We start from the raw sequence: 144,179 nt of genomic DNA on the forward strand, positions 1-144,179 counted from the left end.
ATCTATGGCTTAGTTCTAGGGGCTGGAGTGAGATTCTGCTGGCTTTGAGGATGTAAACTTCTATGTTGTGTGAGCATCTTTGAGAGAATAAGGTGGGAAAGAACTTTGGAAGTCTCTAACATCTGAGAGTGGCCTCAGTTGACAGCCAGTAAGAAAGTGGACACCTCACAAAAGAGACATATAGTATATTGTGAAATAACCTAACAAACATGACATTTTAGTTATAGAAGTGAGGCAGAGAGAATAGGGCAGGCACTAAAGGGAATGTTAAATGAAATAAAAGGAAAATAATTCCTGATGGAAGTATGGAAGTATGGTCATTTGGGATGCAATGCGCATAACACAAATTAGAAGTAAGTAAATATTATATGTTTAAAAATAATGACAAGGCATTATCAGGTTAAAATAAATGCTGATTTAAAATACATCTTAGCAAAAATGAAAGATGAAAATCACATGGCCATCTTAAAAGATAGAGAAAAAGCATTTGACAAAATTAAACATTCATTTATGATAAAAACTCTCAACAAAGTGGAAACAGAGGGAATGTACATTATCATAGCAAATACCACATATGACAAACCCACAGCCAGTATTACACTCAGTAGTGAAAAGCTGAGAGCATTTTCTTTAAGATTGGGTACAAGACAAGGATGTCCACTCACACCACTTTTATTCAGCATAGTTTTGGAAGTCCTAGCCACAGCAGTTAGACAAGAAAAAGAAATAAAGGGATCCAAAATTGGAAAGGAAGGAATAAAACTATCACTTTTTGTGGGTGACATAATGCTATTTTTTAAAAATCCTAACTGGGATGACCCAGAGGGATGGTATGGGGAGGGAGGTGGGGGGGGTTCAGGATGGGGAACATGTGTACACCCATGGCAGGTGCATGTTGATGTATGGCAAAACCAATACCATATTGTAAAGTTAAAAAAAAAAAAGAAAAAGAAATCCTAATGATACCACTGAAAAGCTATTAGGACTCATCAATGAATTCAGTAAAATTTCAGGATATAGAATTATTATATGGAAATCTGTTGTATATCTATACACTAACAATGAACTGTCAGAAAGATAAAGGAGACAATCCCTGTATCCAGGGCTCCTTTGATCCAACTTTTCCTGAGAATATTAAATTGTGGGATCAAAAAAGCTTGATTGAGAGGAGTAGAAGAGATGATTTATATAGACTTATTTTTAACAAACTTTCAGCTGATCATCCTGCCTTCATTTCCACCTTTACATGGTTGGTTAAATGTTACCCAGTCTGGAAATTCTGAGTCCTCTGGTTCTACTGTTAGATTTAATTCTCTTGAATTTTCTGGGATTCATGTTTTGTCTTAGCTAAGTTAGTTATTACTCATCCATCTGCTTTTTTTTTTAATTTAATTTTATTTTTTAAACTTTACATAATTGTATTAGTTTTGCCAAATATCAAAATGAATCCGCCACAGGTATACATGTGTTCCCCATCCTGAACCCTCCTCCCTCCTCCCTCCCCATTCCATCCCTCTGGGTCATCCCAGTGCACCAGCCCCAAGCATCCAGTATCGTGCATCGAACCTGGACTGGCAACTCGTTTCATACATGATATTTTACATGTTTCAATGCCATTCTCCCAAATCTTCCCACCCTCTCCCTCTCTCTCAGAGTCCATAAGACTGTTCTATACATCAGTGTCTCTTTTGCTGTCTCGTACACAGGGTTATTGTTACCATCTTTCTAAATTCCATATATATGCGTTAGTATACTGTATTGGTGTTTTTCTTTCTGGCTTACTTCACTCTGTATAATAGGCTCCAGTTTCATCCACCTCATTAGAACTGATTCAGATGTATTCTTTTTAATGGCTGAGTAATAATCCATTGTGTAAGATGGTCACTACATAATGATCAAAGGATCAATCCAAGAAGAAGATATAACAATTATAAATATATATGCACCCAACACGGGAGCACCGCAGTATGTAAGACAAATGCTAACATGTATGAAAGGAGAAATTAACAATAACACAATAATAGTGGGAGACTTTAATACCCCACTCACACCTATGGATAGATCAACTAAACAGAAACTTAACAAGGAAACACAAACTTTAAATGATACAATAGACCAGTTAGACCTAATTGATATCTATAGGACATTTCATCCCAAAACAATGAATTTCACCTTTTTCTCAAGCGCACATGGAACCTTCTCCAGGATAGATCACATCCTGGGTCATAAAGCTAGCCTTGGTAAATTCAAAAAAAAATAGAAATCATTCCAAGCATCTTTTCTGACCACAATGCAGTAAGATTAAATCTCAATTACAAGAGAAAAACTATTAAAAATTCCAACATATGGAGGCTGAACAACACACTGCTGAATAACCAACAAATCACAGAAGAAATCAAAAAAGAAATCAAAATTTGCATAGAAACGAATGAAAATGAAAACACAACAACCCAAAACCTGTGGGACATGGTAAAAGCAGTCCTAAGGGGAAAGTTCATAGCAATACAGGCACACCTCAAGAAATAAGAAAAAAGTCAAATAAATAACCTAACTCTACACCTAAAGCAACTAGAAAAGGAAGAAATGAAGAACCCCAGGGTTAGTAGAAGGAAAGAAATCTTAAAACTTAGAGCAGAAATAAATGCAAAAGAAACAAAAGAGATCATAGCAAAAATCAACAAAACCAAAAGCTGGTTTTTTGAAAGGATAAATAAAATTGAGAAACCATTAGCCAGACTCATCAAGAAACAAAGGGAGAAAAATCAAATCAATAAAATTGAAATGAAAATGGAGAGATTACAACAGACAACACAGAAATACAAAGGATCATAAGAGAGTACTATCAACAATTATATGCCAATAAAATGGACAACGAGGAAGAAATGGACACATTCTTAGAAAAGTACAACTTTCCAAAACTCGATCAGGAAGAAATAGAAAATCTTAATAGACCCATCACAAGCACGGAAATTGAAACTGTAATCAAAAATCTTCCAGCAAACAAAAGCCCAGGTCCAGACGGTTTCACAGCTGAATTCTACCAAAAATTTAGAGAAGAGCTAACACCTATCCTGCTCAAACTCTTCCAGAAAATTGCAGAGGATGGTAAACTTCCAAACTCATTCTATGAGGCCACCATCACCCTAATACCAAAACCTGACAAAGATCCCACAAAAAAAGAAAACTACAGGCCAATATCACTGATGAACATAGATGCAAAAATCCTTAACAAAATTCTAGCAATCAGAATCCAACAACACATTAAAAAGATCATACACCATGACCAAGTGGGCTTTATCCCAGGGATGCAAGGATTCTTCAATATCCACAAATCAATCAATGTAATACACCACATTAACAAATTGAAAAATAAAAACCATATGATTATCTCAATAGATGCAGAGAAAGCCTTGGACAAAATTCAACATGCATTTATGATAAAAACTCTCCAGAAAGCAGGAATAGAAGGAACATACCTCAACATAATAAAAGCTATATATGACAAACCCACAGCAAACATTATCCTCAATGGTGAAAAATTGAAAGCATTTCCTCTAAAGTCAGGAACAAGACAAGGGTGCCCACTTTCACCATTACTATTCAACATAGTTTTGGAAGTTTTGGCCACAGCAATCAGAGCAGAAAAAGAAATGAAAGGAATCCAAATTGGAAAAGAAGAAGTAAAGCTCTCACTATTTGCAGATGACATGATCCTCTACAGAGAAAACCCTAAAGACTCCACCAGAAAATTACTAGAACTAATCAGTGAATATAGTAAAGTTGCAGGATATAAAATCAACACACAGAAATCCCTTGCATTCCTATACACTAACAATGAGAAAACAGAAGGAGAAATTAAGGAAACAATTCCATTCACCATTGCAACAGAAAGAATAAAATACTTAGGAATATATCTACCTAAAGAAACTAAAGACCTATAATAGAAAACTATAAAACACTGGTGAAAGAAATCAAAGAGGACACTAACAGATGGAGAAATATACCATGTTCATGGATTGGAAGAATCAATATAGTGAAAATGAGTATACTACCCAAAGCAATCTATAGATTTAATGCAATCCCTATCAAGCTACCAACAGTATTCTTCACAGAGCTAGAACAAATAATTTCCCAATTTGTATGGAAATACAAAAAAACCTCAAATAGCCAAAGTGATCTTGAGAAAGAAGAATGGAACTGGAGGAATCAACCTACCTGACTTCAGGCTCTACTACAAAGCCACAGTTATCAAGACAGTATGGTACTGGCACAAAGACAGAAATATAGATCAATGGAACAAAATAGAAAGCCCAGAGATTAATCCACGCACATATGGACACCTTATCTTTGACAAAGGAGGCAAGAATATACAATGGATTAAAGACAATCTCTTTAACAAGTGGTGCTGGGAAAACTGGTCATCCATCTGCTTTTAAACTTGAATAGTTTTGTTTCAGATTTTCATCTGCTTATTTCTTTTGTTATTTCTAGACATCATAGTTTTGCCTTAAATTCTTTTTCTGTTATTTAATGTGTTTCCAGGAGTGCATGGAGGAAAATATAGTTTTTCAAGTGTTCATTTTCAACCTAAAGTACTCCAGTATTACTCTTATAATAATGGGATTTATTATTATTATTTTTTTAAATTTTATTTTATTTTTAAACTTTACATAATTGTATTAGTTTTGCCAAATATCAAAATGAATTTAAACTGTTATGACAGTCATCACTCTATAATTAAAATATTTTTCTACTGCTCAGATACCAAAGTGTACTAGCAATAAGAGATAGATAAGGAGCTTACTGGTTTGTCCTGAGGTAGTCCCTACAGAAACAAACACAAACAGACATATAAGCTAACAAAGGTATTATTTTCTCCAGTTCTCTAAATAGTATATTTACAAAGCTAGAAATGAAGACAACTAAAGTATGCAAGTATTCCTTGTAGGTTGTTTTCAACACAGGATATTTGAAATTTAAAAGAAAACTTACCAACAGGTTTTGAAGTGACAGCTGAAATAGGGAAAAAAAAAGGGCATTTATTATCTCTTAGAAGACTACTTTTCCTTAATATTGTTCTGAAAGCAACCTATAGAATGCAAAGTTTGCATGAAATATTTAAGTTTAATTTTTATTAAAGCACATGCATTTATTTTTTTAAAATTTACTTCCTTATTTGGCTGCGTTGGAAACTTCATTGTGTCATGCAGGCACTTTCATTGTGGTGCATGGGTTCAGTAGTTGCAGCATGCAAGCTCTCTAGTTGTGGTGAGTGGGTTCAGCAGTTGTGGTATGTGGGCTTAGTTGCCCTGAGGCATGTGGGAGCTTAGTTCCCCAACTAGGGATTGAACTTGTGTCCCCTATATTGCAGGCAAATTCCTAAACCCTGGACCACCAGAACGTAACCACATGTACGTATTTGAAAAGCCAAATTATTGAAGTTAAAACCACCAGTTCTCTTACTCATCCATTCTTACCTGTTATTTTCTTTTACTTACATACTTTTATGAGGGAGGACTTTAGAACTAATATTTAGTTGTGGAATAATTGTATGATATTTCATAATTTTTCTATTTTGGGTAATGAAAAATTTTAAAGAAGGAGGACTTCTGAACTTATTCTGAAACCAGTATCACTCTGATACCAAGACTAGGCAAAGTCATACAAATAAGAAAATTACAGCTCAATACCACCTGATGAAATAGATGCAAAAATCCTCAATAAAATATTCAGCAATGTCAAATTATTGACATGTTTGAAAGCCACAACTGAAATAGGAAGACAAATAAAAGTATAGGTATTTGTTCATTACAAGGTGATTACTTTTACTTTGGAGTTTCTCTAGTGGCTCAGTGGTAGAGAATATGCTGGCCAATTCAGGAGACTCAGGAGATATGGGTTTGATTTCTGGGTCAGGAAGATCCCCTGGAGAAGGAAATGGCAACCCCCTCCACTATTTTTGCCTAGGAAAGTCCCATGGACAGAGGAGACTGGCAGGCTACAGTCCATGGGGATGTAAAAGAGTCTGACACAACTGAGCAACTAAACAACAACTTTTACTTTATATCTTTCTAAAATTATGCACTGGAATTAAAATTTTACCTTAATTTATTAATTTTAATATATCAAAGTACCTGTACATATTTTAAAAGTCAAATTGTTTTATAAAATTAATATGCCAGGCCTCTTACCAATCAAATCTTACTCCTTGTTTCTTCTTTCATTTTCACTATGTTAAGGAGGTTTGGCTATTGAGTGATATTCAATACTAGAATATATACAAGATATTATATGATTTTTACAATTTGAACAATGTACACTAGCTTCCTTTTGTGGAAATCAAGGTTTTACCTCTTTTTCTACCCTCTCTCTTTCTCTCTCTCCAACAAAGTTATGTCACATTAAAAAGAAAATATGTTAGCAATACCATGATCATAAAACAATCTTTGTAGTTGAGCCATGTATCAGTTTTCTTGTGCAAACTTTTCTTTGACTTGCAGTTAATTTCTGCAATCTTTCCTGTTTTCTTAAAATGTTTTACAGGTTTGTGGTTTTTATAATTTGCTTAGCCATTTTAGCAAGCTTCAGGAGGGAAGAGAAGAAAGTGCCCAGCTTTTGATTTGTATAATATTGTCTCTGATACTGTTCTTGGGTAGTTTTACAATCAGAAATGGTGATACATGGAAAGCTCATATCCTCACAGTTAGCAGACCAGATCACCCAGAGCTTAGAAACACAAACAGAGGGTACTAATAGCTTCTAGGGTTTTTCCTAGAATACAAATAATAACATTAGTGTAACTTGTCTGAGATAAGATTATATTTTTATTCTCTGATCTATTCTAGAGAGGTTTTTTAATATGTAAATTATAATGGCTTGAGAGAGTGAAAAGTTTCATTTGGGAGATTAAAGCATGCAGGGAAGATTGAAAATGGACTTACTAATGGATTAATGGATTCTGGTATTTCAACTGAGACACATACAAAATAAACAAATGCGAATTGTTCAGTTCAGTTTTCAGTTCAGTCGCTCAGTCGTGTCTGACTCTTTGCGACCCCATGCATCACAGCAGGCCAGGCCTCCCTGTCCATCACCAATTCCGGAGTTCACTCATACTAACGTCCATCGGGTCAGTGATGTCATCCAGCCATCTCATCCTCTGTCGTCCCCTTCTCCTCCTGCCCCCAATCCCTCCCAGCATCAGAGTCTTTTCCAATGAGTCAACTCTTTGCATGAGGTGGCCAGAGTACTGGAGTTTCAGCTTTAGCATCATTTCTTCGAAAGAAATCCCAGGGCTGATCTCCTTCAGAATGGACTGGTTGGATCTCCTTGCAGTCCAAGGGACTCTCAAGAGTCTTCTCCAACACCACAGTTCAAAAGCATCAATTCGTCAGTGCTCAGCTTTCTTCACAGTCCAACTCTCACATCCATACATGACCACTGGAAAAACAATAGCCTTGACTAGACGGACCTTTATTGGCAAAGTAATGTCTCTGCTTTTCAATGTGCTATCTAGGTTGGTCATAACTTTTCTTATGTCTTCATAAGAAAGTCTTTTAAATTCATGGCTGCACTCACCACCTGCAGTGATTTTGGAGCCCCAAAAAATAAAGTCTGACACTGTTTCCACTGTTTCCCCATCTATTTCCCATGAAGTGATGGGACCAGATGCTATGATCTTTGTTTTCTGAATGTTGAGCTTTAAGCCAACTTTTTCACTCTCCTCTTTCACTTTCATCAAGAGGCTCTTTAGTTCCTCTTCACTTTCTGCCATAAGGGTGGTGTCATCTGCATATCTGAGGTTATTGATATTTCTCCTGGCAATCTTGATTCCAGCTTATGCTTCTTCCAGCCCAGCATTTCTCATGATGTACTCTGCATATAAGTTAAATAAGCAGAGTGACAATATACAGCCTTGATGTACTCCTTTTCCTATTTGGAACCAGTCTGTTGTTCCACGTCCAGTTCTAACTGTTGCTTCCTGACCTGCATACAAATTGTTACTTGACCCTAAAAAATAGACTAGTTTTCTCCAATAGGATATCATGATGAAGGGAATGCAATATTGTCACAATCAGATGGTATTATCAAAATTTAATTGTAATAAAATATATTTTCAAAAAATTAAAAAGTCAGTTGTATTTTTTTAAATTTAAACTTATTTATTTTAATTGGAGGCTAATTACTTTACAATATTGTATTGGTTTTGCCATACATCAACATGAATCTGCCACGGGTGTATACGTGTTTCCCATCCTGAACCCCCCTTCCACTTCCCTCCCCGTACCATCCCTCTGGGTCATCCCAGTGCACCAGCCCCAAGCATCCTGTATCCTGCATCGAACCTGGACTGGCGATTTGTTTCATATATGATATTATACATGTTTCAATGCCATTCTCCCAAATCATCCCACCCTCTCCCTCTCCCACAGAGTCCAAAAGACTGTTCTATACATCTGTGTCTCTTTTGCTGTCTCGCATACAGGGTTATCGTTACCATCTTTCTAAATTCCATATATATGCGGTAGTATACTGTATTGGTGTTTTTCTTTCTGGCTTACTTCACTCTGTATAATAGGCTCAAGTTTCATCCACCTCATTAGAACTGATTCAAATGTATTCTTTTTAATGGCTGAGTAATACTCCATTGTGTATATGTACCCCAGCTTTCTTATCCATTCATCTGTTGATGGACATCTAGGTTGCTTCCATGTGCTGGCTATTATTTAATCATACTTTTCTCTTTTCTGTATTTCTGGTGCTCTGATATCTGAGACCTTGCTGCCCCTTCCAGGCCTAGCCAATTCCTTGATACCTTAAAATAACTCTCTTGCCAGCATAACTGTAATATGCAAACTAACAAATCCAGAACCTATACCCCCAAACCACTTCCTTTATTGGGCTCTTGTACTCTGAGCCACTGTTTTCCCTGCCTTAATTCCCCCGGAACCAGGTATCAGACAATTAGGTGCAACTGCTATACCCTGGAGCTTGCTGAAATTCTTCAAATTAGCCATTCCTAGAACTGCTTAGCTTGTTTACTGTTCTGCTCATTTCCAGGAAAGCCGTAATAAAACCTCTTGCCTGGACCACCCCTCTCCTATTGTATTCCCTTTACTCCCTCTATTTTCTTCCTGACCCTGATGATTCCCCATGTGGCCTTGCCTGATATGGCATGTCCTGTCCTCTGGGGACCTGTGAGTTACAAACCATGTTTTCACTGTAGTCATCTACTTATCTATTGGCCTTATCACACATAAATAATAATAAACCCTACAGATTAAAACACCAACTTTGTATGCTTATATTGCTTCCTTACACCAACCATTTGAAATCAGATTTGCTCTTCCAAATTATATCTACCTTTTACCTAAGCGTAGGCTTCTTTTGTTGGAAATAACTTTCTGAAAATGTGATTTCTTTACTTGTTTTATACAGTATTTACCGACTTTCTACTAAGATGAGACCTTCCTGTTCATTCACTCAGTACCTCACTTCCTTTACCTTTCTGTGGTATTTAGAATTGCCCTAGTCACCCCTTGTTAAATGCCCTCCCCTTGAGTGAAGGAAGAACCTTTGACTTGCTTCCAGCTTAGAAACATGGCCAAAGCCATAGTATAGTCACTCCCATGATCATGTTGCATTATTTAAGACTCTCTGTTAGCAGATAAAATTGAGAGATTTTGCTGCTGGGCTTTGAAGAAGTAAGCTACCTAGTTGTGAGACTACCTGTGTGAGGGCAGTGGGGCAAAGAACTTCAGGGTTTCTGGGATTTGAGTGTCCCCAGGTGACATCCAGTAAGACAAAAGGGACCTTAGAGAAGATATATAAGATATCACAAAAGCATAAAATATTAGTCATACATGGATGGGGGAGAGAATGGTTCAAAAGTATTAAAAGATTTTAAAGGGAATAAAAAATTTTTTGAAGGAAGCATAGAAATGGAGGAAAGAATCAAGAAAAAAGTAAATATGTGGGCTGCTACTGCTAAGTCACTTCAGTCGTGTCCGACTATGTGTGACCCCATAGACGGCAGGCCACCAGGCTCCCCAGTCCCTGGAATTCTCCAGGCAAGAACGCTGGAGTGGGATGCCATTTCCTTCTCCAATGCATAAAAGTGAAAAGTGAAAGTGAAGTCGCTCAGTTGTGTCTGACCCTCAGCGACCCTATGGGCTGCAGCCTTCCAGGCTCCTCCGTACATGGGATTTTCCAGGCAAGGGTACTGGAGTAGGATGCCATTGCCTTCTCTAAAATATGTGGGCAAACATAAGTAAACATATATTGCAGTTAATTTTTACATTCTTTTATGCTTTCTTAACATGTTTTATAAGTTTGCGACTTTTGTTATTTTCCTGTCATTTTTGTGAACCTCAGGAGGGAAGAGAAGTACCCCTTTTCAATTTATTTCATAAGGACTCTGATACTCTCTACATAGAATTTTTTACAGTCAGAAATAGTGACATATATAAAGTTTAAAACCTTGCAATTAGCAGACCAAATCACCATAGATTAGACATAGAAGAAAGAAACTTACTGGGTTGTTGTGAGATATGTCCTATAAAAGGAAAAAACCCACAGATAAACATGTAAGCTAGCTTAAAGATATCATGACTATTTTCTCTAATTCTACAAAAGATAAATTAATAAAGCTAGGAATAATGATGACCAGAGAATGCAAAAGTCACATAAATGGTTATGAAAACACATAAGGTTTGAGCTTCAAAAGGGAAACAGGTTTTGAAGTCACAATTGTAATAGAAAGAAAATTGTAGGGTTTTATTGCCATTTGAAGGAGATTACTTTTAAAAAACAGCTTTCTAAAATCAATCTATAGAATGCAAAGTTTATATGACTCATTTTTCTTGTATCAAAGTACATCTTTATTTTAAAAATAAAATTGTTTTACATAGGTAAAAATATCAGTTCTCTTACTCACTCCTTTTCATCTCCAGTTTTTCTTTTACTCTTTTGGGAGGCTAGCTATATTTGGTCATAGAATTCCTAAATAATATTTCATGGTTTTTCAAATTTGGAAGATGTAGATTGGTTTTCTACTATGCAGAGGGCTTTATCTTTTTTTTTTTTAAAGGGATTTTTGTTTTTTACTTTCTCTTTCTGATATTTAATTATTGGTTTTAGAAACACAAGAGTTTTCTGTATATTAAACTTGTATTCTGCAACTTCACTGGAGTCATTTATTAGTTCTAGTAGTTTTTGGGTGGAGACTCTAGAGTTCTCTACGTAGATTATCATGTCAGCTGCACAGTGATAGTTCTACCATCTTCCTTTCCAGTTTTGATACTTTCAATTTTTTTCTTGTCTGATTGCTGAAGCTAAGACTTCCAATGTTGTGTTAAATAGAAGTGGTTAGAGTGGGCATCCTTATCTTGTCTTTGAATTTAACGGGAAAACTTTCAACTTTTCTCCATTGAGTATATTTGCTGTGTTTCTCATAAATGGCCTTTATCATGTTTAGATATGTTCCCTCTATAACAATTCTGATGAGAGGTTTTTAAAATTGTGAATGAATGTCAAATTTTGTCAAGTATTTTTTTCTGTGTCTATTAAGATGATTATGTAGTTTTTGTCTTTTCTTTTGTTAATGTGCATCACATTGATTTGTGAATGTTGAACCACCCTTGTGACCTTGGAATAAATCCAGGTTGATCATGGTTATTTATCCTTTTTATATTTTGTTGAATTTCATTTGCTAATATTTTATTGAGGATTTTTTTGTTCTATATTCATCAAAGATTTTGGCCTGTAATTTTCTTTTTTTGTAGTGTCTTTGATTTTGGTATCAGGTTAATGGTGGCCTCATAAAAGAGTGACTTTGGACGTGTCCCCTCCTCTTCAATTATTTGGAATAGTTTGGGAAGGATAGGTATAAGATCTTCTTTATATGTTTAAAAGAATTCTCCAGTGAAGCTATCTGGTCCTAAACTTCTGTTTGCAGGGAGTTTAAAAAATAACAGATTCTATTTCACTTCTAACAATCGGCCTGTCCAAACTGTTTGTTTTTCTTGACTTGGTCTTGGCAGGCTGTGTGTTTCTAGAAATTTGTCCATTTTTCTCTAGGTTGTCCAATCTGTTGGCTATAAATGTTCATAACATACTTTTATGATTTTTTGGTATCTCTATTTTATTGGTTATTATTTCTTCTCTTTCATTCCTTATTTTATTTGGGTCCTCTCATGTTGAGCCTAGCTAAAGGCTATCAATTTTGTGTATCTTAAAAAAACAGTTCTTTGTTCAATGGATCGTTTCAATTGTTTTTTTTTTTTTAATCTCCATTTTATTTATTTCTTTTCTGATCTATTATATCCTTCCTTCTGCTGACTTTGGGTTTTGTTTGTTCCTTCTTAAATTCCTTCAGGTGGTAGTGTAGGTTGTTTATTTGAGATTTTTCTTATTTCTCAAGGAAGTACTGTAATGTTATAAACTTCCCTCTTAGAACTGCTTTTGGAGTGTTGTTAGAACAGTTAGTTTTAAATTGTCAGATGATTCCTGGATCTCCATTTCTTTGTGACAGTAACTGGAGGTTTATTGTACTCCATTTGATGGAGTCATGTTTCCCTAGTTCTTCATGATCCTTTGTGTAGGTGCCTGAATATTTAGAGAAGTTATCTCTTCCAGACTTTGTGGACCTACTTTGGTAACAGAAGACATTCACCTACAGGTAGGATTATGCTGGAGCTTGGTCTAGTGGTCTAGCACTTTAGGTCTAGTGGTGCTAGGCACCATGTGTAGAGGCACATGGTGATACTGGGTCAGGGAGGGTATAATATCTCTTTGACTTAGGCCACCAGTGTCCACAGCATCAACAACTGGTTGCTGTGGGGGGGGTGTTTGCAGTGGGCACATGGGTTGTTGTTGTCCTTAGTGGCACCTCCATATCTAACAGTGAGGGACCAGAACTGGTAGTGGTGGTGGCTGGAACCAGTGGTGTGCACATCCTGACACCATTTGGCTGTAGAAACCAACTGCAAGTGCCTGTGTTGTGGTATACACTGGTTGCAGACTTACAGGTAGTAATGGAGGCCAGGGCAGTTAGCAAGGACTAGGAACAATTGTGGGCACAATAGCAGCTGTGGGGGCCCTGTGTCAATGTGCTCTCCCATGGCTACATAGAGTCCTCCTGGATGTGTGCATGTGGTGGAGGCCAGAGACTTGTGTTTGGTTGACACTATGTACTTGCATAGCTAGAGGTGTTATCCCTGAGTGGATGCATGGTGGTGGGGTCAGCTGCAGTGTTCTAGGCTGGTATCTTGCACTTGCAATGCCACAGAGTACTGGGCTAGATGCTATTACGGTTCCCAGACTCTGAATGGTCAGGGCTGGGGGTTGGGTAATGGAGAGGGACTCAGTTGGGTGGCATCAGGGAAGGTGAATATCTGTGGGGCAAAACCTCAAGAAACTGCAAGGTTCTGTGGTGGTTGTGCTGACTGATGATTTCTTTAGTGGCAATAGCTCTGGGTTTGTCTATAGAGCAGGATACTATGAACTGTGGCTGCTCCTGATTTGTGGCTACTCTTGGGAACCCTTACCTTTCTTCCTTGTTCCAGTTGTCTCTATGTGACTCAGTTATGCTGGCCTTTGTGGGGTGGAACTGAAGCAAGACTTTATTTATTTTTATTTTATTCCAATTTTACTGAAGTATGATCAGTAAATTAAAATTGTATATATTTAAGGTATACATGGAGTGTGAAGCCAAGTGGGCCTTAGGAAGCATCACTACCAACAAAGCTAGTGGAGTTGATAGAATTCCAGCTGAGCTATTTCAAATCCTAAAAGATGCTACTGCTAATGTGCTGCACTCAATATGCCAGCAAATTTGGAAAACAGCAGTGGCCACAGGACTGGAAAAGGTCAGTTTTTATTCTAATCCCAAAGAAAGGCAAGGCCAAAGAATGTTCAAACTACCACACAATTGCACTCATCTTACATGCTAGCAAAGTAATGCTCAAAATTCTCCAAGATAGGCCTCAACAGTACGTGAACCATGAACTTCCAGATGTTCAACCTGGATTTAGAAAAGGCAGAGGGACAAGAGATCAAATTATCAAAATCTGCTGGATCATTGAAAAAGCAAGAGAGTTCCAGAAAAACATCTATTTCTGCTTTATTGACTATGCAAAAGCCTTTGACTGTGTGGATCACAACAAACTGAGGAAAATTCTTCAAGAGATGGGAATACCAGACCACCTGACCTGCCTCTTGAGAAACCTATATGCAGGTCAGGAAGCAACAGTTAGAACTGGACATGGAACAACAGACTGGTTCCAAATAGGAAAAGGAGTATGTCAAGGCTGTATATTGTCATCCTACTTATTTAACTTATATGCACAGTACATCATGTGAAATTCCAGGCTGGATGAAGCACAAGCTGGAATCAAGATTGCTAGGTGAAATATCAATAACCTCAGATACACAGATTACACCACCCTTATGGCAGAAAGCAGAGAAGAACTGAAGAGCCTCTTGATGAAAGTGAAAGAGGAGAGTGAAAAAGTTGGCTTAAAGCTCAACATTAAAAAAGTTAAGATCATGGCATCCGGTCCCATCACTTCATGGCAAATAGATCGGGAAACAATGGAAATAGTGACGGACTTTATTTTCTTGGGCCCGCAAATCATTGCAGATGGTGACTGCAGCCATGAAATTAAAAGACGCTTGCTCCTTGGAAGAAAGCTATGATCAACCTAGTGAAGTCGCTCAGTCGTGTCTGACTCTTTGCGACCCCATGAACTGTAGCCTATCAGGCTCCTCCGTCCATGGGTTTTTCCAGGCAAGAGTGCTGGAGTGGCTTGCCATTTCCTTCTCCAGCGGATCTTCCCGACCCAGGAATCGAACCAGGGTCTCCCGCATTGCAGGCAGACGCTTTACCGTCTGAGCCACCAGGGAACCAACCTAGACAGCATATGGGAGAATGGCATTGAAACATGTATAATATCATGTATGAAACGAGTCGCCAGTCCAGGTTCGATGCACGATACTGGATGCTTGGGGCTGGTGTGCTGGGACGACCCAGAGGGAGGGTATGGGGAGGGAGGAGGGAGGAGGGTTCAGGATGGGGAACATAGGTATACCTGTGGCGGATTCATTTCGATATTTGGCAAAACTAATACAATATTGTAAAGTTTAAAAATAAAATAAAATTAAAAAAAAAAAAAAAGCAGAAACATTACTTGGCCATCAAAGGTCCATCTAGTAAAAGCTATGGTTTTTCTAGTAGTCATGTATGGATGTGAGAGTTGGACTATAAAGAAAGCTGAGCACCAAAGAATTGATGATTTTGAACTGTGGTGTTGGAGAAGACTCTTGAGAGTCCCTTGGACTTTAAGGAGATCTGACTGGTCCATCCTAAGGGAAATCAGTCCTGAATATTCATTGGAAGGACTGATGTTGAAGCTGGAACTCCAATACTTTGGCCACATGATGCAAAGAACTGACTCGTTTTGAAAAGACCCTGATGCTGGCCAAGATCGAAGGTGGAAGAAGGGGACAACAGAGGATAAGATAGTTGGATGGCATCACCGACTCGATGGCCATGAGTTTGAGCAAGCTTTGGGAGTTGGTGATGGGCAGGGAAGCTGGGTGTGCTGCAGTCCATGGGGTCGCAAAGAATCAGACACGACTGAGCGACTAAACTGAACTGAAAATATATATAGGCATTTTCTTTGAGTAGTCTGTTTTTTTCCCACAAAATTTTCTCTAAGGTTCTACCTGGTAAGCAAGTATATACCTGGTTGCCACTGTACTAAGAACTATGTAGAATGATGTTTTGTGTTTATTACTTGGAAATTTTTGTGTTTATTATATAGTCTCTTATTTAATTGCCTGATAGCAGTACTACTTCTGATCTCAACTGTGTATTGTGTTCGGAAGTTTCAACCTTCTCTTTCAACCTCTCTATTCATTGACCTCTAAAGTGCAGTGTTTGCCTGGCTGTGAGGAGTGAAGAGGGTATTCAAGGTTCTGAATAAAGACTTCTAATTAGTCATCTTGTTTTGGTCTCACCCTTCATATCTGCCATCAGTTCTTGAGCCTCTCTGGAGTTCTTCATTTGAATTGATATTTTTCTTGCCTTTCTCCATGGTTTAGGTGCAGGCTTCTTCTGTCTGCTAAGTTAGTCATCTGCTTTTGAAAAACTTCTCAACACTTAAAAATTGTTCTCATTTCCTTTTGTCCTTTTCTTTGTATTTTGTGTGTATGCTTTTTCCATTTCTTTATTTTCACTCCAATGAGATTTTAGAAGGGAGTTTAGATAAATGTCTTGTAAAATAGAACTCACCCTCCCTGCCCACTCTGAACTCATTTGGAGGTTCATATTTAAACATAATGGACATGGAACTAGTAATAACCACAGGGGTGAAAATTCTTCCACACACCATTCACACAGTCAGTTACAAATAAGAAACAAACAAGAAAGAAACTTACTTCTGGGTTCTGATTTCTCTTCTGAAATATAAACACAAATAAACATATAAATATCATTTGCTTAAGGGAAGGAGAATCTAGTTTTATTTAGTATTATTTTGTTGTGTGGTATGTAAGACTAAAAATATTAGTAATTAGATCAAAAAATTTTAAATAATTAATAAACTTAAGTTCATCAGAATTAAGGAACAGTAGAGGAACTTGCTGAAGATTCTGAATTTTTCATAGAATAGAAACAAATATACGACTGTTGTTTCCTTCATAGAAGGAGCTCAATGTCATGTTTTCTTCTAATAGTCTTTTGGGTGAATTCATTTTAAAGTTAGACTATTTTGGGACTCTAAGTCATCTCTATCTGTTGTTCCTGGTCTCTATGGTGGAAATTTTGTAGATTTTGGAAATCTGTGCAACCATTCTGTTTTCCGTTTCATCTCTTTTCACCTCAGGAACTATTGAGATTTCTTTAAATTTGCTGAGCAATAAAGTAACTTCTATTTTTGATCAGATAGTTCTGTCAGAAAGGTATCAAAGCTTTTTAATTTGTTTATGTTTTTAATTAAGAACAAAGCTTCTATTTACATTTTTAGTGAGGAACATCAGAAAAATCAATCTATAGTTTTGCATCAGGAAAGTTAGCTTCAGTAGGATTAATCAGTTTGTGCATCCCCTTATGTGATTTAAGAACAGAGTAATCTGATGGTTTTAAGATTTCTTGAGTTTTTTAGATTGAAGACAATAACAGCCATAAATATTTTTATGTATCTTTGATTGAAACTTTTCATTTTAGGTAAAAGCATTAGAACATGCAAATCCTATTGTATCCACATTTACATCATTATTCTTACTTTTCTCCTGTTTGTTAGGCAGCCTATATCAGAACAGCTCAACCACATATAGATGGTAGGAAAATAGATTTTGTTAACTACTCTACTTAAATGATTTTTTCCACTGTTAGTAAGCTAGTGGCAAGGTGACTTACTAGGGAAAGCTGACTTACTAGGGCAAGGGAAAGAGGGAATGATATACAGAAACATGAAGATTTTGGTAATATCCATAGTTATTATCTTCTGTCCCTATCAGTCATGGATTAAAAAAAACAACAACAACTGGAGATGTTAAGTAAAGAATTGCTAAAAGTTTTTGCATGTTTTTCCCATCTGTCTAAAATACCTACCAAAATAAATAAATGAATGTGGTTTGTCTTGGGTAAGAAGTTATGTTTCTTTTCTTGTGTTTGTTTTTTTTCAAAGTCAGAACTGGGATTTGAAATCAGCCTCTGAGATGTTTAAACACTGCACTGTGTTGTGTTTCCACTTCTGTTTTCTTCTCTCTGTCTAATTTTGCTTCTCATGCCTGCCTACTCACACCACCACCATCTTCCTACCCAGACTGAATATTTGTTGTTGAAAAGGCAGTATAAGTAATCCTGAGAAAGAGTTTTAATATGGTCATTGTTCCTTAGGCATGATACTTGCTTAGTGCTAAGGGACTCCATGTGCTAAGAGCTCCAGTGAGCTCTTTTCTATTGCTCTTCAAAAATGTTTAGCAAATATTTACTGTATTCAAGAATAAAAGATATTGATACTTGGTGATGTGAATACATTGTGATTCCCTGTCCTTACCTTTGAGTCTGCTGCTTCTATAGTGATCTTCAGGGAGAAAGAGTAGGAACACCACCTTCCTATGATAGAGCTGAGGCATTAGTACTAGTGGTGAGGACTTTTCTGTCCTTGAGGTCTGGGGAAAATGTTAAGATTTGCTGGCTCTTTGAGGGTGCCTGGCATGTGAAAACTGTGGAGCCCAATGGGAAAGGCTGTTCCTTTATGCTCATTTGTTTTCCTAGGAGAATATCCTTGACCCTGCCTGTCTTGCTGGGCCAGATTGCTCCCAGTTCTTGTAGTTAGGAAAGATCTGGTTAGGGAGAAACATGAATGCAAGGATCCTTTCTTCCTATATCACAGTAAGGAAGAATTTTCCACTTTGTACACAGACAAGTGAACAGGTACTGCCATGACTTTAATAGCATAGTGACTGTCAGTAGAAATCTTAAGAGTCTGATAGTTAATCTGATGGTTTAGGGGAGATTAGCCTGAACAATCAAAGAAGGATCTTTCACTCAAAAGCCAGAGGGAGGAAACCAAACTGAATATCTAAAGCATATTATCTTATGAAGTAGAGCAAATAAAAATCTCAGGTAAGAACAGTAAGAAAAAAAATTAAAGGACTCCAGATCAAGCTAACAAAGATATTTGAATTTAGCTCGGACTTGGTGATGACTTTTTCGTTCAACATGCCAAAGGCACAATTCATGAAAAAAATAATTTATAAGCTGGACTTCATTAAAATAAAAAATTTCTGTGAATGATGTCTGTTGACCTGGAGTGATATATGTGACATTATTAGGTGAAGAAATCAAGTTGCAGAAGGCATATGTTTGATTTCTTTTGCATATATGTTTATATGAGCATGGATTAAGATATGGAGAGATTCATAGGAAGTTATACTAACATTTTGAGTTTTTAATTGTTGGAGAGAAGTTTAATAAATATTTAAATATTTTTGAGACCTGGATTACACTGTGTGTAACCTGTAGTGTAAGTTGATTTCTCAGTCTTGGCAAATGCTCAGGATTCTGGATGATGATAGATAAGAATATTCCTTAAACATTAGAGATATAGGTTTTTATCTTTTCAAAACCTAATTGGAACCTCTCAAGTAGTTACTAAGGACAGTGGTTGTTTTTTGTACTCTTAACTACTTGAAAAGAGGAGAGTAATGGAATTTAATAAAATATAAAACAATATTCGAATCAGTTTTTCAGTTTATTCTTTTATTCCTTTGGATCTTGTTTTAAAATTCTATACTTTTCCCCTTTCAGTAGCTCCCTGTATTTACTTCCCAGATATGCCAGTTATTACCTGGTGAGAGGTATTTTGGAACAATGGGAAATTGTATTTTTAATGCAATTCTAACCCAGGAAATATTTTTTGGGATAGGAGTCACAGTAATTTTACATGAATCATTTATTTCCCAATATCTTTGCATTTCTTATTTAATTTTGTTGTTTCTAAAATCACTTTCCTCTTTTCCTTTCCTTATATTTGTCTTCCAAATGTAAAAGGACTAATGGTAAGGCTTCCACTTATTTTTTCTTTTCATCTTTACTAAGGTATAACTGGCAAATAAAAAAATTGTATATACTTAAAATGCAGAGTTCCAAAGAATAGCAAGGAGAGATAAGAAAGTCTTCCTTAGCGAACAATGCAAAGAAATAGAGGAAAACAACAGAGTGGGAAAGACCAGAGATCTCTTCAAGAAAATTAGAGATACCAAGGGAACATTTCATGCAATGATGGGCTCAATAAAGGACAGAAATGGTATGGACCAAACAGAAGCAGAAGATATCAAGAAGAGGTGGCAAAAATACACAGAAGAAATGTACAAAAAAGATCTTCACAACCCAGATAATCATGATGGTGTGATCACTCACCTAGAGCCAGACACCCTGGAATGTGAAGTAAAGTGGGCCTTAGGACTCATCACTACGAACAAAGCTAGTGGAGGTGATGGAATTCCAGTTGAGCTGTTTCAAATCATGAAAGACGATGCTGTGAAAGTGCTACACTCGATATGCCAGGAAATTTGGAAAACGCAGCAGTGGCCACAGGACTGGAAAAGGTCAGTTTTCATTCCAATCCCAAAGAAAGGCAATGCCAAAGAATGCTCAGACTACCGCACAACTGCACTCATCTCACATGCTAGTAAAGTAATGCTCAAAATTCTCCAAGCCAGGCTTCAGCAATACGTGCACCTTGAACTTCCAGATGTTCAAGCTGGTTTTAGAAAAGGCAGAGGAACCAGAGACCAAATTGCCAATATCTGATGGATCATGGAAAAAGAAAAACATCTATTTCTGCTTTATTGACTATGCCAAAGCCTTTGACTGTGTGGATCACAATAAACTGGAAAATTCTGAAAGAGATGGGAATACCAGACCACCTGATCTGCCTCTTGAAAAATATGTATGCAGGTCAGGAAGCAACAGTTAGAACTGGACATGGAACAACAGACTGGTTCCAAATAGGAAAAGGAGTACGTCAAGGCTGCAATCAGTGCAGTTGCAGAGAGTTGGACATGACTGAGCAACTGAACAACAACAAAACTACCAGTTGAACCCAGAGAGCTATAGAAAAATGATGTAAGGATCATGAAAACCTAAATATTTTAAACTATATTAAAAGGCTTCTGGTTACATTTTTCCTGATTAGCATAATATATGCAAGAAATATCAACCAAGATTCATAAAAAAGTCTTTAAATGTGTATATTCCAGAGACATATATTTGTGTGTGCTAAGTTACATTATAAAAATTTCATGTTCGATATTTATTCTCCTCCTCCACTCCATTTTTTTCCCCAATGCAGTCTTGCTAATAAATCCATGTAGATTATCAAAGGTCTTAGGGAGTTTTGAGACTCCTGAAATTAACTTAGGATTCTACACCAGGTGCGGGGCTCTGAGCACACGGGAGGGGTCCACACAGTGGTCTGACTTGTGGAGCTTCTCCTGTCAGCTTGTGGTTGAATAGCATGAGCCATTTATGTAATGTTTTATACTTTGGGGAGGTACTAAAGTATGGTTTCTTTCTCTTTGTTTTTGGTTAAAACCTCTTTAAAACCTCTTTAAAGAATCCTAGCATATTAGATTAGTTTAAAAAACTTCCTTGGAAGACATCCAGTTAGTCCAAAAGAATTTTGTACTTTGAAATATAAACTCATATTTGGAAGAAATCATAAAGATAATTTATTCCAACCACTTAGCTGATTCCTTAGAATCTCCTCTGCAGCATTCCCACTGATTGATCATGCACTCTTCTTTTTTAAAAAAAAACTTATTTTTAATTGGAGGATGATTGTTTTACAATATTGTGCTGGCTTCTTCCATATGATAATGTGAATCAACCGTAAGTATACATTAAACTCTTGCTCAGACTTTTAGGTATCCTGATTTTCCTTATTGCTTACATAAAAATCCATCACTTTGACTCTTCCATTCATTGATCTTATTTCCTTGGGGTTATACAAAATATTCTATTCCATGATGAACCCTCATATATTTGAAAATAATTCCCATTTTCTCCCTGTGTGTCCCTCTCCTACCACCCCAGGTGAGACTGTAGAACTTTCTGCTTACTTGAAATTATTTGAATTCCCTTATCATCATGGGCTTCCCAGGTGACACTAGTGGTAAAGAACCTGCCTGCCAATGCAGGAGACATAAAGAGACGCGGGTTCAATCCATGGGTCAGGAAGATCCCCTGGAAGAGGACATGGCAACCCACTCCAGAATTCTTGCCTGGAGAATCCTATGGACAGAGGAGCCTGGCAGGCTATAGTCCATAGGATCACAAAGAGTCAGACATGACTGAAGCGACTTAGCACGCACACATACCATCATAGTCTTTCTCTGCTGAAGGCACTCTACTTGATCCACACCCCATGACAGAACTGAATGTAATATTCAGAGTATGGGTTAACTAGCACATCAGACTAAAACTGACTTTATAATAAGGTATATTCTGTAGCTACTTAATTTGTCTCTATATTCTGCCTACTTACATTCCTTCTCCTGGCTATCTCATTTTGTAAAGTACTTTTTACAAGTTTATCAGTCATCTTCAAAACAGCAACGTCAGTGGTATATTTCTGTTCTTATTCTCCTTGGAGTCTCAGCTATCCTTTAATTGTACTTTCTTTTTGAAATTCTCATCTTCCTTAATTATCATAATGTTCATTATATAGATCCTCCTTCTATCTTCCCATACCTTAATTTTCTTCTTCAACATAGTACAAGTAACAAGGTTAGTTCTTAGGCCTGTGCTTTTGCTAGCTCTATACTTTATCCTTTGGGGAGGTCATTTACTCTTAAGGCTTCAACTCTGACCTCTATTGGACTGGCTGCAGACCCCTAAAGTGACAAGTGTTATTGTTTGTCCCCTTAAACTCAATATATCTGTTATTCCCTTTCTGCTCCACAAATAAGCTCCTTGTTTGTTATTGTCTGCCACTGTGTTTCAGTAGTCATGGAGTCATCAGTTATTTTGCTTTTCCTTACTCATAGTCAGTCATTATGAAGTAGTGATTCTTTTTGAGAAAATATGTCATATTTATCTCTTCTATTTATTCTCTATCATTTATTACTCCAAGTACCCCTTAACTAGTTTTACTACCTATGATGTTTCTCCTCTTCAGTCTATTTAAGCATTGTTCTTTAAATGCAACCTTATTTACTTGTGAGCCACCAGGGAAGATCTGGGTTCCATCCCTGGGTCAGGAAGATCCCCCGGAGAAGGGAGTGGCAACCCACTCTAGTATTCTTGCCTGGAGAATAACATGGACAGAAGAGCTTTGTGGCCTACAGTCCATGGGGTCGCAAAGAGTCAGACACAACTGAGCGACTAACACTTTCTAACATGACTAACACTTTATTTGCTTCACTGTCCTTCTCAAGGGAGAAGGCAATGTCACCCAACTCCAGTACTGTTGCCTGGAAAATCCCATGGATGGAGGAGCCTGGTAGGCTGCAGTCCATGGGGTCGCTAAGAGTCGGACACGACTGAGCGACTTCACTTTCACTTTCCACTTTCATGCATTGGAGAAGGAAATGGCAACCCACTCCAGTACTGTTGCCTGGAGAATCCCATGGACGGAGAAGCCTGGTAGACTGCAGTCCATGGGGTCGCAAAGAGTCAGACACGACTGAAGCGACTTAGTAGTAGTAGTAGTCCTTCTCAAACACTCAAAAGGCTTCTAGTTACCTAATGAATAAAGTATAAATTCTGGGTTTATTTTTAAAATCCCTTCAGAATCTTCTTCTAACCCTCCTTTTCAAAATTATACCACCAAATGCTTATGAGCCTGCTGCAACAATAAAATTTCCTACTTCCCCTGTAACATAACATGGCAGTCTTTAATCCCTTTGGTTTTCTTCTACTTGTTCTACTTCACTCAGCATCTCGTCTCTCTTTTGAGATACATCATATACTACTTCATTCTTCCTCATGAGGGTATCCCCTTCATCTTTCATCCAAAGAGGTTGCTAACTTGTATTATATTGTCCACATAAACTTCATTTTGATGCTTAGAGTTTACTTAAAAAAACTGTCACACATATACGTGCTATGTCATTGTATATGCTACAAGCTACTTGATTTGTAGGGACTCATATTTTTCTGTCCACCCCTTATTACTAGAACAGTGCCTTGCAAACAGATCCACCAGGAGGAATTGCTGGTTGATTGATTGGTCAGGCTATCACAAAGATAAAATATTTGTCAAAGGAAATTATTTTAATTTTTAAAATAGAAATGTTTTATTTCAGAAAGTATCCAGTCTTTATTGACTGAGTAAATCTAAGTATCAACTTACAACAGAGGTGGAAGTTGAGGTTTGTGACTGAAGAGGTCTAAAACTGTTGAAACTTCCGAATAGCAGAAACTCTGCAGATGTATAGTTTAAAGGCAATCTACTATGATACAGTTGAGTAGTGGCTAGGATATGACTTGTATTTGGAGGACAGAAGTCATAATAATCAGTTGTCTTATGGGCCTTTTATTTACCACTGCTCTTCCTTTTTGTTGTACTTTACAAGCAAGGAAAGCTTTACTTGGTTTTGCGCCTTTGTGAAGTTTCCACTTTTTTATCCTTGATTGTCAAGTTATTGTTTCCTTGAACTTTGTCCTTTTCTCCATGAACATTCTTGTTTTTGGCATCATTTTCTTCTTTATCTTTCCCTGTATCTCTCTTTTCATTGTCTTGCTTTTCTTTGTCTTCTGAACTCTCCTTTTCTTGGGCTGTTTGTCCATTTGATATTCTGGTCTCACTCTTCTCTACTTGGGACCCCTGCCCTATTGGTATTCTGGTTTCATTCTTCTTTACTTGGGACCCCTGCCCTATTGGTATTCTGGTCTCACTCTTCTTTACTTGGGACCCCTGCCCTATTGGTATTCTGGTCTCATTCTTCCTTACTTGGGACCCCTGCCCTATTGGTATTCTAGTTTCACTCTTCTTTACTTGGGACCCCTGTCCTTTTAGTATTCTGGTCTCACTCTTCTTTACTTGGGACCCCTGCCCTATTGGTATTCTGGTCTCATTCTTCTTTACTTGGGACCCTTGTCCTATTGGTATTCTGGTCTCATTCTTCTTTACTTGGGACCCTTGTCCTATTGGTATTCTAGTTTCACTCTTCTTTACTTGGGACCCCTGCCCTATTGGTATTCTGGTCTCATTCTTTTTCACTTGGGACCCTTGTCCTATTGGTATTCTGGTCTCATTCTTCTTTACTTGGGACCCTTGTCCTATTGGTATTCTGGTCTCATTCTTCTTTACTTGGGACCCTTGTCCTATTGGTATTCTGGTTTCACTCTTCTTTACTTGGGACCCCTGTCCTTTTGGTATTCTGGTTTCACTCTTCTTTACTTTGGGCCCCTGTCCTTTTGGTATCTTGGCTTCACTTTCCTCTGTTTGGGCGTCCTGTCCTTGTGGTATTTCAGCTTTACTTTTCTCTACTTGGGCTTCCTGTCCTTGTGGTACTTTGGCCTCACTCTTTTCTACTTGGGCTTCCTGTCCTATTGGTATTTTGGATTCACTTTTCTCTACTTGGACTTCCTGTCCTTGTGATGCTTTGGTCTCACTCTTTTCCACTTCGACATCCTGTCCTTTTTGTATTTTGGCTTCACTTTCCTCTGCTTGGGCGTCCTGTCCTTGTGGTATTTCAACTTTATGTTCCTCTACTTGGGCTTCCTGTCCTTGTGGAACTTGGGCCTCACTCTTTTCTACTTGGGCTTCCTGTCCTTTTGGTATTTTGGCTTCACTTTTCTCTGCTTGGGCGTCCTGTCCTTGTGGTATTTCAACTTTACGTTCCTCTACTTGGGCTTCCTGTCCTTGTGGAACTTGGGCCTCACTCTTTTCTACTTGGGCTTCCTGTCCTTTTGGTATTTTGGCTTCACTCTCCTCTTTTTGGGCTTCCTGTCCTTTTGGTATTTTGACTTCACTTTTCTTTACTTGGGCTTCCTGTCCTTGTGCTGTTGCGGCCTCATTCTTTTCTACTTTGGCTTCCTGTCCTTGCTGTATTTCAGCCTCACTCTTCTCTACCTGGGCTGCTGCTTCTCTTGGCATTTTCATGTCTCTCACTTTTTCTTGGGATTCCTGTCTTTTCATTATCTCAGCATTACTGTCTTTTACCTTGACTTCCATTTCTATCTTACGTTTCTGCAACTCAACATCTTGGAAATTGCTTAATTCTCTTTTGTGCTCTGCTATCACGACTTCATCAGAATCTGTAAATGAGATTTTTTTCTGTAGTTCTTCCTTGTTTTCTTCTTGGCTACTCTGAAACTTTGTAGTGCTTCCACTTTTTAGAATCTGGGCTTTGGAATCTGATTTTTTTATAAGTTCTCCATCCATGTAACCTGGAAATATAACTGAGCACACAACAAAAGTGCATGATTCAGATATCAAGTATTTTTGTTTTATTCCTACATAAAACTGACAAGTGGAGATAACTTGTGGAGATAAGTTGAGATTTTCCTCAAAATATAAAATGGGGAAACTCTACACATAAAATTATATAAATATCGATAACTTTCCAGACTTCTTTCAATAAATCAAAAGATTAATGGAAGAAAAGGTAAAATGTTTTCAAAATGAACTGGCATTTGTTCAATATATTGTGTCTAATAAATAATATTTGATAGCTAATGGAGGATGTATTCCAAAAAGAAATAGAAGTTAATTTTAGAAAAATTATAGAAAGCAATGATTGTTTCTTAAAATAGAAAGAAGAAATTCAAAATATGCTTTTCCTATTGAATAAAAGCTTATCTCATTAATATGCAAAAGTAATGCTAGTGCTAGCTGATAATTATTTAGTGCTTACCATATACCAGGCAGTAGTGTCCTGAGCACTTTGTATGTATTAACTCATTTAATCCTCACAAAAACCATATAGGGTAGATACTATTACTATCCCTATTTTACAGATTAATAAACTAAGGTACAGAATTTTTAAATGAATGTGAATATGGTCATGAAGTTAGTAGGTGGTGGAGCTTGGATTTGAACCTGAGTAGGAGAAGGCGATGGCACCCCACTCCGGTACTCTTGCCTGGAAAATCCCATGGATGGAGGAGTCTGGTAGGCTGCAGTCCATGGGGTTGCAAAGAGTCAGACACGACTGAGCGACTTCCCTTTCACTTTTCACTTTCATGCATTGGAGAAGGAAATGGCAACCCACTCCAGTGTTCTTGCCTGGAGAATCCCAGGGACGGGGCAGCATGGTGGGCTGCCGTCTATGGGGTTGCACAGAGTTGGACACGACTGAAGCGACTTAGCAGCAGCAGTCAGACTTCAAAGGTCAGTTTTAACCTTTACCCTAGACACCTGCTAATGCATTATGCAAAAATTTCAAGTCCTTTTTTTCATGTATAGGTAAATCAACTCTGTTGTGTCTCAATTTCTGTGTGTTCTATAAACTTGAATTTGTTAGTTTTTGCCTTTTTTTTTTTTTTGATGGTTTGATTCCCTGGATTAAGAAAAAACAGTATCTGTAGTACCAAGGAAAATTGTGTAGGTTCTTGCCATGAAGAAGAGGCATGCTTTGCTTTGAGCAAATCCAATATTTAATATTTAATGGCATAGAAAGAATACTGAATTTAAGACTTAAAAACATCCCCGTTAGCTGGGTTTATTTGGGTAAAACAGTTAATCCCCATAGACTTACTTTTTTCATATTTAGTCTTTTCTGCCCACTTTGTTCAGCTGTTTAAGGATTCTAGACAGTGTTTAAGGAACATGGCCTTTAGAGACAGACTGGTTTAAATCTGACTCCGTACTTGACTAGCTGGGTGATCTTGGGAAAACTTTCTAATCTGTAAAATGAGAACAGGTACTTCACAGAAGTATAAGTAGCTACTTCACAGAAGTATAAGGAGGATTAAATATCAATACTATCTAAGTTAAGCAGTCAGTTCAGTGCATGAAACACAGTATGTAGTGAATAAATGTTAACTATTATTACTTGCACATGAGACAGACACGTGTCTGTCTGTCTCTGTCTCTGATCTATCAAAACTCTCTGTGATCTATCAAGACATTCTTAGTTCCAATCAAATAATTTAGAGAAAGGGTTAATTGCATTACAGAAAGATTTACTACTTAAAATTTAACTTCAGTTTTTAATATAGGAAGCTCTTTGGTACATTTAGGGTTTGATGTTTGAAAAATTAATATATATAAAACTGAATTCTACTAGTTATAAATAAGTGAGATACTTGAATTAGGTAAGAAGGTAACTCTGAATCAAACTGGATATTGTAATTCAGTGTTTTCTGTTTGCTATTTTAAGACTTTGACACCAAGATAAATATAACATCAAGAACCCTGCAGTAATGCTTTTTGAGCCCTTTTGTATATTTTCTTCCCTAGTACTGCTCAGCAAGATATTAATATGGATATTTTATTCTAGAAAAACCCATTTCTAACTTTCTAATGAAAATCAGTGGTAATATATCTTAAGCATTTCTGTATTGAGAAAATCCAGAATATTTTGATTTTGACAGCACTACCAGTGGACACTTTGTTTGGGGGTGTGGTGTGGTAAAGAGCATGCTTTTCTACTGAACCTTCTAATCTAAAATACCTCTTAGTTACTTCTAACAGTATCTTCATACCCTTGGTTATTTTAATATCTTTGCTATATATTTTCTATTTAAAGTTAATTAACAGAAATAGATTTTCTAGGATTTATTTTTTAGAAAACTAGTTATCCCATAAAGTGAAATTTACCCCTATTTCAACTTTGAATTGCAGAAGTAAGCCACAGATCATTCTTTCATCAAATTCTAAGTTTGTCTCTCCCTTCTCCTAGATTTCTAGATGATACTTAAATCTTTTCTTTCCCTTGAACCACATAATCTCCGTATTGTAAAAATTTGTAAGCCCTGGTTGAAAGTCCATTTATTGCAGGCAATAGCCTATACAACAAAATTATAGTATAATCAAAAGACTTAATTAAAATTTTAGTGATCATTGTATTCAAGCTGATTAAAAACTTTAAATTGGGTTAATTTTTGCTAAAGCTAAGTGATATCATGAAACAACTGTCACATTAATAATTCTAATTCTGTGATAGTTAAATAAGGTAGAAAATAGATCATGGCTTTGTTGGATGTTAATCTTATTAGGTTTTTAATTTGGTGATTGTTAGAGCACAATCAGATGTAGACTCTAAAAGATCTTTAAGTATTGGAGAGATGAATCATAGTTCTCAGGCTTCGGGTTAAGTTTTGAAAGATCATACACTTATTAGTTGAAAGTGGAGGTGAGAAAATAAACTCAGCTTGAGAGGATGATGAAGTTTGATGGGCTGATCTGTCTTAAATCTTTGTTTGAACTATGAATTAAATTTTAACTTCTTTGCACTGAAAATATCAACTGGGAAGAATATGTGTGAAATATTGTCAATAAGAACATATCTTTCTTTTTAATGGCTGAGTAATACTCCATTGTGTATATGTACCCCAGCTTTCTTATCCATTCATCTGCTGATGGACATCTAGGTTGCTTCCATGTCCTGGCTATTATAAACAGTGCTGCGATGAACATTGGGGTACATGTGTCTCTTTCCCTTCTGGTTTCCTCAGTGTGTATGCCCAGCAGTGGGATTGCTGGATCATAAGGCAGGTCTATTTCCAGTTTTTTAAGGAATCTCCACACTGTTCTCCATAGTGGCTGTACTAGTTTGCATTCCCACCAACAGTGGAAGAGGGGTCCCTTTTCTCCACACCCTCTCCAGCATTTATTACTTGTAGACTTTTGGATTGCAGCCATTCTGACTGGTGTGAAATGGTACCTCATAGTGGTTTTGATTTGCATTTCTCTGATAATGAGTGATGTTGAGCATCTTTTCATGTGTTTGTTAGCCATCTGTATGTCTTCTTTGGAGAAATGTCTATTTAGTTCTTTGGCCCATTTTTTGACTGGGTCATTTATTTTTCTGGAGTTGAGCTGTAGGAGTTGCTTGTATATTCTCGAGATTAGTTGTTTGTCAGTTGCTTCATTTGCTATTATCTTCTCCCATTCTGAAGGCTGTCTTTTCACCTTGCTAATAGTTTCCTTTGATGTGCAGAAGCTTTTAAGGTTAATTAGGTCCCATTTGTTTATTTTTGCTTTTATTTCCAATATTCTGGGAGGTGGGTCATAGAGGATCCTGCTGTGATGTATGTCAGAGAGTGTTTTGCCTATGTTCTCCTCTAGGAGTTTTATAGTTTCTGGTCTTATGTTTAGATCTTTGATCCATTTTGAGTTTATTTTTGTGTATGGTGTTAGAAAGTGTTCTAGTTTCATTCTTTTACAAGTGGTTGACCAGTTTTGCCAGCACCACTTGTTAAAGAGATTGTCTTTAATCCATTGTATATTCTTGCCTCCTTTGTCAAAGATAAGGTGTCCATATGTGCGTGGATTTATCTCTGGGCTTTCTATTTTGTTCCATTGATGTATATTTCTGTCTTTGTGCCAGTACCATACTGTCTTGATAACTGTGGCTTTGTAGTAGAGCCTGAAGTCAGGTAGGTTGATTCCTCCAGTTCCATTCTTCTTTCTCAAGATCGCTTTGGCTATTCGAGGTTTTTTGTATTTCCATACAAATTGTGAAATTATTTGTTCTAGCTCTGTGAAGAATACTGTTGGTAGCTTGATAGGGATTGCATTGAATCTATAGATTGCTTTGGGTAGTATACTCATTTTCACTATATTGATTCTTCCAATCCATGAACATGGTATATTTCTCCATCTGTTAGTGTCCTCTTTGATTTCTTTCACCAGTGTTTTATAGTTTTCTATTATAGGTCTTTAGTTTCTTTAGGTAGATATATTCCTAAGTATTTTATTCTTTCCGTTGCAATGGTGAATGGAATTGTTTCCTTAATTTCTCTTTCTGTTTTCTCATTATTAGTGTATAGGAATGCAAGGGATTTCTGTGTGTTGATTTTATATCCTGCAACTTTACTATAGTCATTGATTAGTTCTAGTAATTTTCTGGTGGAGTCTTTAGGGTTTTCTATGTAGAGGATCATGTCATCTGCAATCAGTGAGAGCTTTACTTCTTCTTTTCCAATTTGGATTCCTTTTATTTCTTTTTCTGCTCTGATTGCTGTGGCCAAAACTTCCAAAACTATGTTGAATAGTAATGGTGAAAGTGGGCACCCTTGTCTTGTTCCTGACTTTAGAGGAAATGCTTTCAATTTTTCACCATTGAGGATAATGTTTGCTGTGGGTTTGTCATATATAGCTTTTATTATGTTGAGGTATGTTCCTTCTATTCCTGCTTTCTGGAGAGTTTTGATCATAAATGGATGTTGAATTTTGTCCAAGGCTTTCTCTGCATCTATTGAGATAATCATATGGTTTTTATTTTTCAATTTGTTAATGTGGTGTATTACATTGATTGATTTGCGGATATTGAAGAATCCTTGCATCCCTGGGATTAAGCTGGCAATTAATAAATATTCATTAAAAATGAATCCCCCTGCAATCCCTTCCCATAGCCCACTTTTCTTTTTGTTAGGAAAACATACACAGTATTATCACCTTCCCCATGTGGGGAGGGCATTTGAGAGCTACAGACACCTCAGGACTAGTCTGAATGTATGTTTCTTGTCCTGTGAATCAAAAGAAAATAATTGTCCCTTTCAATTTTGCCTCCTTCCCCCACCCACAAACCCACCCTCCTTCTAAGTGTGAACTGAGAAAGAACAGTAAGCCTTAAATATGATTAAATATAAAGACATATTTTATGTTTACCAGTGGTTAGAAAGGTTTGAGAAACTTGAAATGTATCTCATGACGTTTAAATATTGTTTCTTATGGTGACATTTTTCATAGTTTTAAGTTATTGTTCTGTTTTGTTTTATAAGATTTCATTGAAGAATTGAGCTCTTAATTAAATAATGCTGAAATAGACAAATCTGAATTTAAAAAAGTTAAAAGCTTAATCGATTTAAATGAGTTGTCTTCTATTTTTAAAAGGATTCTTTACACATTTAATTACATAGCTTTTCTAGTAGGTATATGTTTGCGTTTAAAAATATATGATTTGTAGATAAGGTTTCAGGTCTAATTACAAAAAAGGCATTGGCGGTTCAGTATAGGAGGCGATGTGTTGATGTGGAAAAGGTGTGTACTTCAGAGACAAGAAATCCTGGTTTTAGGTCCTGACATTGCCGTTTACAAATTCTTTTAACTTGGGCATGTCTGAACCATTTTCCTGATCTGTAAAGTGGGGGATAATAATAGTTTCCAGGCAGGGTTATAGTAGAAATAAGACATAATGTTTTTGAAAATGCCTAGCACACGCATGCATGCATGCTAAGTCAGTTCAGTCATGTCCGAATCTGTGTGACCCTGTATGGACTATATGGATTGCAGCCCGTCAGGCTCCCCTGTCCATGGATTCTCCAGGCAAGAATACTGGAGTGGGTTTCCATTTCCCTCTCTAGTGCCTAGCACAGTGCACAGTATATAAGAGGTGCTCAATACCTACTATATCTCTCAAAGGTAAAGTTATTTAGAAGGCAACAGGAAGTACATAAAATTTTGTTTTTAAGTAGTTTTCTTTTTCTTATCAATGTGATTCAGCTGAACTTCACTTATAACTAAAATAGAGTTCTAAATTACCAGCAAAGAGCTAACAGAATTCATAAATCAGTCTTTCATTGTATTTTCCTGGGAGTCAGTAAGGAGATTCCTTTTAGATGGCCAGATACTATAGTACCCTTTTATTTTATTTTTTTTAAATTTTATTTTATTTTTAGACTTTACATAACTGTATTAGTTTTGCCAAATATCAAAATGAATCCGCCACAGGTATACATGTGTTCCCCATCCCCCTTTTCTTTTTTTTTTTAATTTAATTTTATTTTTAAACTTTACATAGCTGTATTAATTTTGCCAAATATCAAAATGAATCTGCCACAGGTATACATGTGTTCCCCATCCTGAACTCTCCTCCCTCCTCCCTCCCCATACCATCCCTCTGGGTCGTCCCAGTGCACCAGCCCCAAGCATCCAGTTATAGTACCCTTTTAAAAATCTTAAATTTTTTTTTTCTATTTTCTTAGTCCATTATTTTTTTATTTGAAATAAGAGCTAGAGGGCAGATAAAATAGTCTGTCTTGGCTTTAGGAACATAGTATAAAAAATGCTAAAGTATTGTTTCAAAAATTGGTGTCATATATCTATGACATATGTTGAAGAAGACTCTTGAGAGTTCCTTGGACTGCAAGGAGATCAAACCAGTCAGTCCTAAAGGAAATCAATCCTGAATATTCATTGGAAGGACTGATGCTTAAACTGAAGCTTCAATAACTTTGGCCACCTGATGAGAAGAGCTGATTCATTAGAAAAGACCCTAATGCTGGGAAAGATTGAAGACATCAGGAGAAGGGGATGGCAGAGGATGAGATAGTTGGATGGCATCACTGACTCAATGGACATGAGTTTGAGCAAGCTCCAGGCATTGGTGATGGACTGGGAAGCCTGGCATGCTGCAGTCCATGGGGTTGCAAATAGTCAGACATGACTGAGCAACTGAACTGTACTGATATATGACATAAAGCAAAATTTGTCTCCAGTGTGTTTTCCAGTGGTATTGATGAATAGCAATACCTACAACTTAGTAATCTATCATACCCTTTTGTGTAAACTTGATCTCCTCTACAGCAACCTCTCCAAAAATAGTTGCTGAAAGTGTTGGAAAATTCTGGAGAATAGGGACATTTAAAATGACCTTGGAAGCACAAGACTATTTGGGGAGTAAAAACAATCAGGTCAGACAATAACTATAAATAATGTAAAATATCAAAGTTGTGAATAGATAATGAACTTACCCATAGGAGATAGTGCTAAAAATGAAACACAAAAGGAAGTCAGTGGGAATTTTATAACTCAAGAAGAACCCAATTCTCAATGATACCCTTTGTTGGTTGTTGTTCAGTCCTAAGTCATGTCCGACTGTTTGTGACCCCATGGACATTAGCATGCCAGGCTTCTCTGTCCTTCACTATCTTTGTTGGTGAGTTCAGAAATAGGACTTCCAGGGAGTAAAAAGCCCTCTGTTTCATACTCAGGAATCCTGGTGGCCAAAACTCCATATGTTACTCCATAGAGAAGTAACATTAGAAAGCCATTTAGTGGATTTGAATCTGTGGGTAAGTAATCTACCAAAATTCAAACAATTTCCCACCCTTCATTATTCTCTTACAAGTCAGATTTTTACCCACTTTACTTCAGTTTGAAAAATATGTATCATTAGTCAGTTATCAAAATCACCATCTTTTTCTGACATCTCTCATTATGTCAATCCTAGGTTTTTTTTTTTTTTTAGTAAAAATTATCTATTGCCAGATTTCAGCACGAAGAAAACAGACTCTTTTGTGACAGACTAGCTGGGAATATACACTGCCAATAATGTTTGGTAGTAAATAATCAGAACCAACTATAAGACCATTATATTTGGTGACAAAGAAAAAATAGAGAAAAGGAAATAAAAGTAAGAGAAAATCACTTATTTAAGAAATACTGATTAAGGTAGAAGAACTTGGAATACAAAAATATCTGGGAACAAAAACTCAAAGTATCTAGACACAGAAATGGGTAAGGAAAGGAAATGATCCAAACTTACTGACTTTTCCAGAACTGTCCACTGAAAGAGACAAAGATAAACACAGCAGTAGGTATTGGGTTTCCCTTCTTCAACCCTCAATCCTCTGCACTGGTTGCAATCTGTGTCATGAACAATTAAGTTCTTTGAATTTAATTTAAATTTAATTCAAATTAAGTTTATTTGAATATGGAGAACCTTCTTTTCCCTTCCCCCTTCTCTTGGTCTGTTGTGATTAGCTACTTTATTTAAAGATGTTTTAATGAATATATATAATTGACATACATTATACAAATTTGAAATATACATGTTAATTTGATGTATTTTATATATTGTAATATGACAGTCTTGGCAGGATCATTAGCAACTCTATCACATGACATAATGATCCTTTCTTTTTAGTGGTTGGAATTCTTATGTTGTAGTCTCTTAGCAAGTTTGACAGTTATAGTTTTGTTGTCTATATTCACTATACTGTGTATCAGATCTCCAGATCTTATTTACTACTTGTTGCAAGTTTGTATCCTTAAGCATCTCTCTATACCCGCACCCCCAATTCCCTGGTAACCACCATTTTACTTCTGTTTTTTACTAGTTTGACTTTTTTAGATTCCACATATAGAGTACATGTAGTACTTTACTTCCTCTGTCTCTCACTTATCCACTTAGCATAATATACTCATGGTCCATCCATATTGTTGCAAATGGTGATATGTGCTTTCTCATGACTGTGAATAATATTTCATTGTATACATACAGTCATCCCTCAGTATCTGTGGGAGATATTTTATTCTCTGCACCCCCTGCCTAAATCCATGGAGCTCATGTTTCTTATTATAAAATGGTGTCATATTTGCATATAACCTATGAACATCCTCCTGTATACTTAAATCCTCTCTAGATTTATTATAGTACCTAACACAGTGTAAATGCTGTGTAAGTAGTTGTTTGCATGTGGCTAATTCAAGTTTTGCTTTTTGGAAGTTTCTGGCATTTTTATTCACAAATGTTTTCTATACATGGTTGGTTGAATACATAGATGCTGCACCCATGAATACAGAGGAATGATTGTATGCCACATCTTCTTTATTCATTCATCCATTGATGGGCACTTGGGTTGTTTCCATATCTTGGCTATTGTGAATATGATGCAATAAACATTGGAATACATATATCTCATTGATATCCTGTCTCATTTTCTTTGGGTATATAGCAGAAGAGGCATTGCTGGATAATTTGGTAGATCCTCTTTTAATTTTTTGAGGAATCTCTTTATTGTTTTCCATAGTGATTGAACTAATTTACATTCCCATCAACAGTACACAAGGTTTCCCTTCTCTCTGCATCCTTGTTACACTTGTTATCTCACACTCTTGGGTATAGCCATTCTACCTGCTGTGAGGTGATATGCCATTTGCTGAAGAGACTATCTTTTTCCCATTGGATGTGCTTGGCTTCCTTGTTGAATATTAATTGATTGTGTATGTGAAGGTTTAATTCTGAGCTATTTGGTTACATCGATTTATTTTTATGCCAGTACCATACTGTTTTAATTACTATAGTTTTGTAATATAGTTTGAGATCAGGAAATGTGACATATCTAGTTTTGTTTTTTTCCCATCAGGATTTGAGTTCTTTGTGGTTCCATACAAATTTTAAGACTTTTTTTTCTTCTATTTTTGTGTTGAATATGAAGAACACCATTTTAATGGGGATTGTTTTGAAACCTATAGATGGCTTTGGGTATTGTGAACATTTTAACAGTATTAAGTCTTCTGATCCATGAACATTGGATGGCTTTCCATTGTTTCTTCTTTGATTTCTTTTAGCAAAGTGTTAATAGTTTCTGTTGTACAGTGATTTCCCTTCCTTTGTTAAATTTGTTCCTAGATATCTTATTGGTTTTGATGTTACTGTGAATGGGAAAGTTGTCTTTATTACTTTTTTAGTTGTTTCATTATTAATGTGTAGAAGTGCAATTGATTCCCAAATATTGGTTTTGTATTGGAAAAGTGAAAGGGAAAGTGAAGTCGCTCAGTCATGTCTGACTCTTTGCAACCCCATGGACTGTAGCGTACCAGGCTGCTCTGTCCATGGGATTTTCCAGGCAAGAATAATGGAGTGGGTTGCCATTTCCTTCTCCAGAGGATCTTCCCAACCCAGGGATTGAACCTGGGTCTCCCACATGTAGGCAGACGCTTTACTGTCTGAACCACCAGGGGAGCCTTTGTGTTGGAAGCCTTACTGAAATTGTTGACTAGTTCCAAAAGTTTTTTGGTTGCATCTTTGATATTTTCTATATATAAAATCATACCAGCTATAAATAGTGACAGTTTTACTTCTTTCCTGATTTGGATTTCTTCTATTTCTTTTTGTCCTATCCTATGATCTGTACTAAAAAGCCTCTTGATGAAAGTGAAAGAGGAGAGTGAAAAAGTTGGCTTAAAGCTCAACATTCAGAAAACTAAGATCATGGCATCTGGTCCCATCACTTCATGGGAAATAGATGGGGAAACAGTGGAAACAGTGTCAGACTTTATTTTGGGGGACTCCAAAATCACTGCAGATGGTGATTGCAGCCATGGAATTAGGATGCTTACTCCTTGGAAGGAAAGTTATGACCAACCTAGATAGCATATTGAAAAGCAGAGACATTACTTTGCCAACAAAGGTCCATCTATTCAAGGCTATGGTTTTTCCAGTGGTCATGTATGGATGTGAGAGTTGGACTGTGAAGAAAGCTGAGCGCCAAAGAATTGATGCTTTTGAACTGTGGTGCTGGAGAAGACTCTTGAGAGTCCCTTGGACTGCAAGGAGATCCAACCAGTCCATCCTAAAGGAGACCAGTCCTAGGTGTTCATTGGAAAGACTGATGCTGAGGCTGAAACTCCAATACTTTGGCCACCTCATGTGAAGAGTTGACTCATTGGAAAAGACTCTGATGCTAAGAGGGATTGGGGGCAGGAGGAGAAGGGGACGACAGAGGATGAGATGGCTGGATGGCATCACCGACTCGATGCACATGAGTTTGGGTGAACTCTGTGAGTTGGTGATGGACAGGAAGGCCTGGCGTGCTGCGATTCATGGAATTGCAAAGAGTCAGACACGACTGAGCGACTGAACTGAACTGTACTGATGATCTGTCCCTGAGAGAGTTCCAATTTCACTTGAGAAGAATGTGTATTTTGTTGCTGTTGGATGGAATGTTCTATATATGTCTGTTAAGTTCATTTGGTCTAGCTTATAGTTAAATTCCAGCACTTCTCCGTTGATTTTCTCTCTGGATGATCTATCTATTGCTGATAGTGGGATCTTGAAGTCTCCTGCTGTTATTGTATTGTTATCTCTTTCTCCCTTCAATATTATAACTGACAATATATTTAGGTGCACCAATGTTGGGTGGATATATATTTACAATGGTTATATTTTCTTGATGTAGTGACCCTTTCCTTATTATGTAATGACTTTGTTTGTATCTTATTACTGTTTCTGGCTTAAAGTTTATTTTGTCTCAGGTAAGTATGTCCAAGCCAGGCTTCAACAGTACATGAACTGTGAACTTCTAGATGTTCAAGCTGGATTTAGAAAAGGCAGAGGAACCAGAGATCAAATTGCCAACATCTGTTGGATCATCGAAAAAGCACGAGAGTTCCAGAAAAACATCTACTTTTTCTTTATTGACTATGCCAAAGCCTTTGACTGTGTGGATCACAGTAAACTGTGTAAAATTCTTAAAAAGATGGGAATACCAGACCACCTGACCTGCCTCCTGAGAAATCTGTATGCAGGTCAAGAAGCAACGGTTAGAACTGGACATGGAACAACAGACTGCTTCCAAATAGGGAAAGGAATACGTCAAGACTGTATATTGTCACCCTGCTTATTTAGCTTATATGCAGAGTACATCATGAGAAATGCTGGACTGGATGAAGCACAAGCTGGAGTCAAGATTGTCGGGAGAAATATCAATAACCTCAGATATGCAGATGATACCACCCTTATGGCAGAAAGCGAAGAAGAACTAAAGAGCCTCTTGATGAAAGTGAGAGAGGAGAGTGAAAAAGTTGGCATAAAACTCAACATTCAGAAAACTAAGATCGTGGCATCTGGTCCCATCACTTCACGGGGAAATAGATGGGGAAACAGTGGGAACAGTGGCAGACTTTATATCTTTAGGCTCCAAAATCACTGCAGATGGTGACTGCATCCATGAAATTAAAAGATGTTTACTCCTTGGAAGAAAAGTTATGACCAACCTAGACAGCTTATTAAAAAGCAGAGATATTGCTTTTCCAATAAAGGTCCATCTAGTCAAAGTTATGGGTTTTCCAGTAGTCATGTATGGATATGAGAGTTGGGCTATAAAGAAAGCTGCTGCTGCTGCTAAGTCACTTCAGACTCTGTGTGACCCCGTAGATGGCAGCCCACCAGGCTGCTCCATCCCTGAGATTCTCCAGGCAAGAACACTGGAGTGGGCTGCCATTTCTTTCTCCAATGCATGAAAGTGAAAAGTAAAAGTGAAGTTGCTCAGTCGTGTCTGACTCTTTGCGACCCCATGGACTGCAGCCTACCAGGCTCCTCCGTCCATGGGATTTTCCAGGCAAGAATACTGGAGCGGGTTGCCATTTCCTTCTCCAAAGAAAGCTGAGTGCTGAAGAATTAATGCTTATGAATTGTGGTGTTGGAGAAGAGTCTTGAGAGTCCTTTGGACTGCAAGGAGATCCAACCAGTCCATCCTAAAGGAAATCAGTTCTGAATATTCATTGGAAGGACTGATGTTGAAGCTGAACCTCCAATACTTTGTCTACCTGATGTGAAGAACTGAATCAGTAAAGACCCTGATGCTGGGAGAGATTGAAGGTGGGAGGAGAAGGTAATGACAGAGGATGAGATAGTTGGATGGCATCACCGACTCAATGGACATGAGTTTGAGTAAACTCTGGGAGTTGGTTATGGACTGGGAAGCCTGGTGGGCTGCAGTCCACGGGGTTGCAAAGAGTTGGACATGACTGAGCGACTGAACTGGACTGAACTGAAGTATATCTACCTCTGCTTTGTTTTTGTTTCCACTTACATGAAGTATATTATTCTGTCCCTTCACTTCACACATGCCTCTGTGTGTTTAGAGCTGAAATAATTCTCCTATGGGCAGAATATGGTTGGATCTTGTTTTTGAATCCATTTAATGTTTATGTCGGAGAAGGCAATGGCAACCCACTCCAGTACTCTTGCCTGGAAAATACCATGGGGTCGCTAGGAGTCGGACGCGACTTCGGTTTCACTTTTCACTTTGGAGAAGGCAATGGCAACCCACTCCAGTGTTCTTGCCTGAGAATCCCAGGGACGGGGAGCCTGGTGGGCTGCTGTTTATGAGGTCGCACAGAGTCAGATACGACTGAAGTGACTTAGCAGCAGTAGCAGCAGCATGGTACCATCAAGATCTCTAGTAGAATAGAGTGCTATAGTAGGACAGCAGATTCCTCAATGTGTTGTAAGAATCTGGTACTTCCTGCTACCTTAATGACTCACTGTGACTCAAGTTACTGTCATTCCCCTAACTGATCTTTCACCCCTGTCTGCCAGTCAACTTTCCAATATAGTAGCTACAGGTATCCTTTTAAAGTTTCAGTCAGATCGGATCACCCTAGTTAAGATCTACCAATGATTCCTCATCTTGTTTAAGCCAAACTCATTACAGTGCCTTTCCAAGGAAGGCCTTAGAACATCTATCCCCTCATAGCTCTCTGATAGCTTCTCTTTATCTCTTTATGCTCCAGCTGCATGTGATTTCCTGTTTTTCTTCAAAGAGTTCAGAAATGTTTCTATCACAGAGTGGTTTGCTCATTGTCCTCTCTGCCTGAGATACTGCCCTTTAGATATCTGCCTGGCTAATTCTCTCACCTCTTTCATGCTCTATTTCGTAGTTCTATCAGTTGCTGAGAATGAGGTTTTGAATTTCCCAGCTGTAATTGTGAGTTTTATTGTTTCTCTTCTCATTCCTATTAGTTTTCTTTTCCGTATTTTTTAAAGCTCTGTTTGGTGCATACATATTTGGGATTTCTATGTCTTCTCGGTGTTTTGATTTTTTTCTTATCTTAATGTCATGTCCTTCATTGTTTCTGGTAAGTTTTGCTTTGAGGTCTACTTTTTGTGATATTAATTTACCCACTCTTGCTTTAAAAATTGATACTTTCATAGTATAGATTTTATATTCTTTTACTTTTCTTATAATTTCATAGTTGGATCATTAAAAATACACTATGCTAATTTTTAGTAAGCATTTTTAAGAGCAGTTTTAAGTTCACAGCAATTTTAAGAAGAAAATATGATTTCCCATATTCCTTCTACTGCTACAGACGCACAACCTTCTGTATTATCAATATCCCCCACCAGAGTGGTACATTTGTTAAACTGACATAGATTGACATATCATACTCATCCAAAGTCTGTAGTTTACATTATGATTCACTTTTTTTTTAATCTTTGTCTGATTTATTTCACTTAGCATAATAGCCTCTAGATCCATCCATGTCACAAATGGCAATATTTCATTTTTATGGTTGAGTAGGATTTCAGCCATGAAATTAAAAGACGCTTATTCCTTGGGAGGAAAGTTATGACCAACCTAAACAGCATAATTAAAAGCAGAGACATTACTTTGCCCACAAAGGTCCGCCTAGTCAAGACTATGGTTTTTCCAGTAGTCATGTATGGATGTGAGAGTTGGACTATAAAGAAAGCTGAGCACCGAAGAATTGCTGCTTTTGAACTGTGGTGTTGGGGAAGACTCTTGAGAGTCCCTTGGACTGCAAAGAGATCCAGCCAGTCCATCCTAAAGGAGATCAGTCCTGGGTGTTCATTGGAAGGACTGATGTTGAAGCTGAACCTCCAATACTTTGGCCACCTCATGCGAAGAACTGACTCATTTGAAAAGACCCTGATGCTGGGAAAGATTGAGGGCAGGAGGAGAAGGGGATGACAGAGGATGAGATGGTTGGATGGCATCACCAACTCAATGGACATGAATTTGAGCAAACTCTTGGAGTTGGTGATGGACAGGGAGGCTTGGTGTGGTACAGTCCATGGGGTCACAAAGAGCTGGACATGATCGAGCAACTGAACTGAACTGAATATTCCATTATATATATGTATATATATCTTAAAAAATAATTTATTTCAATTGGAGGCTAATTACATTACAATATTAAACTGGTTTTTGCCATACATCTACATGAATCAGCCATGGGTGTACATGTGTCCCCCATCCTGAGCCCCCTTCCCACCTCCCTCCCCATACCATCCCTCAGGGTTGTTCCAATGCACCGGCTTTGAGTGTTCTGTTTCATGCATATGATTCACTTTTGGTGTGATATATTCTATGGGTTTGGGGAAATGTTCAGTGACATGTATAGCATTATATTATCGTACATAGTATTTCACTGCACTCAAAATTATCATGCTCCACCTACTCATGTTTCCTTACACCTTTCCCCACTCCACACCTCACTCCTGGAAATGACTGATATTTTTACTGTCTCCATAATTTTGTCTTTCAAGAATGTCATATAGTTGGGATCATACAGTATATGATCATACAGTATACTTCCCTTGTGGCTCAGACAGTAAAAGCATCTGCCTACAATGTGGGAGACCCGGGTTCGATCCTTGGAGTTGGGAAGATTCCCTGGAGAAGGAAATGGCAACCCACTCCAGTATTCTTGCCTGGAAAATCCCATGGACAGAGGAGCCTGGCAGGTTATACAGTCCATGGAGTTGCAAAGAGTCAAACATGACTGAGTGACTTCACTTCACTATACAGTATATAGCTTTTTCAGATTGGCTTCTTTTATTTAGTAATATGCATTTAAGTTTCCTCTCTGTCTCTTCATGATTTTATAGCTCATTTCTTTTTAGTGTTGAATGATATTCCATTGCCTGGATGTACCACAGTTTGAAGAACATCTTGTTTGCTTCCAAGTTTTGATGATTACAAATGAAGCTGCTATGAAAATCTGTGTGCAGGTTTTAGTCTAGACATACGTTTTGAATCCCTTGAGTATATACCAAGGAGCATGATTGCCAAATTGTATGTTGAGAGTATGTTTAGACTTATAAGAAACAGCCAAATTGTCTTCCAAAATGGCTATACCATTTTGCATTTCCTTCAGCAAAGTTGCTTCATATCTGTGTCAGCATTTGGTATTGTCAGTATTCTGATTTTTGACCATTTTAAATAGGCATGCAGCGGTATCTAATTTTTAATTCGCATTCCTTGGTGACATATGATGTTGAACATCTTTTAAAATGTTTATTTGCCATCCATATATCTTCTTTGGTGAGGTATCTGTTAAGGTCTTTAGCTCATTTTTTAACTGGTTTTCTTATTATTGAATTTTAAGAGTTCTTTGTATGTTTTAGATTACAGTGTCTTTGCAAATATGTTTTGTCAGTCCATAGCATATTTTATAATTCTCTTGATAGTGCCTTTGCAGAGGAGAAAACTTTAAAGAAGTCAGCTTATCAATTATTTCTCTTATAAATTCTGCTCTTAGTTTTTTATCTAGAAAGTTATTGCCTTTCCCAACATCATCTAGATTTACTCCTATGCTATCTCCAAGGAGTGTTAAAATTTTGGGTTTTATATTTAGGGATGTGATCCATTTTGAGTTAAGTAAGATCTGGGTCAAGGTTCAGTTTTTGCAAGTGTATGTGCAGGTATTGCAACACCATTTGTTGAAGTTTATCTTTGCTCCATCATACTGTCTTTGGTCCCTTGTCAAAGATTAGTTGACTCTATATATACAAGTAGGGCTATTTCTAGGCTGTCTATTCTGTTCTACTGATCTATTTGTTATTTTTGTCACCAATACCACACTGTCTGGATTACTATAGCTTTATATATAAGTCTTTAAGTTGGGTAATGTTGATCCTCCAATTTTGTTCTTCTCTTTCAATATATTGTATTGGCTTTTCTGTCTTTTGCTACTTCATATACACTTTAGAATCAGTTTTTCAGCATTTACAAAATATCTTCCTAGTATTTTGATTGAAACTGCATTGAATCTATAGATTACTTTGAGAAGAACCGACTTGTTCTAGTTATGAACATGGACTATCTTTCCATTTACTTAGTTATTTGATTTCATTCATCAGAGTTTTGTAATTTTTGTTTTTCAGTTGATCCATTCAGACCAACTCTTTTTGGAAAATGGAGACGTATTCATTTTTTAAAAGTTTGCCTGAGTATTACATAAGTTCCTATTCTGTTCTTTCAAGGAGGGAGCATCAGAAAAGGCTTGTAGAACAGTGCTCCTAACGTTTAGTCTCTGAGCAGCAGTGGTGGTTCAGGTTTAGAGATGAAGGAGGGGACAAAGATCAACTTTTCTTTCTATATTCAACTTATTTTTCATTTGTTGTTCTTTGTTTACATTTGTGCATCTGTCCTTCCTTATACTCTCAGTTTACTCATATTTTCTAATTTTATTTTTCCACCTTTCATCTTTTGGAATTTTGTTTTGTGACCCCATATTTCAGATTAAAATATAAATTTGTTATTATGTTATATCCATGGTCTTTCTGGTGATCTGACTTCAGCGTATTTTGCCAGCATTGTTTCCCTTGGTTTCTATTCTGTAACTTAATTCTCTAATCAAAGGAACATTTTTTTTTTCTTTATCCTTGACATATGGTTTCCTATTTCTGTAGGCCTTTAATTTATAGCCCTCCTCCCTAAAACCTCCCAAACCTAACAACCCCCCAAACTATTTATTACCCAAAGTAATACTAAAAAGTGTGGAAGAAAAGTGGTGGAAAATAGTCCCTCAGGGTTCAGACTGCTCAGATGTTAAAAGTATCAGGGCAAATAAAGGAACACAGGTATTACAGATGGCCAGAAGAAACTGAGAAAGACGATTAGAACTTACCAGCTGCCACTGGACCAATTACTAAAAAAGAAAAATAAAACAAGTTATTATTTAAAAAAATTATGTACTTGGTTCCCATTGAAAACCCCATTAGGAACATCAGAAAAGGGACTTTGGGGAAACATTACATCTTATATCAATATTCTATTTGTATTAATTCAATTTTAACTACACTTGAATAGCCTAAATATCGAGATCATTTTTTTTTTGTTGTTGTTATTGTTCAGTTGCTAAGTCGTGTCTCTGTTACCCCATGTCAAACTCATGTCCATTGAGTTGGTGATGCCATCCAACCATCTCAACCTCTGTTGTCCCCTTCTCCTCCCAGTGGCCAAAGTATTGGAGTTTTAACTTTAGTATCAGTCCTTCCAGTAAATATTCCAGGTTGATTTCATTTAGGAAGGCCTGTTTAATGGATTATATGAGTGAAATTCACTTTTCTGATGAAATAATTTTTGTTTTTAAGATTCTTAACTAGGGCAAGAGTCACAACCTTTTAGGAGAATGATCACCAGTTCAAGATTACTATTTTAAGTTTCTCTTCTTTTTTTCTGTCTTTCAATATTCTCTCTCCATTTCAAACCTCTAACCACCATGTCAGCTCTCATGTTCCTTTTGCAGTAGAGAATGTTTATTTGTAATTGTCAATTAAAAAGCTTTTGTCATAATTTTTTAAATTTTTTTTCTTTCTGATAACCTCTGGGTTTTAACCAGAAATTTAAAATATGGTTTAATAAGTAGCATGTGTGAAACATGTAACCATTTTAGATTAAACTTCTTACTTGCATATCTTTCAAGGGTATCAGTTCAGTTCAGTCAGTTCAGTCGCTCAGTCGTGTCCGACTCTTTGCAACCCCATGAATCGCAGCACACCAGGCCTCCCTGTCCATCACCAACTCCCAGAGTTCACTCAAACTCATGTCCATCGAGTCAGTGATGCCATCCAGCCATCTCATCCTCTGTCGTCCCCTCCTCTTCCTGCCCCCAAGCCCTCCCAGCATCTTCACATGAGGTGGCCAAAGTATTGGAGTTTCAGCTTTAGCATCAGTCCTTCCAAAGAACACCCAGGACTGATCTCCTTTAGAATGGACTGGTTGGATCTCCTTGCAGTCCAAGGGACTCTCAAGAGTCTTCTCCAACACCACAGTTCAAAAGCATCAATTCTTCGGTGCTCAGCTTTCTTCACAGTCCAACTCTTACATCCATACATGACCACTTGAAAAACCATAGCCTTGACTAGATGGACCTTTGTTGGCAAAGTAATGTCTCTGCTTTTTAATATGCTGTCTAGGTTGGTCATAACTTTCCTTCCAAGGAGTAAGCGTCTTTTAATTTCATGGCTGCAGTCACCATTTGCAGTGATTTTGGAGCCCCCCAAAAATAAAGTCTGACACTGTTTCCACTGTTTCCCCATCTATTTCCCATGAAGTGATGGGACCAGATGCCATGGTCTTCGTTTTCTGAATGTTGAGCTTTAAGCCAACTTTTTCACTCTCCTCTTTCACTTTCATCAAGAGGCTTTTTAGTTCCTCTTCACTTTCTGCCATAAGGGTGGTGTCATCTGCATATTGAGGTTATTGATATTTCTCCTGGCAATCTTGATTTCAGCTTGTGCTTCTTCCAGCCCAGCGTTTCTCATTATGTACTCTGAATATAATAAGTTAAATAAGCAGGGTGACAATATACAGCCTTGACGTACTCCTTTTCCTACTTGGAACCAGTCTGTTGTTCCATGTCCAGTTCTAACTGTTGCTTCCTGACCTGCATACAGGTTTCTCAAGAGGCAGGTCAGGTGGTCTGGTTTTCCCATCTCTTGAAGAATTTTTCAACAGTTTATTGTGATCCACACAGTCAAAGACTTTGGCATAGTCAATAAAGCAGAAATAGATGTTTTTCTGGAACTCTTTTCCTTTTTCCATGATCCAGCAGATGTTGGCAATTTGATCTCTGGTTCCTCTGCCTTTTCTAAAACCAGCTTGAACATCTGGAAGTTCACAGTTCACGTATTGCTGAAGCCTGGCTTGGAGAATTTTGAGCATTACTTTACTAGTGTGTGAGATGAGTGCAATTGTGTGGTACAGAATAGGAAAAACCAAGATTGGTTATAATGACAAATGAAAAGGCTCAGGAGCTTCAATTCCTGATCTTTTATAGGCCTAAGTCTTTCATATGTTTAGAGTGGGCAAATGGAGTTGAGTTAAGCTACTCTCACTTTTCTTCTTGATTTTTATGAAAACTTAAAGTATTTATTTAAATTTTGCTCCAATTTTTTTCTACTTCAGAGTCTAATCTCATAATGTGTCTGTTCTGTTCTTCACTTTCCATTATATAATTCTTCTAAGTCCATCACTAAGTGATTATTAATTTACTTACTCCTTGTCTTATGTTGAAAATATTTGGGCTAAAACCTTTGCTATTTTAGGACATTTCTTCTATTAAAAATAAGGCCATATTATGTCTATTCTCTTTATTCTTTGCATGAATATATTTCTCACTTAATATCAATAATTTTGGGAAATACAGAAAAATTTAAAAGCAAAGGAGATGGGGAAATATACTACTTAGATTTTGCATTAATAAAAGTGATTACAGCCAGTCAAAGCATGGGACTGGAATCCTGTAGGGGCCAAAGGACACTAGGATTGCTAACCAAACAATTGTTGGTGGGTTTGGAAAAGAACTCTACTCACCTAACACAAAACTCAAGCTTCCAAAAATTCAATTACTAATCAATTTCTCTGTAGTGGAAGAGGAAAGAAATTCCTGAGACCACTTTCTCTTTTATTAATATCTAGATGTTATTAATAGTTCACATTATTATAAAGTATTAAAATGTCACAATTATGGATAAGCATTATTTATGAAGTGTAAGCTAATAGTGACTGTAAAGACTGTTATTACACTAAGTTAAAGATTTATTCTTTGCTCCTAGGTCATTTTGGAGAAGGCAATGGCACCCCACTCCAGTACTCTTGCCTGGAAAACCCCATGGACGGAGGAGCCTGGTAGGCTGCAGTCCACGGGGATATGACTCAGCGACTTCACCTTCACTTTTCACTTTCATGCATTGGAGAAGGAAATTGCAACCCACTCCAGTATTCTTGCCTGGAGAATCCTAGGGACAGGGGAGCCTGGTGGGCTGCCTGTCTATGGGATCGCACAGAGTCGGACACGACTGAAGCGACTTAGCTGTAGCTTAGCATAGGTCATTTAGAATAGAGTTGAAATATAGTCATTAGATAGAATGATTGGCCTTGTATGTGGAGGGGATATGAAAAGCTGCTGAAAAATAGGCAGCTGGTGAATTTATACCTAAAATCTCATCCAAGTCAAGGTCATATTTCCACCTAGTGTATTGAACAGAGTTTGTATTAATGCTATTACTATTCTTGAAAGTAGTAAAAATGGCCAAACATTTTATCATTTGATAAGAATAGCCAGTTTCTTCATGACACTTAGAGGGCCCTTAACTAACGTCAACCAAGAAGAAGCTCTGTGTGACTGCCAAATAAAGAACTAAACTCCTAGAGGTACTTCAAAATCCTGTGTCAAAAACATAAAAATAGATCTCTCTCTGGGGTGTTACTTTGAAATAATAATGTAGTCTCTCTGACTAAAAGAGTTAAAGAGGCTATTATCCTCTAGTAACTGGAACATGAAATTTTTAAGTCTATTTTAGGAGACATAGGTAAGAGGGTAAAGTATGTATTTATACATGTTTCTTAGGAAATTGAGAACAAAGAATTTCACATTCATTGGTAATTTTTGAAAAATTACTTCTTTTAAAAGTTCTCCACTGCAAAGTAAGTTAAAGTAGATCTTGAGGATAGTAGGAGAAAAGGTATCAGAATGTAGCTCATAATTTTCCTGCCTCTCTCTATTGGCGAAGAGATTTGACTTCCTGCTCTCGTCTCTTAATCGTCAGATTTTCCTCACAGCTTGACTTGTATTGATGAAATGTTTAAACTGTCACCAGCACTTGTTTCTCCCTATTTTTTTTTTTTTCTGTCAGTAGGGGTTTAGGTTTTCCACTAATTATAAATAAATTAGTTGTTCTAGTAATGTGGAATAATGAAATGGAATAAGGAAATGATTAAAGACAATACCAAATAAAGATAATATAAATTAAATTTTAAGAGACATTAAATAGTTTACCCACAGCCACATGGCTGGTAAGTGTTTTAACTGAGATTTGATTGGTCTGTCTGATTCCTTTCTTAAACACTGAAATATATTACCTTTCCTTTTTTTTTTTAACCAGTTAGCATCATGCAAATTGTTTTGTTCCATATTTAGAATGACTCCTTAGAGCATGTATATGGAAATAGAACTACGAGTTTAAAGGATACTCTATTCTTTATATCTTGCAACATACTGCCTCTGCATATTTGCTTTCTAAAAGGGTTATATTAATTTAAATGGGATCAGTGATGTATCAATGTATAATACTCACCAAAGCAATGCTGACATTCCTTATTCTATTAACATTTGTTTCTTCTTTGGGTGAAAAATACTACCTCAAGGTCTTAATTTTCTATCCTTTATTTTTTTTTACCAGTCATTGGGCATACTATTCGGAGAAGGCAATGGCAACCCACTCCAGTACTCTTGCCTGGAAAATCCCAAGGGCAGAGGAGCCTGGTAGGCTGCAGTCCATGGGGTCACGAAGAGTCCAGGTTCTTGCCTGGAGAATCCCAGGGATGAGGGAGCCTGGTGGGCTGCCTGTCTATGGGGTCGCACAGAGTCGGACACGACTGAAGCGACTTAGCAGCAGCAGCAGCAGCAGCAGGGCATACTATGGTTTTGAAATTTATCAGTAACTTAAGGGTACGGATAATGGGGAGGCAAAGTGGGTTTGAAAATGTGAATATGAAGTCCTTTACTTGAGGGCTAATTTTCAAAAAGACATTGGAATTAAGAAATAGATGAATAATAACTTACCAATAGGTACTGGAGTAACTGGCAGAACAACATGAAACAAATATATAATAGCAGAATTTTAGGATCAAGAATGTAGTTACCTTCCTTGTTTTTTCAAGGCAACAGAGAGATGTTTGGAAGAAACTAAACCTCCCCCAGAAAGAAATCCAAAATGGAATAAGAGGACTTAGCATTTCTTTGTGGTGAAGTAGCAGTCCTAGTCTGATGTGACTGTCTTCAGTATATTTCAATGTAGTAGAAAGGCAGTCTGGGCTAATAACATAAATGTTTATGTCATTCTTTTTCTTTCTCCTCTAGTATACAGGCTTTAAATCATGTGGAGAACTTTCAAAAAACTTGAATGCTAATTGCAATTATTCTCTTTCCTCTTCCCACACCTAACATATCATACTGAGTTTCCCTCTATTTTTTATTGGTATCTCCATATTTGTTCTATCCCACCTATATATCTTTCCTTTTTGTAGTATGGAAGGTTCTTGTTATTAAAAGCTCTTTGAATAGTTTTAGGAAACAAAATATTTTTTATACTTAGTCTCAATCAAATATTTATTCTTTTTATTTAAAAATTAATAACACAGCAGGTTGCCAAGTAAAAGAGAGAGAAACTACTTATAAATAGAATAAATGCAATTGGTCATATTTGGGAAACATATCTCAGTTTACGATCCCAATTTGTACCAACTTTATGAAATGAAAAAGGACTTACTGATAGGTACTGCTACATGTGCTAAAATCCAAACACAAATGATTAGTATGGGCTGACATTGATAACAGAATTGACACTGATAATAGAATTCTTACTAATACGATTTCCAGACAAGAATTTCTGGGATGAAAAAGGAAGAGTAAGTTCCACACGTTTTACATGAGTTACTTTAATCTTTCTTGTACAGTAACACAATCATTTTAAAAGGATAAGAAAGGGGGAGGCTATTTTCCTTTTATCATCTAATTTCTCATGGAAATTAAAATACCACAGAGCTGGAAAAGCCTCATATTCTTTATTTACTCTTTCCTGTGAGTTTTCCCGCTTTTCTCTGTCATTCCTGTCTTACATTTAGTTGAAAACGTATTCTTTTCTTGAAAAGTCAGTATAGCTAATTCCAAGATTTTCTTGGTATCTTTAATCATTTCTGCTTATCAGCTTCATCTTCTAGATATTATTTAATAATCCAACTGGGAAGAAGTTGGTCTGTGTATTTGCAAAAATTAATGAACATTAGCAACTCCAGCTGTCAGAAATGAAGATTGACTTTGCTTTCCTGTGTTTCTCCTTGGGCAATAATATATAATCTCTATCGTGTCCTTATCATAAGTCTCTTAAAACATATGAAGTCTAGTTTGTTTTTAGTAGGACATTTTAACTTACTATGAAAAAAATCAATCATGTTAATTTCCCCCACTTATCGTTGTAATCTGTGCTTTGTATAGAATCATAAATATTCTAGTAGGATTCTGAGGAGAGGGTGTGAAAAATATAAATGTCAATTTTTTCCTTGAAATGGAAACAATCATTTTTAGGAAAAAGCCCACAGTGAGTAAATAATAAATATCAAACAGAAAGGAAATTTCTTAGAATTGCAGTTGTCATTAATGTAGATACAGAGAATATGGCTCTCATTGATCTAATTGATATTGTTCGGTAAATAAAGATGGAAATATACTCTATAATACTACTGAAACATATGAGAGAAATAAGCTATTTTCTTCCTATTTTCCCCAACTTCTCTGGATGAGAAACATGTCTAGAATGTTCAAATTTACATATGAACTCTAGGACAGGAGTGTCTTTTTCTATTTTTGGTCCCTGTTATATTCCCAGTGCCTGGCACACAATAAGACCTCAATAATTATATTTTTTTGAATGAGTAAGATCTTAATGAATTTAACTTTGTCAGTTCAGCTTTATTTCTGTCTTATGCTTTTTAAATTTCTTACCAAAGAGAACTTATAAACTCTAATAAAAATACTAACAGTTAACACTTTTTTCCATAGGTAACAATTTACAAAAAAAAAAAAAAAAGTTCAAAAACATTATTTCCAACTCCAGGTCACCTTTAACCTGTTTGTTATTTGCTATTTGTGAGTTTTTTACTTTCAAAATATTCATCAGTGACTAGAGGAAGTTAATCAATATTAATAAAGAAATTGAAAAGCTTGAATGTCAAGGTCTTACTTGTTCAGAAAAGGATATAATCATAGAGGATCCTGCTGTGATGTATGTCAGAGAGTGTTTTGCCTATGTTCTCCTCTAGGAGTTTTATAGTTTCTGGCCAGTCCAGGTTCGAAGCACGATACTGGATACTGGATGCTTGGGGCTGGTGCACTGGGACGACCCAGAGGGATGGAATGGGGAGGGAGGAGGGAGGAGGGTTCAGGATGGGGAACACATGTATACCTGTGGTGGATTCATTTTGATATTTGGCAAAACTAATACAGTTATGTAAAGTTTAAAAATAAAATAAAATTAAAAAAAAAAAGAAAGAAAAGGATATAATCAACACAGGAACCAACCCCAGAATTGATGGATAGAAATGAAACTTACTTGGTGGTTCTTGCCTTACTGTGAAAGAGAAATAAAATAATTGAATGAATGAGACGCGAAGAACGAGTTACTTCTCAAACTCTTTATGCAGGAAGTTTTAAAACACAGGACTTTGAAAGACCACTAAACTCTCTATTTAGAATCAGTTAAATTAGTGGGAGAATAAATGTCTTCAGATTATTCTGCTTAAGTACCTTTTAATTTGAGTGCTTTTTTGGAAAGAAAGGATCAGAGAGGAATCATTGGAAGATGCTATTTCTTCCTTTTGATTTTTCTCTGCTAATTCAAACTTTCTGGTAAGATTTTTATGTCACAGTTTATTGCCTCATTATTATTCCTTTTTTTCTCATCCCTTCTTTGGAATGATCGTATTGATTTATCATGATCATTATTGTGATTCTTATTTGCTAATTACTGTTTTTTTAGATTAATTTTAGAAAAGTTCTCTTTTTCTCAGTCACATAGATATCTTAGGGCTGGTGACTCCCCATTTGAATGGGATGAAAGCAGTACTTGCTTTTAGATTCAGGTAAATAAACCTGAATTTGAATCCCAACCTCTTCTGCTCATAATTGTGGGGTCATGAGCAAGTTACCTAGTTTTACTACTTCCTTCTTCTTATAGGAATAACAATATTTATCTTATATAATGTATATGCATATATAAAGCTAAGTACAGTGCCTGGTACCTTGTAAGTATGTAACAACTAGTATTTGTTATTATAGTACCCCACAGTGTACCAATTAGTTTCAATTATAGCCTCCAAATGAATGTTGATAGTTCAGAATGAAGCAAGCTACTGAAAATATGAATAGGGAAACAAGAAGCTAGAAGGAGAGAAATGCTAGAAAAAAATAAACCATAGAGTCAGAAATATAAATCTTAAGCCTTGGTGAACATTCACACTAAAAACAAGGCACAAAAAGGCCTCTAGGTACCATGAAACACCAGTGATAACAATAGAATTGAGAGAAACATAGGACCTACCTTTAGATTTTTCAGGTCTTGCTTTAATTAAAAAAAGCAAAGGAACAAATTAGTGTGATTGTCTAATGAAACAGAAACACATTTTCACTGATGTTATGATGAGCATCATAGACTGAACAGTAGTGGAAAGAAAAAAAGAGATTCTGCAAGGACCTCTTTCCCTTGGAAATGTTATGGAAGAAATGGTCCATAGCTAGTGATGGAGCTCACTCTTTCTTTTCCCATCTAGGTCTCTGATTTTATTTAATTATCTGTTGTTTCAATTTCAGTAACTTTTTTCATTTCAAAGATTTCAACTTTGTTCTTTTTTATATCTGCTTATTCTTTTTCCAAACTGCATTAAAAAATATATGTAACTTCTTCTTTTACCTTTTTTTAAACATGGATAGTCTATCTTTTATTCCCCACGAGGAAAGTCACAACCTATCAGAGCTCCCGTCTTTGCTGCTCTTATGATGTTATCTTAGTTCTGCTGCTGCTGCTGCTGCTGCTGCTAGGTCGCTTCAGTCGTGTCCAACTCTGTGCGACCCCATAGACGGCAGCCCACCAGGCTTCACCATCCCTGGGATTCTCCAGGCAAGAATACTGGAGTGGGTTGCCATTTCCTTCTCCAATGCATGAAAGTGAAAAGTGAAAGTGCAGTTGCTCAGTCGTGTCTGACTCTTTGCGACCCCATGGACTGCAGCCCACCAGGCTCCTCCGTCCATGGGATTTTCCAGGTAAGAGTACTGGAGTGGGGTGCCATCGCCTTCTCCGTATCTTATCTCTACCATATGCTATATGCCATATCAACTGCTTTACCATTCTAACTTTTCTCTCTCTCCTTAACTCTTCAATTAGACTTTTGTTTCCCCTTTACCCTATTAAGATTACTAATAATCCTCATTTTACAAAATTCAATGACTAATTCTCAGTCCAAATTTTTATTTCTTAAAAGTTTTAGGTGCAGTTGTTTATATACCCTTTTCATCTGGAAATACCCTCTTGAGTTCTATAACCCACTCTCCTGGTTTTTCTTCTTCTTCCCTGCACACTCCTTTCTATACTTTGCTGGATTTTTTTCTTCTTCCTAACCTCTAAAACTGATGTTCCTGAGCACAATTCTTAGTGTTCTTATCTTTACAGGCACCACTGGTGATCAAATTTAGTCCAGTGGTTTTAAAATGCTGCTGCTGCTGCTAAGTCGCGGCAGTCGTGTCAGACTCTGCGCGACCCCATAGACGGCAGCCCAACAGGCTCCCCCGTCCCTGGGATTCTCCAGGCAAGAACACTGGAGTGGGTTGCCATTGCCCTCTCCAATGCAGGAAAGTGAAAAGTGAAACTGAAGTCGCTCAGTCGTGTCTGACTCTTAGCGACCCCATGGACTACAGCCCACCAGACTCCTCCATCCATGGGATTTTCCAGGCAAGAGTACTGGAGTGGGGTGCCATTGCTTTCTCCGGTTAAAATGCTATCTCTACACTAAATTTGTCAAGTTCATTCTCCACCTGCTCTCTCCCTAAAGCAAGGGGAAGAGGATGTGAAATGGGACTGTCTCTATTACCCCCACATTGACTACTGAGATAAAAATCTAAGGAAAAAGAGGCTATAACCTCTCATATTTCCTTCCTCATACAACTTAGGTGAGACAAACCCATAGGAAGGATTGCACGACTCAGAAGCATAGTGGGAAGGGATTCCTAGAGCTGTGCAATACAGAGATGCTGCTCTAAGGCTTTAACAAATGGTGGCCAAATTAGTTCTTCTGTCCCACATATCATCCTTCTTCCAAGCCTCCATGAGCACACAAGTTTAAGAGGAAGGAGATTTAAAGCAATCTTCAGTGTTGTGGGTAGTTGACTAAGAAACGATGTGGGATAGGAAGGTATAGTGGATTTCCTTCCTGAAAGCAAATGAGAAGGACTTCAAGAGATTTGCTTATAAAGACTGGGGCGGGGATTGTCTGTGAGAAAAAGTGTGTGGCAAACCATTTCCTAATTGAATGTCTGCTTGGTGGATTTGCTGATTTGTTTTGTGCATTTTGAGCATAAGGAAAAGAAAATTGAAGAGAGGGAGCAGTGTACAGTGAGGAGGATGCCTTGGAGCAGCAGGCATCTTCTTCCTTTTTCTAGTGACAAGGATACGAGCTTCTTGAAGGTCAGGTGGGCATTGTGGAAGATATCCAGGCTTGAGCTTTGATACTGGTACTTCACTCAGGTTGGTGGCCTATTTGATGAGGGTATCTCATCAATGACAGGTTATGAGATATACTCTCAGGGGGACAGAACTAAGGGGTTTTGAAATATTCCAGACTGGAGTCAGTACTTCCCCATCAAGGATAGTGCAGTGGAGCCCTTAGAAATGGGCAAGCTCTTGTAGATTTCTTCCAAGAACTAAAACATATATTCTACAAGTTGATGTTTTTGTTCAGTTACTAAGTCCTGTCCAACTCTTTGCAACACCATGGACTGCAGCATGGCAATTCTTTGCATCAGATGATCACAATTTTACCATTTGTGGGAAAATTGGGTAGAGTTAAGTAGTAGCTGTGTTCTTTAGACTGTATATGGCATTCTAATTCTCCATAATTCCTAGGGGATTTACTTTATTTCATTCAGTTATATTACCTTTTTGGGCTCTGTTGGCTTCTAAAATTTTAACCTTGACAGGCACTTTGGGTTTTAACATTAATGTGATTTTATTTCAATCTGAGAAACCCTAGGGGTATTGGGCTTGCATAAAAATCACTTATAGATATGAGAACCAAATTCAAATTATGGAACACTAGAACAGTGAAAAATATGGCTTCATGAATTCTATATTAAATATCACCATGTTTTGGTTTAGTTGCTAAGTTGTGTCTGACTCTTGCAACCCCATGAACTGTAGCCTGCCAGGCTCCTTTGGTCCAAGAGATTTTCCAGGCAAGACTATTGGAGTGGATTGCCATTGCCTTCTCCAAAATATCACCATGATGTCAGTGGTTTATCTGGTTTAAATATTAAGTCACTGTTGGTATTTGTAATCTGAGAACTTGCTGCTGCTGCTGCTAAGTCGTTTCAGTCGTGTCCGACTCTGTGCGACCCCATAGACAGCAGCCCAACCAGGCTTCCCCATCCCTGGGATTCACAAGGCAAGAACACTGAAGTGGGTTGCCATTTTCTTCTCCAGTGCATGGAAGTGAAGAGTGAAAGTGAAGTTGCTCAGTCATGTCTGACTTTTAGCGACCTCAAGGACTGTAGCCTACTGGGCTCCTCCATCCATGGGATTTTCCAGGATGTAATCTGACAAGTTAAGAGCTGAAATAATAGGAACTTCTATAGTTATGTATCAAAAAGGTCATTTTGCATTCCTAATCTTGAGGCCTTTGGGTAATATGGAAGCAAGTGAATATGAGAAACATGAGTCTCAACCTTTTGGCTAGTTAAAATAGAAACATCTAAGCTGAGAAAAAGTCTCACACAAGACAGATTGATAAGTAAAAAACTTACTTGAGGTTCTCTGTGAAATCACTAAAAAATAAAAAGAAATACATGAAATTTTTCTTAAATACAAAAAACATAATATTAGTTAATATATTCTGTCTGTGTCTGTGAGAGGAGGATTTGGGTGGGAATAAGAAGAAAGCATGGCAAGTGGCCATAGAAAGCAGTTGCAATGCAAACTTAGAGATGAGATTAAGCAGTGATGATTTAATAATGAAATCAAAGCAGGGTTTTATCAAAAGTCTTCTTCATATACTGTATCTGAACAACTTTGGGTATAGTACCAGGCAAAGATAACTGGATATTTCTGTTTCCTTTGGATAGCAATGTATTCTTTGAGAGAACACTCAAAAGTCTGTCTTCATTTAAACATCATTTTGGACTTCTCTCTCTCAAAAAAATCTGCCTACCTCTGTTATTTCATAATATTCAGTTTTTTTTTTTGTTGTTGTTGACAAATGCTACTTTACTCCTTCTTTTTGTTCTGGCTGTACCACATGGCATGCAGGATAGTTCCCCAACCAGGGATCTGAACCCCTGCTCCCTGCACTAGGAGCACAAAGTCTTAACCCCTAGATTATCAGGGAAGTCCCTAATCAGTATTTTCTTAAATTATGTATAATGTAGGGGGAAGTGTTAGTCACTCAGTCAGTCATGTCCGACTTTTTGTGACCCCATGGACTGTAGCCCACGAGGCTCCTCTGTCCATGGGATTCTCCAGGCTAGAATACTGGAGTGGGCTGCCATTTCCTTCTCCAGGGGATCTTCCTGACCCAGGGATCAAACATGGTTCTCTTACATTGCAGGTGGACTCTTTACTGACTGAGCCACCAGGGAAGCCCTTAATAATAATGCCCATAAAATAATGTAGGGGAAGCTGAGTAATAAAATAAGCGAGCAATGAAAAAATCAAATCACTATAACAGAAAAAAGTCCCTGAGACTTTGAAGACCAAACAGAACCAAAGTAGAGAAAGAGATGTTATACTTACTTATGGGTGCCAGGGGCAGACCTAAAAAACAAGTTAGACATCAGTGGATATTTGTTTGAAAAAACCAACTTTCTTTTTAAGGCATTATATTTGTGTAGGGGAGAAGCTTATTTGTACCATAGCTCTTTATTTAAATTATGGGTCTATGACTATATATTCTTGGGCCAGGATGTGGCCTCAGTTTCTTAGTCTTTACAGAGAAGTCAGTGAAGTTACTCTAAGAATTAAATAGTGTAAAGTATTAATAATTAAAGCACTTATATAGTTCTGATCACATAGGAGATGCAAAGTAAATACATGTTTCAGATCAGATCAGATCAGATCAGTCGCTCAGTCGTGTCCGACTCTTTGCGACCCCATGAATCACAGCACGCCAGGCCGCCCTGTCCATCACCAACTCCTGGAGTTCACTGAGACTCACGTCCATCGAGTCAGTGATGCCATCCAGTCATCTCATCCTCTGTCATCCCCTTCTCCTCCTGCCCCCAGGCCCTCCCGGCATCAGAGTCTTTTCCAATGAGTCAACTCTTGGCATGAGGTGGCCAAAGTACTGGAGTTTCAGCGTTAGCATCATTCCTTCCAAAGAAATCCCAGGGCTGATCTCCTTCAGAATGGACTGGTTGGATCTCCTTGCAGTCCAAGGGATTCTCAAGAGTCTTCTCCAACACCACATTTCAAAAGCATCAATTCTTCGGCGCTCAGCCTTCTTCACAGTCCAACTCTCACATCCATACATGACCACATGAAAAATCATAGCCTTGACTAGACGAACCTTTGTTGGCAAAGTAATGTCTTTGCTTTTGAATATGCTATCTAGGTTGGTCATAACTTTCCTTCCAAGGAGTAAGTGTCTTTTAATTTCATGGCTGCAGTCACCATCTGTAGTGATTTTGGAGCCCAGAAAAATAAAGTCTGACACCGTTTCCACTGTTTCCCCATCTATTTCCCATGAAGTGGTGGGACCGGATGCCATGATCTTTGTTTTCTGAATGTTGAGCTTTAAGCCAACTTTTTCACTCTCCTCTTTCACTTTCATCAAGAGGCTTTTGAGTTCCTCTTGACTTTCTGCCATAAGGGTGGTGTCATCTGCATATCTGAGGTTATTGCTATTTCTCCTGGCAATCTTGATTCCAGTTTGTGTTTCTTCCAGTCCAGTGTTTCTCATGATGTACTCTGCATATAAGTTAAATAAACAGGGTGACAATATACAGCCTTGACGAACTCCTTTTCCTATTTGGAACCAGTCTGTTGTTCCATGTCCAGTTCTAACTGTTGCTTCCTGACTTGCATACAAATTTCTCAAGAGGCAGATCAGGTGGTCTGGTATTCCCATCTCTTTCAGAATTTCCCACAGTTTATTGTGATCCACACAGTCAAAGGCTTTGGCATAGTCAATAAAGCAGAAATAGATGTTTTTCTGGAACTCTCTTGCTTTGTCGATGATCCAGCAGATGTTGGCAATTTGATCTTTGGCTCCTCTGCCTTTTCTAAAACCACCTTGAACATCAGGACGTTCATGGTTCACGTATTGCTGAAGCCTGGCTTGGAGAATTTTGAGCATTACTTTGCTAGCGTGTGAGATGAGTGCAATTGTGCTGTAGTTTGAGCATTCTTTGGCATTGCCTTTCTTTGGGATTGGAATGAACACTGACCTTTTCCTGTCCTGTAGCCACTGCTGAGTTTTCCAAATTTGCTGGCATATTGAGTGCAGCACATTCACAGCATCATCTTTCAGGATTTGGAATAGCTCAACTGGAATTCCATCACCTCCACTACCTTTGTTTGTAGCGATGCTTTCTAAGGCCCACTTGACTTCACATTCCAGGATGTCTGGCTCTAGGTGAGTGATCACACCATCATGATTATCTGGGTCATGAAGATCTTTTTTGTACAGTTCTTCTGTGTATTCTTGCCATCTCTTCTTAATATCTTCTGCTTCTGTTAGGTCCATACCATTTCTGTCCTTTATCGAGCTCATCCTTGCATGAAATGTTCCTTTGGTATCTCTGATTTTCTTGAAGAGATCCCTAGTCTTTCCCATTCTGTTGTTTTCCTCTGTTTCTTTGCATTGATCACTGAAGAAGGCTTTCTTATCTCTTCTTGCTATTCTTTGGAACTCTGCATTCAAATGGGAATATCTTTCCTTTTCTCCTTTGCTTTTTGCTTCTCTTCACAGCTATGTGTAAGGCCTCCTCAGACAGCCATTTTGCTTTTTTGCATTTCTTTTCTATGGGAATGGTCTTGATTCCTGTCTCCTATACATTGTCATGAACCTCATTCCATAGTTCATCAGGCACTCTATCTATCTATCTATCTGTAAATACATGTTTACAACTAAGTAAATATAAGTTGACTTCCCAGAGAAAGAAGTTGGATGAGCAGAAGGCAGAGGGAATTGAGAGCTATGAGTCTCAGGTCGCTACACAGAGTTAGAAATGAGGAGGACAGGGTCTGGTCCCTAGGCCTTGTAGAGAACAATAACAATAGGAAATAGTGGAAAAACGGATGAAACTTACCCCTGAGCATTGAAGGTGGACAAGCTGAAAGACAGAAAAATATCATCACAACTCTTTTTCTCTCCCACTGTATTTCTGTCTGCGTTTTTAAAGAGAGTTCCTTCTTGATAGGTCATTATAACAATAGGAAAAAATGTTACCTTTGGTCTTTATTTGCTTTTAACATAAATCAGCAGGATTGGACTTTTCAAAAAATCATTTATAACAGTGGAATTTTGACCATTAGAGGGTAAGTGGTTAGTTAAAGCAGCATGTACCCTATGCCCAGAAATTCCAGCACAACTGGGGAAAGGAGAAATAGGACCCCGCAGTGGAAGAAACATCGAGTGACTTACTGAGGGCTTGTGGAGCTGGCCCATCTAGAAAACACAACCGAGAAAATTTTTATCTTTCCCCCCACTTTTTCCCCATTCAATATGTTTTCATTTTGTGAAGTCCCTTGTAACATATCATTTTTAACTGCTTGGAAACTTTTCTCTCTGCTCTTTATTTTTTATGTGAATCAGTGGAGTTTGTTTTTTTTTTTACCCACAAAGTTATTAAAAAGCTGAGAGACTTATTGAAAATATGAATGTGAGACATGAAGGAAACAGTTACTTCTAATCTTTGAAATACCTATATGGTCAGGGAAGTTTTCTCAAGTATCTTGGAATTCAAATATGGAAAAACAGACTAAGTAGGGCAGGAGGTCCAAATGAAAACTGTCTTAGAAGCTTCTTATTCCCTCCTTTCTCTCCCATCATTTTTTCATTGTGTGTAGGTAGTCTCTTGTTGGTCTTTATAACTAAGCAAAACTTCTTTCTCCCCTCTTCATTTTTATGGAAATTAGTAGTGTCAGACCTTTCCTGGTCAAAATAACCCAGAGGCATTTTGATAGCCAGGTTGCAAGAGAACAAGATGTACCTCAAGCCCTTTGTATTCCAGTATGGCCAGGTAAAGAATTTTGGACCCCATTAGAAATCGGTTAAACTCTGGGGCAAACAATCAAACAGACTTACTGACTGCATAAGGAGTTGATTCCGCTGAAAACAAGCAGAGAGATTTTTTTTATTACTCCTTTCTTGTCTACTCTTCTGTTCAATTTTTCTCTCAGAGACAGAAAAAGTTTTTCTGATCAGACATTTGAACTTTCCAGAAAAATTATTATCAGCTGATGGAATACTGGTTAATGGAGAGGCAAAAGGGAAAATAAAATAGGAGTTTCAAATTCCTATACCAGAACTCAAGTTCCAATAGACATTACTGGACCTTAATAAGTGCACAGCAGAGAAATAAACAACTTACTAATTGCTGATATAAATGACCTATAAAATAGGAAATATTTTATTTCCTGGAAAATAAAAATATTATCTGTATCTTTTTCTCTTACTCATTTTCCTCTTCTGCATGGAAAGTGCCTAACTAACAATCTTTAGAACCATGGAGAAATTTTTTTTTTCTGCTCTTTATTTTTATATGACTCAGTGAACATTCTGGAAACTTATTAATAACTTAGTGGAATTCTGAATAATGAAAAAATAAAAGGTCAAGGAAGTGGGAGCTTTAAGTTATTGCAATCCCAATAAAGATTGATAAATTTTGGTTCAGGTAGATCTGTTAGATACTGCTAGAGACAGCTGAGTTCCTTTGGAAAGTGAGATATTCAAACTTACAGGATGATCTCGAAGCCGAAAAGCAAAGAGAGAAATCAGTGTGGAAAGGCTGATGAAATAAGAACTAGTTTTCCTCTTACTATTCTGAGAGAGAGTATCAGAAATATCTGTGGAGATAGAATCAAATCCTTGTAGGTGTTGTAGCACACTGCGGTGGGGAATACAATTGCCATCATACCTTGTAGGTTGAATTGTAGGATTCTGCCTTCTGCTTAGTCTGGGAGGCTGCGGGAAAGGGAGATGACTTATCTCTTCCCTTTTTGCAGTGGCTGGTCAACTGCTTAAAATCTTACAGTGGGGTTGGTAATTTAAACTGTATTGCCTTTACTATTTTTCTCCCTTTTTCTGCAGCCTCCTCAAGGTCTCCTTCACTCATATAAATATACTGCCTCCCTTGCTGACAAGTCACAGTAAACTTCAGATAGTTTCCTCTATTTTAAAATATAACATAATGTATATATATACACCTTATGTATGTATATATTTGTATATAATGTATGTGTGTATGTATGTGTGTGTATGTGTTAGAAATGCAAAAAAGCAAAATGGCTGTCTGAGGAGGCCTTACAAATAGCTGTGAAGAGAAGTAAAAAGCAAAGGAGAAAAGGAAAGATATTCCCATTTGAATGCAGAGTTCCAAAGAATAGCAAGGAGAGATAAGAAAGCCTTCTTCAGTGATCAGTGCAAAGAAATAGAGGAAAACAACAGAATGGGAAAGACTAGAGATCTCTTCAAGAAAATTAGAGATACCAAGGGAACATTTCATGCAAGGATGGGCTTGATAAAGGACAGAAATGGTATGGACCTAACAGAAGCAGAAGATATTAAGAAGAGGTGGCAAGAATACACAGAAGAACTGTACAAAAAAGATATTCACGACCTAGATGATTACGATGGTGTGATCACTCACCTAAAGCCAGACATCCTGGAATGTGAAGTCAAGTGGGCCTTAGAAAGCAGCACTATGAACAAAGCTAGTGGAGGTGATGGAATTCCAGTTGAGCTACTTCAAATCGTGAAAGACGATGCTGTGAAAGTGCTGCACTCAATATGCCAGCAAATATTGGAAAACTCAGCAGTGGCCACAGGACTGGAAAAGGTCACTTTTCATTCCAATCCCAAAGAAAGAGAATGCCAAAGAATGCTCAAACCACTGCACAATTGCACTCATCTCACATGCTAGCAAAGTAATGCTCAAAATTCTCCAAGCCAGGCTTCAGCAATACGTGAACCGTGAACTTCCAGATGTTCAAGCTGGCTTTAGAAAAGGCAGAGGAACCAGAGATCAAATTTCCAACATCCACTGGATCATCGAAAAAGCAAAAGAGTTCCAGAAAAACATCTATTTCTGCTTTATTGACTACGCCAAAGCCTTTGACTGTGTGGATCACAATAAACTGTGGAAAATTCTAAAAGAGATGGGAATACTAGACCACCTGACCTGCCTCTTGAAAAACCTGTATGCAGGTCAGGAAGCAACAGTTAGAACTGGACATGGAACAACAGACTGGTTTCAAATAGGAAAAGAAGTACGGTAAGGCTGTATATTGTCACCCTGCTTATTTAACTTATATGCAGAGTACATCATGAGAAACGCTGGGCTGGAAGCAGAACAAGCTGGAATCAAGATTGCTGGGAGAAATATCAATCGCCTCAGATATGCAGATGACACCACCCTTATGGCAGAAGGTGAAGTGGAACTAAAAATCCTCTTGATGAAAGTGAAAGAGGAGAGTGAAAAAGTTGGCTTAAAGCTCAACATTCAGAAAACGAAGATCATGGCATCCAGTCCCATCACTTCATGGGAAATAGATGGGGAAACAGTGTCAGACTTTATTTTGGGGGGCTCCAAAATCACTGCAGATGGTGATTGCAGGCATGAAATTAAAAGACGCTTACCCCTTAGAAGGAAAGTTATGACCAACCTAGATAGCATATTAAAAAGCAGAGACATTACTTTGTCAACAAAGTTTTGTCTAGTCAAGGCTATGGTAGTCATGTATGGATGTGAGAGTTGGACTATAAAGAAACCTGAGCGCAGACTAATTGGTGCTTTTGAACTATGGTGTTGGAGAAGACTCTAGAGAGTCCCTTGGACTGCAAGGAGATCCAACCTGTCCATACTAAAGGAGATCAGTCCTGGGTGTTCATTGGAGGGACTGATGTTGAAGCTGAAACTCCAACACTTTGGCCACCTCATGCGAAGAGTTGACTCATTGGAAAAGACCCTTATGCTGGGGGGGGGGTTGGGGGCAGGAGGAGAAGGGGACGACAGAGGATGAGATGACCGGATAGCATCACCGACTCAATGGATGTGAGTTTGCGTAAACTCTGGGAGTTGGTGATGGACAGGGAAGCCTGGCGTGCTGTGATTCATGGGGTCACAAGGAGTCAGACACGACTGAGCGACTGAACTGAACTGAGCTGAACTGATGTGTTAGTTGCTCAGTTGTGTCTTTGTGATCCCATGGACTGTAGCCTGCCAGGCTTCTTTGTCCATGGAGGAGTGGGTTATAATCCCCTGCTGTAGGGGATCTTCCCTACCCCGGGATCGAACCTGGGTCTTCTGCATTGCAGGTGTATTCTTTACTGTCTGAGCCACCAGAGAAGCCCGTAATGTATGTTCAGTTCAGTCGCTCAATCGTGTCCGACTCTTTGTGACCGTATGAATTGCAGCACACCAGGCCTCCCTGTCCATCACCAACTCCCGGAGTTCACTCAAACTCACTTCCATCAAGTTGGTGATGCCATCCAGCCATATGTATATATTACATTATATATTTTAGGTTATTAAGTGGGATTGTAGTCCCCTCAATTCATTTATTCTTGGGGTGAATAATAGTGGAATCCAGTGCAGCTAGATAGTGGAATGAGCAAGGGATAAGGAAACATAAATTTCTATACCCAGACCCTGTAGGAAGCTGAAAGCAACTATAAGAACAGGCATGGAACTTACAGGTTGTTTCTGAAGTTTCAGCTGGTGGAAAAATGGAAGGAAAAAAAAAGGAGAAATTAGTTTGTAGAACCAAGAGAACTCAGTTCTCACATTATAGGCTTAAAAAGAGTAACTGCAGAGAGGATGCAGGGAGCTCTGAAACCTGCCTGTTAGCTGAGGGTCTGGGCTTAAGCACCCACCCCTGTGCTTTGTATCCTTACGTCTGTATCTCCTGCCTGCGGCAGAAAAGTGGTCATCCTTTCCATTCCTTATGGGTCTTGAAATAGAAGGAACACTTCCAGATGTTCATAAATTCTTAAACTTGTGCTTCTACACTTCTGTGTAGTTTTGCCATTCTTATTTTCACTAGTCTTTTTCCTTCCTGACGTTTTAATTGATTTGAAAAGTTTTCTTCCAAATGCTTCTCTTTCCTAGTCCCATTTTAAGCACTTGCTTTTGTTAATTAAAAAATTAATCAATGTGTTTTGTGCATTCTCCAAATCATGTGTAATCTAGGGGAAAGCTTAGGAAGGAATGAATTTAGCAATATAATTCATTTAAACATTGCTATATATTTAAAAGTGTTTACATATTGGGAGAGGGAATTAAGCAGGGAGCAAAAGAAGGGAAAGGGAATTGAGGTACCTATATAGATTCTCTGGCACATGTGACCATTAGGGGACTTGGACCAATGGAGCCCTTTCTTTAGCCACAGTGGGATCCTCTGAGGTGAACTGATTTATGATTTTTTTCCCCTTATAAGAATTATGAGAACTTTCAGGATTGTAAGTCTTGGTGATAATAAAAAATACTGAGAAAGGCAGCCTTGATTTAGGGGAATAGTCAGTAAATAATGGCTGGTATTCATCCACAACAAGAAGCATTTAGGGCAGGTAACATCCATTTCAGCAGTCATAGTATGATTGTGTGGGAGACCGCCTGTAGTCACCACATTTTGAGTTCCTTTTTCCAAGACATCCTGGAGGACTGTAAACTCCACAGTACTGGAGGTCAACCACATCTTTCTCTTATTCATGACTTTATCCCCGAGGCTCATTAGTTTCTGATACATGGTAGAAGCTCAGCTAGTTGAAATAATGTCTGAGTACACCCGACTTGCTTTCTGATAATTTTTTCCTATTTGGCTTAAACTTTGGGATGCTATTACTTAATTTCCATACTGAAAATTTTCTATCACATGGGGTTGGTTTTGATACTCCAGATTTTGACACCAGTTTTGTTCTTTCTAGTTGCAGTACAAACTTAACCTTCCACTTTCTTCTACTTGTGGTTTGTAGGTACCTGATGAATCTGTCAGTTCCTGTAATTACAGCCCAACTACTGTCATATCCTGTTCCCTGAGCTCATGTGTGTATGTGTGTGTGTGTGTGTGTGTGTATGTGTGTGGGTTGAGGGTTGTTTGGGGTGATTGGGCAGGATGGGACTTGAGAAAGAAAAAGGTCTTGGGGGAAAAGATGAGGGATCCTAGGGTAGACTAGATTCTGAGCAATATTCCTGGAAGCTAGAAGGAACCTTGTAAAACCTCTATCTGTTTACATTTGATTGTCTTTTCCCTCTTTTACATTTATTTTCAAATATTGCCTGTCTTTTCTTATTGTCTTTACATTGTCTCCATTATCTTTGAGTTGGCCCTTAATAAACTACAAAGCACTTCAGAACTGGAAAGTCATCCTTATTATTCTTCCTCTGTCACATTAGAAAATTTTATATTGTTTTAGAAGCAATTACTGATCATTATTGAGGGAATTTTCTTATTCCTTTTCCATAAAAAATAGCCCTGGAAAATTCTAGGCAGGTAGAAACTGGAAAGCATGAAAACATGTCTAAAACCACCATTCTTCTGGCAATAGACACAATTAAAACAGGAAACAAGCCCTTTAGACATTGTAGAACACCAGAGGAAAGAAATAGGTAAGGGACTTACCACTGGGTCCAGTATATTGTACTAAAAACAGAAATAAACATAAATTATTGTACTTTTTAAACATGAAAAACACATGTATACCATCGATGTTTTCCAAAGGAGAGCAATGAAAATGGTTTCCCTGGAATAGCTAAATCCCAATTTTCAAGATTAAATATTTTTTACTGCACTGCTGCTGGACTATAGCCTTTCCATAAGAATCGCATCTTCCTCTGGGAGATTTGTAGCCCTGTTTTAGTTGGCAAGATAACCATTACATTGTTGCCTTTCCAAGAGTTTAAGGTAAAATCTTAATTATATTCTCTTCTCTCCATTTGCCTCATATTTTTTCTTCACATCATTTTTTATCCCTCTCTGAGCCATCTTTCTATTGTCTTCTTCGTCATTTCTTACATCATCCTTATTAATGTACATATGTATCTTATTAATACATACATACATATGGGCAACTTACCAATAGGTCCTGGAGTTTGCACTAAAAAGAAATTCAAATTGACAAATGAGTATGGGTGTTCAGATGAAGAATACATCTTTTAATGAATTTTATTTAGGGATGAGACTTGGAGAGGTAGAGTATGGAAAGGAAGTTGTATCAGTAATGAGAACATCAGGGAGCTTGGTTAACTATAGAACAAAAGGGATATTCAAATGTACTGCAATATTTCAGCCTGAGGTAAGGGTTTCCTAGGATCCTTGTCAACCAAGGAGATAGTAAAGAAATGCGAAACTTTTTTCTTTTCTTTCCTATCAGTAACAGAAGATACTGCTTTTTCAAGGGACCACCCTGTACTAAAGTATTTCTGACCAGCTAATATGTTCTAGGAGTAGGTATTAGGGTAGGAAGATAAGGGTCCTGTCTTCTCACAGCTTCCAGCTTACTGGGGACTGATAAAGGGTCAAAGACTGTCTTGATTAGTTTTAGTGTCTGTGGACAAAGAGTCAACAAAGTCTTCAGTTTTTAATGAGAATTTAGCCTTCAGTTGATTTTCTAGCTCTGATCCTTTGGTGACCTGATAAAGATTGTAAATCTGCCATGTTACCTGGAAATATTGGTTTTATACAAGGATGATCCTTGAACAGTGAACTGCATCTGAACTGGGAGAACTCTAAATACCTATTAGAAAGCCATGGCTTTGGGCTTCCTTGAGTGTAGTGCCCATGTGTTTAGGCATTTTCTTATGGGATCTCTTTAGACATCTGCACAGATCATTGTCAAGATTACTGTAACAGAAGAGGAATGGGTATAATATCTGCTTTACCCACCACCATTGAATCCAACAACATAATGCATTTGAGATTTAGAAAAGTCATAAAGCATTATAAGAATCATTCAAAGAATGTGACTAGATACAAATACAAGACTCATATTCATTTTGTCAAATGAGCACAGAGGAACCTAAAATCATATTTCTTTAATTTTATAATTTAAAAATGTTTTCAGTTTTCGCTAGGAATACTATAATCCAGTGTGTGAAGCTATGACTGTTTGCTCATGTTTATAAGCATATAATTATAGATAATTGTATCTAGAAGCCTAACCATTATTTATAATGTTTCTCTGGAAAAATGCAACAGGGCAAGTTGCTAAAAGTTGGTGAAATAGAGCCTACCTATCCTGGAGAGAACTTTTCAGAGTAGTTAGAAATGAAAAGAATCTTAAAACTTCTTTTCTTTTTTTAACAAAATGAAGATTATATAATGAAAGATTACATGCACAGAAAGCAAGAAGTTTAGAAGCTATGTTCTAAATTTTTATTACATATTGGTTTTAAAGAGCTAGATTATGTACTAAAGTGGGAACAGCTCACAGAAGACCATCCTTAGGGGACTTTTTTTTTTTTTTTAAACTTTGTTTTTCAGCTTTGTAATTAATATCCTTTATTGCAGAATCGGGGTGAATCCAACCTTTAGGAATTCTGGGTGGGATAATGAGGCAGTGGAAACACTTGGTCCTGGAGTCTGTGGGCATGAATCATTGAAATAAAAATAGACTGATGTTTTAAGCATTATAAAAGATTAAAAGGTGTTATAATTTGAGACTTAGGTGACTTACCGATGGTCTTTTGAGAGAGCTCTATAAAAGAATAAAAAAGAAGAAAAGAAGTGAAAAAAACTGAGGAGGTGCTTTCAGGTTCTGGTTTGTGTTCCCTAGTAAGACCCTGTACCACCAAACTTGGGGAAAGATGCAGCTGGGTAGTGGGGCTATTGCCTTTCTTACTGGAGTGGTAAGAAAATTTATTACATATAAGAGTTCCTCGTCTAATGGATCCACTGAGAGGGTAAGTAGTAAAGAGAGATTACCCTGGTGGTCCATTAAAATCTCTGTAGAGGACAGGAAAAATTCTTCTCCATTTAATCTTGGTTATCTTCCTTTCTCCCTTGTTTCATTTCACTTCATCTCATTCTGGTTTTAAAAGTCTTTTGTATGATGTTGACAAGTCTTTGGAAACCTTCTACAAGTGTTTGTCTTTTACTTTATAGCCTGTATTTAGCAGTGGAATGTACATTCACAGAATCATTAGTGACTTGCAGAAATGCTTGGTAGAAGAAAATTGAAAGGTCAAGAAACTGTGGACCCTCAAACCCCTGAAGTCCTAACGTGGAATCCAAGGGAGGATTCTTAATATACCAAAGGCAATTAAAATGCTCTATAGTGAAGAATTAGACAGAAAACTTACTGATAGGTCCTGTAGCTCCAGCTGAGAAACAGAGAGAGAGAGGGAGAGAGAGAGAGGGAGAGAGAGAGAGAGTTCAGTATGTTGCATAACTGTAAAAGAGATACCCATTCTCCAACATTTACTCTAGAGGGAGTGTCATAATGAAAACCCCAGGGAGATCAAAGGTTGCGTGTATGGCAGTCCTTGGATAGGCTTACTGTTGCACAGCCTAGGAGACCTACAGGAATGGAGGCCTTCCCTTTTCAGTGTTGATCAAAATTCTTTAGAGGATTTGGAAAGACTCATTCCTGCTAATTTGTAATGCCTTTTTTTTTTCTTAAAATTTTTTTCTTTTTTTCTCTCATTCCTTTAGGGACTTACTGTTATTTGAAAAGTGAACCTTCCCTTGCTGACAGCGTTAGGACTGGTTCTAAGAGGGTCCTTTTCTATTTTCTTACATTAGCCCACAGAAGCTGTACTTCATTCAGAGCTTTTTTTGGAAACTGTGATAGGAATACTAGGGGAGTCAAGAAGCATGATATCAAGAAAAAGGGCAGATCAGTTCTAAAGACCTGTAGGTCAGATGTCAAAGGAACCAGAGTAGATAAACAAGTTCGATACTTACGAATAGGTGCTGTGAATTGCACTGAAATGCAAAGAGGAAGGAAATTGGTGTGGTTTGATGTTAACTGAATTCTTATGCCACTAATATTATTTTTAAGAACCTAGGAAGACCCATAATCCACCCACTGGATCAAATCATTCAGCATTCATCTTAAGTGATAAATCTATGGCAGAGAAGAACATATAGAACCTAGTCTGAAGGTCGTTCTCTCTTCTCCTTCACCCTCATCCCTCTCCCTCATCTGTTTTCCTCTTTTCTCTACCTTTCAGCTGTCTCAAAGGATTCTAACTATTTGGGAATTGGTAGATGTCAGTTCCTTTATCTTTGTTTCATCACCATCTCTTCTTTTGTCTTTACCATGCTTATTCTTTTGCCTTCTTCTAGAACTACCTGTTTTTCTTGTAGTTCTTCCCTCAATTTAGGAAAAGCCCATAAATAACAGTTTTGATTATTTTGATGATAACTCAGAGAATTTTTTCCTGGTCATTATTTTAAATATAAATTATTTGGCTTTCCCTTGTCTTAAACTCAGTTACAATTCAGGGTATCTATTTCTGATAGCTTAGGCATCAGGAGATTCAAATGCAATCAAGTAGTGTGACTGGGAAAGCCTAGAGATGTAGAAATGGAAACAGGGTGAAGAGAGGGTCTCCTATCCCACAGAAGACCAAAGAGTGTCAGAATTAGGAAACAGAAAAAGAACTCACTTATTGGGCCAATAGTTCCAGCTAAAATATGAGAAAAACAAGACAGAACTAATTAGAATGGTTCTAGGAAAATGCAATTTTCATTGAAATTATTTCTGGGAAAACATCAAAAGTATAGGCACCAGGACTAAAATTTCCACTTCACTGGAAAAGTAAATGAAGTTTATTCTTAATTCTCCATCTTGGAGAATCCCAGGACTACTGGCTCTGGCAGCTGGAGCTGCAAGGGTGCAGTGGTCAGTGTTCCTTCCCCAGTGGGTGCCCTATTTGTAGCTCTGTAGATTACAAGCCATTGTCCTTCCTCCAGCTGGGCTAATTTGAACTTGTTTAGCTAGAAACCATAGCCTCATCTTATGAAGGAGGAAGTGGAAATTTCTGTCTCTTTTAAGTGACTTTGGTTCCCTTATTCAACAGATTAACTTAGTCTTCAATATCTTAGTGTCTAAGAAGGAATAGAGACTTCTAGATAGACTCAAGACATTCATAGTTATAGTTGGGGGCTAAAGAGATTGAGGCATGAGATACCCATGCTTAGCAATAACAGCCTTCTCTTTCTTTACACACATACACACGTACCCCTCTATACCTCCTAGGTGCACTTTTGTGACACCTCTCCAGTATTTATGCTTAAAGTTTGCATGTTGATTATCTTAATCATGTTTCATGTGCATAAACACTCCAGGAGGAGTAGACACAGGATGTGATTTGCCATGAGCCCTAACTCCTCAAACTGTTCTTCTTCCTCCTCCCTTCAGGGTTGGCACTGCCCAAGTGCTCAAGTTCTGAACATCTTCAGGAGTGATGAATACAGATGTGTTAGGAAATTAATCAAACCTCTTTGAGTTTCATGCTTTAAGGCTACTCTTTGTGTGGAGAATCTTTAGAGATAGAGGAACTAGTTAACCTTAGGTCAAGTACACTCAACTTTTTATTTCCTTTCCAAATGCAAAAGCATTGAAACTCTGTAAAGCAATGCTGCTAAGTCGCTTCAGTCGTGTCCGACTCTGTGCGACCCCATAGACGGTAGGCCACGAGGCTCCCCCGTCCCTGGGATTCTCCAGGCAAGAACACTGGAGTGGGTTGCCATTTCCTGCTCCAATGCATGAAAGTGAAAAGTGAAAGTGAAGTCGCTCAGTCGTGTCCGACTCTTAGCAACCCCATGGACTGTGGCCCACCAGGCTCCTCTGTCCATGGGATTTTCCAGGCAAGAGTGCTGGAGTGGGGTGCCATTGCCTTCTCCGTAAAGCAATAGTTCTAAACTTTACTGTGCACACAAATGACTTGGGGATCTTGTTAAAAAGCAGATTCTGATTTAATAGTTCTGAGAATGGGTGTTAGCCTGAGATTCTGCATTTCTCATAAACTCCAAGGTGATGCCAACACAGGTCCTTGGACTCACTTTATACAACAAGGCCGTAAAGGACTGGTAAAGTTTCAGAGCATTTGTACATTGCTCTCTCCTTTTACCTGTTTTTTTTTTTTCATTTCTAAATCAACTGCCTCTCTCTTATCTCTCAGTCTTTATTCTCCCCTAGTGCTTCTACCAGAAATGTTTGGTTATATCATTTAAAATGCTATCTGGACCCTTCTTCCAGATTTACTCTTTGATAATAGCAGGGCATATAAATTCCACACAACTGTCAACAATATCCTGGGTATCCAGGGTCAGCCAGTTGAAACTCACTATCCTCATCCTCTGAGTTGCTACTGGGATTTTTAGAAAGGAAACTTCCTACTTTTCTAACAATTCCCTCTGCCGCCGAATCTGAAAATTTTTATATAATTAAAACTGACAGTACTTCCTCACAGAGGAACCTAACTTGTTAAGATAATATTAGAGAATAAAGAGAAAAGAATTAACAAGTTGTGCCGGAGCGATTAAAAACATCCAGGGATAGGAGTGTCTTACATATTCTAACGGTATAGTGATGCAAAACACAGGAGGATTAAAATACAGAAAAAGAACTTACTTATGGGTCCTACAGTGCCAGCTAAAATGTAAACATAAAAAAGTTTGACTGAAGAATGTACATTTCATGGAGTTTCAGAATAAGCATTTACTGCATATCAGATTTACATGGAGGGCAGTGAGAAGGTGAATCTGTAACCCCCACCCCGACCCTTTTCCTTAGGAATCCAATAAGATCATATTCTCCCCAATTATTTTTTGTATTCTCAATTTTTATAGTCATCTTGCTGTCAGATCCTTCTAAAAGTTTGTTTTTGCTAAATGACCCCATCGAACTGGGGATTTTATTTTACTTTTTGGTTAAATTCTTTATTTTTTATTAGCGGAATTTCCACTTTGCAAAATAAGAAAATCATTAGTTACTTAGGGGGATCCTGAAATCAACATCAAGTTCCTCATACCAGTAAAGGAGAGCAATAAAATAATGAGTAATTGTTTCTCTTTCTTCCATCTTTACCTGCCTCCTCAACTCCCTCCCCAACAGTCCCCTAATAGTAGGCACTCCCCTGGGCAGGCAGCCCAGTCCCACAGTGGTAGGCACTTTGTAACAGATGGAAACAACTGAGTTGAGGGGAAACTTACGTAAAAGTTCTGGAGTTGCTTTTAAGTCATTTGTGTCACCTATGATGAAAATTGACAAGAATTTTGAGAAATAAATGTTTGCTGTTTAACCAAAAGAGAAAGAAAATTGACAAATATAATCCCACTTAGATTTAGACTTTCAGAGGGCATGAGGTACAAATACCCTTGAGGTTTAAGATCCAATATTAGAGAGTCCTAGCTTTGCTACTTTCTAGCTCTTTGACTGGGTAAGTCACTAAACCTTTGAAGCATTAATTTTCTAATCTTTAAAATGGAAATCATATCTCCTGTCTTACTTACATTGCAATGTTGCAGTGAAAAAGCAAGCATAATAATGGATAGGAAAGCTGAAAAGTTCTAATAGAAATATTATGGAAAGAAATATTCAGTGACTATAACGAATGAAATTCTTCTGCAAAATAGTAAGTTTTCACTGCATTTAAGGTATTCTGCTTTATTTTACTTTTATTCTACTTTCTTGTTTCTCTCTTTTATTTCTTAATGTCATTTAGAAGGTTCTGAATGTTGGTGACAGGACATAATTATGAGCATTTTCAGTATGTTTTTCTGATTTATTAATCTGTGTGATTTTACTCTTAAAAAACCTATCCTTTTGTTTTCCTTAGTTACCTTGCAGTCTCTTAACTGTTGTTTCTGGCTTGAAAAACCCATCTTATTTTCAGATGCCAAAAGTCTCTTTACTGAACCAACTTTTTTTTAATGAAATGAGTTAATTTTCTCATGGAATTCCCAAGGTTTTACATATATATAAAATTATGGCTTGGACTTAGAACCTACTTTGGTCTTTAACTTTTCTGTTTTAGAGATTTTCAGTGATATTCTTGCTCCGTATTACTTTCTTCACCTTGTCCTTTTTTTTTTTTTTTAACCTATTCAGGTCTTTGTTTTTATTCTCTTTGTTTATCACTGTTTGAGTGCTGAAGTCTTATTTAAACAATTATATTTAGTAGGAAATATTGTGAGTTGCACAGTTTACAATTTCTTTTTCTTTTTTTCTTGAAGTATAAAGCGAAGTTGCTCAGTCTGACTGTATCATGCCAGGCTCCTCCATCCATGGAATTTTCCAGGCAAGAGTACTAGAGTGGATTGCCATTTCCTTCTCCAGGGGATCTTCCTGACCCAGGGATTGAACCCAGGTCTCCCACATTGCAGGCAGTTGCTTTACTGTCTGAGCCACCAAGGAAGACCAACTATACTTATTGAAGTATAGTTGATTTAAAATACATTAGTTTCAGGTGTATGGCATAGTGACTCAGTATTTTACATATTATGCTCCATTAAAAGTTATTACAAGATAATGGCTATAATCCTCAGTGCTATGTAGTAAATCTTTGTTTTCATTTGCATATTTATGACTCTGTTTTTGTTTATTTATTTTTTATGTTAGGTGGGAAATAATAGCTTTTTCCGTAAATGATGAGATCTACTTCAGCATTTGGGAAGAGATGTCAGTTTTTCTAAATGGTATAAATTGAAGTAACATGTCACACCCACTACCAAATAAAGGTAGTTTAAAAATACATATATTGTTAAGAATATGAGTTGTATGCTAATTCTAAGTAACAACTCCCTGGAGATTAGGAGAATTTTAGGTTGCATGTGGGCTGAGTAGGAATGAGCAGGAAAGAGAACTATGATCCATTATTGAAGTCTGCCACCGGCAAAAGTGTGAACAGAGGTGGTATGCATATCATATATTTTCTATTCCTGACCTAAAGTACTATAGAATAATGAGGACAGGAAAATTTTAAGTTGAGAGTTTTGTGGCCTTGTCTAGGTGAAGACAATAAGTAGGACAGTGAAAGATAACCACTTACTGACTTTCAGAGTGGAGAAGTAGCTAAAAAAGGATGACATGAGTATCTTGCCCAAGTACTACTATGTGCTTTTTTTTTTTTTTTTTAATTAAGAATGTGGTTTGAGAATAGTTACTCTTCTTAATGAAAATTTCAGGATTAGTTCTTTTAGAAAGTGCTAAATTTTCCATATTGGACAGAAATCACAATACTGGTTATCTTTGTGGGTATCACAAACTTAGTTGCTGTTAGGAGCCAGCAGTTCTCACGAATTATGAATGTTAGTTATGGGGCTAGTGGGAATGTTGGCCACTTGAAAAATGCACACCCTATCTAAAAACACAAAATACAAAACTTAAAATAATGCTATGCTGTTCAAACAAAATACATCTACAGGTGGCATTTTATATGACATAGATAAGATAATTAAAGAGAAGGTGGAGAATTGTGAGCCTCAAGCCTGGTCACTCTGACAAAGCAGGGAACAGATAAGACAGGGAGATTACCTCTGCCTAGTATAGGAGCCCTACAAACCAGATTAAAAAAAATTTTTTTTCTATTAAAAATTTTTTTACTGTGCTGCATGGCATGTAAGATCTTAATTCCCTGACCAGGGATCAAACCTGTGTCCCATGCAGTGAAAGTGCAGAGTCTTAACCACTGGACCACCAGGGAAGTCCCCAGAACATTTTAAAATCACAGATTCACTAAATTTTCTAGGCTGCAATTCAGTTCACATGATTTTATCTCATCTCATTTTATATACAGCTCTTACAAACCAGATTTTGAAACAAAAAGAAAACTTACTCACAGATTCTTGAGGTAAAACTAAAGAACAATAGAAAAATTCAAATCAGTCTAGAATTAATTATTTAAATAATCCACCTATTTCCCAAGTCTTTCCAGAAACTGTACATTAGACCCTCAATTCTCCAGTAGGTACAAGTTACCACACCTCTTGAATCTTTAAGTCTCAAATCTTCTTTCCTCTTGGATACAATGCAGGAGTGGAAATTTTTTGGAGAGAATTCAAACTTACTATATTCCCAATATAATGATTCTATTCAGCACCTTTTATTTCCCCTATTTTCATTCCTTACCCTTTTCTTTTTTCAGTTAGGAGAGTATCCTCTCCAAAATGTGATAGCTTCAAGAACCAAAGAAAGGCTACGTTACTTTTATAAAAAAGAAAACTAAGACTGAGAGGGGCAAAGGTCTGTGCCTGAATATCCAAAAAATTATAGGCAGTTTTAGCCTCCAGTGTCTCTGACTCTAAGTTCGTGCACTTTCCTCTGTACCCACTCAATTTTCTCCTCTTTCTATTCTTCCTGGAACATTCTTTTAAAAAGTAATTTCTTTCCTACTTCTAAACTCATTTTTTTTTCTATTCTTTTCCATTGATCTTTGGAGTGTTCTTATAAAATAAGTTATAGAGAAAGCTTGTGATAATTATTCATGATAATAATTATGACAGTAATAGTAACATACAAACTTTGGTAGAATGAATCCTCACTATATTCAGTGCAGAAAAGATAAGCATTTGTCTTACTTGCTTTGTTAAATTTTAAATTGCTATATGAAATTTGATAATTTTCATTATCTTTCCGGACCTTATTTAATGAATCTTTAAAAAATAGGGTTTAACAACACTTTTTGGCTCAACTTTTAATGATTTACTTAGTCTGAATTCACAGACTGAAGTCCTATATTCCTGGGCCTTTCATCATTAACCGATAAAGTCTACGATAATGGAGAAGCAAAAGGGCTGACATTCTTCATGGTGGAGAAACAACTGGGAACATGGTCAATTCCTGAGCTCCATTAAATGGACACACAGATAAATCCTTGAGGTCAACTCCTTAAAAACGTCAGAGTTAATTCCTTTTTGAAGAGAAGCATGAGAAAAAGACTCTCACCCTCCCCTCCTGAGGGAACACCCAATTCTCTGTTCCACCTGTGATGAGATTTGGTCATAGATTTTTAAAGATCCTGTGCTTTGGTGCTGTGACTGAAGCCCAGAAAAATGTTTAGGACAAGTGATGAGCATGGAGGCCATTTACTCTTTCTTTTCAGTTTTTGTAAAGGTTGAAACTCTTCAGGGAGCTTGGAAGACCTTAGTCTTAGCTAAACTTTCTTTAGTTGCCCTATGTTCTCCTTTGTTTTTACTCAGTTGCTCTCATTTCTCTTTCCTGAATTGAGAAATAGAAAGAAGACTTAAATAAAATTCCTGGAATAGACACTGAGGAATAATAAAAACCTACAAAAGTCTGAATTAATTGATTTAAAAAGCACATAATTCTCATGAAACTCTTTAAAATGGGACCCTAATTAGTTCTGTTTAGGTACAGTGGGCGATCATGTGCTAGAATACTTGAATTTACGTCCTCATTCTTTTACTTGTTAGCTGTGTGACCCACACAAACTTCTTAACTCTTTTTTTGTACCTAAGTTTGTTCACTTAAAATAGAGCATTTGTAATAATGTCTGCTTCATAGGGTTATTAAGAAGATGTAAAATACCTGGTAAATGTAAATGGTAGATGTAAAGAAGATGTAAACTGCTTATTTAACTTATATGCAGAGTATATCATGCGAAATGCCAGGCTGGATGAAGCACAAGCTGGAATCAAGATTGCCAGGAGAAATATCAATAACCTCAGATATACAGATGACACCACCCTTATGGCAGAAAGCGAAGAAGGACTGAAGAGCCTCTTGATGAACGTGAAAGAGGAGAGTGAAAAAGTTGGCTTAAAACTCAACATGCAGAAAACTAAGATCATGGCATCTGGTCCCATCACTTCATGGGAAATAGATGGGGAAACAGTGGAAACAGAGACAAACTTTCTTTTTTTGGGGGGCTCCAAAATGATGGAGTTTGTGACTGCAGCCATGAAATTAAAAGACGTTTGCTCCTTGGAAGAAAAGCTATGACTAACCTAGACAACATATTAAAAAGCAGAGACATTACTTGCCAACAAAGGTCAGTCTAGTCAAAGCTCTGGTTTTTCCAGTAGTCATGTATGGATGTGAGAGTTGGACTGTGAAGAAGGCTGAGCACCGAAGAATTGATGCTTTTGAACTGTGGTGTTGGAGAAGACTCTTGAGAGTCCCTTGGACTGCAAGAAGATCCAACCAGTCAATCCTAAAGGAAATCAGTCCTGAATATTCATTAGAAGGGCTGATGCTGAAACTCCAATACTTTGGCCACCTGATGTGAAGAACTGACTCATTGGGGAAGACCCTGATGCTGGGAAAGATTTAAGACAGGAGGAAAAGGGGACAACAGAGGATGAGATGGTTGGATGACATCACTGACTCAATGGACATGAGTTTGAGTAAGCGCCAGGATTTGGTGATGGACAGGGAAGCCTGGTGTGCTGCAATCCATGGGGTCACAAAGAGTCGGACATGACTGAGTGACTAACCTGAAAGGAACGTACCAATATTGGATTGAGACAGTGCTAAAAGAAAACAGGAAAAGAAGATCAGTGTGTCTCAGGGAGAACTTAGATTCTATAGCTACTATATTAGGAAGAGGTTATGGAAAGAGGTCACATTCCCTTTTCTATTATCAGTTGCAGTGCCATCTGATGGGAAGATGGATATCCATCTATGGATTGCTTTTTGGGTATGAACTTCAGATTTTATTTATTCTATCAGTAATAGTCTTAAGATAGGACAGGAGTGCAAGATCTATGCAATCCATCATTTAATTTCTTTTATTAAAAGAATAACACTGTTGCGGGGATTAATAGTTTCTCAGACCGTGGAAACTTTCCTGCCTCCCTGTCTTCTTTCATTTCTGATCCTGCTGCTTTTGTCCTTTCCCCTCTTCCCTCTTGTCTCTCCTCTTCTTCCTTTTCCCTGTCCTTAATTTTCTTTGTCTTATTTTCTCCTTTGAAAGATCCTTTGTTGCACCAAATTATTACTATATAACTGCTTCAACAAAGGGTTTCCATTTCAAAATCAATTATGTCCTATGGGAATGCTGAATAACAAGAAAAAACAGGATGTACCTGAATGTTAGAAGATAAAATGTCAAGGCTCACTGTCAAGATGGATATTTTACCTGCTTCTCTAATCACTTGGAAAAGTTGGGCACAATATTTCTTAAAAATTTAAAATGTAGAGCTGAGCTTGAAAACTAGGAAAAAAAGTCTCCTGGAATAATATATCAGGAGGTAATCCATACTTTGGATAGTGAATGGGAAGTTTCATCACTCGTGTATCTTAACAGGAGGCCGGGATGTCAACAGCCGATCAGAAACAAAAATGAAGGCCATGTGTCTTATGCATTTTAAGAGCCTGGGACTAGTCTTCTTGTATATCTAAGACTAACAAAATCTCAATCTATGAAAAGGGCACCATTAATTCTCACCTGTTGGTTAGGTGGTGTATGCCAGGCAGCAACCTGTTTGCACCAGGCCATGGTTGGAAACGGAGTCATCAGCAATGGTAGAACTTCAGTGCAAGCTGAGTTCAGGTATAGAGCCCGCATTTGAATCCCTCATGTAGGGAAGAAACTATGTGTGTAGAAACTTATAAAAACTTGCCTATTAAGTCTGTGCAGTAATAGGATTATTATACAACAAAGATTTATGAGAAACTCAAACAGATGAGCTCACAGACAGAAGTCAGAATATATCTGAGGAAACCTACTGTTGTGATAGACAGTAGCCACAACAAATGGGACAACACATGAAGGAAGAGAAATTCAAAAGAGATTTTCAAATAGTGAAGTGAAGTGAATTGTAAGTCGCTCAGTCATGTCCAGCTCTTTGTGACCCCATGGACTGTGTCCATGGAATTTTCCAGGCCAGAATACTGGAGTGGGTAGCCTTTCCCTTCTCCACAGGATCTTCCCAACCCAGGGATTTAACCTAGGTCTCCCACATTGCAGGTGGATTCTTTACCAGCTGAACCACAAGGGAAGTTAATAAAGGATAGAATTCATAAAGCAAGAATAACATTAATTCAGAAGAAGTATATTTGATAGAGAATAAAATGGAATGAAAAAAATGTAGAAAATGTAGTCATTAAATTACAAAAATCATTAGGCGGGTAAACAAAGAGAAGAGACTCAGAGAAAGAATTGGGGTTTACAATCTTGAGAAAGAAGAATGAAACTGGAGGAATCAACCTACCTGACTTCAAGCTATACTACATAGCAACAGTCATCAAGATAGTATGGTACTGGCACAAAGACAGAAAAATAGATCAATGGAGCAAAATAGAAAGTCCAGAGATAAATCCATGCACCTGTGGACACTTTATCTTTGACAATGGAGGCAAGAATATACAGTGGAGAAAAGACAATCTTTTTAATGAGTGGTGCGGCAAAACTTGTCAACCACTTGTAAAAGAATGAAACTAGAATACTTTCTAATACCATACACAAAATAAACTCAAAATGGATTAAAGATCTAAACATAAGACCAGAAACTATAAAACTCCTAGAGGAGAACATAGGCAAAACCCTCTCTGACATAAATCACAGCAGGATCCTCTATGACCCACCTCCCAGAGTAATGGAAATAAAAGCAAAAATAAACAAATGGGATCTAATTAACCTTAAAAGCTTTTGCACAATGAAGGAAACTATAAGCAAGATGAAAAGACAGCTTTCAGAATGGGAGAAAATAATAGCAAACGCAGCAAATGACAAAGAATTGATCTCAAAAATACACAAGCAGCTCCTGCAGCTCAATTCCAAAAAAACAAACAACCCAATTAAAAAATGGGCCAAAGAACTAAACAGACATTTCTCCAAAGAAGACATACAAATGGCTAACAAATACATGACAAGATGCTCAACATCACTCATTAGCAGAGAAATGCAAATCAAAACCACAATGAGGTACCATCTCACGCCAGTCAGAATGGCTGCTATCCAAAAGTCTATGAACAATAAATGCTGGAGAGGGTGCGGAGAAAAAGGAACCCTCTTACACTGTTGATGGGAATGCAAACTAGTACAGCCACTATGGAGAACAGTGTGGAGATTCCTTAAAAAACTGGAAATAGAACTGCTATATGACCCAGCAATCCCACTGCTGGGCATACACACTGAGGAAATGAGAATTGAAAGAGACTCATGTACCACAATGTTCAACGCAGCACTGTTTATAATAGCCAGGACGTGGAAGCAATCTCGATGTCCATCGGCAGATGAATGGATAAGAAAGCCATGGTAGATATACACAATGAAATATTACTCAGCTATTAAAAAGAATTCCTTTGAATCCGTTTTAATGAGATGGATGAAACTGGAGCCTATTATACAGAGTGAAGTAAGTCAGAAAGAAAAACACCAATACAGTATATTAACACATATATATGGAATTTAGAAAGAAGGTAATGATGATCCTATATGCGAGACAGCAAAAGAGACACAGATGTAAAGAACAGACTGTTGGACTCTGTGGGAGAAGGCGAGGGTGGGATGATTTGAGAGAATAGCATTGAAACATGTATATGCTGCTGCTACTGCTAAGTCACTTCAGTTGTGTCTGACTCTGTGTGACCCCATAGACAGCAGCCCACCAGGCTCCTCATTCCTTGGGATTCTCCAGGCAAGAACACTGGAGTGGGTTGCCATTTCCTTCTCCAATGCATGAAAGTGAAAAGTGAAAGTAAAGTCGCTCAGTTGTGTCCGACCCTCAGCGACCCCATGGACCGCAGCCTTCCAGGCTCCTCCATCCATGGGATTTTCCAGGCAGGAGTACTGGAGTGGGGTGCCATTGCCTTCTCCCGAAACATGTATATAACATATGTGAAATAGATCACCAGTCCAGGTTTGATGCATGAAGCAGGGTGCTCAGGGCTGGTGCACTGGGATGACCCTGAGAGATGGGATGGGGAGGGAGTTGGGAGGGAAGGTCAGGATGGGGAACACATGTACACCCATGGCCGATTCATGTGAATGTATGGCAAAACCACAATATTGTAAAGTAATTAGCCTCCAATTAAAATAAAAAAATAAAAGAATTGGGCTTCCTCAGTGGCTCAGTGGTAAAGAATCCACCTGCAATGCAGGAGGTGTAGGTTCAATCCCTGGGTCAGGGGGATCCCCTGGAGAAGGAAATGGCAACCCACTTCAATATTCTTGCCTGGGAAATCTACATGAATAGAGGAGCTTGGCAGGCTACAGTCCATGGGGTAGTAAAAGAGTTGGACACAACTTAGTGACTAAACAACACAGAGAAAGAATTAGTGAATTATATAATCTGAGGAAAACATCCAGGGTCAAGCATCGAGAAATAAGGAAATGATATAGAACCCCTCCACTCTCCTGTCCTCCACGGTCACATCCTAATCCCTGGAATCCTTGAATATGTTAGGTTATATGGAATCAGGGTTGCAAATGGAGTTAATGTTGCTAATCAGTTAATCTTAAAAAAGAGAGATTATTCTGTATGATCTGTGTGGGCCCAGTGTAATATTAAGAAGTGTTAAAAGCAGAAGCAGGAAGTTGAAGGGAGTCAAAGAAAGAGATGTAATAATGAACAAAGTTCAGAGTGATATGATGTGAAAGTTTAGCTTATTTTAACTAGCTTTGAAGGTGGAGGAAGGGGACCATAAGCCAAGGAATGTGGGCAGCCTCTAGAGGTTGAAAAAACAAGGAAACAGATTGACTCCTAGAATTTCCAGAAAGAATGCTGCTGCTGCTGCTGCTGCTAAGTGTCCGACTCTGTGCGACCCCATAGATGGCAGCCCACCAGGCTCCCCCGTCCCTGGGATTCTCCAGGCAAGAACACTGGAGTGGGTGGCCAATTCCTTCTCCAGTGCATGAGAGTGAAAAGTGAAAGTGAAGTCACTCAGTCATGTCCAACTCTTCGTGACCCCATGGACTGCAGCCTACCAGGCTCCTCCATCCATGGGATTTTCCAGGCAAGAGTACTGGGGTGGGGTGCCATTGCCTTCTCCGTCCAGAAAGAATACAGCCTTGCTAACACCTTGATTTTTAGTCAAGCAAGACATGTCAGATTTCTAATCTATAGACCTATAAAATAATAAATTTGTGTTGTTTTAAGCCATTAAAGTTGTGGCATTTTGTTATAATAGCAATAGAAAATTAATACAACATGGTTAGACTATTGCCCCCAGATTCCCTTGCCATTAGGTGTAGCCATATGATTGAATTCTATCCAATTATTTGGAAGTGATGTGTGAGACAACATCCAGGCTTATCCATAAAAGTCTCCCACTCATGATCTAAAAGCTTTCCCCCCTCTTCTCACTTAAGGTAGGCAAGATGAACTTAGAAGCCATAAGGTAAAGATGGTGGAGATATAAGATGAACTTGAATGCTTAAGTCATTGCTGACAGAAGAGCTAAGCATGAACCAGGCATATTTGATACTACAGAATAATGGGATTTTTATGAATAGAATCACTGAAATTTTAAGATTTACCTATATAGGAGGTGGAGTTAACTAATGCAAATGAGAAATATGAAAGAGATGTTACCAGACCTGATGCTGTGAGGAGAGTCTTTACACATATTTGACAGTTATTTTAGAAGAAGAGACTATACTTTGTTAGATAGATGCAGCTCCTACATTGCAGGTGAATGGTTTGCTGCTGAGCCACTGGGGAAGCCAGTGGCTTATATATATATATATATATATATATATATATATATATATATAATTTAATTAATATATGTATAAATTAAAATGCAGACTGTAAGGATAAAATCTTAAAACCATATTTATTAGGTACAGTCATCAAAATAGTAGCATATTCTTTTCAGCAATAGTAAATGCCAGAAGACAATGGAATAAATCTTCAAAGTGTGAGAAAAAATAATTGTTAATTGTTTACTCAGCTTAACTCTCATTTAAGGCTGAAGATGAAGTAAAACTATTTTCAGTCATACAAAGGCTTAGAAAAAATTTTTACATACACAGGGACTTAAAGAACCACTAAAGGATTATCTTTGGGCCAAAGTAAAAGAAGAAAGGCACAGGATGAAGCAAACAATGCTAAACCCCAAAAATGCCCAAACATTTATATACATCTATGACTGTAAAAAAGTAATTTAACTTATCAAAGTGGCAGTAGTGTAAAAGTATGACAAAATCTAGGTTTGAATTGATGCAGGGAAATGGGAAACTTTTATACGTTTTGCTATGTTTCACACCAAGCACATTTTGCTATGTCTAACTACCATGGAACTCACACAATAGTAAACTTAAAATGTCCCTAACTTACGTGAATGTTCATACACAGTGTGATTCATTCATCTCACTTCAGGGTAGGTACCTTGAATAAACTATTTTCCACTTACTGAAGGACATTTTATAATATTACTTGTGACAGTAGAAATTGGAAACATTAAGAATGTATCAGTAGGGGAAAAAATAAAAATAATGTATATTTGTAAGTTAGAATATCATTCAATGATTAAAATGCATAATTTGGATTTCTATATATATAAAAATTACCATGTTTTTTGGGAAAAAAGCAGGTTGTAATGATGGTTTTAGAATGATGCCATGTTAGTAAAATTTTTAAAAATGTATACAAAACAATACTATATGTTGTTAAGTGTTATAGAGAGATTATATAAATATGTGAAAATAAACAAAAGATTTATAATACACTTATAATTCTTTGGGAAGAGAAGAGAGTAGAATAGATCTACAAATGGGGACATAAGATTTTTACCTGACAGTTAAGAATTATGACAAAAATAATACCAGTTATCAAATTTAGGGTGTGGGTTTACAAGTGTTGATTATTTTTGTCTTTTAATTTTAAAACTTCTTTAAGAGAAAGAAAAAATCAAATACAGGAATGTCAGGACTTGCAAACCAGATGACAGTAGAATTGAAAGAAAGCCACAAAGAACTTACCGAGGGAACTGGTTGATGGCGCTAAAACACACACAACACAGGGACACAGGAGGCAAATCATCAGAATTTGGATCCCTAACCTTTGCCCATTAGCTTCAGTCATTGCAGCCTTTCAGGAGATGAAGCCCTGGCTGAGGGAGATCCACTGACTTGGTGGTGGGCACTGGAAGTCATGTCCAGCAGATCTCTCATCCCTTCAATCTCTGTAAAGGGTTTTGTGTTTTAGTAGATGGATGCTATTCCTATGAAACTTGTGGCTTGCATTTTTTTTCTATTCTCCTTTTTGTCTCTTTTTCTCTTCTCCCTGTTTATCTCTATCACTTCCTTTTTCTCACATTCAACACTTTCTCTAATTTTTTTTTTTTTCTTTCCTTTCAGTCAGTTTGGAAATGTGTTACTGACAGATCATCCTAAATCAGCACTGGGTGACCTTGTCTAATGCTTAGTAGTCATATAAACCGATAGGATTTCTCTTTCCCCAAAACTTTGACAACCTAGGGAAATGTTACTTAATGGGAAACACACTTTTGTTGAGAAATAAGAGGATACTCACTGTAATTTCTGTTGTATCCCTCTAAAAACACAAAACAAAGAAAAGTCATTTTGAATTGTTTCTATAGTTTTGATATCATTATGAAGGATTACTTAATCAACACCCTTAGTAGCCAAGTAAGCAAGAAACTAAGGCAAAATCTCTTTATGCCTTAGTTTATGAGCCAAATAACAAGCCCAAAGGAAAAAAATAAAGGGCAGGAAAGGTTAATTAAGGTAAATAAGTGTAGTGAGAAGAAATAATGAGCTATATACATGGAAACACTAAAACAGTACATATTAGCTATAAAATAAGTTGAGGCCAAATAAGAGAAAAAATGGAAAAGATTTACTCAGCTGATTGAAAATTCAAGTTCAATGATGATATAGCAAATTATAATGAATCCATATGCATACGCTTATTGTGATTGGATGTATATCCTTTCATCTAAAACTTGTTTTTTAGTGATTTCATAGAAATAGACTTTCTACAAAAGCTCCAGAGACATACAAATCTTGACGTGTTATCACTATTACACAAAAACTTGTCATATTATCACTGTTATTTTCATGAAAATGTAAAAATAAATAATACTGGCACTCTGTAAGTGACTTAAATTATGTTGTTTAATGATATAATTTGTTATTTTACTAAAGTAGTTAAAGATCCACCCAGAACTGTGAAGACAGCATGTATTTTTTTCCCAGCTCTTTTTCTGAAAATGAGTGCTTTGCTCATTTGTATGAGCATTTATATGAGCTCATTTGTTGGAGGAGATACTTGGTTGTCTTTGTAATGTGAATTAAGACTAAAACACACAAAGTCCCTGCTTTCCATTAATGCTACTTGTTTCTTATGGTTCTATGGCTATTTTAAAGATAGAAAATGCTACATTTGCTATAGAAGTTAATAACATTAAAAATAAATTCAGTGCATTCCATGCACAGATCATACTCTAATGTGATAAATTTTCAGGGGTTTATTCCTTTGTTTCTTAGCATTTATATTAAGAAAGGCTCACTGAATATTTAGCATTTCTGAGCTCTAAGATACTGAATTTCTCCTGAGTTACTCAGATTACTTTTGTTAAACCAATTAGGAAGTAAATAGGTGAGGAATTGAATAGCACTTAGGAAAAAGTGTCTCACAGTGTGAAGGTGAACATTTCTGAATGTCACAATCTTCTATATGTTACTTTGGTTTCTTATCTTTTACATGGGTAGGTTTTATAGCCCTTCATGTATAAGAGGAAAAAAGTATAGATTTTCCTTTAATTTTACCATAATCTCTAAATAGACTTACCTCGATTATCATATGAAATGTCTAGAGGATTAAGGGAAAAAAATAAAGATTCTTAATTTCTCATAAACAATTTCTGTATTAATTTCTTAGCAAGCTGGGATCTAATTTATTTACCACTTTCTGTTGAGTATAAATTCCGGAATCCTAAAAAAGAAGAGGAAAATATAATGAGATTCTACCTTGACAACTATGTCTACAATATTTTCTTATTAGGTGAAAATCTATTTACCTCTTCCTCTTTTAGATCTTGGAGAAGAAAAATCTTTTGGGGGGAAAAACAGATAAAGTTAACTAACGACCCATCAAGAAATGTTTCATCATTAGTTTCAGTCTAGCTCCTAAGAGATTTTTCTAGTTTCCCAGATATTCTCATTTTCTTTGGATTCTGTTTCAGAAAAGAAAGAGGAAATTGTCAGGGCCCTTTGCTCCTCAATCTTGTTGGTCGAGACAGATGAATCATAGAGATAAGAAGTGGGGAAATGGGCCAACAGTCCAAATGTGGGACAAGCAAAGTGACCAAGTTACCTTTTCTTTCCTCTTGGGGATGTGAATCTATGTGCTTGTAGTGTGTGTGTGTTGTGTCCTTACAAAGAAGTAGAGTGTGTCTTGGAATCTCCTTAGAATCATTGGATTTCTGAATGTTTTATTTCAAATAAGCTTTATCATTTCATTTTATCACTCATGTCAGACCACATGTTCTGATTTGAGGGACAGAGTGTAACTATTTATAATAATAAATACTCAGTATAAAATAAGCCTCTTTTTTGTCTTAAATCAATTTTGGATAGTATGATGTAAGAGTGTGAATATTGAGTTCAGGGCCAAAAATTGGCTTTACTATTCAACTCCTTCCTTTGCTAGGTGAATTTGGATAAGTATCTTAACCCTTTGTGTATCAATTTTATCTTCTAATATGAAGATAAAAATATAAGTTGTGCTCAACTCTTATACTTTATACCTTATAAAGTATCCTCATGTATGCTGCTTCATGACAGCTCATGAATTATGTATTTTATTCTCATTTTACACATCCAGGTAATTGTTTCATTTCAAAAGTTCATTAACTTTTCCAAGATCTTGGCATTAACAGGAACTGGAAAGAATTCTTTTAGTGGTCTTAAGAAGGGAACATATTTGTCTTTTCTCAGAAAAAAATACACTATCTTTCACGTATTTGTATATGCAGAAGGAGACAATTTGGCAATTGGAAATTATAACAACAAAAGACGTGCTATGTAATAAATCATGCTCAAAGGGAGATGAGTTCATTTTATCCCCTCAGGAACACTTTCCTAGTTTTTCTCTAGTATTTCCTAGTTTAATTACCTCTGTCATCCTCATAGTCCAGCAGACCAGCACCTGGACCGAAAAAGGAGAGAGCGCTCCATGATTTTGCTTCTTGAAAATTAGTGGGGCTTTAAGACTCTGAGACCTAATGTAGACATGAACTCCTGATAACAGGTAATTATGGGGAGTTAATTTACTTTGCAGGAACTAAGGACTGTGCATAAGTAGCAGGAGTATGCTAAGTGACCATGCCAGTCACCATTTTCCTATTATTATCTGGGCTGAATAATAATCAAAAGGGGTCTCAAAGTTGCTTTTTCCTTTTGGTGAAATTCTCCCAGTAACTCAGTTCAGTTCATGGAATGATGCATTATGCAAGGTGCTGGAAATGCAATGATAAACAAGACAGATTTGGTCCCTGATTTATGGAAATTTCATAAATGCTTACTTTCTTTTTCTCATGGGTATAAGTACTTACTTTGTTCAGAACTGTATCTTGAGATATCAATTTCTGTGGAAGAATTAAGCAAAAATATTTCTATTAGCCACTTGTGAGAGGTGTTCTTTATCCTGTTTCAACTCTCCTCACTCTAAACCATGCTTCTTTGCTCCCCAAATGGTCTTGATATCATGCATTACTGGTTCCTACCTTTATTCCCATGCCTCCAGTCAGCCTTGTTTTGTTTATCCTTCCATATGACTTACTATTCTTTGAGAGCTTATAGGCACTGAATATGAGAAATAAAGAGGGGATGTGAAATCCCATGGATGGAGGAGCCTGGTAGGCTGCAGTCCATGGGGTCACGAAGAGTTAGACACGACTGAGCGACTTCACTTTCACTTTTCACTTTCATGCATTAGAAAAGGAAATGGCAACCCACTCCAGTGCTCTTGCCTGGAGAATCCCAGGGACGGGGGAGCCTGGTGGGCTGCCGCCTATGGGGTCGCACAGAATCGGACACGACTGAAGCGACTTAGTAGCAGCAGCAGCAGCAGCAGCAGCAGTTGACTAGAAGGAAGTGGGAAAGATGCTAAGAAAATTCCTGAAGATGTCTCATGGCACAGGAATAGGTCAATGTAGATCTAAGCCATATCTCTGTTTCACTGACAACTATTACTCTATATTTGTTTCTTCTTATCAGCTCCCTAATCACTAAAAATATTGAATTCTTTCCATATAATATTAACCAGTGGTATCTACTAGTGTAGTGCCTTCTCTCTTCTGTTTTCTTTTCCTAAGGTAATTTCTCTTGGAGCTCAGATAACTTTCTTTTAGACTATTCATATTATTTCTCTTGTTAAACTCAATGTGATCTTTTTTTTTTCTGTAATGTGAGATGCAGGGGGAATCACTAATAGGTCAGAGATTACATGTATGGAAATGGATTTCCAAAATACTGGCAAAGTCTCTGGATATCTGGTAAATAGGGACAAACTCAGACTGAATCTTGACATTCCTACCTCTGTGGCTTTCATAGAGAATCTCCATTTTCATTCATTGTTACTCACCATTTTGCTTGCGCCGTGTCCATCTTGTTAACAAAATAGCGAGAATGGCAAATCCCAGTAGAGTCAGGATAACAGCCAAAACTATTTCTGAAACGAAAACTCACCTGTAGCTTGTTTATTTAGACACGATCATTATCAGAGACAATTTCTGGGCACCTCTTACATACATATAGACATATCCCCTTCACCCCCTTTTGTGCTACCTCAACTCTGTTCTTCCTTTTTCATCATCTTATTGTCCCCACATATTTTCCCCACCATTTCTTGGCTTTTCTGTTGGTCCTTTTTGTCAGATACTAAGACCCTCAGATGCTTGTACTCTTGGTTTAGAGTGGGAAATCTGACAGATTTCCTCCTCATTGAACTCCTTACTCTGTGGGCAAGAGATGGTTAGCGGAGCCAGTGGCATGTAAAGAAATCCATTGGGATGTTAGAAAGAAATATTAGTTTTATTTTTATGTAACTTATAACTTAAAATTTTATAGACTTTCTGTTTTAAAGTCTGTAAAAATTTTTATAGACTTTCTGTTTTCGTTATGTATCAGTTGAGTAGTATGTTCATAAAATTTGGATTATACATATACAAGAAATGAAAGCTCAAAATTTTTTCATAGGTGATCAAAAAATTTGACTGTAGGCCATTCAGTTCATACTAATGCAAGTCACAGCAGAGGACAGAAACTTCTTATTGAAAAAGACCCCTCAAACATCATTTACCAAGTCCTTATAAGATAGATGTTTATGAGGGTTGCTACTGTGGTCAGTAGGAGAGAGCACAGTGAGACTTTCTAACCTTAGTGTGTGTTTATGTGTCACTAAAGAGAGAATCTTAACAAGATTATATTGCTGTGGTTATGAAGAGCATAGACTGTGGAGGCTTTGGGAGAAGGAAAAAAGGGAAGGAAAGATGGAAAGAGAGAGAGAAAACAAAGGTAGGAATGAGGAAGGATGGGAGAAAGAATGGGAGGAATGAATGAATTAAAGAACCAACCATAAATCTGCCTATGACTGAAAAATGCTGAAGAAAATTAGACTTTGAAGGGCTAAGAAAATTACACCAAGATTAAGGATACTGCAAAAAAGCAATATGTGAATTCACCTCAAGATGTAACAATATACCTCCAATTAGGGCAAATTAGGAAAATGTTTGCTGAGTCTTCTAGGTATTAGGTCAGAAGAGAAAATACTCTTACCAAATAACCTTCAGAGATTTGCTCTTAATATACCACTAAAATGAAGAGCAAACAGTTTGGCCTGTATCATGAAAGTAACAATTTCATATCTGATATGAAATAATCCTTAGGAGAGGAAGGAATAAACACATAGGATATTGGATCAAGCCTCTTGAATCGTGCCTGGAATGTTCTTATGTTAGACCACTAAGAAAATGCTCCTCTCTCTTCCTGAAGAAAATAAGAGGAAGAATTGAGGAAGATTATAAAGTGAGCAATATTACAGGCAGTGAGATAAAATACTGAGGAATTTTCCTATTTCTCCAGAAAATAGCTATTTTCTTTGACCAATTCCAACTCCAGAAACTGAAGGAGAAATCAGCACTCACTGTACAGGTTGAATGTGGGTTTGTTTTCCTCAGGCTTCCAGAGGAATCAATGAAAGTGAAAGGAAGGATATTGAATTTGAAAGAAAGCAGGCAAGAAAGGGAAAGCAGTTGTATTAAAGTTCCCAAAGAGAAGACTCCTGAGCCAGTAAGATCAAGGAGGCCTCAAAGAAGGGGTCAGTTCATACCCAAGACTGCCATGTTCCAGGTATTGTCTTCAGTGGGTTCTGTGTCATCTGGATTTCTTTGTCAGAGGGAGATCAAGATAAAATAAACACCCCAAGCTCACTGTTTCTGAGCAGTATGAACTTGGATGTGGGGGAGGCCCTTGTAAACAAGGATGCAGAGAGTCACAGAGGAATTGTGTGGCTCAGGTTGATCGGACCTAAGCAGACTACAGGAGTATGGCCTATGAAAGTTCTGGAATGTGTGTCATAACAAAGAACTAGAACTTAGAGGCAGGAGGAAAGGAAGAGCATAACCAAGAGGCTGTAAAGATAATCAGAATACTTTGGAGGATCTTAAACTTAGGATACTGGAAGGGAACTTACTCTGTCTGGGCTCTGGGATAATTTCTAATTTTCCAGGGATTTTGAGACCAGAGATTCTGTTTCATTCATCTTTGTAACTCTTGAGGCAGTTAGGGACTTAATAAATGTTTGATGATTAAAAGCAAAAAACATTTCTAGGTTCCTTGAAACAAATGAAGGGTGAATCATGAAGCTGAGTCAATGGAGTTAAATGTAGTAAGGGAAAGCTAAGAGGTTGTGGTGCGAGGAAGAATGAGCCAGTGAATGGGATTTCACAAGCCATTGTGGAGGACAAAGAGAGCAGTAAAACCCCCTTTTATTAAGTGTTTAGGAACCATAAGGCTCTGTGGTGGTTTAGTTGCTAAGTCATACCTGACTTGCGACCCCATGGACTGTAGCCTGCCAGGCTCATTTCTCCATGAGATTTCACAGGCGAGAATATTGTAGTGGGTTGCCATTTCCTTCCCCAATATAGCTCTGTAGTAGATACTTTCCAAGGACCAAGACATTTGATCCCCAATAACCTTCACAATGAAATCCTTTAAGACTGAGACATCTGAAACTGCCCAACCAGCAAACAGTAGAGTTTCTGACTCCAGAGTCCATATTCTGTTTACAAAGCCACAGTTCATTTCAGTTTTGGAGGCCTACTGTCCATGGTGATATATTTTAGACTAAGCAGTAAGGTGCAGGAGGAAGAGAGTAATGCTCTCCAGTTATAGGATTCTCCACCTACCTACTTTGTCTTCTAAGATTGACTTTGATAGTTGAAATCCTTATTTAGCCTATTTTTATGACCTAGATTGATGAAGGAGTCATTTAAAAATTTTACATATATAAATTTAAATTACTAGTATTTAAATAATCACTCCATATTTTGACTCATCTATTTACATAGATTCAGTTCAGTCGCTCAGTCGTGTCTGACTCTTTGCGACCCCATGAATTGCAGCATGCCAGGCTTCCCTGTCCATCACCATCTCCCGGAGTTCACTCAAACTCATGTCCATCGAGTCAGTGATGCCATCCAGCCATCTCATCCTCTGTCCTCCCCTTCTCCTCCTGCCCCCAATCCCTCCCAGAATCAGAGTCTTTTCCAATGAGTCAACTCTTCACATGAGGTGGCCAAAGTACTGGAGTTTCAGCTTTAGCATCATTCCTTCCAAAGAAATCCCAGGGCTGATCTCCTTCAGAATGGACTGGTTGGATCTCCTTGCAGTCCAGGGGACTCTCAAGAGTCTTCTCCACACCACAGTTCAAAAGCATCAATTCTTCGGTGCTCAGCCTTCTTCACAGTCCAACTCTCACATCCATACATGACCACAGGAAAAACCATAGCCTTGACTAGACGGACATTTGTTGGCAAAGTAATGTCTCTGCTTTTCAATATGCTATCTAGGTTGGTCATAGCTTTTCTTCCAAGGAGTAAGCGTCTTTTAATTTCATGGCTGCAGTCACCATCTGCAGTGATTTTGGAGCCCCCCAAAATAAAGTCTGACACTGTTTCCACTATTTCCCCATCTATTTCCCATGAAGTGATGGGACCAGATGCCGTGATCTTTGTTTTCTGAATGTTGAGCTTTAAGCCAACTTTTTCATTCTCCACTTTCATCAAGAGGCTTTTTAGTTCCTCTTCACTTTCTGCCATAAGGGTGGTGTCATCTGCATATCTGAGGTGATTGATATTTCTCCTGGCAATCTTGATTCCAACTTGTGTTTCTTCCAGCCCAGCGTTTCTCATGATGTACTCTGCATATAAGTTAAATAAGCAGAGTGACAATATACAGCCTTGACATACTCCTTTTCCTATTTAAAACCAGTCTGTTGTTCCATGTCCAGTTCTAACTGTTGCTTCCTGACCTGCATATAGGTTTCTCAAGAAGCAGGTCAGGTGGTCTGACATAGATTAATTCTAGTTATATCACAAAGTTATCAGAACCATTGTAAATCCAATAGTCAACTACAAATATTAACCATATAATTTTGACTATGTTAATAGCATACCATAATAGAATTATATAGAATTTGATTGCATAACATTTTGCAAAATAGCTTAATATCTCAGCAGCCTGGTTTCTGAATTGCAGCTATCTTACCATAGCCTAAATGTGAACATGCAGAAAAATTCTAATGGAGAAACATTATAGTTCCTTGATATTACCATTATTCTACTCCTGCCATCATAAATCTGAACCCAAACTCAACTAAACCAAACAAACCTAAACACCCCTTGTGATGGTTAATGCTATATATCAACTTGGCTAGGGTATGTGCCCAGTTATTTGGTCAAGGAGTAGTCTAGATGTTGCTATGAAGGTATATTTTAGATGTGATACACATTTACAATCACAAGACTTTAAGTAAAGCAGGTTATTCTTCATAATATGGCTGGGACTCATTGAATTAGCTGAAGGCCTTAAAAGCAAAGGCTGAGATTTCCTAAAGAAAAAAGAATTATGCCTCAAGAATGCATCATAGAAACTTTGCCTGTGTTTCCAACTTGCTTGGCCTTCCCTGTGGATTTCAAACTCAAGACTGCAATATCAACTCTCTTGTGCTCTTATAGCCTACTCACCAGCCCTAAGATTTCAGACTTGCAAGCCGTCACAATTGTGAGCCAATGCCTTACAATAAATCTCTTTTTCTAGATATATTAATACTTTATTTGTTCTGTTTCTCTGGGGAATACTAATACACCCCTGTGCTAAATGTCTTATTATTGTCAATATGATGTAGTGTACATGTTAAAAAAATTACATATGGGCCCTTTGTATACTTCCAGTGGGGGTGGGGAACATTTGATCTATTTTAGAAAACTGACCACACACAAAAGGAATTCTAAAACACTAACAAGGAAAAAGAAATAATGTAGAAAGAGTTCAGATATGCAACTTTCAATGGATTTGATTTGTTAGTTTGCAGTTTAAGAAATGTACAGTAATGAATAACAAGTGTCACCTTTGATCTGTACACTTTGTTTGCTTAACATTGATAATCAAAGATTACATCTTAAAGGCATACTTGTCCTTTACTTTAGGCATTGGATGAGATGAGAAAATTTAATGTTACTATTGCCAGCCCTTCCCAGAGGGTGCAGTGGCAAAGAACTTGCCTGCCAAAGCAGGAGACATGTCCCAACCCAGAGATTAAACAGTAATTTGAGATGGAATATGCACTCAAGTTCATTGTAACATTGTTCACAATAAACTAAGCAATGGAGACAATCTAAGTTGTTATTCATTGATAGATGGATAATGAAGATGTAGTATACATATATACAGTGGACTATTACTCAACCGTGTAAAAGAATGAAAAATTTCCATTTTCAACAACTGGATTGACCTAGAGGGTGTTCAGTCAGTTCAGTCACTCAGTTGTGTCCACCTCTTTGCAGTCCCATGGATTGCAGCAGGCCAGGCTTCCCTATCCAAAACAAACTCCTGGAGCTTTCTCAAACTCATGTCCATTGAGTTGGTGATGCCATACAACCATCTCATCCTATGTTGTCCCCTTTTCCTCCTGCCTCAGTTCTTCACATCAGGTGGCCAAAGAATTGGAGCTTCAGCTTCAGCATCAATCCTTCCAATAAATAATCAGGACTGATTTCCTTTAGGATTGATTGGTTTGATCTTCTTGCAGTCCAAGGGACTCTCAAGAGTCTTCTCCAACACCACAGTTCAAAAACATCAATTCTTTGGCTCTCAGCTTTCTTTATGATCCAACTCTCACATCCATACATGACTACTGGAAAAGCCATGCTGCTGCTGCTGCTGCTGCTGCTAAGTCGCTTCAGTCATGTCCGACTCTGTGCGACCCCATAGACGGCAGCCCACCAGGCTCCCCCATCCCTGGGATTCTCCAGGCAAGAACACTGGAGTGGGTTGCCATTTCCTTCTCCAATGCATGAAAGTGAAAAGTGAAAGTGAAGTCATTCAGTCGTGTCTGACTCTTCGCAACCCCATGGACTGCAGCCCATCAGGCTCCTCCGTCCATGAGGTTTTCCAGGCAAGAGTACTGGAGTGGGGTGCCATTGCCTTCTCCGGCAAAAGCCATAGCTTTGACCAAATGGATCTTTGTTGGCAAAGTAATCTCTGCTTTTCAATATGTTGTCTAGGTTGGTCATAGCTTTTCTTCCAAGGAGCAAACGTCTTTTAATTTTATGGCTGTACTCACCATCTACAGTGATTTTGGAGCCCAAGAAAATAAAGTATGTCACTATTTCCATTGTTTCCCCATCTATTTGCAATGAAGTGATGGGACTGGATGCCATGATCTAGTTTTCTGAATGTTGAGTTTTAAGCCAGGGTTTTCACTAGCCTCATTATACTAGAGGGTATTATGCTAAGTGAAATGTCATGCAGAGAAAGAAAAGTACCATATCATTTCATTTATATGTGAAATTTAAATACAAAACAAATGAACAAACATATGAAAATAGAAACAGAAACATAGATACAGAGGAAAAACAAGTGGTTGCTGGAGGGAAAGAGGATGTGGGGATGAGTGAAATTAAGAGGTACAAGCTTCTAGTTACAAAATGAGTCAGAAGGGTGAAGTGTACAGTGTGGGAAATTAAAAAAAAGAAAGATAAACCTAAATGTGTTAAAACAAAGGGATTATTTGATAAATTATTGTACACCTGAATATATTACACAACACAGAAAAGCATGTTTTTATAGAATTTTTAATGACATGGGAAGAGCACGTGATATAATTAGTTACATGGAAAAAAAGAAGCTCAAATAAATTAAAATACAAATGAATCTGAAAGTCAAAACATGCATTAAATTAATAATAATGATCTTTCATTGTGGTATTATGAAGAGTTTTTTGTATTTTCTAATATTTTCTGTGTTAGCACAGTGATTTTTTATTATTATTTTTAATATAAATTTATTTATTTTATTTGGAGGCTAATTACTTTACAATATTGTAGTGGTTTTGCCATACATTGACATGAATCCGCCACGGGTGTGCATGGGTTCCCTATCCTGAATCCCCCTCCCACCTCTCTCCCCATCCCATCCCTCTGGGTCATCCCAGTGCATCCTGTATCATACATTGAACCTGGACTGGCAATTCATTTCACATATGATAATATACATGTTTCAGTGCCATTCTCCCAAATCATCCCACCTTCACCCTCTCCCACAGAGTCCAAAAGACTGTTCTATACATCCATGTCTCTTTTGCTGTCTCACATACAGGGTTATCGTTACCATCTTTCTAAACTCCACATATGTGCATTATTATACTGTATTGGTGTTTTTCTTTCTGGCTTACTTGATTCTGTATAACAGGCTCCAGTTTCAATCACCTCATTAGAACTGATTCAAATGTATTCTTTTTAATGGCTGAGTAATACTCCATTGTGTATATGTACCACTGCTTTCTTATCCATTCATCTGCTGATGAACATCTAGGTTGCTTCCACGTCCTGGCTATTATAAACAGTGCTGTGATGAACATTGGGGTACATGTGTCTCTTTCAATTCTGGTTTCCTCACTGTGGATGCCAGCAGTGGGATTGCTGGGTCATATGGCAGTTCTATTTCCAGTTTTTTAAGGAATCTCCACAGTGTTCTCCATAGTGGCTGTACTAGTTTGCATTCCCACCAACAGTGTAAGAGGGTTCCCTTTTCTCCACACCCTCTCCAGCATTTATTGCTTGTAGACTTTTGGATAGCAGCCATTCTGACTGGCATGAAATGGTACCTCACTGTGGTTTTGATTTGCATTTCTCTGCTAATGAGTGATGTTGAGCATCTTTTCATGTGTTTGTTAGCCATCTGTGTGTCTTCTTTGGAGAAATGTCTGTTTAGTTCTTTGGCCCATTTTTTGATTGAGTCGCTTATTTTTCTGAAATTGAGCAGCAGGAGTTGATTGTGTATTTTTGAGATTAATTCTTTGTCATTTGCTGCGTTTGCTATTATTTTCTCCCATTCTGAAGACTGTCTTTTCACCTTGCTTATAGTTTCCTTTGTTGTGCAGAAGCTTTTAATTTTAATTATGTCCCATTTGTTTATTTTTGCTTTTATTTCCAATATTCTGGGAGGTGGGTCATAGAGGATCCTGCTGTGATTTATGTCAGGGAGGGTTTTGCCTATGTTCTCCTCTAGGAGTTTTATAATTTCTGATCTTACTTTTAGATCTTTAATTCATTTTGAGTTTATTTTTGTGTATGGTGTTAGAAAGTGTTCTAGTTTCATTATTTTACAAGTGGTTGACGAGTTTTGCCAGCACCACTTGTTAAAGAGATTGTCTTTTCTCCATTGTATATTCTTGCCTCCTTTGTCAAAGATAAGGTGTCCATAGGTGCATGGATTTATCTCTGGACTTTCTATTTTGTTCCATTGATCTATATTTCTGTCTTTGTGCTGGTACTATACTGTCTTGATGACTGTTTCTTTGTAGTACAGCCTGAAGTCAGGCAGGTTGATTCCTCCAGTTCCATTCTTCTTTCTGAAGATTGCTTTGGGTATTCGAGGTTTTTTTGTATTTCCATACAAATTGTGAAATTATTTGTTCTAGCTCTGTGAAAAATACCGTTGGTAGCTTGATAGGGATTGCATTGAATCTATAGATTGTTTTGGGTAGTATATTATTTTCACTACATAGATTCTTCTGATCCATGATCACGGTATATTTCTCCATCAATTAGTGTCCTCTTTGATTTCTTTCATCAGTGTTTTATAGTTTTCTATATATAGGTCTTTTGTTTTTTATGTAGATATATTCCTAAGTATTTTATTCTTTTGTTGCAGTGGTGAATGGAATTGTTTCCTTAATTTCTTTGTCTATTTTCTCATTGTTAGTGTATAGGAATGCAAGGGATTTCTGTGTGTTGATTTTATGTCCTGGAACTTTAGTATATTTATAGGTTAGCTGTAGTAATTTTCTGGTGGAGTCTTTAGGGTTTTCTATGTAGAGGATCATGTCATCTGCAAATAGTGAGAGTTTTATTCTTTTCCAATTTGGATTCCTTTTATTTCTTTTTTTGCTCTGATTGCTGTGGCCAAAACTTCCAAAACTCTGTTGAATAGTAGTGGTGAGAGTGGGTACCCTTGTCTTGTTCCTGACTTTAGGGAAATGCTTTCAATTTTTCACCATTGAGGATAATGTTTGCTGTGGGTTTGTCATATATAGCTTTGATTATGTTGAGGTATGTTCCTTCTATTCCTGCTTTCTGGAGAGTTTTTATCATAAATGGATCTTGAATTTTTTCAAAGGCTTTCTCTGCATCTATTGAGATAATCATATGGTTTTTATTTTTCAATTTGTTAATGTGGTGTATTACATTGATTGATTTGTGGATATTGAAGAATCTTGCATCCCTGGGATAAAGCCCACTTGGTCATGATGTATGATCTTTTTAATCATACATCATGTTGTTGGATTCTGATTGCTAGAATTTTGTTAAGGATGTTTGCATCTATGTTCATCGGTGATATTGGCCTGTAGTTTTATTTTTTTGTGGCATCTTCATCAGGTTTTGGTATTAGGGTGATGGTGGCCTCATAGAATGAGTTTGGAAGGAATTTGAAAATTCCTATGCAATTTTCTGGAAGAATTTGAGTAGGATAGGTGTTAGCTCTTGTCTAAATTTTTGGTAGAATTCAGCTGTGAAGCCATCTGGACCTGGGCTTTTGTTTCCTGGAAGATTTCTGATTACAATTTCAATTTCCATGCTTGTGGTGGGTCTGTTAAGACTTTTTATTTCTTCCTGGTTCAGTTTTGGAAAGTTGTACTTTTCTAAGAATTTGTCCATTTCTTCCACATTGTCCATTTTATTGGCATATAATTGCTGATAGTAGTCTCTTATGATCCTTTGTATTTCTGTGTTGTCTGCTGTGATCTCTCCATTTTCATTTCTAATTTTATTGATTTGATTTTTCTCCCTTTGTTTTTTGATGAGTCTGGCTAATGGTTTGTCAATTTTATTTATCCTTTCAAAGAACATGCTTTTGGCTTTGTTGATTTTTGCTATGGTCTCCTTTGTTTCTTTTGCATTTATTTCTGCCCTAATTTTTAAGATTTCTTTCCTTCTACTAACCCTGGGGTTCTTCATTTCTTCCTTTTCTAGTTGCTTTAGATGTAGAGTTAGGTTATTTATTTGACTTTTTTCTTGTTTCTTGAGGTATGCCTGTATTGCTATGAGCCTTCCCCTTAGCACTTATTTTACAGTGTCCCACAGGTTTTGGGTTGTTGTGTTTTCATTTTCAATCATTCCTATGCATATTTTGATTTCTTTTTTGATTTCTTCTGTGATTTGTTGGTTATTCAGCAGCGTGTTGTTCAGCCTCCATATGTTGGAATTTTTAATAGTTTTTCTCCTGTAATTGAGATCTAATCTTACTGCATTGTGGTCAGAAAAGATGCTTGGAATGATTTCAAAAATTCAAAATTCACATTTTTTGAATTTACCAAGGGTAGATTTATGGCCCAGGATGTGATCTATCCTGGAGAATTTTCCGTGTGCACTGGAGAAAAAGGTGAAATTCATTGTTTTGGGCTGAAATGTCCTATAGATATCAATTAGGTCTAACTGGTCTATTGTATCATTTAAAGTTTGTGTTTCCTTGTTAATTTCTGTTTAGTTGATCTATCCATAGGTGTGAGTGGGGTATTAAAGTCTCCCACTGTTATCGTGTTATTGTTAATTTCCCCTTTCATACTTGTTAGCATTTGTCTTACACATTGAGGTGCTCCTATGTTGGGTGCATATATATTTATAATTGGTATATCCTCTTCAATTGATCCTTTGATCATTATGTAGTGTCCTTCTTTGTCTCTTTTCACAGCCTTTGTTTTAAAGTATTTTATCTGATATGAGTATTGCTACTCCTGCTTTCTGTTGGTGTCTATTTGCGTGGGATATCTTTTTCCAGTCCTTCAGTTTCAGTCTGTATGTGTCCTTTGTTTTGAGGTGGGTCTCTTGTAGATAGCATATATAGGGGTCTTGTTTTTGTATCCATTTAGCCAGTCTTTGTCTTTTGGTTTGGCCATTCAATCCATTTACATTTAAGGTAATTATCAATAAGCATGACCCCATTGCCATTTACTTTGTTGTTTTGGGTTTGAGTTTATACACCCTTTTTGTGTTTCCTGTCTAGAGAAGATCCTTTAGCATTTGTTAGAGAGCTGGTTTGGTGGTGCTGAATTCTCTCAGCTTTTGCTTGTCTGTAAAGCTTTTGATTTCTCCTTCATATTTGAATGAGATCCTTGCTGGGTATAGTAATCTGGGCTGTAGGTTATTTTCTTTCATCGCTTTAAGTATGTTCTGCCATTCCCTCCTGGCCTGAAGAGTTTCTATTGAAAGATTAGCTGTTATCCTTATGGGAATCCCCTTGTGTGTTATTTGTTGTTTTTCCCTTGCTGCTTTTAATATTTGTTCTTTGTTAATTTGATTAGGATGTGTCTTGGGGTGTTTCGCCTTGGGTTTATTCAATTTGGGATTCTCTGGGTTTCTTGGACTTGGGTGATTATTTCCTTCCCCATTTTAGGGAAGTTTTCAACTATTATCTCCTCAAGTATTTTCTTATGGTCTTTCTTTTTGTCTTCTTTTTCTGGAACTCCTATGATTCGAAAGTTGGGGTGTTTAACACTGTTCCAGAGGTCTCTGAGCTTGTCCTCATTTCTTTTAATTCGTTTTTCTTTTTTCCTCTCTGATTCATTTATTTCTACCATTCTATCTTCTACCCCACTAATCCTATCTTCTGCCTCCGTTATTCTACTGTTGGTTCCCTCCAGAGTGTTTTTTATATCATTTACTGCATTATTCATTATTGATTGACTCTTTTTTATTTCTTCTAGGTCCTTGTTAAACCTTTCTTGCATCTTCTCAATCCTCATCTCCAGGCTATTTTTCTGTGATTCCACTTTGTTTTCAAGATTTTGGATCATTTCCACTATCATTATTTGGAATTCTTTATCAGGTAGAATCCCTATCTCTTCATCTTTTTTTTGGTTTGGTGGGCATTTATCCTGTTCCTTTACCTGATGGGTATTCCTCTGTCTCTTCACCTTGTTTATATTGCTGTGTTTGGGGTGGCCTTTCTGTATTCTGGCAGTTTGTGGAGTTCTCTTTATTGTGGTTTCCTCACTGTGAGTGGGGTTGTATGGGTGGCTTGTCAAGGTTTCCTGGTTAAGGAAGCTTGTGTTGATGTTCTGGTGGGTGGAGCTGGATTTCTTCTCTCTGGAGTGCAATGAAGTGTCCAGTAATGAGTTATGAGATGTCAGTGGGTTTGGAGTGATTTTGGGCAACCTGTATATTGAAGCTCAAGGCTATGTTGCTGTGTTGCTAGAGAATTTGCATGGTATGTCTTGCTCTGGAACTTGTTGGTCCTTGGGTGGTCCTTGGTGTCAGTGTAGGTATGGAGGCATTTGATGAGCTCCTGTCAATTAATGTTCCCTGGAGTCAGTTCTCTGGTGTTCTCAGGATTTGGACTTAAGCTTCCTGCTTCTGGTTTTCAGCCTTATTTTTACAGTAGCTTCAAGTCTTCTCAATGTATACAGCACCATTGATAAAACATCTAGGTTAAAGATGAAAAGTTTCTCCACAGTGAGGGACACCCAGAGAGGTTCACAGAGTTACATGGAGAAGAGAAGAGGGAGGAGGGAGATAGAGGTGACCAGGATGAGAAGAGGTGGAATCAAAAGAGGAGAGAGCAAGCTAGTCAGTAATCACTTCCTTACGTGCGCTCCACAGTCTGAACCGCTCAGAAATGTTCACAGATTTATACAGAGAAGAGAAGACGGAGGAAGGAGACAGAGGTGACCAGAAGTAGAAAAGGGAGAATCAAAAGATGAGACAGATCCAGCCAGTAATCAGTTCCCTAAGTGTTATCCACCGTCCAGAACACACAGAGATTCACAGAGTTGGGTAGAGAAGAGAAGGAGGAGGGAGGAGAGAGAGGCGACCTGGTGGAGAAAAAGGAAAGTCTAAAGAGGGAGAGAGCAGTCAAGCCAGTAATCTCGCTCCCAAGTAAAAATGGGTACTGAAGATTGGGTTCTTAAAGGTACAAAATTATAACAAATTCCAAAAAGCAAAGATTTAAAAATCTAGAGTAGAGGTTGGATTCTCAAAAATACAATATTAAAGTCACAAAAATTATAATATATATATATATATATGAAGTTTGCTTTAAAAATTAGTGTCTTTTTATTTTGCAAATAATAGTAGGTTATAAAAATGAAAATTAAAGGAGTAATAGAGGACTTAAAAATAAAAAAATTTTAAAGAATGATAATATTAAAAATATTATCTGGGACTTTCTCTGGTGTTGTTGTGGACAGTGTGGGGTCAGTTCATTTTCAGATAGTTCCTTGATCCGGCTTATACTTCTCAAGATCTATAGTCGGTGGTAACTACAAGGTTTTAATCTATTGCACCTGTCACTTCCAAGGCAGTTCCCTGTCAGCTTCTTTTGTCTGCTGGTCTCTTCAGTGTCTAATTTCTGCCCTGGCACAAGGGGGCGGTGGTGGACACTTTTTAAGGATCACTTGTTCAGTCGTGCTGTGGGGAGGGAGGAACACTGCAAACAAATAACACTGGCGTGTGCTCACAGTGTCTCGGCCACACTGGGTTTGCACCCGCTCATGGGGGCTTTCCCTGTCTACACTGCTTAGGCTCTAGGTTGCTCTTCTGGGAACTGTCTGAGGCCGGCCCTGGGTTGTGTGCACTTCCCAGGTCTAAGCCGCTCAGGTTCAGGTACTTGGGTAGTCCTCAGAGGCGCAGACTCGGTTGGGCCTGTGTTTTGTGCCCTTCCCAGGTCCGAGCAGCTCAGGTGATCAGGTGTTTGGCGAGCACGGTCACTGTGACTTATCACCTCTTCATCCCTGCCACTCTGTTTTCTGGATGTACAACCAGCACACCTTCTCAGGTGTGCCATGTGTCTCTTCTGGGGAGCTAATCTCTGGCTGAGACCCTCCTGGCAGATGTTGACCATCCAGAATCCCAAGAAGTCTTGGTTAGCAATGAAACCTGCTTGTAGTTTGGTAGATGATGCCTCTCTGGGGCTGCGATTGCCCCCTTCCAGCTCTGGCTGCCCTCACCTGCCAATCTCTGGTGAGGGATGGGCTGGTCCGCAGCCGGCTAGCTCTGCTCAGTCCTTTGTTCTGTAAGCAGGCCTGGTGGTGCCTTATATTAGGGCTTTTTGCCGGGTAGCTATCCCACAGTCTGGTTTGCTATCTCAAGTTAGTTCCCTCAGATTGTCCTCGGGGCATTCATGCCCAGTCCTTACCCTAAGCAATGCAGCCCGCACCTCCCTGACCAGACCCTGCTTGCTAGTGGTGGATGAGGGTGTCTGCACTGCTTCTCCGCTGGGAGTTACCATTGGGCACGTAATCTGTGGGTTTTAATTATTTATTTATTTTTCCTCCCGGTTATGTTGCCCTCTGAGGTTCCAAGGTTCACCACAGACTCGTCAGTGAGAGTGTTTGGAAACTTCTTTCTTTTTTAAAGACTCCCTTCCCGGGACTGATCTCCGTCCCTACCTCTTTTGTCTCTTTTTTAATCTTTTATATATTTTTCCTACCTCCTTTCAAAGACAATGGGCTTCTTTTCTGGGTGCCTGATGTCCTCTGCCAGCATTCAGTTTTGTGGAATTTACTCAGCGTTCAAATGTTCTTTTGATGACTTTGTGGGGGAGAAAGTGGACTCCCCATTTTATTCCTCTGCCATCTTAGGACTGCTTCCTCTATACAGTGATTTTGCTTTACCTTTTAAATCATAAATGTAGTAGATAGATAGATGCATAAGTAAATATAGATACGTAAAATTTCTCACAGGGAAACATTTATAGTCGTCTCTGCTTGATTTTATGTTTTGTGTCTGCCTGGATAGGCCAAAGTTGCCTAGAATGTTTCAGGGAAGTCTTTGCATAAGAAGGTTGCTCTGGGATGAATGGCCTTTGGAGACTCTATTCACAGTGGTTCACCAGGCTACAACAGTTGACTTTATCATTTTGGTAGATTATACTGGTACATAATATATATGATGCACATGAGCCGACAGACTTCTTTAATGCTCCTGTTCATTGATAAAGTAAATATTTACTCCATACTTACTGCATGCAACGTCCTATAGGTCAAGTAATACCTATTTAAAATGACATGAAATAACATATTTTAAAATCTAATACAAACCTTGAAAAATATAACCCTCTGTCAGTAAACCCTTCCACAAGTTCCTCAGAAATACTGTTTTGGCTCATCTTCCTATCCTGGTGCTCCTGGTAACATTTATGGCAAAGGACAGCTCTGCCAGTCAATCTTTAAACATTTTCCCTCTTATAAAAGCAATTCATGCTCAACACTGCATGATGAAAATAAAGAAACAAAAAATAATAAAAAATTAATTACTCCTTTTTCTGGAGAGAAAAATCATTGAACATTTCAGTGTCTTTTCTCTTAGTCTTTTGGCTATTTCATAGTTGTAATAAATGACAGCTAAAATGTAATGTACAGTTTTTTTGAGCTGACATTTTTAAATTAAAAAAGATGCATACTTTTTATTAAAATAAAAATTATAGACAATCATAAAGCTGAAAAGAAAAAAATTTCCTTCTGGAAATTCTGGAACTGGATCTTAACCATGTTAAAAGTTCGGAGTTTGTTGTTAAATCTAATATATGTGCAGAAAAGTGCACAAACCTTAAGTGCACAGCTTAATGTATTTTTATGTGAAGGTATATCAGTTATACTTCACCTAGATCAAGATATAGAACACTTTTAGCCCTCTAGAAAGTTCTTTTTTGGTTCCCTTTCCATATCACCCCTACTAAAATTACCTATGGTTTGATTTCTATGCAAGGGTTGGTTTTCTCTGTTCTTAAACTTTATATAAATGGAATTATAGATTATATACTCTTTGCTGTCTGGCTTCTTTAACTTAAAATTATGAGGTGAGATTCATCCATGTTGTTGTGCTTGCAGCTGTAGTTTATTCTTTTTCATTGCTGCAAAATATTCTGTTTTAGAAATATACTACAACTTATTTATCTATTCTCCTGTGCATGAACATTTGAGTTATATATATATAATGTTTGGTTCTTATAAACAAAGTTTCTATGAGCACTCGTACATATTGTTTGATAAGTATTTGCACCAGTTTCTGTTGCGTATTTATCTGGGAGTGAAATTGCTGGGTCATAGCTAGGCTATGTTTAGCTTAAGTAGATACTTATCAAATAGTTTTCAAAAGTGGCTACAATAATTTACACTCCCACAGGCAGTGTATAGGAGTTCCAGCTGCATGTATTCTTTGAACATGCCTGTTGTTGGCTTATGAGGTAGCGCTTAGAGGGTATGACATTAAAGATGATTGACTTGGACCATAAAGAAAGCTGAGTGCCAAAGAATTGATGATTTTGAAATGTGGTGTTGGAGAAGACTCTTCAGAGTCTCTTGAACTGCAAGGAAATCAAACCAGTCAATCCTAAAGGAAATTAGTCCTGAATATTCATTGGAAGGATTGATGCTGAAGCTGAAGCTCCAATTCTTTGGCCACCTGATGTGAAGAACTGACTCACTGGAAAAGACCCTGATGCTGGGAAAGATTGAGGGCAGGAGGAGGACATGACAGAGGACAAGATTGTTGGATGGCATCACCGACTCAATGGACAGAGTTTGAGCAGGCTCTGGGATTTTTTGATGGACAGAGAGGCCTGGCATGCTGCAGTTCATGGGGTCACAAAAAGTTGTACATTACTGAGCAACTGAACTGAACTGAACTGAACTGAACTGACTTCACTCATTGTGAATTTACTTAAGTATTTTATCTGACAGTCTGGTCTTATTATCACATCTGTTGATAAGAAACAAATTACCCCAAAATTTAGCAGCTCAAGACAACAAACATTTATTATCTCACTTATTTTCTGAGGGTTAAAAACATTTTTCTGAAAGTAAGAGTAGCTTAGCTGGGTGGTTCTTGTTTAAGTTCTTTTATGTAATTGCAATCAAGCTGTTGACTGGGGTTGTAGTCATTTGAAGGCTTGATCAGGGCTGAAAGATGTGTTTCCAAGATATCTTACTCATGGCTGTTGGTAGAAGGCTTTGATTCCTTGCTATGTGGGCTTCCTTTGGAGTGCTGCTCATGACATGATAGCTAATTTTCTTCTGTGGGTGATCCAAGAGAGAGACTAAGAGAGCAATAAGACAAAGGCCTCGCTGTCTTTTAAAATTAAATCTTGGGGGGGAGGGGAGGTCCTAAGATGGTGGAGGAATAGAACGGGGAGACCACTTTCTCCCCAACAAATTCATCGAAAAATCATTTGAACACTGAGTACCACAAAACAACTTCTGAATGCTGGTGGAGGACACCAGGCACCCAGAAAGGCAGCCCATTGTCTTCGAAAGGAGGAAGGACAAAATATAAAAGATAAAAAGAGAGACAAAAGAGGTAGGGACGGAGACCCACCTGGGGAGGGAATTGTAAAAGAGGTTTCCAAACACCAGGAAACCCTCTCACTGGCGGGTCTGTGGGGAGTTTTGGAATCACAGAGGGCAACATAAATGGAAGGAAAAAATAAATAAATAAACCCCAGAGATTACGCGCCTAACTGCAACTCCCAATGGAGAAGTAGCCCAGATGCTGGTGTCTGTCACCAGCCAGTGGGGGCTGAACAGGGAGGCGCAGACTGCATTGCTTAGGGCAAGGACCAGGCCTGAACGCCCTGAGGGCAATCTGAGGGAGCTAATGTGAGAAAGCAACCCAAACTGTGGGATAGCCAGAGAGAAAGAGAGGAAAAAAAAAAAAAAAAGAAGAAAGAGAGAAAGAGAACTTTCCCACGAAACGCTCTAACCTAAGGCACTGCCTGCCCCGCTCACAGAACAAAGGAATGAGGGAATACCAGAGGAAAGTTAGCTGGCAGCGGACTGGCCCATCCTCTAACAGAGGCAGAGAGGCAGGCAGGTGACAGCCAGAGCTAGAAGGCAAGGGGCAAACTCGGCCCCAGAGATGGCATCCCCTACCAAACTGCGAGCAGGTTCCCAGTTGCTAACCAAGTCTTCCTGGGATCCTGGACAGTTGACATCCATCAGGAGGGTCACAGCCAGAGATCAGCTCCCCAGAGGAGACACACGACACACCTGAGATGGTGCTCCCACTGCGCATCTGGGAAACTGAGCGGCAGGGACCGGGGAGGTGATAAGATGCACTGCCCGACCTGAGGAGAGTGAGCTCACCAAGCACCTGGTCGCCTGAGCTGCTTGGACCTGGGAAGGGCACAAAACACAGGCCCAACCGAGTCTGTGCCTTTGTGGGGTACTCAGGAAGCTTAACCTGAGCGGCTTAGACCTGGGAAGAGCACACAACCCAGGGCCCACTTTAGATAGTTACCCTGCAGAGCAACCTGGAGCCTGAGCAGTGTTGATGGGGAAAGCACACATGCAGGGAGCGGGGGCAAACCCAGTGTGGCCCAGACACTGCGAACACTCCCCACACATGCCAGTGATATTTGTTTGCAGTATTCCTCCCCACCCCCCCCCCCCCGCCCACAGCACAATTGAACAAGTGAGCCTAAATAAATGACCACCTTCACCCCCTTGTGTCAGGGTGGAAGTTAGATACTGAAGAGACTTGCAAACAGAGGAAGCCAAAATAAACAAAGATGAGGGAACTGCTTTGAAAGTGACAGGTGCAACAGATTAAAACCCTGTAGTTAGCATTGACTACATTGTAAGGGACCTATAGAACTTGAGAAGAAGTATAAGATGGAACAAGGAACTATCTGAAACTGAACTGACCCCACACTGCCCTCAACAGCTCCAGAGAAATTCCTAGATATATTTTACTATTATTATTTTTTAATGTTTAAAAAAATTTAAGTTCTTTATTACTCTTTTAATTTTCATTTAAAAAACCTACAGTATATTAACACATATATATGGGATTTAGAAAGAAGGTAACTATGATCCTATATGCGAGACAGCAAAAGAGACACAGATGTAAAGAACAGATTGTTGGACTCTGTGGGAGAAGGCGAGGGTGGGATGATTTGAGAGAATAGCATTGAAACATGTATATGCTGCTGCTACTGCTAAGTCACTTCAGTTGTGTCCGACTCTGTGTGACCCCATAGACGGCAGCCCATCAGGCTCCCCCGTCCCTGGGATTCTCCAGGCAAGAACACTGGAGTGGGTTGCCATTTCCTTCTCCAATGAATGAAAGTGAAAAGTGAAAGTGAAGTCACTCAGTCGTGTCCGACTCTTCGCGACCCCATGGACTGCAGCCTTCCAGGCTCCTCCATCCATGGGATTTTCCAGGCAAGGGTACGGAGTGGGGTGCTATCGCCTTCCCCGTTAAAACCTACTATTACCTTGTAAAAAAAAAGACCCTATTTTTAAAGCAAATTTCATATATATATATATTTTTATAATTTTTGTGATTTTGTATTGTTTTTATTGTATTTTTGGGAGTCTAACCTCTACTCTAGATTTTTAATCTCTGCTTTTTGGTATTTTTTTAAATCGGTTTTGTACCTTTAAGAATCCAATCTTCAGTACCCATTTTTACTTAGGAGTGTGATTACTGGCTTGATTACTCTCTCCTCGTTTGACTCTCCTTCTTCTCCCCCAGGTCACCTCTATCTCCTCACTCCCCCTTCTCTTCTCTACTTAATTAACCCTGTGAATCTCTGGGTATTCCAGGCTGTGGAGAACACTTAGGGAACTGATCACTAGCTAGATTGGTCTCTCTCCTTTTGACTCCCCCTCCACTTCTTCTGATCACCTCTATCTCCTTCCCCCCTCTTCTCTTCTCTGTGGAACTCTGTGAACCTCTTTGAGTGTTCCAGACTGTGGAGAGCAAAGGGAGAATTGATTCCTGGCTAGATTGCTTTTGCCCGTTTTGATTTCCCCTCTTCTCCTCCTGGTCACCTCTATCTCCCTCCTCCCTCTTCTCTTCTCCATGTAACTCTGTGAACCTCTCTGGGTGTCCCTCACTGTGAAGAACCTTTTCACCACTAACCTAGATGTTTTATCATTGGTGGTGTATGGATGGAAAAGTTTTGAGGCTACTGTAAGAATAAGACAGAAAGCCAGAGGCAGGAGGCTTAAATCCAAAACTTGAGAACACCAGAAAACTCCTGACTCCAGAGAACATTAATTGACAAGAGCTCATCCAGGAGCCTCCATACCTACACTGAAACCAAGATCCACCCAAGAGCCAACAAGAATCAGAAAAGACATACCAAGCTAATTCTCCAACAAAAATAGGAACATAACCTTGAGCACAAAAGTACAGGTGGCCAAAAGTCACACCAAACCCATAGACACCTCAAAACTCACTACTTGACACTTCCTTGCACTCCAGAGAGAAGAGATCCAGCTCTACCCACCAAAACACTGATGCAAGCTTCCCTAACCAGGAAACCCTGACAAGCCACTCATCCAACCCCACCCACAGGGAGGAACCTCCACAATAAAGAGGAACCACAAACTTCCAGCATACAGAAAGACCACCCCAAAACACAGCAACCTAAACAAGTTGGAAATACAGAGAAATATTCAGCAGGTAAAGGGACATGATAAAAGCACATCAAACCAAACAAAAGAGGAGGAGATAGGGAGTCTACCTGAAAAAGATTTCAGAATAATGATAATAAAAATAATCCAAAATCTTGAAAACAAAATGAAGTTACAGATAAATAGATTAGAGATAAGGATTGAGAAGATGTAAGAAAAGTTTAATAAGGACCTAGAAGAAATTAAAAAGAGTCAATCAACAATGAATAATGCAATAACTGAGATCAAAAGCACTCTGGAGGAAACCAACAGTAGAATAACTGAGGCAGAAGATAGGATAAGTGAGGTGAAAGATAGAATGGTGGAAATAAATGAAGCAGAGAGGAAAAAACAAAAAATAATTAAAAGAAATGAGGACAACCTCAGAGACCTCTGGGACAATGGCAAACGCTCCAACATTCAAATCATAGGAGTCCCAGAAGAAGACAGAAAGGCCGTGAGAAAATAGTTGAGGAGATAATAGTTGAAAACTTTCCTAAAATGGGGAAGGAAATAATCACCCAAGTACAAGAAACCCAGTGAGTCCCAAACAGGATAAACCCAAGGTGAAACACCCCAAGACACATATTAATCAAATTAACAAAGATCAAACACAAAGAACAAATATTAAAAGCAACAAGGGAAAACCAACAAATAACTCACAAGAGGATTCCCATAAGGATAACAGCTGATCTTTCAATAGAAACTCTTCAAGCCAGAAGGGAATGGCAGGACATACTTAAAGTGATGAAAGAGAAAAACCTACAACCCAGATTACTATATCCAGCAAGGATCTCATTCATATATGAAGGAGAAATCAAAAGCTTTACAGACAAGCAAAAGCTGAGAGAATTCAGCACCACCAAACCAGCTCTCCAACAAATGCTAATGGATCTTCTCTAGACAGGAAACATAGAAAGGGTGTATAAACTCTAACCCAAAACCACAAAGTAAATGGCAATGGGATCATACTTATCAATAATTACCTTAAATGTAAATGGGTAGAATGCCCCAACCAAAAGACAAAGACTGGCTGAATGGATACAAAAACAAGACCCCTATATATGCTGTCTACAAGCAACCCACCTTAAACCTAGGGACACATACAGGCTGAAAGTGAAGGGCTGGAAAAACATATTTCACACAAATGGAAACCAAAAGAAAGCAGGAGTAGCAATACTCATATCAGATAAGATAGACTTTGAAATAAAGGCTGTGAAAAGAGACAAAAAAGGACACTACATAATGATCAAAGGATCAATTGAAGAAGAAGATATAACAATTATAAATATATATGCACCCAACATAGGAGCACTGTGATATGTAAGGCAAATGCTAACAAGTATGAAAGGGGACATTAACAGTCACACAATAATAGTGGGAGAGTTTAATACCCCAATCACACCTATGGATAGATCAACTAACCAGAAAATTAGCAAGAAAATACAAACTTTAAATGATACAATGGACCAGTTAGACCTAATGGATATCTATAGGACATTTCACCCCAAAACAATGAATTTCACCTTTTCCTGAAGTGCACAAGGAACCTTCTCCAGGATATACCACATCCTGGGCCATAAATCTGGCCTTGGTAGATTAAAAAAAATTGAAATCATTCCAAGCATCTTTTCTGATTCACAATACAGTAAGATTAGATATCAACTACAGGAAAAAAACTATAAAAATTCCAACATATGGAGGATAAACAACATGCTTCTAAATAACCAACAAGTCACAGAAGAAATAAAAAAAGAAATCAAAATATGCATATAAATGAATGAAATTGAAAACACAACAACCCAAAACCTATGGGACACTGTAAAAGCAGTGCTAAGGGGAATGCTCATAGCAATACAGGCATACCTCAAGAAACAAGAAAAAAGTCAAATAAATAACCTAACTCTACAAGCAAAGACATTACTTTGCCAACAAAGGTCCATCTAGTCACGGCTATAGTTTTTCCAGTGGTCGTGAATGGATGTGAGAGTTGGACTGTGAAGAAAGTTGAGTGTTGAAAAATTGATGCTTTTGAACTGTGATGTTGGAGAAGACTCTTGTGAGTCCCTTGTACTGCAAGGAGATCCAGCCAGTCCGTTCTAAAGGAGATCAGTCCTGGGTGTTCATTGGAAGGACTGATGCTAACGCTGAAGCTCCAATACTAAAAAACACACTTCTGAATAACCAGAAAATCACAGAAGAAATAAAAAAGAAATAAAAATATGCATAGAAACGAATGAAAATGAAAGCACAATAACCCAAAACCTATGAGACACAGTAAGAGCAGTACTAAGGGGAAGGTTAATAGCATTGCAAGCCTACCTCAAGAAACAGGAGAAAAATCAAATAAATAGCCTAACTCTACACCTAAAGCAACTAGAAAACGAAGAAATGAAGCACCCCATAGTTAGTAGAAGGAAAGAAATCCTAAAAATTAGGGCAGAAATAAATGTGAAAGAAACAAAGGAGACCATAGCAAAGCTAAAATCTGATTCTTTGAGAAGATAAATAAAATAGACAAGCCATTAGCCAGACTCATCAAGAAAAAAAGGGAGAAGAATCAAATCAACAAAATTAGAAATGAAAATGGAGAAGTTATAACAGACAACAGAGAAATACAAAGGATCATAAGAGACTACTATCAGCAACTATATGCCAATAAAATTGACAACTTGGAAGAAATGGCCAAATTCTTAGAAAAGTATAACGTTTCAAAAGTGAACCAGGAAGAAATAGAAAATCTTAACAGACCCATCACAAGCACAGAAATTGAAACTGTAATCAGAAATCTTCCAACAAACAAAAGCCCAGGACCAGATGGCTTCACAGCTGAATTCTACCACAATTTTCGAGAAGAGCTAACACCTATCCTACTCAAACTCTTCCAGAAAATTGCAGAGGAAGGTAAACTGCCAAACTGATTCTATGAGGCCACCATCACTCTAATACCAAAATCAGACAAAGATGCCACAAAAAAGAGAACTACAGGCCAATATCATAGATGCAAAAATCCTTAACAAAATTCTAGCAAAGAGAATCCAACAACATATTAAAAAGATCATACATCAGACCAAGTGGGCTTTATCCCAGGGATGCAAGGATTCTTCAACATTTGCAAATCAATCAATGTGATACACCACATTAACAAATTGAAAGATAAAAACTATATAATTATCACAACAGACACAGAAAAAGCCTTTGACAAAATTCAACATCCATTTACGATAAAAACCCTCCAGAAAGCAGGAATAGAAGGAACATACCTCACCATAATAAAAGCCATATATGATAAAGCCACAGCAAATATTATCCTCAATGGTGAAAAATTGAAAGCATTTCCCCTAAAATCAGGAACAAAACAAGGGTGCCCACTCTTACAACTACTATTCAACATAGTTTTGGAAGTTTTAGCCACAGTAATCAGATAAGAAAAAGAAATAAAAGGAATCCAGATAGGAAAAGAAGAAGTAAAACTCTCACTGTTTGCAGATGACATGATTCTCTACATAGAAAACCCTAAAGACCCTACCAGAAAATTACTATAGCTAATCAATGAATATAGTAAAGTTGCCAGATATAATATTAACACACAGAAATCCCTTGCATTCCTATACACCAACAATGAGAAAACAGAAAGAGAAATTAAGGAAACAATTCCATTCATCATTGCAATGAAAAGAATAAAATACTTAGGAATATATCTACCTAAAGAAACAAAAGACCTATATAGAGAAAACTATAAGACACTGATGAAAGAAATCAAAGATGACACAAATAGATGGAAAAATATACCATGTTCATGGATCAGAAGAATCAATATAGTGAAAATGAGTATACTACTCAAAGCAATCTATAGATTCAATGCAATCCCTATCAAGCTACCCACGGTATTCTTCACAGAGCTAGAACAAATAATTTCACAATTTGTATGGAAATACAAAAAAACCTCGAATAGCCAAAGCAATCTTGAGAAAGAAGAATGGAACTGGAGGACTCAACCTGCCTGACTCAGATTCTACTACAAAGCAACAGTCATCAAGACAGTATGGTACTGGTACAAAGACAGAAACATAGATCAATGGAATAAAATAGAAAGCCCAGAGATAAATCCATGCACATATGGACACCTTAACTTTGACAAAGGAGGCAAGAATATACAATGGAGAAAAGACAATCTCTTTAACAAGTGGTGCTGGCAAAACTTGTCAACCACTTGTAAAATAATGAAACTAGAATACTTTCTAACACCATACACAAAAATAAACTCAAAATGGATTAAAGGTCTAAATGTAAGACTAGAAATTATAAAAGTCCTAGAGGAAAACATAGGCAACACACTCTCTGACGTAAATCACAGCAGGATCCTCTATGACCCACTTCACAGAGTAATGGAAATAAAAGCAACAATAAACAAATGGGACCTAATTAAACTTAAAAGCTTTTGCACAACGAAGGAAACTATGAGCAAGGTGAAAAGACAGCCTTCAGAATGGGAGAAAATAATAGCAAATGAAGTAACTGACAAAGAATTAATCTCAAAAATATACAAGCAATTCCTACAGCTCAATTCCAGAAAAATAAACAACCCAATCAAAAAATGGACCAAAGAAATAAACCAACTTTTCTCCAAAGAAGACATACAGATGGCTAACAAACACATGAAAAGATGCTCAACATCACTCATTATCAGAGAAATGCAAATCAAAACCACAATATGTACTATCTCATGCCGGTCAGAATGGCTGCTATCCAAAAGTCTACAAACAATAAATGCTGAGAGGGTGTGGAGAAAAGGGAACCCTCTTACACTGTTGGTGGGAATGCAAACTAGTACAGCCACTATGGAGAACAGTGTGGAGATTCCTTAAAAAACTGGAAATAGAACTGCCATATGACCCAGCAATCCCACTGCTGGGCATACACACTGAAGAAACCATATTGAAAGAGACATGTGTACCCCAATGTTCATTGCAGCACTTTTTACAATAGTTAGGACATGGAAGCAACCTAGATGTCCATCAGCAGACGAATGGATAAGAAAGCTGTGGTACATATACAGTATGGAATATTCAATTCAGTTCAGTGCAGTGGCTCAGTCCTGTCTGACTCTTTGCGACCCCATGAATCGCAGCACACCAGGCCTCCCTGTTCATCACCAACTCCCGGAGTTCACTCAGACTCACGTCCATCGAGTCAGTGATGCCATCCAGCCATCTCATCCTCTGTCGTCCCCTTCTCCTCCAGCCTCCAATCCCTCCCAGCATCAGCGTCTTTTCCAATGAGTCAACTCTTCGCATGAAGTGGCCAAAGTACTGGAGTTTCAGCTTTAGTGTCATTCCTTCCAAAGAAATCTCAGTGCTGATCTCCTTCTGAATGGACAGGTTGTATCTCCTTGCAGTCCAAGGGACTCTCAAGAGTCTTCTCCAACACCATAGTTCAAAAGCATCAATTCTTCGGCATCAATTTATCATCATAGTAATATTCTATGGAATATTACTCAGCCATTGAAAAGAATGCCTTTGAATCAGTTCTAATGAGGTGGATGAAACTGGAGCCTATTATACAGAGTGAAGTAAGTCAGAAAGAAAAACACCAATACAGTATATTAACGCATATATATGGGATTTAGAAGGATGGTACCGATGACACTGTATGCGAGACTGCAAAAGTGGAACAGGTGTAAAAAACAGACTTTTGGGCTCTTTGGGAGAAGGCGAGGGTGGGATAATTTGAGAGAATAGCATTGAAACATGTATATTATCATATGTGAAATAAATTGCCAGTGCACGTTCTATGCATGAGACAGGGTGCTCAGGGCAGGTGCCCTGGGATGACTATGAGGGATGGGATGGGGAGGGAGGTAGGAGGGGGGTTCAGGATGGGGAACACATGTACACCCATGGCTGATTTATGTGAATGTATGGCAGAAACCACCACAATATTGTAAAATAATTAGCCTGCAATTAAAATAAATAAATTAAAAAGAAAAAAATAAAGTCAAATCTTGGAAGTGATAAACCAATCTTGGTTTGATGTAGGAGGGGATTGCTTGAAGGTATGAATAACAGGAGTTGGGGATTATTAAGTCCATTTCTTCTTTTTTTTTTTTTTTAGTATTTATTTATCTTATTTATTTGGCTGTCCTAGGTCTTAGTTGTGTCATACAGGATCTTTGATGTTTGTTGAAAAAATGCAGGATCTTTTAATTGTGGCATATAAACTGTAAGTTGGGTGCATGTGGGATCTAGTTACCTGACTGAGGATTGAACCTGGTCTCTCTGCACTGGGAGCATGGAGCCTTAGCCACTGGACCTCCATGGAAGTCCCTATTAGGTCCATTTTAGATGTGGTCTACTGAAATTATTGGTGGCTCAGATGGTAAAGAATCTGCCTGCAATGCAGGAGACCTGAGTTTGATTCCTAGGTTGGGAAGATCCCCTGGAGGTTGCAATGGCAACCCACTCCTATTCTTGCCTGGAGAATCCCATGGACAAAGGAGCCTGGCAGGCTACATTCATAGGGTCACGAAGAGTCAGACACGACTGAGGGGCTAACCCTTTTCATTTAAATTATCAATGAACTTCCCTGGTGGTTCAGACAGTAAAGTGTTTGCCTACAATGCTGGAGACCTGAGTTCAAGCCCTGGGTGGGGAAGATCTCCTGGAGAAGGAAATGGCAACGCAATCCAGTATTCTTGCCTGGAAAATCCCGTAGATGGAGGAGGCTGGTAGGCTACAGTTCATGGGGTCACAAAGAGTTGGACACGACTGAGTGATGTCACTTCACATGTATATTATTTTCCCATGCTTATTTGATTCAAGTTTAACATTGAAGTCTTTACAGAATTCAGTTCAGTCACTCAGTCATGTCTGACTCTTTGCGAACCCATGAATCGCAGCATACCAGGCCTCCCTGTCCATCACCAACTACCGGAGTTCACCCAAACTCATGTGCATCGAGTCGGTGATGCCTTCCAGCCATCTCATCCTCTGTTGTCCCCTTGTCTTGCCCCCAAATCCCTTCCAACATCACGGTCTTTTCCAATAAGTCAACTCTTCACATGAGGTGGCCAAAGTACTGAGTTTCAGCTTTAGCATCAGTCCTTCCAAAGAACACCCAGGACTGATCTCCTTTAGGATGGACTGGTTGGATCTCCTTACAGTCCAAGGGACACTCAAGAGTCTTCTCCAACATGACAGTTCAAAAGCATCAATTCTCCGGTGCTCAGCTTTCTTCACAGTCCAACTCTCACATCCATAAATGACTACTGGAAAAACCATAGCCTTGACTAGACGGACCTTTGTTGGTAAAGTAATGTCTCTGCTTTTTAATATGCTGTCTAGGTTGGTCATAACTTTCCTTCCAAGGGGTAAGCGTCTTTTAATTTCATGGCTGCAATCACCATTGGCAGTGATTTTGGAGCCAAGAAAAATAAAGTCTGATACTGTTTCCACTGTTTCCCCATCTATTTCCCATGAAGTGATGGGACCAGATGCCATGATCTTCGTTTTCTGAATGTTGAGCTTTAAGCCAACTTTTTCACTCTCTTTCACTTTCATCACAAGGCTTTTTAGTTGCTCTTCACTTTCTGCCATAAGGGTGGTGTCATTTGCATATCTGAGGTTATTGATATTTCTCCAGGCAATCTTGATTCCAGCTTGTGCTTCTTCCAGCCCAGTGTTTCTCATGATGTACTCTGCATATAAGTTAAATAAGTAGGGTGACAAAATACAGCCTTGATGCACTCCTTTTCCTATTTGGAACCAGTCTGTTGTTCCATGTCCACTTCTAACTGTTGCTTCCTGACCTGCATACAGGTTTCTCAAGAGACAGGTCAGGTGGTCTGGTATTCCCATCTCTTTCAGAATTTCCCACAGTTTATTGTGATCCACACAGTCAAAGGCTTTGGCATAGTCAATAAAGCTGAAATAGACATTTTTCTGGAACTCTCTTGCTTTTTCGATGATCCAGCGGATGTTGGCAATTTGATCTCTGGTTCCTCTGCCTTTTCTAATGCCAGCTTGAACATCTGGAAGTTCATGGTTCACGTATTGCTGAAGCCTGGCTTGGAGAATTTTGAGCATTACTTTACTGGTGTGTGATATGAGTGCAATTGTGTGGTAGTTTGAGCATTCTTTGGCATTGCCTTTCTTTGGGATTGGAATGAAAACTGACCTTTTCCAGTCCTGTGGCCACTGCTGAGTTTTCCAAATTTGCTGGCATATTGAGTGCAGCACTTTCACAGCATCATCTTTCAGGATTTGAAAGAGCTCAACTGGAATTCCATCACCTCCACTAGCTTTGTTTGTAGTGATGCTTTCTAAGGCCCACTTGACTTCATATTCCAGGATGTCTGGCTCTAGGTGAGTGATCACACCATTGTGATTATCTGGGTTGTGAAGATATTTTTGTATGGTTCTTCTGTGTATTCTTGCCACTTCTTTTTAATATCATCTGCTTCTGTTAGGTCCATACCATTTCTGTCCTTTATCGAGCCCATCTTTGCATGAAATGTTCCCTTGGTATCTCTAATTTTCTTGAAGAGATCTATAGTCTTTCCCATTCTCTTGTTTTCCTCTATTTGTTTGCATTGATCACTGAAGAAGGCTTTCTTATCTCTCCTTGCTATTCTTTGGAACTCTCCATTCAGATGTTTATATCTTTCCTTTTATCCTTTGTTTTTCGCTTCTCTTCTTTTCACAGCTATTTGTAAGGCCTCCTCAGACAGCCATTTTGCTTTTTTGCATTTCTTTTTCTTGGTGATGGTCTTGATCCCTGTCTCCTGTACAATGTCACAAACCTCCATCCATAGTTCCTCAGGCATTCTATCAGATCTAGTCCCTTAAATCTATTTCTCACTTCCACTGTATAATCATAAGGGATTTGATTTAGGTCATACCTGAATGGTCTAGTGGTTTTTCCCTACTTTCTTCAATTTCAGTCTGAATTTGGCAATAAGGAGTTCATGATCTGAGTCACAGTCAACTCCCAATCTTGTTTTTGCTGACTGTATAGAGCTTCTCCATTTTTGGCTGCAAAGAATATAATCAATCTGATTTAGGTGTTGACCATCTGGTGGTCAACACCTGGATATCTGGTGATATCCATGTGTAGAGTCTTCTCTTGTGTTGTTGGAAGAGGGTGTTTGCTATGACCAGTGCATTCTCTTGGCAAAACTCCATTAACCTTTGCCCTGCTTTATTCCGTACTCCAAGGCCAAATTTGCCTGTTACTCCAGGTGTTTCTTGACTTCCTATTTTTGCATTCCAGTCCTCTATAATGAAAAGGACATCTTTTTTGGGTGTTAGTTCTAAAAGGTCTTGTAGGTCTTCATAGAACCGTTCAACTTCAACTTCTTCAGTGTTACTGGTTGGGGCATAGGCTTGCATTACCACGATATTGAAAGGTTTGTCTTGGAAACAAACAGAGATCATTCTGTTGTTTTTGAGATTGCATCCAAGTACTGCATTTTGGACTTTTTTGTTGACCATGATGGCTACTCCATTTCTCCTAAGGGATTCCTGCCAACAGTAGCACTAATCATAGCAAAAGCCTTTTTCAACAACACAAGAGATGACTTTCAGATCAGATCAGATCAGATCAGTTGCTCAGTCATGTCCGACTCTTTGCGACCCCATGAATCGCAGCACGCCAGGCCTCCCTGTCCACCACCAACTCCCGGAGTTCACTGAGACTCACGTCCATCGAGTCAGTGATGCCATCCAGCCATCTCATCCTCTGTCGTCCCCTTCTCCTCTTTCCCCCAATCCCTCCCAGCATCAGCGTCTTTTCCAATGAGTCAACTCTTCGCATGAGGTGGCCAAAGTACTGGAGTTTCAGCTTTAGCATCATCCCTTCCAAAGAAATCCCAGGGCTGATCTCCTTCAGAATGGACTGGTTGTATCTCTTTGCAGTCCAAGGGACTCTCAAGAGTTCTCCAACACCACAGTTCAAAAGCAGAGATGACTTTACACATGGACAAATGATCAATACCAAAATCAAATTGGTTACATTCTTTGTAGCTGAAGATGGAGAAGCTGTATACAGTCAGCAAAAACAAGACCTGAAGCTAACTGTGGCTCATATCATCAGCTTCTTATAACAAAATTCTGGCTTAAACTAAAGAGAGTGAGAAAAGCCACTAGGTCAGCCTGGTATGACTTAAATAAAATCTTCCATGAATACGCAGTGGAGGTGATGAATAGATTCAAGGTATTAGATCTAATAAACAGTGTGCCTGAAGAACTATGGATGGAGGTCCATAATATTGTACAAGGGGCAGTGAACAAAACCATCTTGGAGAAAAGGATAATCAAGCAGGCAAAGTTGTTATCTGAGGAGGCTTTACAAATAGCTGGAGAAAGAAGAGACGTGAAAAGCAAGGGAGACAGGGAAGGGTACATCAAACTAAATGCAGAATTCCAAAGAATAGCAAGGAGAGACAAGAAATACTTCTTCAATGAACAGTGCATAAAAATAGAGGAAAACAACACAAGGGGAAAGACTAGAGATCTCTTCAGGAAAATTGGAAATATCAAGAGAACATTTTGCCCAAAGATGGGCACATTAAAGGACAGAAACAGTGTCTATTTAGTAGACGCTAAAGAGATGGAAAGAATACATGGAAGAACTATACAAAAAAGATCTTAATGAACTGGATAACTATGATGGTGTGGTCAGTCACCCAGAGCCAGACATTCTGGAGTGTGAAGTCAAGTTGGTCTTAGGAAGCACTGCTGTTAATAGAGCTAGTTGATGAGATGTAATTCCAACAGAGCTATTAAAAACCCTAAAGGATGATGTTATCAAAGTGCTGCACTCAATATATCAGCAAATCTGGAAGACCCAGCAGTGGCCACAGGACTGGAAAAGGTCAATCCTTATCCCAATTCCCAATAAGGCTAGTACTAAAGAACGTTCAAACCATCAGACAATTGCACTCATCACCCATGCTAGTAAGGTCATGCTTAAAATCTTGCATGCTAGGCTTCAGCATTATATGAACCAAGAACTTCAGATGTCCACGCTGGGTTTAGGAAAGGAGGAAGAACCAGAGATCAAATTGCCAACATTCTCTAGATCATAGAGGAAGCAAAGGAATTCCAGAAAAACATCTACCTCTGCTTCATTGACTATAGTAAAGCCTCTGTGGATCATAACAAACTGTGGAAAGCTCTTAAAGAGGTGGAATACCAGACTGTCTTACCTGTCTCCTGAGAAACCTGTATGCAGGTCAAGAAGCAACAGTTAGAACCCTGTATGGAACAACTGATTGATTAACGACTGAGAAAGGAGTAAGACAGGGCTGTCTGCTGTCACCTTCTTTATTTAAGCTATATGCTGAGCACATCATGAGAAATGCCAGGTTGGATGAGTTACAAGCTGGAATCAAAATAGAGATAAACATCAACAACCTCAGATATGGAGATGAAACCACTCTAATGTCAGAAAGTGAAAAGGAACTAAAGAGCCTCTTGATGAGAGTGAAGGAGGAGAGTGAAAGAGTCAGCTTAAAACTAAATACTAAAAAAACTAAGATCATGGCATCCAGTCCCATTACTTCAAGGCAAATAGAGGGGGAAAAAGTGGAAGGAGTGAGAGATTTCCTCTTCTTAGGCTCTAAAATCATTGCAGATGGTGACTGCAGCCTTGAAATCAGGAGACGATTGCTTCTTGGCAGGAAAGCTATGACAAACCTAGACAGTGTGTTGAAATGCAGAGACATAACTGTTGACAAATGTCTGTATAGTCAAGGCTATGGTCTTCCTAGTGGTCACATATGATTGTTAGAGCTGGACTGTAAAGAAGGCAGAACGCCAAAGAATTGATGCCTTTGAACTGTGGTGCTGGAGAAGAGTCCTGAGAGTCCTTTGGATAGGAAGGAGATCAAACCAATCAATCTTAAGGGAAATCAACCCTGAATACTCACTGGGAGGACTGGTGCTAAAGCTGAAGCTCCAGTATTTTGGTCAGCTTGATGTGAACAGCCTGACTCATTGGAAAAGTCCCTGGTGCTGGGAAAGATTGAGGGCAGGAGGAAAAGAAGGCATCAGAGGATGAGATGGCTGGATGGCATCACTGATGCAATGGACATGAGCTTGGGCAAGCTTTGGGAGATGGTGAGGGACAGAGAGGCCTGGCATGCTGCAGTCCATGGGGTCACAAAAAGTCAGACATGACTGGGTGACTGAACAACAATAAGACTTAGAAGTTTAAAGAAAGGGAAATTTTAATAAAATTTTTTTGTCAGTCTTAATTAGAATTTTTTATTGTATTTATTGTGGAAATATTTTTCATTTATATTATTCCCTAGAAGATATTGCTGAGTAGGTGTTTGTATTTTTATTTTATTTATTTACTCCTTAATTAAAGGATAACTGCTTTACAATGTTGTGTTGGTTTCTGCCATACAATGCAAATCATTCATAACTATATCTATCCCCGCCCTTTTTAATGAAATTGATTGCAAAATAGGGAATTGCAAATAACATCCCATGGGCGGAGGAGCCTGGCAGGCTGCCGTCCATGGGGTCGCTAAGAGTCGGGCACGACTGAGCGACTTCACTTTAACTTTTCACTTTTCTGCATTGGAGAAGGAAATGGCAACCCATTCCAGTGTTCTTGCCTGGAGAATCCCAGGGACGGGGGAGCCTGGTGGGCTGCCGTCTATGGGGTCGCACAGAGTTGGACACGACTGAAGCGACTTAGCAGCAGCAGCAGCAGAGATGCATAGGAGCATTACCAGATAATACTAGTGTGCAAGAGTTGATCGGTGATTACACATGTATAGGAAAGCAATCTACTCATTTGCATGAATTGTTATTGCACGATAAATTGCCAACATGAGAAGTGGATAATTAGATCAATTCATATTTGGAATTTTGCCAGGTTGATGTGACAGGACAGTGACAACAAGAGTTTTATTTATTAATAAGAACATACTTGAAATTATTAGCCACGATACATAAATAGGAAAGGGTATGAAGTCAGGAGTGACTGATGAATTAGAAGAAATAAAGGGGCTTAATGAGACTGACACACTGGAGGAGTAGGAGTAGTTAAGTGATAAGTACAGAACTTTACACCTCCAGTTTCACCTGCATATTCAATTGTGGGTGTCATCTGCTGCCAAACTTAAAAGGGAGAGTGCATCAGTAAGGGGAAGAATCACAAGTGACAAATATCCAACATATAAGTTGATTAAAGATATAAGTTTATGTCTCACAGAAAAGAATTCTAGAGCTGGGTAATAGAGTAGCCCCATGAAATTGTCAAAAACACAGTTCATTTTAATTTCTTCACCATCCATGTCATATTACATGTCATATAATTTTTGAGTTCTAGCCATCATGATATATTACAGCCAGCAGAAAGTAAAGAAGAATAGAAAGGCACAATTTACCTTTAAGGACACATCCTTATAATTCAGCTGATATACAGCATCATCATTTATTCACTTTCAGTAGAGGAGATAAGGAAATCTAATATTTATATTATATTAGCTGTCATAGGAAAGTATAATAATAAGGATAAATAAAGAAGATTTAAGAAGGATAAATTAAGAAGGATAAATAAATAAAGAAGGATAAAATAAAGAAGAAGGGAGAATTGATATGAGGCAATCATCAGTCTGTGTCCAGAGCTTCATCTTGAGAATGAACAAGTAAGGAATAAGAAAAATATCTATTTGTATCTCATTGGGGGAGAATTGTGATTTTCATTGGGGATCAAAGTAATCATTTCTCATGGAGTGGGGTAGACATATGAATTACAGCATCTCACATTCTTCACCTGCACAGATGGTTAGGGATCCTGACTCAGAGGACCAAAGTCTGAAAAGTGATCTTAGGACACCACAGAAGGTATTCTGGGGAAAGGTGAAGATGTGGGATTCATCTGTCATATTATAGAAAGATACATCTCCAGCCTCATAATCTAGAAATACCCTCACAATAAAGGGTTTTTCTCTTAGAGTAAGATGGGTTTCTGGGGAGGTGAGGGCCCAATACTCCCCCTCATAGAACCTAATGGCCCAGAAACCATTCTTTGGGGACATTGTGACCCTCCCCTTCTTTGTTACATTATCCCTACAAACTCCTAGGTCCCAGGAACAGGCACTCTTAACCTCTACGTCCCAGGAGTATCTCCCTGAGATGATGCGCAATTGACCCAGCACACAGGGAATGGAAATGAATCTCTGTGAGGAGCTGGGAATTTCTTGATACGTTTCTTGCCAGAAAACTCGTCTCCCTTCTTCAGACAGGAGGAGGGCATGATGAGCAGTGGCTGCATCCAGGGTCATATTTACTGCAAAGACAAGTAGACCATCATGTTTCTGGGAAGGCTCTCAGTAGGCCTGGGCCAGAGGGTTCTCATTCTGTGAGGACTCCTTTGACCCTGGGTAGATCAGCTCACTTGCACCCAACATTCCTCCAGACTGTCCCACAAAGAAAAAGATCCCTTGTGGATCATCACATACTCACCAGCTTTGAATTCTTCTTTCCTCCAATCTACAAGGAACAAGTGAACATGAGAACCTACTATCTGAAAAAAAAAAGCTGCCTGTCTGTCAAAAATACTATGAGTATAAACTCCCTAGGATTAATTCAAGAATAATAGCAATCAAAGAATACTTTTTTTATAAGTTAAACTGTTTTTTAAAACATTCTTCTAAATTATGTCTGACTTGAGACCTGACCCATCCCTATGCCCTCTAAGTTGACATTCCTGCAGGATAAATATCTAGACTCTATTTACAATGTTTGAGAGAAAATAGGGAACGTGGTGTTTCTGACAAAATAGCTTGTTGATCACATTAGTTTCCTCAGATTTTAGCCAGTGAAAACCACTTTATATAGAATGTAAGACAATTAAAAAGCCTGCTAAAATTTAGCATTTCACACACATTATTATCTCTTATCATATGAGTAATCTATGGAATTCATGTTATGTATGCTTTGGAGTTTCTTTGATTTTTAGTATATGTTTTACACACAGTAGATGTTCATTTAAAATATTTTTGATCATAGGATTTTCTTCAGCAGGGTCTGTGTAACTCACCAGGGTATAATGGTACATTCCTCCAGGCTGCAAAAGAACAAAATAGGAAACACTTTACCTTTTTTTTCCTTACCAGATTTCTCTTACTATTGTTTTCTTTTTCTGTTGTCTTTATTCCCTTTCTTGTTTTGAATCCCTTGGGCTTTCTCTTTCTATCCTGTATTATCTTCATACTCTGTTTTTTTCAAACATGAAAATAAAAGTGGTCAGGTGTAGGAAAGGTAGAAATAAAGAAGCAACAAAAGATCAGAAGGATATTGGAGGAGGGTGAGTAAGATTAAATAAAGACGAGAAGGAAGAAAGGAGGAAAGGAGAAAAAATATGCTGAATTACTCATCATTTACCCTTCAAATACAATTCACTGAAATTACAGAAATTTAGAAGATAATGTTAGAAATTCTTCTTTGCTGACTACAGACATTTTTATTTTGTTTTCCCATTCTATCCTACTGCACTAGGGGCAAGACTCAAGATAGACACAAGAATGGAGTTTTCTGAGAGCTAAGCATTACTCACCATGTTTGTATTGAGTCTTCCTCTTATCTGAGGGACAATATAGAAACACACATATATGAGACAGGATTTCTTAACATCATAAGGAAGAGGCAATTAAAGCCACACATCTGCCAATGTTTGTGTTTGCATACTGATCAGGTATTGCTCATTCAAAAATAATGACAGAAATCTCTAAAGTTCATTCCATATGAAATATTTACTAGAGTATGAAGAATACAGTTTGACATGTAGAGTGATGAGGATATAAATAATTCTTATAATAGGTTACTAAAATTGTATTGGAATATCTTATAAAATCATTTTAGAATTTAGGAATATGTTATCAATGAAGTTTCTCTGAGTCAAAATGCAATACAAAAGATGCTGAAGGATGAACAATTTGTTGAATAATTGAATTAATCAAAGCAAATATGAAAGAAGAATAATAGCTATGATAGGAAACAAAAATAACAAGGCAAAATCAAGAAAAACATTTATATACCTTGGTGTCTTGAGAATACGGTCAAGAGAAGTTCACTAGCAAGTCTTAAGATTACATTTGTTATCAATAGACAAAGTCCTTCTGGATGAACTTCTCTCATTCACCAGGTTTGGAGCCTGAGTTCAGCCTTCTAAGAACTGGGACAATATCATGTACAAAACAATGGGCCTTGCATCTCAGAAGACAACTTGGAGAACCCAAGTTAAGGAAAACTTTCTATTAAATGGATAAAACCACATTCTTCTAGCCTAATCCCTTTCATGTCAACAAGCTTATGACAAAATTATGATAATCATCTGAAGATTATATCAAAGGAAGGGAGGGAAGCAAAGAAAGTATGTTTCTAGAAATTATATCATTAAAAGGATGTAAAAATAACAGTTACCAATTTCATTCTGAAGTTTCCCTGAAAAGTAAACAGAAGAAACTCAAATAAGTGTCAAGGAAAAACAACACAGAAAATGAAAATATGCTGAAAATTTTTGGTTCACAGAAAAGTTCACTAGCAAGTCTTAAGATTACATTTGTTATCAGTAGACGAGGTCCTTCTGGATGAACTTTCCTCACTCACTAGGTTTGGAGACTGAACCCTTCTAAGAACTGGGACAATATCATGTACAAAACAATGGGCCTTGCATCTCAGAGGACAACTTGGAGAACCCAAGTTAAGGAAAACTTTCTATTAAATGGGGAAAACCACATTTAAAAAAAAATTTATTATTAATGGAGAAAACCACATTCTTCTAGCCTAATCCCTTTCATGTCAATAAGCTTATGATGAAATTATGATCATTATCTGAAGATTATATCAGAGGAAGGAAGGGAAACAAAGAAAGTGTGTTTCTAGAATTTACATCACCAAAAGGATGTAAGAATAACAGTTACCAATTTCATTCTGAAGTTCCCCTGAAAAGTAAAATGGAAGAAACTCCAATAAGTGTCAAGGAAAAGCAACACAGAAAATGAAAATAAGCTGGAAATTTCTGGTTCACAGAAAATTTCCAGTTCACAGAAAATTTCCAGTTCACCGAAAATGGTAGGATGAATGTAATCAGAAAACAAAACAAAACAAAACAATACAAAAATGGGAAATTGGCAAGGAATTCCATTTATATCTTAGAAAAGTGAGAAAAAGAAATGAATTCCATAATTGACTAAATAAGAAGAATGGCTAAGGTGTTGACAGAAACTAACTAGGATTTGATCTGGTACATATTTCTTTTATGCATAGTTTTAAGGATATAAGTAGTTAAAAATTTTGATCAAAAATATACTTAATAAAATAATCTTAGAGTGAATGTTATCTTCGTTGTAGTGTAGTGATATTGATTTTCTAATTTTACAAATCTTTCTAAATATATAAGATTAAGCAGGATATCATTAAGTGAAAACATCATTTGTATATTTAGGGTAAATGTGTAAGTCCTGAAAAAGTCTTTCAGGAAGATATCACAAACATTGATAAAGTGAATGGCTGTAATAAGTCGGGGTACAATATTTTTGAAAGGCAGATGGTTTCTAAATCTTTACACTTAACACAACTGCAATATATTTAGTTTAGTTGTCAACTGAAGGACTTTCAAAATCAGTTGTGAAAGCCTGTAGTCTCTGGTTTTATCATCTACTGCAGAAAGCCAAGAATTGAGTGTCATGGCTCTAACTAAATTCTTTCCATTCCTATTAACTTACATAATTGAATGTTTTCTAGAAAACATATATAGAATAGAAAACATCTACCTATCAACTTCATGACTTTCATCTTACCAACTTCTTAATGAAACTTGCAAATCCCTGCAAGACAGAAGCCAGTCTTTATCGGGAATGCATGGTATGAAGTGAAAAGAGAAGGAATGGAAAACTAGAGAAGGTATGGAAACAGAAATGGACAGATTGAAAATGGGAGAATTCCCACACCAAAATATTAGGGTTGGAACTAATAGACACGCAGGAGAAAGGCATGCCAATACAAGGAATACAAATGAGAAGTCAGGCAATGTTAAATGTTGCATCAGTCATTTTAAAGGGGATCAAGACTAATGAGACATCAGAAAATTTACCTAGTTTATTCCGAAGTACTTCTAAAAAAAAAAAAAAAAAGGGAAAATAAGTGTAAATGACATAGGGAAAAACTACAAAGAGAATGAAAATTTATTGGAAAATTCATATTTAAAATTAACCATATCCGGTTTCAGATAAACACACACACACACACACACACACACAGAGAAATTGACTCAGAGGTCAGTATTGTTCAAAGATATGCTACAGTAAGTGAAGAAAGGAGAAATGGAGTTAATGTAGTTAATTGACAAATGTTTTAGGATGTTTAACCACTTCTGGTGGTTAATTTGTAAAATTACTCTTGATCCCTTTGGCAATATTTCGGCTCCTATTGTCTTGTTCATTAGCTTTAGTATGGTCATTGGATGTTTTTAGATGTATTAGTCAATTCATATCATTGCAGTAGCTACAGTGTATAAAGTTGCCACAAACACTGTTTAAAGGAATATCGAAGCACTGTTGGCGTAGATCATATACTGTCAGGTTTCTGAGTGCCTCTTTTTACAACCCTTATTGCCACCAATTAATTTGCTACCTTGTTGTATGTGAGTTTCTGTTTAATTATGCGTGAATGAAACTTAACCCAATCACATGAGTGCTGAATCTAGGAGAAAGGAGTAGGTTTTCTGAGAGATATTCTGTTTCTCAACAACCATGCTTTTTACTGTTTCTACTCCTCTTTGAGAGAAAATATTTAAACACACAATATAAGACAGGTTTTCTGAACATTATAAAGCTGCAACTAAAGTGCTACCTCTCCTAATGATTGTTTCTGCGACATTTTCAAATCATGTTCTTTCTGTAATTAAAGAGGTACATCTCTATAACCCATTCTACTGAAAATATCACTACAATTTGAAGAACACTATCATGTGATATGTAGAGATATAGAATTATAAATAATTTTTGTGCTAGAATATTAAAAAGAACTGTGTAATTATCTCAGGACATAACTTTAGACTTTAGTGATTTATTATCAATGACATTTGAGTGAAAAAAAAATAGGATCCAAAAGGAAGAGCGATTTGGCAAATTAACAATCAAATGAGTAAAAATAAAAATGAAAGAGGATTCCTAACTATGGTTGGAAATTGAAAATAACTGGGCCAGGAAGGACTAGTGTTGGAAGGACTGACTTTGCAGCTGAAACTCCAATACTTTGGGAATCTGATATGAAGAACTGACTCATTGGAAAAGACCCTGATGCTGGGAAAGATTGAAGGTGGGAGGAGAAGGGGATGACAGAGGATGAGATGGTTGTATGGCATCACTGACTCAATGGACATGAGTTTGAGTAAACTCTGGGAGTTGGTGATGGACAAGGAGGCCTGGTGTGCTGCTGTCCATGGGGTTGCAAAGAGTTGGACATGACTGAACGACTGAACTGAACTGAACTGATGAGTAGTGATTTGGAACATTTTTGTTTGTTTTACAAACCTATTGGCCATTTGTATGTCTTTTTGGAGAAATGTTTATTCAAATTTTTTGTCCATTTTTAATTGACTTATTTGGTTTTTGCTGTTTTCAGCAAAATGGTTTTTTGGGTTTTGCCATTGTGAGTTATTTGGTTTTGGTATTGAATTCCTTATATAGTTTGGATATTAACTCTTTCAGATACATGGTTTGCGAATATTTTCTTCCATTCTCTAGGTTGCTCTTTACTTTGTTGGTCATTTCCCTTGCTGTGCAGAAGCTTTTGATGAAATCCCATTGGTCTATTTTCAAAAATTTTTTATTGCCTGTGCTGTTGGAGTCATATAAAAAATATGCCCAGACTAATGTCAAAGAGACTTTTCTCTAGGTTTTCTTCTAATAGTTTTAAGTCTGAAATTCAAGTCTTTAATCCATTTTGAGTTGATGTTTGTATAAGTTTGAAAGAAAATTTCCATTTATTCTTCTATTTTATGTTATTGATGTCATAATTTACCTGTTTTTGTGTTGAGTATCTATTAACAAATTATTATTTTTTAATTCATTTTTAATTGGAGGCTAATTGCATCACAATAGTGTGTTGGTTTCTGCTGTACAACAAAGTGAATCAGCTATAAGTATACACATATCCTCTCCCTCTTGAGCCTTCCTCCTAGTCCCTATCCTACCCCTCTAGTTCATCACAGAGCACCAAGCTGAGCTCCCTGTGTTATAGCAGTTTCCTACTAGCTATCTGTTTGTTTCTTTATTTGTTTTAAACAGTTTGTCTTTTAACTTTTTTAAAACTAGAGTTAAAAGTGATTTATGTACCATTTATGTAAAGTGATTTATGTACCATTTATGTAAAGTGATTTATGTACCATTTATGTAAAAGTGATTTATGTACCACTGCAGTACTACAGTATTCTGAATTTGACTGCATAACTTCACCAGTGAGCTTCATATTTTCAAATGTTATGTTACTAATTAATATCCTTTCATTTCTACATGAAAAACTTCATATAACATTTCTTGTAAAGCAGGTTTAGTGGTTATGAGTCAGCTTTTTGGTCTGCAAATTTTTTCTTTCTTTTTCATTGTTGGAGTTTAGTTTTGCCAGATATAATATACTTGTTGGGCAGTTATTTTTCTTTCAGTAGTTTGAGTATATTATCCAAGTCTCTTCTGACCTACAAAGTTTCTTCTGAGAAATCCATTGATAGCATTATGAGGGAATTCTTGTATATGGGTTTCTCTCTTCTCTTGATCCTTTCAAAATTCTCTATTTTCTTTGTATTTTTACTATGAAATATTCAAGAAAAATTAATGCCAAACTTTCTCAAAGTCTTGCAAAAAAGAATGGGAGAGGAAACTTTCAAACTCATTTTATGAGGCCAGCATCACCCTAATGCCAAAATCACAGAAGAAAAGAAATCTAATACAAAAACCTCAAGAAAAGAAATTTATAAGCCAATAAACCAGCCACAAAAAGACAAATACTGCATGATTCCACCTAAATCTAGTATCTACAACAGTCAAATTCATAGAATAAAAATGTGAAGTGAGGATTGTCAAGGGCCAGGCTGATGGTCAAATAGGAAATTATTAATGAATAGGCATGACGTTTCAGTTAAGCAAGAGAAATAAATTCTAGAGATTTTCTGTACAACATTGTATCTATAATAAACAACATTGCATTGTACACATAAACTTTTATTATATCTCACATAAGTGTTCTTAGCATAATACAATGAAATTATTGAATTATAGTTTGTTCAAATTTCCCAAGGCCATTTTCTTTCTACAGGGAAACCTTCACTCAAAAATTTTTTTCATCAGCTTAATAATCAATATTGTTGCTCTGAACTCTTGTCTTCAAAAAGATAGAGATGAAAAGTGAGAGTTCATTCCCCCATAATTTGTCAATTAGTACTTTTTTCCATTTCCTCAGTTTTTTACCTTTTACTGATGTTACTCACTGAGAACAAAAGATTATTTATTACCTAATATTCCTTCTAATAGAGGGTGATTAATTCTAAACATCTGCAATAAGAGGTAAAATAAACTTTACTTAATTTGTATAGTGGTTTAAAAAGCAAATTCTCTGAGCACATTTTAGACAAAATGCATATTTCCTCCACTTAAAAATTCCAGAAATTCAGTAGTGTATAATTAATGGAATTCATTATCAAACATGGTTCATGTATGTCTATTTTTTAACAGAGAACAACTTGTAGCATGAATAATTTAAATGCAATAGTGTTTAAGTGCAAATGGAAACAACTTTGTTGACTTCAGTTGGTTGGAGTGAGAAAATATAAGGCACAATGATGTAAATTTAAGTCATATAGCATACAAGGAACATGTTGTTTCAAGGACAGTAAAACAACAAGGAACAAGGCAAGATGGACAAAAGATCCAAAGACTATGTGCACAGTGTAAAATGGCTAATGGAACTTACCATTTTCTACTACTACTGCATCTGAAAAACAAAGAGAAATATTAATTTATTTAATTTATTATTCAATCAGAATAATCATAGGTTGTGGTCAGTGTCATATTTTCTGAAAAATATATAGATGGGATTTTATTCAAACCCAGAGTCAGGGAGCTAATTGAAAATGGCCTTCTCTGATGGCTTTTATAGATATTTTCTTGGGAATGATTATGGGAAAATGAATAAACTTTAGAGAGGAAATATGCACTCCTCTCTCAGGATAGTTGAAAGAATATAATGTGCCCAGATAGGGACATATCAACTTAGAATTAAACAGATTGTAAAGGAGAAAATTTTGGAGCTTTTATCCAGAAAATGACCCTGATGATCGTGGCAGTGGATCCTTTAATCTGTTTCTCAACAAACTTATCATGAAGATACAGAATACTTCTGAAGCACAAAGTGAAGATAATAAGCAAAAGGAAAGAGAATGAAGGAAGGGAAGAGAAGGGAAGAAGGGGAAAGAAGGAAACAGAACATGGAGTAGACCTGAAAGCAGAAATGTAGTATGACATTTTGGAAACGAAGTAGGAGTAAGAGATAATAAAAGGCAAAAGAAACAAAATGAGGGAGTGAAAACAAGGGAAAAAATCTCTAACAGGCAAAGTAGCAGAGTGCTTGAAGAACGAATGCTACCAGGTGTCTGCAAAAATTGATCTGAAAAATAAAATGGAAAGTACCATATTAATGATGTGGGAAACAAACAGATTAAAATCTTAAAAATCTGCTTGCACAAGGGTAAAGGTAGCAAGTTGAGGGTTAAGAAGAAGAAATTAACAACCACTGATTTTTCTGTTTTCAGTAACATTAATGTCCACTGTGTTACAATAACATAGCCTTATATTCCACCACGGATGGATTAGTAAGTACTATGACTTTCTAAATCCCCAAATAGCCTCAACTGTCTTATACTTCTTTCTTATTCTCTCTTACTCTATCATTTCTGCTTAACTTTTCCTTTGACATTATTTATTCCCTTTCCTCAGTACTTTGAATTTTTTGCCATTTTCCATATAAAAACAGAAACTTGGTAATTTATGTCTTCTCATTTTTTTTAATACTTGCCAGTCTGATTGATCAATTGCATTATTTTTTCAAAGAACAAACTTTGTTTTATTAATTTTCTCTATTGTTTTTCTGCTTTTAATATCATTGATTTCTCATATTATATTTATTATTTATCTTTTCAGAATTGCTTTGGGTTTATTTTGTTCATTTCAAAACTTTCTTAATCTGTAGTATTAGATAATTCATTGATATGTTCTTAATTTTGAATATAAGAATATAATTTACTAAGATGGTGGAGTAATAGGATGGGGAGACCACTTTCCCCCCAACAAATTCATCAAAAAACATTTGAACACTGAGTAAATTCCACAAAACAACTTCTGAATGCCGGCAGAGGACATCAGGCACCCAGAAAAACAGCCCATTGTCTTTGAAAGGAGGTAGAAAAAAATATAAAAGATAAAAAGAGAGACAAAAGAGTAGGGACAGAGCTCTGTCCTGGGAAGTGAGTCTTAAAAAAGAGAGAACTTTCCAAACACCAGGAAACACTCTCACTGCTGAGTCTGTGGCAAGCCTTGGAACCAGAGAGGGCAACATAACCGGGAGGAAAAATAAATGAATAATTAAAACCCACAGTTTACATGCCCAATGATAACTCCCACAGTGGAGAAGCAGCGCAGACTTTTGCATCCGCCACTAGCAAGTGGGGGCTGAGCAGGGAGGCGCGGGCTGCATTGCTTAGAGTAAGGACAGGGCCTGAATGCCCCAAGGGCAATCTGAGGGAACTAACTTGGGATAGCAAACCAGACTGTGGGATAGCTACCACGTGAAAAGCCCTAACCTAAGACACTGCCAGGCCCGCTCACAGAACAAAGGACTGAGCAGAGCTAGCCAGCTACAGACCAGCCCATCCTCCTCCATTGACAGGCAGGCGAGGGCAGTCAGAGCTGGAAAGGGGCAATCACGGCCCCAGAGAGGCATTATCTACGAAACTGCAAGCAGGCTTCATTGCTAACCAAGACTTCTTGGGATTCTGGACGGTTAACATCCGCCTAAGAAGGTGTACCAGATGTACACTCGGAAAACTGAGCCGCAGGGACAGGGGAGGCGATAAGTTGCAGAGACCGTGTTCACCAAACACCTGGTCATCTGAGCTGCTCGGACCTGGGAAGAGCACAAAACGCAGGTCCAACGGAGTCTGCACCTCTGAGGACTGCCCGAGTGCCTGAACCTGAGCGGCTTAGACCTGGGAGGTGCATACAACCCAGGGCCGGCCTCAGACAGATCCTGGCAGAGCAGCCTAGAGCCTAAGCAGTGTAGACAGGGAAAGAACACTCGCCATGACCAGGGGCAAACCCAGTGTGGCCAAGACACTGTGAGCACACGCCAGTGTTATTTGTTTGCAGTGTCCCTCCCCAAGCACGACTGAACAAGTGAGCCTAAAAAAGTGTCCACCACCGCCCCCTTGTGTCAAGACGGAAATTAGACACTGAAGAGACCAGGAAACAGAAGCTAAAACGGAGGGAACCTCCTTGGAAGTGACAGGTGCAATAGATTAAAACCCTGTAGTTAGTACTGACAACATAGGAAGGGGCCTATAGATCTTGAGAAATATAAGCCGGACCAAGGAACTATCCGAAAATGAACTGACCCCACACTGTCCACAACAACACCAGAGAAAGTCCTAGATATATTTTTACTATCATTCTGTAACTTAAATTTTTAAAAAAATTTTTAAGTCCCCTGTTACTCCTTTAATTTTAATTTTTATAACCTACTATTACTTTTCCAAAAAAGTAATAATTTATTTTTTTAAAAGCAAACTTCATATATATATATATTTAATAATTTTTGTGACTTTTTTTCTTTAATATTGTATTTTTGAAAGTCCAACCTCTACTCTAGATTTTTAATCTTTGCTTTTTGGTATTTGTTATCAATTTTGTACCTTTAAGAACCCAATCCTCATGGGGAGGAGCCAAGATGGCGGAGGAGTAGGACGGGGAGAACACTTTCTCCCCCACAAATTCATCAAAAGAGCATTTAAATTCCACAAAACAACTTCTGAATGCCGGCAGAGGACATCAGGCATCCAGAAAAGCAGCCCAACTCTTCGAAAGGAGGTAGGAAAAAATATAAAAGACAAAAAAAGAGACAAAAGAGGGAGGGACGGAGTTCCGTCCCGGGAAGGGAGTCTTAAAAAGAGAGAAGTTTCCAAACACCAGGAAACCCGCTCACTGCCAAATCTGTGCCGAGCTTTGGAAGCACAGAGGGCAACATAAAAGGGAGGGGAAAAAAAATAAACAATTAAAAATCGCGGATTGTGAGCCCTACGGTAACTCTCCCAGCGGAGAAGCAGCGCAGACGCCTGCACACGCCATTAGCAAGCGGGGGCTGGGCAGGGAAGTGCGGCGCGGGCTGTGTCCCTTAGAGTAAGAATTGGGCCGAATGTCCTGAGCGCTATCTGAGTGAAATAATTTGGGCTAGCAAACCAGACTGTGGGATATCTACCACGCGAAAAGCCAGCCCTAACCTAAGACACCGCCAGGCCCACGCACAGAACAAAAGACTGAACAGAGATAGCCGGCTGCAGACCTTCCCCCTCCGGTGACAGGCAGCCAGAGCCGGAAGGGGGCAATCGCAGCCCAAGAGAGACACTATCTATAAAACTGTAAGCAGGCTTCTTTGCTAACTAAAACTTCTTGGGGGTCTGGACGGTCAACATCTGCCTGAGAAGGTGCGCTGGTTTTACACCCAGATAACCGAGTGGCGGGGAGGCGATAGGTCGCAGCATTGGCGCTCGCCAAACACCTCATCACCTGAGCTGCTCGGATCTGGGAAGAACACAAAACGCAGGCCCAACCGAGTCTGCGCCTCTGAGGACTACCCGAGTGCCTGAACCTGAGCGGCTTGGACCTGGGAGCTCAGCCCAGGGCCGGCCTCAGATTGTTCCCTGCGGAACAACCTAGAGCCCGAGCAGTGTGGGCAGGGAGGCTACAAGCGCCGTGAGTGGGGGCAGACCCAGTGTGGCTGAGGCACTGCGAGCGCACGCCAGTGTTATCTGTTTGCAGCATCCCTCCCTCCCTCCCCACAGCGCGGCTGAACAAGTGAGCCTAAATTAAAAAAAAAAAAAAAAAAAAAAATAGTGTCCTCAACCATCCCCTTTGTGTCAGGGTGGGAACCAGACACTGAAGAGACCAGCAAACAGAAGAAGCTATAACAGAGGGAAACGCCTTGGAAGCTACAGGCCATAGATTAAAACCCTGTGGTTACTACGGATTACATAGGAAGGGGCCTATGGATCTTGAGAAATATAAGTCGGACTAAGGAACTGCCAAAAATGAACTGAACCCACAATACTCACAACAAAACCAGAGAAAGACCTAGATATATTTTTACTATTTTTACGATCAATCTTTCTTTCTTTTTTTTTTTAATTAAAAAAAAATTTTTTTTAAAGTCCTCTATTGTCCTTTAATTTTCACTTTTATAACTATTACTTTGCAAAAAAAAAAAAGACCCTATTTTTTTTTCTTCTTCAGCAAACTTCATATATATATTTTATAATTTTTTGACCGTGGTGTGTTTTTTTTTTTATTTATTTTTTATTTTTTATTTTTCTTCTTTTCTTTAACATTGTATTTTTGAAATTCCAAACTCTACTCTAGATTTTTAATTTTAGCCTTTTGATATATGTTATCAATTTTGTACCTATAGTTTTTTTCATTATTTCTGTGACTTTTTTTTCCTCTGTTTCTTTCTCTTCTTCTTTTATATAACATCGTATATCTGCAATTCCAAACTCTACTCAAGATTTTTAATTTATGCTTTTTGGTATTTGATATCAATTTTGTACCTGTATTTTCTTTATAATTTTTGCAACATTGTTTTTGTTGGTTTGTTTGTTTTCTCTCTTTATTTTTCTTCTTCTTCTTCTTTTTTTTTTTTAACGTTGTATTTTTGAAATTCCAAACTCTACTCTAGATTTTTAATTTTTGCTTTTTGGTATTAGTTATCAATTTTGTACCTGTAGTTTCTTTATAATTTTCACGACCTTGTTTGTTTTTCTTTGTTCGTTTTTTCTCTTTCTTTTCCTTCTTCTGCCTCCTTCTTCTCTTCCCTGTATAACTCCGTGAACATCTCTGAGCGGCCCAGTTGTGGAGTGCACATAAGGAAGTGACTACTGGCTAGCCCACTCTCTCCACTATTGATTCCACCTCATCTCATTTGGGTCACCTCTAACTCCCTCCTCCCTCTTCTCTTCTCCATGTAACGCTGTGAACCTCTCTGAGTGACACTCACAGTAGAGAAACTTTTCATCTTTAACGTAGATGTTTTATCAGTGGTGCTGTATAGAAGGAGAAGTTTTGAAACTACTGTAAAATTAAGACCGATAACTGGAAGTAGGAGGCTTAAGTCCAAACCCTGACTCCAGGGAACTCCTGACTCCAAGGAACATTAATTGACAGGAGCTCAACAAACGCCTCCATACCGACACTGAAACCAAGCACCACACAAGGGCCAACAAGTTCCAGGGAAAGACATAACAAGCAAATTCTCCAGCAACAAAGGAACACAGCCCTGAGCTTCAAGATACAGGCTGCCCAAAGTCACCCCAAAACCATAGATATCTCATAACTCATTACTGGACATTTCATTACACTCCAGAGAGAAGAAATACAGCTCCATCCACCAGAACATCGACACAAGCTTCCCTAACCAGGAAACCTTGACAAGCCACCTCTACAAACCCACACACAGCGAGGAAACGCCACAATAAAGAGAACTCCACAAACTGCCAGAATACAGAAAGGACACCCCAAACTCAGCAATTTAAACAAGATGAAGAGACAGAGGAATAGCCAGCAGATAAAGGAACAGGATAAATGCCCACCAAACCAAACCAAAGAGGAAGAGATAGGGAATCTACCTGATAAAGAATTCCGAATAATGATAGTGAAATTGATCCAAAATCTTGAAATTAAAATGGAATCACAGATAAATAGCCTGGAGACAAGGATTGAGAAGATGCAAGAAAGGTTTAACAAGGACTTAGAAGAAATAAAAAAGAGTCAATATATAATGAATAATGCAATAAGTGAAATTAAAAACACTCTGGAGGCAACAAATAGTAGAATAACAGAGGCAGAAGATAGGATTAGTGAATTAGAAGATAGAATGGTAGAAATAAATGAATCAGAGAGGATAAAAGAAAAACGAATTAAAAGAAATGAGGACAATCTCAGAGACCTCCAGGACAATATTAAACGCTACAACATTCGAATCATAGAGGTCCCAGAAGAAGAAGACAAAAAGAAAGACCATGAGAAAATACTTGAGGAGATAATAGTTGAAAACTTCCCTAAAATGGGGAATGAAATAATCACCCAAGTCCAAGAAGCCCAGAGAGTCCCAAACAGGATAAACCCAAGGCGAAACACCCCAAGACACATAGTAATCAAATTAACAAAGATCAAACACAAAGAACAAATATTAAAAGCAGCAAGGGAAAAACAACAAATAACACACAAGGGAATTCCCATAAGGATAACAGCTGATCTTTCAATAGAAACTCTTCAAGCCAGGAGGGAATGGCAAGACATACTTAAAATGATGAAAGAAAATAACCTACAGCCCAGATTATTGTACCCAGCAAGGATCTCATTCAAGTATGAAGGAGAAATCAAAAGCTTTTCAGACAAGCAAAAGCTGAGAGAATTCTGCACCACCAAACCAGCTCTCCAACAAATACTAAAGGATATTCTCTAGACAGGAAACACAAAAATTGTGTATAAATTCGAACCCAAAACAATAAAGTAAATGGCAACGGGGTCATACTTATCAGTAATTACCTTAAACGTAAATGGGTTGAATGCCCCAACCAAAAGACAAAGACTGGCTGAATGGATACAAAAACAAGACCCCTGCATATGTTGTCTACAAGAGAGCCACCTCAAAACAGGGGACACATACAGACTGAAAGTGAAGGGCTGGAAAAAGATTTTCCATGCAAATAGGGACCAAAAGAAAGCAGGAGTAGCAATACTCATATCAGATAAAATAGACTTTAAAACAAAGACTGTGAAAAGAGACAAAGATGGTCACTACATAATGATCAAAGGATCAATCCAAGAAGAAGATATAACAATTATAAATATATATGCACCCAACACAGGAGCACCGCAGTATGTAAGACAAATGCTAACAAGTATGAAAGAAGAAATTAACAATAACACAATAATAGTGGGAGACTTTAATACCCCACTCACACCTATGGATAGATCAACTAAACAGAAAATTAACAAGGAAACACAAACTTTAAACGATACAATAGACCAGTTAGACCTAATTGATATCTATAGGACATTTCATCCCAAAACAATGAATTTCACCTTCTTCTCAAGCGCACATGGAACCTTCTCCAGGATAGATCACATCCTGGGCCATAAAGCTAGCCTTGGTAAATTCAAAAACATAGAAATCATTCCAAGCATCTTTTCTGACCACAATGCAGTACGATTAGATCTCAATTACAGGAGAAAAACTATTAAAAAATCCAACATATGGAGGCTGAACAACACGCTGCTGAATAACCAACAAATCACATAAGAAATCAAAAAAGAAACCAAAATTTGCATAGAAACGAATGAAAATGAAAACACAACAACCCAAAACCTGTGGGACACGGTAAAAGCAGTGCTAAGGGGAAAGTTCATAGCAATACAGGCACACCTCAAGAAACAAGAAAAAAGTCAAATAAATAACCTAACTCTACACCTAAAGCAACTAGAAAAGGAAGAAATGAAGAACCCCAGGGTTAGTAGAAGGAAAGAAATCTTAAAAATTAGAGCAGAAATAAATGCAAAAGAAACAAAAGAGACCATAGCAAAAATCAACAAAACCAAAAGCTGGTTCTTTGAAAGGATAAATAAAATTGACAAACCATTAGCCAGACTCATCAAGAAACAAAGGGAGAAAAATCAAATCAATAAAATTAGAAATGAAAACGGAGAGATCACAACAGACAACACAGAAATACAAAGGATCATAAGAGACTACTATCAACAACTATATGCCAATAAAATGGACAACGAGGAAGAAATGGACAAATTCTTAGAAAAGTACAACTTTCCAAAACTCGATCAGGAAGAAATAGAAAATCTTAACAGACCCATCACAAGCACAGAAATTGAAACTGTAATCAAAAATCTTCCAGCAAACAAAAGCCCAGGTCCAGACGGCTTCACAGCTGAATTCTACCAAAAATTTAGAGAAGAGCTAACACCTATCCTGCTCAAACTCTTCCAGAAAATTGCAGAGGATGGTAAACTTCCAAACTCATTCTATGAGGCCACCATCACCCTAATACCAAAACCTGACAAAGATGCCACAAAAAAAGAAAACTACAGGCCAATATCACTGATGAACATAGATGCAAAAATCCTTAACAAAATTCTAGCAATCAGAATCCAACAACACATTAAAAAGATCATACACCATGACCAAGTGGGCTTTATCCCAGGGATGCAAGGATTCTTCAATATTCGCAAATCAGTCAATGTAATACACCACATTAACAAATTGAAAAATAAAAACCATATGATTATCTCAATAGATGCAGAGAAAGCCTTTGACAAAATTCAACATCCATTTATGATAAAAACTCTCCAGAAAGCAGGAATAGAAGGAACATACCTCAACATAATCAAAGCTATATATGACAAACCCACAGCAAACATTATCCTCAATGGTGGAAAATTGAAAGCATTTCCCCTAAAGTCAGGAACAAGACAAGGGTGCCCACTTTCACCACTACTATTCAACATAGTTTTGGAAGTTTTGGCCACAGCAATCACAGCAGGAAAAGAAATAAAAGGAATCCAAATTGGAAAAGAAGTAAAACTTTCACTGTTTGCAGATGACATGATCCTCTACATAGAAAACCCTAAAGACTCCACCAGAAAATTACTAGAGATAATCAATGAATATAATAAATTTGCAGGATATAAAATTAACTCACAGAAATCCCTTGCATTACTATACAATAATAATGAGAAAATAATGAGAAAGAGAAATTAAGGAAACAATTACATTCACCATTGCAATGAAAAGTATAAAATACTTAGGAATATATCTACATAAAAAACAAAAGACCTATATATAGAAAACTATAAAACAGTGGTGAAAGAAATCAAAGAGGACACTAATAGATGGAGAAATTACCATGTTCATGGATTGGAAGAATCAATATAGTGAAAATGAGTATACTACTCAAAGCAATCTATAGATTCAATGAAATCCCTATCAAGCCACCAATGGTATTTTTCACAGAACTATAAAAAATAATTTCACAATTTGTATGGAAATACAAAATACCTTGAAAAACCAAAGCAATCTTGAGAAAGAAGAATGGAACTGGAGGAATCAACCTGCCTGACTTCAGGCTCTACTACAAAGCCACAGTCATCAAGACAGTATGGTACTGATACAGAGACAGAAATATAGATCAAGGGAACAAAACAGAAAGCCCAGAGATAAATCCATGCACCTATGGAGAAGTGAAAGTGGAGAGTGAAAAAGTTGGCTTAAAGCTCAACATTCAGAAAATGAAGATCATGGCATCCGGTCCCACCACTGCATGGGAAATAGATGGGGAAACAGTGGAAACAGTGTCAGACTTTATTTTTCTGGGCTCCAAAATCACTACAGATGGTGACTGCAGCCATGAAATTAAAAGACGCTTACTCCTTGGAAGGAAAGTCATGACCAACCTAGATAGCATATTCAAAAGCAGAGACATTTTTTTGCCAACAAAGGTCCGTCTAGTCAAGGCTATGGTTTTTCCTGTGGTCATGTATGGATGTGAGCGTTGGACTATGAAGAAGGCTGAGCACCAAAGAATTGATGCTTTTGAATTGTGATGTTGGAGAAGACTCTTGAGAGTCCCTTGGACTGCAAGGAGATCCAACCAGTGCATTCTGAAGGAGATCAGCCCTGGGATTTCTTTGGAAGGAATGATGCTAAAGCTGAAACTCTAGTACTTTGGCCACCTCATGTGAAGAGTTGACTCATTGGAAAAGACTCTGATACTGGGAGGCATTGGGGGCAAGAGGAGAAGGGGACGACAGAGGATGAGATGGCTGGATGGCATCACTGACTCGATGGACGTGAGTCTCAGTGAACTCTGGGAGTTGGTGATGGACAGGGAGGCCTGGCGTTCTGCAATTCATGGGGTCGCAAAGAGTCAGACACGACTGAGCAACTGATCTGATATGATCTGACGGACAACTTGTCTTTGACAAAGGAGGCAAGAATATAGAATGGAGAAAAGACAATCTCTTTAACAATTGGTGCTGGGAAAACTGGTCAACCACTTGTAAAAGAATGAAACTAGAACACTTTCTAGCACAATACACAAAAATAAACTCAAATGGATTAAAGATCTAAACTTAAGACCAGAAAGTATACAACTCCTAGAGGAGAACATAGGCAAAACACTCTCTGACATAAATCACAGCAGGATCCTCTATGACCCACCTCCCATAATATTGGAAATAAAAGCAAAAATAAACAAATGCGGCCTAATTAAAATTAAAAGCTTTTGCACAACAAAGGAAACTATAAGCAAGGTGCAAAGACAGCCTTCAGAATGGGAGAAAATTATAGCAAATGAAGCAACTGACAAAGAATTAATCTCAAAGATATATAAGCAACTCCTGCAGCTAAATTGGAGAAAAATAGATGGGCCAATCAAAAAATGGGCCAAAGAACTAAATAGACATTTCTCCAAAGAAGACATACAGATGGCTAACAAACACATGAAAAGATGCTCAACATCACTCATTATCAGAGAAATGCAAATCAAAACTACAATGAGGTACCATTTCACGCCAGTCAGAATGGATGCGATCCAAAAGTCTACAAGCAATAAACGCTGGAGAGGGTGTGGAGAAAAGGGAACCCTCTTACACTGTTGGTGGGAATGCAAACTAGTACAGCCACTATGGAGAACAGTGTGGAGATTCCTTAAAAAGCTGGAAATAGAACTGCATTATGACCCAGCAATCCCACTGCTGGGCATACACACTGAGGAAACTAGAATTGAAAGAGACACGTGTACCCTAATGTTCATCGCAGCACTGTTTATAATCGTCAGGACATGGAAGCAACCTAGATGTCCATCAGCAGATGAATGGATAAGAAAGCAGTGGTACATATACACAATGGAGTATTACTCAGCCATTAAAAAGAATACATTTGAGTCCGTTCTAATGAGGTGGATGAAACTGGAGCCTATTATACAGAGTGAAATAAGCCAGAAAGAAAAACACCAATACTAACGCATATATATGGAATTTAGAAAGATGGTAACAATAACCCAGTATACGAGACATCAAAAGAGACACTGATGTATAGAACAGTCTTTCGGACTCTGTGGGAGAGGGAGAGGGTGGGATGATTTGGGAGAATGTCATTGAAACATGTATACTATCATGTATGAAACGAGTCGCCAGTCCAGGTTCGATGCACGATACTGGATGCTTGTGGCTGGTGCACTGGGACGACCCAGAGGGATGGTACAGGGAGGGGAGGAGGGAGGAGGATTCGGGATGGGGAACACGTGCATACTTTTGGCAGATTCATGTTGATATATGGCAAAACCAATACAATGTTGTAAAGTTAAAAAATAAAATAAAATTAAAAAAATCCAAATACTGTGGGGGAAGGTAATCCATTTATCTTTCTGTTATTGATTTATAATTAAATTTATTTATGGTCATAGAGCATAACTTCTATTATTACAGATTTGTTACAGCATGTGTTGTCACCTGGATTTTGTTTTAGGTGTACATTCTATGAAAAATTGAGAAAAAAAGTGTGTTCTACAGTTATGTGTAGAGTGCTTCATAAATATCAAGTTGAGGGTCTTATTTAGATCTTCTATCAATAAATCCTATTGTTTCCTGTCTACTGAAAGAGGAATATTGGTGTATTCAAGCATTATTCTATGAAGTTTTTGCTTCATGTATTTGATGGTTTTTGTTGTAAAGTTTATATTTGTTGTGAGTTTAGATTATGGTATTTTGATGAATTTACTGTTTCCTCATTAATTAATGTCCACTTCTACTCAAAATATTCTACTTTGAATTCTTTTTTATATTAGTATATTAGTATAAAAAAGCTTTATTTTAGTGTTTATACTGCATATCTTTTTATACTTTGTTTACTATTCATATTTTTTATTTAACTGATAATATTTTTATGTGAACTTTTAACAGTGTGTTAAAAATATAACAGTCTGCCATTTTAATTGTCATATTTAGTTCATTTTGATTTAATATAGCTATTTATATGGCTGGACATAGGTTTACTACTTTATATTTGGTTTATGTTTGTTCCTTGTTTTCTTCTGTTTCCCCATTTTTACTTTTAAATAAGTTATTCCAGTACATTTTAGCATTTCATTTAAATTTGATTATTAGCCTTTGGCCATGTCTCTTTATATTCTATTTCATATATGAGTGTTCTAGAAATTTTAAAAAGTGTATACCTAAGTTTTCACATTCTACTCAGAATCAATATTCTACCATTTCAAGTAAAACGTAGAACTCTTACATCCATATATGTACCTTTCCTTTTTTGCATGCA

General features: G+C 37.8%; 1 protein-coding gene across 1 annotated transcript; it reads right to left on the reverse strand.

Moving 5' to 3' along the window:
- Positions 1 to 24,101: 24,101 nt before the first annotated feature.
- TSBP1 (testis expressed basic protein 1) lies at positions 24,102 to 90,661 on the reverse strand. Its single transcript, XM_055574397.1, has 32 exons — positions 90,649 to 90,661; positions 88,903 to 89,001; positions 87,872 to 87,904; positions 87,433 to 87,465; positions 86,336 to 86,368; positions 86,221 to 86,250; positions 86,107 to 86,127; positions 84,826 to 84,846; positions 84,273 to 84,293; positions 75,219 to 75,239; positions 72,595 to 72,633; positions 72,014 to 72,034; positions 70,044 to 70,064; positions 69,337 to 69,357; positions 68,733 to 68,753; positions 68,108 to 68,128; positions 66,509 to 66,529; positions 66,055 to 66,075; positions 64,131 to 64,151; positions 60,521 to 60,544; positions 59,858 to 59,881; positions 59,523 to 59,546; positions 57,007 to 57,027; positions 56,022 to 56,042; positions 52,552 to 52,572; positions 51,565 to 51,582; positions 49,726 to 49,746; positions 49,020 to 49,037; positions 44,079 to 44,099; positions 34,177 to 34,197; positions 33,383 to 33,397; positions 24,102 to 25,921 (listed from the first exon to the last, which is right to left on the reverse strand). The coding sequence occupies exons 1-32, from the start codon at positions 90,659 to 90,661 to the stop codon at positions 24,102 to 24,104; spliced, it is 2,601 nt and encodes an 866-aa protein (XP_055430372.1).
- Between the last annotated feature and the right edge of the window lie 53,518 nt (positions 90,662 to 144,179).

This window comes from Bubalus kerabau, chromosome 3 (assembly GCF_029407905.1).
Source record: "Bubalus kerabau isolate K-KA32 ecotype Philippines breed swamp buffalo chromosome 3, PCC_UOA_SB_1v2, whole genome shotgun sequence".
NCBI lineage: Eukaryota > Metazoa > Chordata > Mammalia > Artiodactyla > Bovidae > Bubalus > Bubalus kerabau.

Excerpts from the sequence above, each read along its gene's own strand:
- TSBP1 (XM_055574397.1), bottom strand. Across the intron at positions 60,545-64,130 it reads TGAAACTTCAGAAACAACCT|CGGAATCAACTCCTTATGCA; the intron begins GTAAGTTCCATG and ends GCTTGTTTTCAG. Across the intron at positions 56,043-57,006 it reads TCTGCCCCTGGCACCCATAA|TGATTTCACAGAGAACCTCA; the intron begins GTAAGTATAACA and ends TTTATTTTTTAG.